This window comes from Dromiciops gliroides, chromosome 2 (assembly GCF_019393635.1).
Source record: "Dromiciops gliroides isolate mDroGli1 chromosome 2, mDroGli1.pri, whole genome shotgun sequence".
In the NCBI taxonomy this organism is placed as follows: domain Eukaryota; kingdom Metazoa; phylum Chordata; class Mammalia; order Microbiotheria; family Microbiotheriidae; genus Dromiciops; species Dromiciops gliroides.
The window spans coordinates 95,310,054-95,431,949 of record NC_057862.1 but is presented as its reverse complement, the minus strand read 5'-3'; the positions used below and the strand labels follow the sequence as shown (position 1 = coordinate 95,431,949).

At 36.3% G+C, this 121,896-nt stretch overlaps 1 protein-coding gene across 1 annotated transcript; it reads left to right on the top strand.

The window, feature by feature from the left end:
• The first annotated feature begins 18,622 nt into the window (after positions 1 to 18,622).
• CCDC172 (coiled-coil domain containing 172) lies at positions 18,623 to 70,755 on the top strand. The gene is made up of 8 exons (XM_043981259.1): positions 18,623 to 18,737; positions 18,967 to 19,052; positions 40,862 to 40,978; positions 50,038 to 50,203; positions 55,818 to 55,919; positions 56,723 to 56,825; positions 66,817 to 66,904; positions 70,720 to 70,755. Exons 1-8 carry the CDS (start codon positions 18,659 to 18,661, stop codon positions 70,753 to 70,755), a joined length of 777 nt encoding a protein of 258 aa, XP_043837194.1. The 5' UTR covers positions 18,623 to 18,658.
• The last annotated feature ends 51,141 nt before the right edge of the window (positions 70,756 to 121,896 follow it).

Below are 121,896 nucleotides of genomic sequence, written 5' to 3'. Positions count from 1 at the left end.
TTTGACCTGCTTATTGATATCACCACAAACTTCTCACAGTATTCCTGGTCCTTTTCTTTGTTATATATATTCTGAAATTAGTCCAGTTTCTCTTATCTAAGGTTCACATAAAATTCCTTCCTCCCAGAAGTTTGAATTCTGGCAAAAGTATTCTTTTTATTTAATTCAATAAGCATTTATCAAATGCCTATTGAATGTAAAGCATTGTCCTATCCACTGAAGATATAAGCACAGAAAATAGGACACTCTCTGTCCTCAAGGAATTTAATTTTTCCTTAGGTTCATCCATTGGTATGTTGGCAAATGTTTAACAACCAGATCTGGGGGAGGGGGCAGAAATAGGCAAACCACACTCTTAAGTTTAATATGAATTATTAACATTTTCTCCATCACTTTCCAGAAATTAATAAAACAATAAACCAAATATTATCAATCAATTATAGTATTTACTGATTTCCAAGGTATACATTTGTTCACATTAAAAATTTGACAGTCTGCTCTCTGAAAGGAGCTAGCTCCAGCACACCATATGAGTAGAATGGATGTTTGGGGTTCCCAGAATGCTCTTTTTAGGACAACTATTTTCATTCTAGAAATAGGAAATTACATCCTCAAACCTTCCCTTATAAAGGTTTTCTCACTTGTCCTTCCCTTATAGAGGCTACACTGATTTTTTTTCTTACCCATCTGTCATATGTTTGTCCTGTTGGTGAGAAAACAAACACAGATGGAGGTAAAGGGTTCTTATCTTAATAGAGCTCTATCTTCTTGTCATCCTCTTCCAACTTATCAATTTCTTCCTATTATGCCTTTACTTCAAAGTTTCCCATTCATTTTGTTGTGCTATCATTGTCCTTTCCCAGTGTTTACCTATATTACATCATATCCACAACCACTGTATCTTCATCCTTACATCAGAAACCTGCTTATTTGTGTTGTTGCAGAAAGTCATGCAATCTACTCCTCTTCTCTTCACTACTAGTCAATCAATAGACATTTATTAAGCACTTAGTATATGACAAGCACTCGGTTATAATTACCAGGGATAGAGCCAAGATGGCAGAGGAAAAGCTGTGACTCTCCAAGCTCCTGACAAATCCGTCCACATATCTCAAAAAATGTCATAAGACAAACCCTGGAGCAGCGAAACCCACAAAAGAACTAGTTTCCAGCCAAAGATGGCCTGAATAGGCAGTGGGGATCATCTGCTGTACAGGGTGAGAGAGGAACTCAGCAGTGGTACAGGTCCAGCCCCAGGCAGGCCATGCCTCCTTAGCTTCGTAACCTTTAGCATCAGCAGATTCTTCTGAAACTCACAGACCAGTGAGGGGGTCCAATGGTTGGCCGGGGGAAATAGTGAGTTCCTCTGTGGGAGCAGAGGTGGAGCACATTGCCCAGGAATTGGACTTGAGTAGCAGAGGCCCAGTGGGGAAGGGGCATAGGCACACCATGCTTTTGACCATAGAGAATCAGATTTCAAGCAGATTTTTGATTCTGGGTTAAAGAAAAAGCAGGCCGTGGTTACTTACAGGCCAGGTGGACTAAGAATGAGCTTAATCATTCCAACTGGGAGCTCCTGTAGCTTGTGACAGTGCATGCTGGAAGCAATGCTCCATGTTAAGAAGGAATCAAAAGCCAAGAAATAGGTGGTCAATATGAGCATGCAGAGAAAGCAATAGACCATAAAAATGTTTCAATGGTAGCAAGGTAGATCAAAATACACCATCAGAAGGAGATAATAACAAAGTCAAAGCTACTAGATCTAAAGCTTCCAAAAAAATGAATTGGTCTCGGGCCATGCAAGCACTGAAAAATGACTTTGAAGATAAAGTAAGAGAGATAGAGGGAAAAGTAAGAGAGGTAGAAGAAAAAATGGAAAGAGAAATGAGCATGATGCAGGAAGGTCATGAAAAAAAGTCAACAGCTTGAAAAGCCAAGTTGGCCAAATGGAAAAAAGAAGTACATAAACTCTCTGAAGAAAAATATTGCTTAAGAATTAGGATAGAGCAAATAAAAGCTAATGACTTTATGAGAGATCAAGACTCAATAAAGCAAATCCCAATGAATAAAAATAAATAGAGGGCAATATGAAATATCTCCTTGGAAAAATAACTGACCTGGAAAATAGGTCCAGGAGAGAGAATTTGAAAATCACTGGACTACCTCACATCCATGATCAAGAAAAGAGCTTAGACATCATCTTCCATGAAATTGTCAGGGAAATTGCCCTGATATTCTAGAAGCATATGGTAAAATAGCAATTGAAAGAATCCACCAATCACCTCCAGAAAGAGATCCCAAATGGAAACCTTCCAGGAATATTATAGCCAAATTCCAGAGATCCCAGGTCAAGGAGAAAATATTGCAAGCAACTAGAAAAAAGGAATTCAAATACTGTGGAACTACAGTTAGGATAACACAAGATCTAGCAGTTTCTGTAATAAAGGACCAGGGGGCATGGAATATGATATTCCAGAGGTCAAAGGAACTGGAATTACAGTCAAAAATCACATACCCAGCAAAACTAAGTATAATCTTTCAGGGGGAAAATGAAACTTCAATGAAAAAGAGGACTTTCAGGCATTTGTGATGAAAAGACCTGAACTGAATAGAAAATTTGACTTTTAAATACAAGAGATGCATAAAAAGGTAAATAGGAAAAAAAAAATCATGAGGGATATTAAAAGGTTATACTGTTTATATTCCTACACAGGAAGATAATGCTTCCAACTCATAAGAACTTTCTCAGTATTAGATCAGCTGAAAGGAATTTACTTAGACAGAAGGCACAGGTGTGAATTTAATATGAAGGGATGATATCTGTAAAGCCTTTTTTGTTTATCCTTGTTTTTTGTGGGGCAGGCAGGGTGGGGTGGCTTATATCTGGGGCCAGATTTGGGCTCAGGATCTTCTGTGTGCAGGGCTGGTGCTTTGTCCACTGTGTTACCTAGCTGACCCATGATGACATCTTCAAAATAAAGTTAAGGGGTAAGAGAAATGCACCGGAATAAAGGGAATGGGAGAGGTGGACTGGCGAAAAGTAGTTCACATAAAAAAAAAAAAAAACAAGAAAAAACTTATGGAGTGGAGGGGAAGATGGAGAAGGAGCAGGGGAGTGAGTGAGCCTTATTCTAATCAAAATTGGCTCAAAGAGGAAGTAACATACACATTCAAGTGGATATAGTAATATATTTTGCCATGAGGGAAAGTGGGAGGTGAAGGGGATAAGGGGGGAGAGGCGAAGGAAGGGAAGGTAGATTGGGGGAGGGGGCAATAAAAAGCAAAACACTTTTGAGGAGGGATAGGGTAAAAGAAGATAGAAAATAGAGTAAATATCAAGGGGAGAGAATAGGATGGAAGGTAAGACAAATAGTAATTGTGAAAGAAATGATGGGCAGGATGCTATCAGAAGAATGTATGAGAAATGCAAACCATCAACAGAGAAAGAAATGATGGTATCTGAATACAGATTGAAGTATAATTTTATTTGTTAGTTCCTCTTTCTAAAGTTATTTGGTGTGTTTTCTTTCACAACCTGACTAACGTGAAGATGTTTTGCATGACTGCACATGTATGAGTTATATTGAATTGCTTGTTTTCTTAGGGAGGGGTGAGGAGGGAGGGAGGAAGAAAATTTGGGACACAAAGTTTTAAAAAATTAATGTGAAAAAATGTGCTGGTTTTTTTTTTTTACATGTAACTTGGGGAAAATTCTAAATAAATAAATTAATTAAATAATTACCAGGGATATAAAGAAATTGAAGATAGTCTGTTCTCTCAACGATTTCACAATCTTATGGGGGAGCCAACTATCTTTAAACAATTAAGATACAAGATAAATAAGAAATAATCAACAACGGGGAGGCACTAGAATTCAGAGGCTTGGGAAAGGCTTTCTATGAAAGTTGGAATTTTAGCTGGAACTTGAAGGAAGGAAGAGAAGCCAGAAAGTGGAGATGGGGAGAGAGCCAATGTAAATTCCCAGAGTAGGGAGAGAGAGTGTCTTGGTCAAGGAATATCCAGGAGGTGGAGTCCTTTGTAGGGTGTCCATACAAACTTAGGCCATTCCCTGTGAAACTTAGAACAATCCTTTGGGGTAGATAAAGGAGATCTTATTATTTCTTTTTTTACAGATAAGAAAATAGAGATACAGAGCAGTAAAATAATTTGCGACAGAGCTAGTTAGTACCAAAGCTAGAACAAAAACCCTGATATCCAGATTCTCAGCCCTAGGTTCTTTCCATGACACCATGATTCTTCAGCAGTTATGTCACATTTTACAATAACAGTCATATGTTATAGTCATATTATTGCTTGTGACCGCTACATAAAGCTCTATCTGCACCACCTCAAGGCACAGTAGCTTCATTCAATTTTTAACCCATTGAGACAGGCTGCCAATCTGATATTATTACTGAAAAAAATAGCTTCTAGCCAGCTATGCAAAATACATAGCCTATAATAAGAAGAAAAGAGGGAAATAGCTTTCTGACCCTTGTAGTAATCATCTTATACTGTGAAGCATGAGATGTGACTCTCCTTATCTACCTTTAGATGAGAATATTATGTCTCATTTACAGTTACATTCTCGTGGCCTGAAACATCATATTTCATAAATAATATAATCTAAAAGTAAGATATAAATATCACAAGTGAAAATGAAAACATTTAAAATCAAACAATTACTAAAATAAAATCATCTTTAGGACATTCTTCTGACAGCTTCTCTTAGGGTTTATTAATTTATCCTGCATGAAACACCATCAGTCCTTCTTGGAAGTATTCTGATCCTACCTCTGTAATATTTACGTTAATTTCACATGTAGATAAGGTATATACTCTACAACTCTTTTTAGTCTCACTTTTTTCTTTGCTTAATACATAAGCTACTTAGATAGTGAAGTTAGATTATCACTTAGTTCTTTGAATGTAACTCGACTGTATACTTTAGACAATATATGTTCACACACAATTATCATACTTTATAGGTAGTAATAGTGACAGAGAGGCAATAAGGTATATGGGATAGAGAGCTGGCCTTGGAGCCAGGAAGACCTTGGGCTCAGCATGCCTCTGACACAGTGACTGTGTGACTCTGGGTAAGTTGTCAACCTCAGTGCACTAGGTAACTCTCTAAGACTACAGAGAAGGTGCTGACTGACCTGGCTTGCTAGAATTTCCTCGAATTACTTCTAATATCAATGAAATCACAGGTCCAACACCAGTATCCAACAAGGGCAGTGTGGAATTTGCAGTTGTTTTTCAGTCGTGTCTTTCACTTTGTGACCCATTTCTGGTTTTCTTGGCAAGGATAGTGGAGTGGTTTGTCACGTCCATCTCTAGGTGATTTTACAGATGAAAAAACTGAGACAAAAAGGTTTAAGTGACTTGCCCAGGGTCACACAGCTAGTAAGTGTCTAAGGCCAAATTGAAACTCAGGAAGATGTCTTCCTGACTCCAGGCCTGGCAATCTATCTACTGTGTCATAGCAGACATCACTTTGTGAAGTTATGTTATACCTAAATGGGTGGGTGGAGAACTACTTTTCTATTTCTATTTCTAAATATGATGATTCCATAACTACTTTCAGTGTTGCACTACAATGTCTGACATTTCTTGGTGGCAGGAAGTTTTTCTTTATGCCCCTCCAGGTATCATTTAAAGTAATTTTCTTTTATTTGTCCATTGAGAAAGAAGAGCTGCTCACTCTTAGTCCATAAATTAAGCATTTCATTCTTTTTTTTTTTTTTTTTTTTTTTTTTTTTTTTTGAGGCAATTGGGGTTAAGTGACTTGCCCAGGGTCACACAGCTAGTTAAGTGTTAAGTGTCTGAGGCCGGATTTGAACTCAGGTACTCCTGACTCCAGGGCCGGTGCTCTATCCACTGCGCCACCTAGCTGCCCCGCATTTCATTCTTAAATGGAACACATGCAAACCTTTCCAAGTGGCCAAAATAAGACCCCAAATACAAGGTTTTTGCTGAATGTAAATTAAATGTTTTATTTATTCCCTTTAACAATCTAGTAGAGTTTACTATATCCTATTGTCAACACACCTTGAATGTCAAGTAAAAGTTAAGGTTATGAACCATGTAAACTATGATAAAAATTTCAAAACTGTCTAAGGCATCTTAGAGGTAAAAATAATAGCAGCTACTGGATTTCATAATGTAATAGCATTCTAAGACCACTCAAGTCATTTCAAATATTGAAAGCATAAAGTATTTTTTCTTGATGAATTAGCAACCTAGCAAAAATATTTCAAAAAGAAACATCAGGATTTATGTTTCACTCATAGTACATATGTATGAATAAGATTATTACATTAAGACTAGATAGACAATGTTAATTGTCAGTATCAGTAAGGTTCAGGACTACATAAGAATCAAGGCACAGATTGCTGGTTAAAGGAATTAATTGTTTAATGAATTTTTAATGAGCTATGCACCTGGTCTTAGGTTAAAAGTCATTTGGAAGGGCTTCAAACATGGCTTTATTTGAAATAGAAAAACACATTTATAACTTAAAGCAATCAATTTTAGAAAATGTATATTTAACACTTTCAATATAAATCTCATTTTGAAACTTCAGTGGATATATGATTTCATTAATGTGGGTGCTCGCTTCACTGGGGCTTATTAAATTCCCTCCACTTCTCCTATTCAAGTGTAGGGAATGTTGGGATGCATAACTTTGGAATGTTACATAAACTGGAAGATTTTTTCAATGTATTGATTGATGTTGCTAGTTCCTTCCCCACCCCCATTCCCATTCGTGTTCTTTGAAAAAAAATCTTTGTTATAAAGGATGGCTCTCTGGGAGGGAGATGGGGAGACATACAGTGGCGAGTTTAAGTAATGTTGAGACAATATATCAATTAAGATGGATTTTTAAAAACAAACCACAAAACAATCAAAACTGAATCTTTCAAAATTATAAAGATCAGAGGCAGCTAGGTGGCTCAGTGGATGGAGCACTGGCCCTTGAGTCAGGAGTACCTGAGTTTAAATCCGGCCTCAGACACTTAACACTTACTAGCTGTGTGACCCTGGGCAAGTCACTTAACCCCAATTGCCTCACAAAACAAAACAAAACAAAACAAACAAACAACCCCCCCCCACAAAATTATAAAGATCAAACTTGGTTCCAAAGAAGAGGTGTGAGAAGGTGAGAAGACACCTTTCCTTCCTCCCACCCCATCTTTCAACTCCCTTGAAGGGGTAGAGTGGAGAGTGATAGGATTTGTAGATTTATTTTCCCTTTTCCTCTCTCTCTCTCTCTCTCTCTTTTCTCTCAAATTCTTTGTTATAAAGGATAGTTCTCTGGAAGGTAGTAGAAGGAAAACTACAGGAGGAAATCTTGGCAATGTAAAAACGTAAGATATTAATAATTAGAAAAGTTTCAGCTATAGCTTTATTAATGAAAATACAGCACAATTATGATTTAAAACAAATAAAAATTTATTTTTAGAAATTTTTCATTTAATACATTTAATGTAAATCTTACTTTAGTGGAGTATGATTTTATTAATGTGGGCACTCAGCATTGGGGCATATTACATTCCTTCCAATTCTTATCCTGTGCAAGTCTTATCCATGTCTTTTGATAAATTCTTCTCCATAGCTGATCCTTCAGACATCACACTCAATCTGTCTTATTAACCCTGCCTTTTATTATGACAACCCTGCTACATTCAATTCACACATTTCCGTGATCCTTCCACCTCTTAGTTCAAGTCACCATTGGATGTTTGTTATAGATACTTTATGCCCATGTATTTTTTTCCATTGCCTTTTGAGGCATTGCAATTTTGATTTTTCTGAAGCTTGTGGTATGCCATCTGTAGCCTTAGAGAATCACTTGGAGAAGAGCAATGTTCCCAGCATGGGCTCTGGGGAAGTAGGAAGCCTGCATTCACTGAAATCACTGCACAGTTTCCTCTATGTCTTGAAGCCCAATTCTCTTACTCAATTAGAGGCCCAGCTCATTGTCTGCATTTAAAATGGACACACAGACTGATAGATTCATCCAATGGGCTATCCTTTTAGCTGTGTGTCATAATAGGGTCAAAGTCATCCAATTTCCAGTTTTCATTGTTTATGACTTGTCCAGTCTTTTCAAATGCCTATAGATTTTATAGAAATGAAAATGGAAGGAGGACAATAAGCAGATGGGAAAGAGAAAAGAACTTGTGCTTTTTCTATAGACATGGATTTCCATCTACACTGAGAATGGAATAAACATATCTGTATGCTCACACCTTTCTCACATGGGTACCATGTGAGAAAGTAGCAATGACTTGTAAGAAGGTGCAGTGGAGAAGAGCTATACCTAATGAAAGCTGGTTGCAACACAATCTCAAAGTTATATAGTGACTTATTTATTTAAAAAAATTATTCAGCTGTGGACTTAATTTTAAATGAACTGAAATCTTTCAATACATATATAGGGTATCCCAGATTTCTTGGTTCAGTTTTAAGATATTAATACTTAATTTTATCAGAATGAAAACTGCACTAAGACTTTTGGGACACCCTATATAACAATAATAGCTAATAACAGCTAACGTTTGTATAGCACTAGCTATGTGCTAGGCACTGTGCTAAGCAATTTAAAATCATTATCTAATTTCATCCTTACAACAATCCTGTGACTGACTGCTGTTTCATACAGGTTATTTGAAGAAATGTATGTATTTGAACTTTAACAAGTTAATAATAAAATCACTCTGTGTCTCCTTCTATACTTACTTTTGGTTTTTGTACGTTTTAAAATATGTCAATTTTTTTTTCTTTTTGGAATACCTAACACTAGTACCTATCTTACCATTCTTTACCATTTCACACAGTAATAGGAAATCTTCATTAATCACATCTCAAGAACTGATTTTCAAGACGTCTCAAAGAGAAGATTCCAAAAGTCCTTTTACCAAATAAGTAGGTGACAGTTATAATAACTACCAATACATGTGGTCTATCTTTTCATCTCTACAAAATATATTTATGAGGATGGTCATGAGGGTAATCTTTTATGAACACAGCACAAGGGGATAGGCAGGCTCTCACAAATATATTAATGCAACAGATCCCATGTTTTCAGTGTCATGGTCTACATAGAACTCTAGTCCATCCACCTGTTGATTGAATACTTCTTGATTTTAAGAACATATTTGCCTCACCAAGGCAAGAGGAAGCCTTGAAAGCTGTCCTCCAGCAAGGTTTCTTCTGTACTCGAATTTATGCTGTGTAATGTGGTGACAGATGAAGCCATTGAAATAGTTTTGTTTATCACCCACTGAGTTTTGACATCACACTGGGGATAAATAGCTAGGAGAAACTTCATTTGTTTGGCAGGGTCATGGAACATGCCTTTTGCAGAATCCAAATAAAAGAGGGATCTCCTAATTATGTAATAATTTTCCTGATAGTCTTGTTCACAAATGATATTATGCTGATTGTATTGAGCCTCTAAGTGGCTTCCTACCACGGGCGATAAAAATCTAAGTTTTTAAAATACTGGAAAATACTACATATTTCTTAGAATAAAACTTGTAGCTATTGCCATACACTTATCATTGCTGAAAAACTGGGGTGGGGGGAAGTAATGTAACTATATGTCTTTTTTTGCAATCTGACTTCCACCATTGTTACATCACAAGTTGATCTTCGCTAATAAGGAGAGAGTTCCTTAGCAATGGGCTTTGGGACTAGGGTTAGGATTCTAATGACAAAACTGAATTCCTCTTCTAAACATTATGGGGGATGTCATTTCAACTTGGAAATGAGGCCTCTTATGGCTTCCCTTGGTTCCCAAGATTCTTTGGGTTCTGCAGTCCATATTAATAGGTGAGGGCAAGACAAAAGCAAAAAAGCCTAGGTAGAGCCTTCTATGAGACTATAGCTGTAGATTTTGAACCCTTTATTTTTAATCCCTGTCTTTCCCATGCAAATGTGGCAGGCTACAATTCTCCCAGGTTTGCAGTCAACCTACATAAGACTACATATAGACATCAGTCTTCATTACATTGTATAACAGACAGCTTAAACAAAAATGAACTTTACAAAAACCCATATACAATGGGACATGAGGTGAGCATGGGCTACTATGTGTAGAATAGGGAAGCTAGGTGGTGCAGTAGGTAGAGTGCTGGACCTGGAGTCAGGAGGACCTGAGTTCAAATCTGGCCTCAGATACTTATTAACTGTGTGACCCTGAGCAAATCACTTAACCCTTTTGACTTCAGTTCCCTCCTCTGTAAAATGAGTTGGAGAAGGAAATGGCAAATCACTCTGGTATCTTTGCTAAGAAAATCAAAAAGGGGTCATCAAAAGTTGGACATGACTGAAACATTTGAACAACAACTATGTAGAATACTTTGCTGAGCTGGAGTAGGGGTGGGGCAAAGATAAATAAGAGAGGCAGCATGGTATCACATTGAATACAACATCAAAAGATTTGGATTCAAATATTAGCTCTGCCTCTGTGGGCCTCCATTTCCCCATCTCTAGAATAATGGCATTTTAGAGTTAAAGGAGACTTCTGCTATACTTGCATCTGACTCTCTCACACCAAGTGAGAAGGACCCTACCCTGGTTTTCTCCCTTGCCTTATGGTTCTGTTGACTTATTGCATATTGCATGACTTCAAGCATGTCTAGCATTCAGAACTTCCCTAGATTTTCTCCCAGTCACTAATAAGGTCCACATATGTATGACTGCTGGCAAATTGCATAGCATCCTGATTCCTTAAAAGCTCATTCCAGATTTTACTGGAATCAGGAGAGTAAGAGAATGGTAAGAGACCGGGCAGGGAAAGCCAAGTATAATGTTGGGCAATGATTGACTACTTTATCCTCAAGTCAAATAATTTGTAATCTCAGCAAATTATGTCAGATATAAATGTAAATTTCACAAGTACAATAGATTACACAAAATATACGGCTGTCATGCATAGTAAATTTACAAAGAGTAGACCTTACCTCCATTGTATTCTTTATGTCACATCTTCCAGCATGTACTCTGCACCTCCCAAAAACCTACCTACCTACCCCCAACCATGGACTAGTATAATCCCAGATTACATCCAACCACAATTTTAATGCAAATTAAACTTGATTATAAGAAAGCTACAAATTTCTGGCGTAACATCGAAGGAAAGAGACACTTTTGAGTAATCACAGGTGAACAAGAATCCAAGGATAAAAATGTCTCCTCTTTGAAGTCACCTTGTCTGTGGGTACTGGTGCTTGGAGCTTGGATCAACTCCCCTGGGTTTCACAGGGCCATGTGGAACATCTTTATGAAATGCTGTTAAGGCTCAGTCAAGATGAGTAGGCTATAAATTGGAGGATAGAGGGGGATCGGTGCTCTTTCTCCACAGAATGCAGTGTGTTTTTTATCTAGATGATTCTATCTCTCTCATTTGTTCCCTTCACCAACTTTACCTTCTACTTTCCCCCTGTTTAATTACATCTTCCCCACCCCTCCTCCCCGACAATTTTCTCTTTCATCTAGCTAGAATCCCTTATTCTTTGTCTTCCCTTTTTCCAATTCCAGCACTTATCAGTATTGTGAATTTGGGAAGATTATTTAATCTCCCTTAATTTTAAATTTCTGCATCTTTAAATTGGGGATAATAATAATTGCCTTGTCAGTTTCAAGGGCTGTTATGAGAATCAAAAGAAAGCACTTTATAAATGGCAAAGGGTTATACCATTGCAAGTCATTATTAGAAGTATAAAAGGTATAGCCATAATAACATATTATTTATATGGTGTGTTAAGGTACAAAAGCATTCATCAAATATATATATATATACACACACACAATATTTTAAATATGGTTATCTCCTAGATTTTAAAAAAACTTCATTCAACAAATGTTATTGAGAACCTCCTATGGACAAGCATATAATCTCATTTTCTACATAGAGTAGAAAATATGAACAATGGTTAATATCATGAAAAGAAAACAATATACAAATTATCTTTCTTCCCCTAGTCACTACTAACCCCAGAAGAAAATTATTACATCTTTTTTGGATTTTGGTAAAAGCATAAACAACTGTTTTCATATGTTCCAACAGATGTTCTTTGGAAAGAAAGCCAATTATTTGCATTGTGATATCCACATTTGATTCTCAAATCTAAGATTTCCATCTGTACAGGTTCCATTGAATTATATACCGAAAGAAAGAGAAAGTTAAGATCACTCATTGTCTCTAAACCTGAGACTTTAGGATTTCTGGTTCATAATCACACTAGCACCTGTGTTATTGAGCAATTGATAATTGCTTTGCTAGGAGGGTTTACACAAATCTGCATAAATCTTTATTGCTCTTATGATTTAAAATGCATTTCCTCTCCTCCCTGAGATGGATGACTTCCCTAAATTCTACACCAGGCCTGAAAATAACCACTAGCCGAGGGCAAATGTGTTGCAATAGGGGAATAAAAGAAATTCATTTATTTTACTACCTATGTTCTTTTTGAGGGCATGAACACAAATTATTTAGGAGTCTTGCCAAATTTATTGAGCTTAATTTCAAGGCTGTTTTAAATTTTTCTTTAAAAAAGTTTTTTTTTTTCCTAATAAAAACCAATAGCAGTTGTTTACTTCTTAGACTTGAAAAATTTGAACTAAAAAAAAGATTTTAACTTGTCATTCACCACAACATTTAGGTTTATATGTATGCTTTGATTATTAAGAAAAATAAATGAAACATAAGAAAATGAGCTTAAGGACTAAATTGCTAAATTATTCAGGAAGGGGAGGACTTTGTGGCTATTATTTTTAAATGAACCCTAGAATCTTTTGCTTCTTTGAGAAGCAGAAGTAATAAAAACATAACGATCCTAAACTTTCAAGTTTAGAAGACAAGATGGTGGTGCTATTACTATAAATAGGCAAGTGGGGAAGAGAAATTTCATCAAAGATGATCAATTAGTTTTGAGCATAATGAGTTTGTGATGCTGGTGGAGGGTAAAGGAAGATGTCTCAGGAGTAATTTGAACTGTAGGCCTGGAATTTAGAGCTAAGCAAAAACAAAAGTTGGGACTGACGATGTCTTATATGTGTGGGTCAAAGCCTATTTCAGACTTTGAGTGGCCATATTTGTGTGTGAAGGGACCGGGAATGGTGATGGGTATGTATCATTGGCAAATGAAGATATCTGTAATGTAAAAATCAAGGAACTACAAATTCCCAGATTACATTGGTGGTGATTGGAAAATAATTATTACTGAGCTTATATTTTATCTTTGAAAGATTAAATTTGTGAAGAACCCCTTCATGAATCAGAGATGTGAGAAGAAATGACAGCCTAGGTGCATTAGCTAGCTTGGAAGATTCTGCTCTTGGGTACTCAGGGATGAGAATTTCGTGAGTGGCCAAGAGCAGAATCTTCCAAGCTAGCTAATGCCCCAGGACACCCAGAAGCCTTTGAGGAAACAAAATGGAGGAGGCTTCTGGGTGTCCTGGGGCAATGCTTTTAACTACAATATCTTAGCAGATGGTAGGGCTAGAGTCAAGTAGTTTTCAAAGAGACATGTCCAGGGGCAGCAGTGGATAAAGCAATGGCCCTGGATTCAAGAGGACCCAGTTCAAATCCTGTCCTCAGACACTTACTGGCTGTGTGACCCTGGGCAAGTCACTTAGCCCTCATTTCCCTGATTATTATTATTATTATTACTAATAATAATAATAATAATTTTTTAAAAAGAGAGACATGTCCAGATGAGTGACTTTGCTTTGAACTAATGGTATCCTTTGGCTTACTATTAAAGAGAAGCACATCAGTGGAGACTTAAATTATAGTTACAGGAGTATAGATCCATAGAGTACCTTCAATCAAAGCTAGTCAACCACTGGAGGACTTTTCTTCTGAGGCATATGTATAGTGGGTATCCTCGGGTACTACATACGAATTTGGAGTAGTCCCTATGGAGATGATAGGTGATACAGTGGAAGCTATAGGAATTCATGAGACAGAAGATGTAGAACTAGAAAAGAGTCAAAAAAAGATCCCCAGGAAACAACTATGTAGCACTTGGGGCTTGCACGTTTGTAGGTGTTCTGTAAAACACCACCACCACCACCACCCCTTCACCTCCAAAAATACTAACAATTTGGTATTCTCAGAGAGTCCACTTTTACTTTTAGTTATCAGCCAGAAGACACAATGCAAAGGCATTTGATGAAACATCATATTAGGAAAAGTAGTAGTTCTCATTCATATAAGGACTTCTTCCATAAATACAAACACCACCAATGGGAAGGAAACCTATGTGGTCAGAATAAATGCATTGAGGAGCATATCTTGGGAATCCATGAAGCCATGCACATATAGGAGAATAATATATCTCCAATACTGTAAGGCTATTAATATCTTCTGTTGATGTTATTAAGCTACTTTCTTGGGCTTGTTCCCTGCCCAACACTGAGTGTGTCCTCCCTAACTCTGTCTGTATCTCTCTCTGCTTCTTTCTCTGCCTCTCTCCTCTTTTCTTCTTTCCTTTTTCTTCTTCCCTCTTCTCTTCTCTCCTTTCCTTTCCTTTCCCTTTCCCCCCATCCCCTCCCCTCCTCTCTTCTATTCTCTCTCCTTTGATTTATAACTCAGAGGGCTAAAGCTTAAGCTCTTTTAGTAAGAAAGACAGGCTTTTACACACAAGTATAAGACTAGAAGAAAAACAACTTAAGCTCTGTGTAGCATTCTTTCCTAAAGGAGAGAAGTCTATAATTTCCCAAAATCTTAGCCCCAGAAGTTAATCTCTTTTGGAATATGAACCAAAAGACAGATAATTAGAACCTACAGACCTATCTTTCTCTTCCTAGAAGGATCAACATCCTTGTCTTGAGTCTCTACTGACCTAAAGTTAGAAAGTCTCTTTCAACCCCTAGACATTTCCTTATCATCAACATCCCCTCTTCCTCAAACCTAAGGGAGTTGGAAGTAAGGAAGTGAAGTCACTGAACCATAAAAATCATGGAGGGATCTGGGGGCCTGACACCTTGCCCTCTGTCAGTCCCTTCCCTCTTTTATCCCTTACAGTCCCAAGGATCTTGTCCAGGAAAATGGGTCAAGGGAGGCAAAATCCCCAAAAGGCTAGGTGGAGCCACAATGAAGTTTTTGTACTCCACCATGAACACCTCAAACTTTTTATTTTTATTTTTTGGCTGGGCAATGGGGGTTAAGTGACTTGTCCAGGGTCACACAGCTAGTAAGTGTCAAGTGTGTGAGGCTGGATTTGAACTCAGGTCCTCCTAAATCCAGGGCCAGTGCTTTATCCACTGTGCCATCTAACTGCCTCCTGAACATTTTATTCTTAATTCCTACTTTTCACAATTCCAAAACACATGGAAAATGTTGGGCTAAATTGTTCAAAAACACCTGTTTTTTCCTCCAAATTTATATGTATCCTTTTTCAGATTTTTTTTTACTATTACTTTTTAGGTAATTAACATAAAATTCATAAACCGTTGGTGTTGGTGCAAATATCATACTTTGTTCTTGGGATCACAAAACAACCACACATTTGTAGTTTCTATGGTGGTGGGTCCCACTAAGGAGCAGCACTCCAATTGGAAATAAAAAGATGCTAGAGTTGTCAAAAGGATGCTGCAGAAGAATGCATGAAATGAAGAATGAAGAAAAACATTCCTGCTCCATGTTTCTTTCTACATTTCCTTTGGTATTCTCTTACCACATTCTGCTTCATAATATGTCATTGTATGAGGTCTGGGATTCCCAAAGGGTTCCAAAATTGTGTTCTGCCATGTTCCAACATAGAAACAAACATACTTATAATTAACAACAACTATTTTGAGCTGGATCAATAAGGCAGGAATGCTAAATAGGAGCACACTTTTGAATACTTGCCTCCCTGTGAGAAGGCTAACAAAAATAGCTAGCATTTACTTAGAGCTTTGCTTTGTAAATACCATCTCATTTTAAAGGTAAGAACAATCCTTGGCGGTGAGTACTTTTATTATTAGACCCATTTTATAGATAAAGAAACTGAGGCAGACAGAGATTATGTGATTTACCTAGCTAGCAAATGTGTGAAGCTGGAGTTGAACTCAGGTCTTCCTGACTCCAGGCCCATCATTCTATCTACTCCCATCTAATATTATCCTTGCAAGTCCACTGAAAATAGCACCAAAATGAGAATGAATCTTTTGTTGTTGTTGTTGTCGTTAATTTAGAGGCAAACTTAACTCTAGATGACAGCACTAGTAGAGAGCCAAGCTTTTCAAGCAAGTGCTTAAAGAAAATGATTCAAACTATCCTAGTGTTGCCTTGTTGCCTGATATCGGATGACTCACTAAACTTCCTGGCCTCAGTTTCCTTTCCTGTAAAAAAAGGACAAGACTTCTAAGACTGATTTCTGCTCTAAATCTATGCTATACCCTATAGTTTCAGCTTTTATTAACAATCATTCTGGTTAACTAAATTATAAGCATATATATGCATGTATATATTATATAATATACATATACAATTGTATATGCTATATATGTATACATATATATATATAGTATAGATATATAATACATACCATATATAGTTATTTATTTATATTCTACATACATATGTTCACATACAAACTCAGGTACCTTAAATAGGAACTGTGGCGACAGTTAATTTGGAATAGGTTAAAACTGAAAATCGATTATATTCAACTAGTCCTCAGTTAAATGGTAATGTGCTTGTGATGCTCACTTTACATTGGAATTTATATTTTCCTTTTCCTTTTTACTTTAAGACAGGTAAAACCTTATTAGTCTGGGTTTTTATTTGTTCATTTATTTGTTTTGTGGTAGTAGTGGGATTTTCTGTTGTTTTTTGAAAAGTATACCTTTTGTCATTTTGACAGCTGGAGATGAAGCCAAACATTTAAGATAGATTTTTTTTTCTCCTGGCAACAAAAGCAGAGAAATATTTTTTAATTAAGGGGAAAAAAAGCACATCTGTGCCAAAGGTACCTTTCATGTTTAAGCTGTAATTAGCTAACCAATTTGGTCCCTGATATATACTGCACGGACATTTAAGTGTGAATAGCACTGAAGCTTGATTACAAAAGGCAATTATTAATTTTAAAGCACACAAAAAAAGGTATGGCCTGATTACAAAGGAATGATTAAGGCAGGCTATGTCAGACCCTGTGAATTAATAGCAGGCTTTGTCATATTCAAAGTACACAATTTAGTCTTTGCCAAAGGTTATATTTAGAATCTCTGGCCTTTTGCCCTTCAGTTATTCTAAGGTATTCCTGGATGTTTTTGCTTTAGAAACTTAGAAAGAACCAGACCCCATATAGAAAACACCAGATAACCTTTTGTGTGAGAAGGAACCTCAGATGTCATCTCCAACCCCTTGGTTGGATTGAGGAGGGACCAGAGGCCCAACTGAAATGTAAACAAAAGGTATTTCTCTCCCCCGCCCCCCTCCCAATACCGTGTTAAGTTCCATAACAGCAGGCCTTCTTCATATCTTCATATTCCAGATCCTAAGCCATATGTCTTACAAATACTACACACCTGGTAAGTGTTTATCAGGTCAATTGAAATGAACATGGGTTAGAATAAACACCCCACCTGTGATCACAGGGCCCTGCATTTTCTATGAGCCCTTCCAGGAGGACCCTGCCAGTGCCCCTGCAGCAAGGCACATCCCATGCTAGGGCTGGGGCTTTGGCTGGGTCCCTGGGGCGGGGCCTCCTCAGCCCAGGGTTCCTGCTGAGGAGGAAATAGGGAGTTTTGTATTAGAACCAGGAAGTGCTGAGGAAGCCTTCCAGAGCCTGCCTTAGAGGAACTGAGAGACAGGTGGGTCCTTGGAGATTCCCGCCTCCCACCCAGGGCGGGAGACTTGTCAAGCACAGGGGCCAACGTGGGGGATGGGAGACCTGTATCTCCTCCCCTCCATTTTACTGTGACCTGATTTTCCCAAGCTGCACCCCTCCCCGCCCCCCCAACCACCGACCATTTTTGAGGGGAAATATGTTCTTTTTATGGAAGAGGGGCAGGTTTGAAAGAATTACTCCCAGGGGAAGGCAGGCTTGTCGGGGCGGGGGCGGGGGGGGGGGGGGGGGGGGGAACCAAAAACTTTACAAAACTAAAAATGTCAAGCCTCCTCGGCCTAGCTGCTGCAGAGGGAAACGAGGCAGGGGATTCAGGGACTGTGGAGAAGGAGAGAGGAGGATGGAAACCCATTCATCTTTGAAAGGATGATCAAATATGAAGAAAACATTTCTCTTTCTAAAAGCCTCATGGGGGCGGGGTGGGGGGAGGGGAGAGGGTCCAGAGAGGGCTTTCCCCTAATTCTTTGTGGGATATCCTTTGAGCACAATCCTTACCTGTTCTCACAAGTGTCAAGTTTTATAAATTCACAGCTGGGAGGGAACTCTGGGGTCTTCCAGTCTAACTTTCCTCACATTCTACAGATGAAGACACTGAGGCCCAGAGTTGCCCTCCTGTCTAGGGTGTGGGGACAATGGGGAGGGGGGAAGGGAAGGGAGCACATTGGGAAGCAATCTCAAACTCATAATTGACCTCTGTTGTGAAATCCAGGGTCTTCGGTCTCAGTCAGAAAATACTTAAGAGGAGGGAGAGAAGAAAAAGGAAAAAAAAAAAAAAAAGGAATTCATCAGAGATTGCATCTAAAATGAGCTTAGACTCCTTATTCCAGCACATCATATTTACTGAACATCAGGCAGAAGAGAGTCGTCGGTTGAGGCATGAAGGTCAAGTACATTTCTGTCATTTTGCATATGACTTTATATATTTTCTTTTATTCTACCCCTCCCCCCACTGTGTTTAACTTAAACCAGAATTACATTTTGGGAGGCCTGCTCAGTCTGATTCAGGACAATTATTGAGGTGGGGGTATAATAAGCGAAGGTTCTCACCCAATGCTACAGAAACATGTTTTATAAAGAATCATTGTGTTTGAAGATTTACTCTGTATTCCAGTGCGAGTGGAAATAAGCCGATGTCGTGAAAAAATTCATAAAGCAACAGAAGAGTTGAAAGAAGAGAAAATGAAGTCAGAATCCAAGGTAGTCTTCCAATTCTCATTTTTGAAAGTGTTTTACAGTGACTGTGTTGTGTGTGGTTTTTAAATATTAGCCTAATACTGTTAGACAGGAAAAACGCTTTAGTGTCATTGTTACTTGGAAATATCTGGTGATCCATTTTCAGAAAAACCTTGAATCTTAAATACAGGGGATTACGAAGATTAAGAGAAATCAGTTTACACAAGGATAGCTGAAATATTAAGGTATTAAGGCTTGCAAAGCACTCAGCAGCTCTGTGACCCTCAGCACAGCTTTGTAAGGTAGATACCACAGGTATTATTATCCTCAACTGAGGCCCATAGAGATTTAATGATTTGGCCAATGGTTCTATGGCTGGTAAGTAAAAATGGTAAAACTTGAACCCAGCTCTGTCCTAACTGCATCTAGAACATGTTATACTACATATCACTACCTTTATACAAAATAAAGTTCATATAAATAGAATTTCTAGGGCCTGAGGAGACTTTATAAAATTATGTAGCCCTACCTACCCACTCTACAGATGAGGAAGCTGAGTTACAGAAAAGAAATGTGACTTAGAAGGAAATAAATACAAATGCTATTTTTTGCTGATGTTCAAAATCTGAAGAAGTTGTGAACTGTTAAAATAATCAATAATAAGTTTGTATTTTTTTCCAGTGGGGAAGAGGTAGGAGAAAAAGGAAATTCTTGTTGATTGAGGAAACTTTAAAAAAGAACCCATAAAAATAATTAGTACTATATATGACTATGATATAAAAAGTCATAAGTAAAACTTATTTTTATAACAATTTAAGAGGTAGTTGATTTTCATATAATTATTCAGTATTTTAAGCATTCATATTAACTTGTATTTCTTTTCAAACTCTAATATGTTTTACTCAATATTCTATCTGAAAACAGTTCTCAGCCTTCAAAGATTCTGGCATTGGTAGAGTAAAACTTAAAATGCCATATCATTGGCACTTATGGAAAGCCAAAGAATATCTTCTTTGCTTTTGTTTTGTAAAGTTATCTTAATTGGAAGTGAGGAGAGAGATTTCTATAGGCCTGAGTGATTAAAGACATCTTCATGGAGAAAGGGTGACTTGGACTAAATCTAGGCCTTAAAGGGTTGAGAAATACATTTGTAGGCAGGGGGATGGTAAGTAAGGGGGGGCGGGGAGGGAATTCACTTTTTTAAACAAGGAGTATTGGTAGGAGAGAAGTGTTTGGGGAAGATTATTCTGACAGTGGCATGCTGGATAGATTGGAAAGGAGAAAGCAGGTTGGATTTAGGAAGGTCAATTAGACTTTAGTTATAATTCAAGCATAAGGGGGTTGTTGTTGTTCAGTCATTTCAGTTGTGTCCAACGCTTTGTGACCCCAGTTAGGATTCTCTTGGTAAAGATACTGGAGTGGTGGGGGCAGCTAGGTGGTGCAGTGGATAAAGCACCGGTCCTGGATAGGAGGACCTGAGTTCAAATCTGGCCTCAGACACTTGACACTTACTAACTGTGTGACCTTGGGCAAATCACTTGACCCTTATTGCCCTACCAAAAAAAAAAAAAGATACTGGAGTGGTTTGCCATTTCCTTCTCTGGCTCATTTTACAGATGAGGAATTGAGTTAGTAAGTGTCTAAGTCCATGTTTGAACTCAGGAAGAGGAGTTCTTCTGACTTCAGGCCTGGCACTCCATCCACTGTACCATCTAATTGCCCAAGGAGAGAGCCTGCAGATGCAAAATAGACATTTTCCTAGGAGTCTTGAAGACAATGAAGCAAGACAGTGAATTTGCCACCAGTCTAGACTTTATTTATATCTTTGTCCCTAATCACTCAAAAGTATAAGATTCCCCAAAGAGAATGGGAAGTAGTAATGACCAAATTAAAACTAATCATTGTCTTACAACATGGAGTGGCTTACTGAGGGGAGAAAGGACTTGAGTCAGCTAGAATTTGTTGAAACAGGGGCAATCTTTTTCCTTTTTTACTAATCTGATTGTAAATAACCTCAGGGCTGAGTCTCTGTCAGACTCAGAGGAAAGTAGCTTTAGCACAGCTTTGATGCTAAACCAAGGGTTATTGCTCTAGCTAAAATACAGCATGGTAACACTCTAGTTGAAGATGGCATAGTAGCAGACAGACAAATTAAAAATTGAAGATGAAAAAATACTATAGCTACCCACTGAAGAGCAATCCCAGGAGACCAGTAGACTGATCCATCTACTAGAGACACTTTTGTCTTGAGAAGAGCCCATTGGCCAATTAACTTACTAGGCTAAGCTTTCTATCAGGTAGACAATACCTAATGTTGCCTGGCCCAGTCCAGCAGCAATGGTTCTTGGTGAGGAGCCAACATGGCAGCCAAGTGACTTGCTCCACCCATTCTAGCACCATATTGGCCAGTCTGGCTGAGTCACTGCAGTGACTCCAGTGGAGATATTATGCTAGCCCTGAAGAATGATAGAGTGATTCATAATGAAAAAATATCATGAAGATTGTCCAAAGACAAAGCCTTAGAAATTGAGACCCTATTATTCTACAATTCTAAGCTGCCATTGTTATGTGTGTGTACTTTAAGTCCATGCCCACTCTTTTCCTGTTCTCTTATCCTGCTCTGTGGGGGTATTTTGGGGCAGTGTACCCCCAAGTTTGACAAAGAATGCTCTGGAACTACTTTTCTTGCTATGCCATTGAGTAAATGCTCTAGTTAAAGAAATGTGTGAGAGGAAGCATACTGGTAGGGGCTTGTGAGCTATTTAGTGTTTGGTGAAATAGTCATGTAAATAATTAACCTTAAAACCTTGGGAGTAGTAATAATAACACCTCTCTCCATGGCAAAGTGGATTGAGCAGATGAGCCCTCAGGGAAGTGTTATATATTACAAACATACTTATAATATGTAAATATTTTATATGTATATAATATATAAAGAAATATTAAAAATAATAAATATAAGATATAGTAGAATGTATCATATATGTGTACATATTATGTGTGTATATATTTACATATACAAACAATACACATACACGTATATACATACATATGTGTGTATGTATGTACGTATATATGTATATATATATATATATATATATATATATATAATATGTATGTTTGTTTAGGAATATATATGGTCTCTTCCAATAAATTGTGAGCTATAGGGCACAGACAGTTAATTTTGTCTTTGTAATATCAGTCTAACACAGTATCTGACACATAATAAGCATTTAATAAATGATTATTAATTTATTGAATTCTACAACTTTTTTGGTTACTGCTCTATAAAATTGGGATACTCTGCCTGCCTGAAAATAGAAATGTAAACACTGATTGACACACATATATACACAAAATGTTTCTTATCAAAAATCTTAAATGATAGAGATCAGAGGGCATACCTATAATAGTGTTTAGAAATTCTTACTGAAATTACTAATATAATTTATAAATGTGAATTACTTCTTAACACAGATTAGTTGCATGTAATATTATTTATTACATAAATACAATTGTAGCCTGCTTGCAAAATTAATTTACAAGTCTCAAAGTCATACTTAGATATTGATAATCTGCTCTTGAATTAATCTAGTATAAATATAGACTTTGATAAAGTTTAAATGAATATACATCCCCAAAGATTTGATAGTAATTCAGTTTAGCAAACTTTAAGAGCTTAGATTGGAAAGAATTCTAGCTTTGCAATCAGAGAACCTGTGTTTGAATGGTAGTTCTGCTTAATTACTACCTGTTCGAGGGCAGCTAGGTGGCACAGTGGATAAAGCACCAGCCCTGGATTCAGGAAGACCTGAGTTCAAATCCAGCCTCAGACACTTAACATTAGCCGTGTGATCCTGGGCAAGTCACTTAACCCTCATTACCCCACAAAAAAACAAACAACAAAAATAATAATAAAAATTAATTACTACCTGTGTGACTTTGGGCAAGCACTTAGATTTTCTAGGATTCATTTTCCTTATCTATCAAATGAGGGGATTGGAGCAGATGATCTCCAAGGCCTCTTCTAGCTCTTAATCAATTTTTTTCTATGATGTTATTGTGTGCTTGAAGAGATGAAAAATTCAAATAAGAGACTATTCATACTTCTGAGAATAAAGGCATAGGTGTTTATTAAGTGTCTACTGCATACCAGGCACTACACTAAATACTTTACAAATATTATTTCATTTGCTCCTCACCACCACCTTGTAAGGTAGGTGCTATTATTATACCTCTTTTTCAGCTGAAGAAACTGAGTCAGACAGAGGTTAAATTACTTACCCAAGGTCACACAGCTATTAAGTGTCTTAGGCCAAGTTTAAACTCAGATCTCCTTGAGTCCAGGTCCAGTGCTCTATCCATTGTGTCATCTAGCTGTCTCTAGATAACTCTAATGTAGATTAAGTGCATTAGAAAGATGCGAAGTATTATAAAGCTAGGTCTAAGGGGAAGGAATAAGGGAAGGTTTTCTGAAGGTATTAAGCATTTTAGATGTGCTTTAAAGCTTGGGCAGAAACTCAGTGGGAAAGAGGGGAAGGGAGGACATTCCAAGGAGAACAAACAACAGGAGGTAAAGCACAGTTACAGAGGGGATAGACAATACAGGGCATATTTGAGGGCAGAGAAGTCCATCTTAGCTTGAATGAGAAGTAATAGGAGTTAAGCCAAAGAAAGTACAAACGGGCTTGTAGGGGGCCCTAAATGAAAGGCAAAGGGATTTATTAGCTCCTGGAAGACCTTTGTTTTCATTTTTGCATCTTCCCTCATATAAGATCCAGCTTTCTCTGTGTAGTATATACACATATATGCATATATTTGCATATATGTACATACATACATAAGTGTGTATACCAGTAGTAGAACAACTCTGATTATAAATGACTAATGGTAAGAACTGAAAAAGTAATCACATTGATTTTTCTTTCTTTTATTCTCAGAGTTAATTATATGCCTGCCAATATCAATGAAAATGTATTTACTTGACTGCTTGATTTGGTATTTATTGACCAATCTATCAAAAAGAAACAACCTAAGAAAAACCTAAAATATAATTTGAATAGGGTAGTGCATGAGTTTTTCAAATAATTGTACTAGTGATGGTCTAAAAATATTTTGGACATCCTTTTTAGAGATTACTTATGGTCAAAAATGCATTTTAGAAATACAGTATTCATTTTTTTCCCCTGTCCTGTAAAACCCAGGTAGCATGTAATTAGAACTTGAATGATAGCATTTGCCTTTCAGGGCTCAATGACTACTTTAAAATATGTGGTTGCAAAAGCCACAGATTATATGGCATGGGTACTTTGTGAATTGAAAAGATACAGTATGCCTGGTTAGGCTTAGCAGTGTGAAAACAGAAACACAAGAGCACAACTTGATTTGCCCCAGAACAAAATATGATCCTAAAGATCCTGATAATAGAGGAAGGATTTTGTAGTATTTATAAGGTAGTACACAAAAATTGAGAAATCACAGATTGAATTTACTCAAAATCTTTTCAATGTCTGATATATGTATCTAGTGGTTAACCTGATAGAACTTTGATCTCTATAAACCACTGAAAATAACTTTCTTTCTCAAGAGGGAGCAAGTGAAGGAAAGTCTAAGGCAGTTTATAAATTTAATAATTATATTTATAATGAAAGACTAATACAAATGGGGTATTTTTACTTTTCCCCCTAATCTTTTGGGATCCGCATGTTGATCTTTTGAATGGAGAAAACAAATTAGGAGCATGCCCAAAGCTGCAGAAGATACATCCTAAGAAAGGAACAAGCTCTTGACTTTTGATTGAGACATGTTGAAATGCAGTTTTAAAATTATGTTTGGTTTTTTAACTTGTGAAAGAATAATAGTCATTGCCAAAAAAATCTGAATATCAAAATAACTAGACCATTTTTTTTAAAATTAAAGGGTATTGGCTACTTAGAACAAAAATAGAGCTTAACTCTCTACCCCTGAGATCATTTAACTTGGAATACATGTTCACAACTTGCCAAATTTAAGAGTAAGCTGGGAATTCTACTTCATTCATTCATTCATTTTGGGTAATAATAATAATATTAATTATTATTATAATTATCTTTTGGAAATACTTTTTTGGAACAAGCAAATATTATATCGCCTCATTGCGCAACAGAAAAAAGTTGACAACGAGCCCATTCCCTTGTATTCATCTAATGAACTTAGAGTGGTTTACCTCTGGATGAAATCTAATCCTTTCATGGGCAATATCTACATCAATTTAGCCAGCAAAAAATGAGTGAAGAAATGTTAAAGAAATGATTGATTCATATGAACTTGTTAATGGAAATGGCAGAATTTATGATGACAATTCAGGACCTATCCTTGCTACCAGAAATTGTAGAAGGGTTATTCTTAAGGACCACAGATTTTGTGATCATGCTAAGAAATGGGAGAAACTGCATAATGAAGCACTGCAGGCTGTAAAAATTTAGCACTTACTGAATCTGAACGAGACTTTACCTAGAAGTTAGAATCGTACATTTGAAGCATTCTATCTTTCATGGACCAACAGATGATAGATCCCCACACTACAAATATTAGGAGAACCATTAAAATATCCTGAATAACTCAGTTGGTTGGTACTGGAACCAAACAATCTTCACATACTAAATGGTCACCAATAATTGCTCAGATGAACATTGGTCCGTAAAGAGATATATGCCAAATACTCATAATTTCCAAACTCCCTGAAAAGAAAAGCTTTCAAAACATAGAGATCTCATAGAGGAGGTTCAAAATCATGTAGGAGGAAAATAAGTTGCACATTATTCCTATTGTCCTGTCTGGTATTGGACTGAGAGTACTTTCAGTGTGACTACAAAAGATGAGATTACATTCAAATACTTTTTTTTTTGCAGGTCTGTGGGGGTTAAGTGATTTGCCCAGGGTCACACAGCTAGTAAGTGTCAAGTGTCTGAGGCCGGATTTGAACTCAGGTACTCCTGAATCCAGGGCCAGTGCTTTATCCACTGCACCACCTAGCTGCCCCAAATACTTTTATTTGAGTAGAAAATAACCAGATATTTTACCCATCTCTTTAATACTCCCCAGAACATGAAATATACAAGAATAATAACAGTGTAAGAACTTATCTCATGACTCTAAGTGAGTCTAGGCATAGTAAATAGAGTGCTGGTGTTGGAGTCCTGATGAAGAGAGAAATCTTGCCCTGAATACTGATTAGCTGTGTGACCTAGACCAAGTCATTTTATCTCTCTTATACTTGATGTCTTCCAAGTTCCCTTTAAGCTCTAAATCTGATGAGAATAGGATGACAATAATAACAGATTACATCTATATAGGGCTTTAAATCTTTCAAAGCATTCTCCATATCTAATTTGTGCATTATCACTAGTTGTTTCCTATGCCTGGAATTCTCAAGCTCCTCTTCCCTGCCTCTTGGTTTTCCTGGCTTCCTTCAAGTATCAGCTAAAATCCTACTTTCTGAGAAGCCTTCTCAATCCTCTTTAATCTTAGTACCTTCCCTCTGAGATTTTCTCCAGTATATACCTGTGTCTATATCTGTCTCCATATAAACAGGCATAGATATATAGAGAGACACTTGTCTACATAGATATATAGAAACACACATGTCCATATATATATACATATATATGGATATTGATATACATATACCTATACATGCATACATATACACATATATGCATGCATACAAACATGTATAGGTTGTTTGCATATAATTGTTTACAAGTTTTGTCTCCTATTAGACTGTGAATTCCTTGAGAACAGGGTCTATTTTTTTTTAATGTATCTTAATATCCCCAGCATTTAATAGATGATTGTTAAAGGTGCAGCTAAGTGGATAAAACACTAGCCCTGGAGTCAGAAGGACCTGAATTCAAATTCAGCCTCAGATATTTATTAACTATGTGACCCTGGGCAAGTCACTTAACCTTGATTATCTAAAAAAAATTCTTGTTGACCATTGACTGACTAGTCCTGTATAACATACTTGGGGAAGAATAAATGATATAGAAAATAGTCCCTTTCTACAAACCATTTTAGGGTCTGGTTGCAGAAAAGGAGCAAGTTCATGAAAATACTAGAAGCTTATTAGAAAGCACACATGAATACATATAAGATATGTTAATACTTTGATGATGAACATTTTAATCAGTGCCCTTCTCTGTCTACCAAGGCAGATCATAGCCAATCTATGACTTGGTATACCAGAGTTGCTGTGGTCAAATAATTAATTGCCCTGTGGCCAGACTGGTAATCAATCTCTCCAAACTTAGTTAAGCTGTCCTTCTTAATATAGACACAAAATATGTTCCAAGTTTATATTAGGAGCTTTTTCAGTTTGTTAGAGCCTGTTAGAGCTTATCTTCTGTGTATTTGCTTTTGAAATCTCTGGAGAATCCCTATATCCCCGATAAGGGAGAGGACTTTGGTAGAGAAAGTACAATAACAATATACATTCATAAAGACTTCTGCTACAGTCTCACCCTGGAGCCTCCTGTAGTACCTGGGGCTGGCTTTTTCACCCAGGAACATTCATTTGCCATGCCAGTCCCCTTTTTGCCATTGAAAAATTCCTCCCATCTCCCTATCATTCCCTACCTATTTCCTGCCCCACCCCTTCAGCTCCTTTTGATGTTTTCTTGTCCCATTAGAATACAAGCTCTTAAGGCAGGAAGATCCTGGCACTTAGTTAATACATGTTTGCTGTTTTACCTTCCCTTTCATAAAGATTCCTGAGAGACAGAATAAAAGGAGGCATCAGTGTAGGGTACTTGGGTTTGGGGAAATTTGATGGAAGTGACTTTTGAATGAGGTTTTCCAGATTCATAAAGGGAGTGCCAGTGTCAGAAGAAAGAAGGGATTATATATAACAGATGTTACAAAAAAGACAAATGCCAGAATTTGATATAAATTCTGAGAGATTGAGGAGTCAAGGATGATACCCACGTTGTGAGCCAGGACAGATGATGGCACCTTCAATACAATAGAGAAATTAGGAAGAGGGGAGGGTCTGGGGAAAAGGGAATGAGATTAGTTTTGGACATACTGTGTTTAAGATATCTACAAGATATCCAGTTGTAGGTCAGCAGGTAGAGATGTGGGACTAGAGGTTGGGAGAGAGGTTAGCACCAAGTAGATTGAGAATCTGCATAGAGGTGATAAGATAACCAAGTAAAATATTATAGAAGGAAAAGAAATGAGGGCACAGGACAGAGCCTTAGGGGATGACCCAAGGGTTAGCAGGCATGATGTGGATGAAGATACAACCAAAGAAAATGGTGAAACCTGTAGGAAAAGGAAGAGAAAGAAGAGATATCAGTGTCAATAACCGAGAAAGAAAAGAGTATCCAGGAGAAAAAGAAGGTGATTTCTATTGCCAAAGGTTGCAGGGAGGTCAAGAAGGATGACAATTGAGAAAAGACCTTTAGATTGTCAATTAAGAGATCATGAGTAACTTTGGAGAGAACAATGTTGACTGACTGAATGAAAGTCTAGTCTTTGGCAGACAAGATAGGATGAGGTAGAAGAGATAGTCAGCCAGAGGAGTCAAGCAGTGCTAACAAAGCATCACCCCTGAAGAAAAATATCTTCCTTACACATTCCACCAAGAAGAGATTTATTCAACTTTAGCAAACATTTGTTAATATGACTGGAATATAAAATATCTTGATGAACCAAGCAAATTTTTGCATCAATTAGCACTCCTGGTTCATATAATGTTTCAGTAATTTACTATATGCAAGGCCCTATGGTAGGCAATAAAGACACAAAAGTTTAAAAAAAAGAACTGTCTCTCTTCTCAATGAGCTTACATTCTCTTGGAGAGGGATAAGTCAGATACATATATAAACATAATATAAGGAAGATGTAATGGTTTATGAATTGATTGATAGGGCAAAAGGGATATGTGATAAAATACTCTAAGAAAAATTAAATGTGGAGGGGACACACACAGCATGATGGCTGGAGAGGGTCAGGTAATATCACATGGAGAAAGTAACCTCTGAAATGAGCCTTGAAGGAAAAAAAAGAAGCATTTTGAGTTGTTAGTGTTCCACCTCAAAAATACTTTATATTATATACTGATCTATGTGCATGTTGTTTTCCCCCAGTAGAAAATAAGCTCCTTGAGGCTAGGGAATGCTTTATTTGATTTTTATTCTCAATGACTAGCACATAGTCCCTCAATACATATTGCTAGGATTGGATTGAAATGTGCTTCTTTATTAAAAAGATGCCTAACTACTTAGTACAAAAGTTAATTTCCTTCTTCCCCCCAAAGAGTATTCATTTAGATAGAACTACCTATTTATAACTTGCCACATGTGAGAGATTAAGCTGGGAATGCTATTCATCCATCCAATGAATATTTAAGCAATAATAACAATTTTACAGGAATACTCATGGAACAGTCAGATATAATTTCAGTGAACAATAGTAAAGGCAGTTTACCATATAAGCTTTGTAACAATCCTCTAGTGTTTTTTAAGGAGCATGTTCTTTCTTTGCAACTAGATATTAAACTCCTTGTGTGAATGTTTTTTTCCCACTTCACTTGTATCTTCCCAAAGCACGTTGTATAGAACCAAACACAAATGAGATAATATATGTAAAGTGCTTCATAAGTTTTATATCTCTTTATAAATATCAGTTATTATTATTATCTTGTTCTTGTCATCCTCTTTGAAGGGTGTCATGTAAAAACTATCCTTGTTGTTTTTATCGCTATCCTGCTATTTTTTTACTTTATTTTATTTTATTTTATTTTGCGGGGCAACGGGGGTTAAGTGACTTGCCCAGGGTCACACAGCTAGTAAGTGTTAAGTGTCTGAGGCCGGATTTGAACTCAGGTACTCCTGAATCCAGGGCCGGTGCTTTAACCACTGCGCCATCTAGCTGCCCCAATCCTGCTATTATTTTTAATGTCCCTACGGTATATTAAACAAGTGGATAAAATTACTTTTTTTTTGTAACTGAAAAAAAATCATTTAATGTAGATAAGCTCATCTTCTGTAGACTCATAGAAAATATCATTAATATAACCTCAGTAGCATACTGGACAACAGGGATGATATGCACCTCATCCTGTGCCCAGATGATTTTGATTTCTCTATTTTGAATGCTTTTTAAGTATTATGGGGTTTAGAGATTATAAATAGTTGGTATATATACATTAAAAATGTTGTTCTTAAGTTTATATGGGCCAATTTTATGGCTATGTGATTGTCGATAATAGTTTGGTCTGTGATGATTTAATGGCTGAGCTCTTTAGGATATTTTAAAGTCAGTATTTGTATAATGGAGATTTATTGTCTGTCAGTCCATGAAAGATAGAAAGTTTTTTATTTATAATTCTAGCTGCCAAATCATGCTAGTTTTTCCAGAAGACACTGCCCTAAGTTATGTATTGTCTACTTTCTCCTTAAATATATATAGGTTTACATATAGGTATGTATATACATGCATGTGTATGTATATATATGTGTGTGTGTGTGTACACATATATACGCTCATGTACACATACCTATACCTATCTATATCTCTACCTATATATATGTGTGTATATATGAATAAATCTCTCTCTCTCTCTATATATATATGTATAGATATGTATGTATGAATAAGTCATCTATATCCACTACTAAATACAGGCTCTTAAAGATAATCCTTCTGGAATTTCTGGTGGCAAAAATGTAGTCCTGAATTTCTATTATCCATTTTCACAAATGTCTCAGGCATTTAACACTTCTTTGTTGACATGTTGTTGTCTGTATTCATGCAGATATCACTCATGAAGAAGCTTTTGATCTCATTCTTGGGTCTTAGCCATTTCATAGGTGCTATCCAAAGGGAAACCACCTTTAGTTAGTTACATTTGCTTGATAGTCATTAGAGAGATCAGTTTTTGTTTATTTTTTCTCTTCTTTGTCTGTCTTTTATATGAGTATCAGGATCATACTGAACTAGTGGGCAGAGTTTAGTAAGATACGTTCTTTTCTTATTTTTGAAAACAGTTTATGTAATGTTGTTATGTTATGTAGTGAATTGCTCTTTGAATCTCTGATATAATTCACTTGTATATCCAGCTGGTCCTAGGTCTTTTTTCCTCTTAGGGAGTTTATCTATGGCTTATTAATTTGTTTTTCTGAGCTTAAACTAGCATAGGGGCCAGACCTTTGATTTTATTGGTATAGGAAACTCCCGAGGGAGAAAACACCCTACTAATCCACCTCCACTTCAACTTATTGTCTTAGTTGCCTAATGCACTGAGGTTAAGTGACTGATCCAGTGACGTGAGCAACATAGCCAATATGTGTTAGGAAAAAAAATTGAACCTAAGTCTTCCTGGCCTCAATGACAGCTCTCTATCCTATATGCTCTAGTTTCATAAACTATGGATCATGACCCCAAATGGGGATCATATAAATGAATATGGGGGTGTGTGCAAAATTTGGCAACAGTAAAAAGTTTGGTTTATCAGTTTTATATGCTTATATATAATGTGGGGATTACATAAAAATTTCTGGGGTGAAAAGGGGTCATGAGTGGAAAAAGGTTTAAGAAGCCCTGCTATATGCCATGATGCCTTTTCTGAGATTGGTTTTTTTAAATTCTCTATTTCTTGTGCTATTAATCTGGACATTTATATTTTTGGCAAATGCTCATACATTTTATTTAAATAATCAGATTTGTTGGCATATAATGGAGCAAAATTATTTGTACTAATTTCCTTTGTTTCTTCTTTATTGTTGTGAATTCTTTTTTCCTTCTTTCACATTGGCATTTTGGTTTAACAGTTTTTCAAAAATAGGTAACCATTTTTTCTCCTTTACCTTTTTTTCAATAGTTCCCAGTTTTATATATTAGTACAATGGGAGTTTTTCCCCCCTTCTATTATATTAACCCTTGTTTGATTTTTAGATTTTCTGTTTTTGTATTTAGTTGTTTTATTTTGTTGTTGGTGGTGGTGGTGCTCAGTCCTGTGTATGTCTTTGTCTCCTTCTCCTTCCACAATCCCCAACCAAGAATTGGGTCAGTATCCTGCTGCAGCCTGAGAGGCCTCAATAGGATAAGAGCTCTCTGCTCATCCAGTGTTCCCAGGGCTTTCTCTGGTTTCTCCTCTGGGATGTCTCCTCTTTGAGAACTCATAGGTTTCTGGCTGTATTCCTAGTATATTTGATGGAGAAGCTTACTATCATTTCACTTTGGTCTTCTTAGTCCTTGCTCCATCTGGGGCTTGCCTTTGCTGGCTGTTTGTAAGACAGCTGGGCTTTCCTTTTGCTTAACCATCTTCTCAGGTGTTATTTACATAAAGTTTCTTTCTTTCTTTTTGTGGGGCAATGAAGGTTAAGTGACTTGCCCAGGGTCATGCAGCTAGTAAGTGTAAGTGTCTGAGGACAGATTTGAACTCAGGTCCTCCTGATTCAGGGCTAGTGCTTTATCCACTGTACCACCTAGCTGCCCCTTACCTAAAATTTCCAAAGAAAACTCCTTTAAGGAAACTCTTACTGTGCCAGAATAATGTTCAACTTCTCCTTATGCTTTTTCTTTGTCTAACTTGTATTACAATTATTTAAGTACATGTCTTATCTGCCTGTAGACTCCTTGAGGAGGTTTATGTTCCTATTTGTATTCCCAGTGCCTTGTATATAACATACATACATACATACATACATACATATATACACACATATTCACATAGGTGTATCTCTATATACATGCATACACACATATGCATATGTGTACATACATGGACACATATAAATACACATAGTTGTATGTTGTGTATCTTTGTTGAATTGAATTGAATTGAATGGGACCAAGGGTGGGAAGAGAGGTTCTGAAAAAAGCAGAAAGTGGAAACAGGACAGGAAATAAGAGAGGTATTTACTTAGGAGATGGGAGGGATCTAAGATAAGTTTTTCTGATTTTGTAGTTACACTTAGGATTCCGTGGCCATTGAAAATAATCTTTTTGCCTTTGGAATTCATACGGCTTTGTAATTTGCTAGTGCCTGAACTAAGACATCAAGACTATTTTAGAAACTTTGAAACTTTAGCTTCTTCCAATCTAGCCCCTCTCTAGGACTCCAGTCTCCATGCCTCCTAGTAGGAAACCATGTGAAGAGAAAAAGAAAAAATGAAGAAAGTGAAGATGCACTTATTGTTATATGTGCCACCTTTAGTTGGGGGAAACTCAGTCAGTCTTTTCTTCTATCGTGATCCTCTCCCTTTGCCCTTGTTTATCTTAATTATACAACCTCACCCAATTTCCCACTCAAAGTAAACTTGTGGAAAGAACATTAGACTTGGAGACAAAAATATCCGGCTTTCAATCCTGGCAAGACACTCCACACCTCTTTAGCCTCAGTTTTCTCATCTATAAAAGTGGTCAAGAGAAAAATCTATGTAAACCTTAAAGCTCTATGCAGATGAGTTTTTTCATGAAAATGCTATGATCCTCCTAAAAAAGATTGATGGCAAAATTAGTTGAATGTATGGAGCTGGTCTTAGGCATTGGTAAAAAAGCTTCTTTGGAAAACCTTTCAAACTTACTTTGAAGTTATGTAATATATATATATATATATTTATATATATATATATATGTTTTGCTCCTTCTTGAAGTTTCTCTGAGCAAATGGTGTCAACATTTTCTAAGTAAAATACTGATTTTTCTCCTAAAGCACCAACTTCTATCTCACATATAACAATATTAATCAATCTGCTATACTTCTTGAAATGTCTCTTTATTACAGTTATAAGGGAATATTTTTTTCTTTCTTTTGATTGTTATGTGACATAGGAAAGCAAAATCCTATATACAAATAATTTTATGTTTTCTTACGTAAAGTTGATTATTATGCTGTTGGGCAGAGCATTAAATCAGCATAACTTCAGTCCCTTAAGATGGAGATTAGTTTTAGCCGAGAAAAGAATAGCTTTATACTGTGCTTACATGCACTAAAATATGAATTTTTAAAAACTCACAGTCATTTTCAATTTCTAGGTTCTTCCTGATAGAAAATACTTGAAGCCTTCCAGGCAGCAAATACAGTGAAAAGTTGCAAATGGTGGCTTCATTGTAAACTGACCTAGTTGACCAGATAAGTCAGCTTACTGTGGAAGCCATAAGCTTGTTTTGAAAATCAAACAACCCAAGAGAAACAAAGCCAAGGGCAAAAAGCTTTTTAATGATGAAAAGAACAGAATTAACCAGGGGGTTACTGCCCAGCACCACCTCCTTTTTTGTTCTCTCCAAATACATGTCTGATTCTATACTATATAAATGGTCACTTGCATTGTAAATACTTTGTCTTCATATCTTCATTTCCTAGAGGAGGGAAAGATAAGGAAAGGGAAGAAGCAGAAGAGATGTTTGCTTAACTGAAATCAAACTCCATTCTGAGTGATTTTCCTGCCCTTGCTTCTCCTCATCTCTCCCTTTTCAGCTTTGTTATGGCTACTCAGGGATTCCCTACTCTCACAGACCTTTAGACCCTCCCTTCTGATAGTGCTATGAATTTCACATACTGTGTTGTTGTCTCCATCAGAACCATATCCCTTGTGATTAAAAAAAAAATCTGACTAGCACAGCTTTTCCTGTCACTAAGCACCTGATTAATTCTTTTTCAAAATATGAAAGAAAAGGATAATCACAAATGAAAAGAAAGGAAATTGGAGTAGAAGGGAAGATGTAAGAAAAAATAATTAAAAAAATACAGAGAAAGATAGAGATGTCCATAAAAGGTAAAAACACACTAGGATTTTTAGGAAGGAGAAAAGAATGCCAAACTCCTTTCCCATCCTTTGGTCTGGATTCTAGAGAGCCACAAAACATTGACAAATTTAAGTGTTTCTCCACAAAATACTTTATTTATCTACCTGCTTTCCTTCAAAACTCCAACATCTTTAGTGCTCTTTTCAATCTCTTGTTCTTGGAAATGGAGCTTCAATCAGGGGCTAATGTATATGTAGCACCTTTCCCAAGTGTTGATAATATCTCTTAAAAATAGAGGACCTATGTAGGAACTAACTAGCTGAAGAAAACCAAGTTAGTAAATTTTCAGTGTGAGCATTCACACTGCAGAAATCAGGGGACACTACAAATCAGCATTTGATTTATTGTTTTTCTGACTGTCTAGGTCTAAGAAATCGAGGGAGAAAAATTTAAAACATGGGTTAAATTTAAAAGTTGGTCTCCAAGTTTCAGAGAGTAAGCTACTAAGCATTTACCAGCACACACTTGGCAGTATCCCAATCTCAGGGTCTCTCTATAGGCAATAGAAGCCAGAGTTTTGGGTAAGTGTTTTAGAATAACACCAAAAAAGAGAGAAAAAAAATCAAATCTGTCTATGCCAAGTCCTTAATAAAAATTTGAAACTTCAAGTCATGAATCTTTGAATACTGATAGTGTCATGAATTTGAAAAATTCTGTAAATTGGGATGCTGCTGATTAGAAATTCTTCAGGTTAGTGAGTACTGTTTTCTTAATATGTTTTTATGCCAAAGCTCATATGGTGAGCTAAGGACAGAATCAGCATCTAAATTTAGGAATAATATAGCTGAAAGGCATACTAATGTAAGAAATAGCCAATTAGGCTAAAGTTGGTCTGTCTAGCCCAGTGTTCCATATCTGAGTTATTTTGCACAAAGATATGTTTCTTGCCTAAGACATGAGCCTCTAAAGGATAAGGATGAACATCAAAGTTCCTTAGTTTTTCTTTATAACCGAAGATAGACCTATTGTCCACAAATTCACATATACCTTTTTAGAACCTGCTAAAATTTCAACCTTTACTATTTCTCAGGGACAGCATTCCCTTCATTTGCCTCAAAGCTAAAATAGTTGCAGCACTTCTCTTAGAAGTGTGAAATCAATGAATGAGTGAAGCCAGTTTTAATCATCTCTGTAAATGAGGCAATTTACTAGGTCTTGGTGATACACAAACTAAAATTAAATAAAACCTGTCTTCCTTCAAGGTGCTTGCATTCTGTCTAGGGATACACCATGTACATAAATACATATATAAAAAATAAATATAAGGTAAATATTTTGGAAGAGGGTTGTGGCAGCTGTGATATGAGATGAAGAAAGACTGCATATAGGAAGTGACACAAGCTGAGATCTAATCTTGAGGGCTAAATCACTAGCTTTTTTTTTTTTACTAGTGTTTCCCCAACCCAGAATTTATTCTGGGAGAATTTCCAGATATAGCTTATGTCTTGGTTTCCACTTAAATGGAGACTCAAGAACTCAAGGTGTGTGTGTGTGCATGTGTGTGTGTGTGTGTGTGTGTGTGCGCCCGCATATTAGGTACATAACAGCCTTTATGTTATCCTATGAAACGTGCAAAGAATGTACTGGATTTGTGGGAGACCACAAACAAATGCAGAAAACTTATAAAAGACCAACAATTGCTCATAAATATTTAATACAATTATCTTTTTTCACTGAGTCACATTTTTCCACAGTGTCCTAAAGCTCTCCATACTCATTGCCACCCTATGGCTTGGACTTCCCTTGGGCAAGAGCTCCATGTTTTGGGGAATTCACATTTAACCCCGCAGAGATGCATTTAGATGTTTACCCTTGCAGAACCTCTCTAAGAGTTTGGACTCCTTTATTCCCCAGAAGATAATGGTACTTGTGTCTGTTAAGTAACTCAGCTATTTGCGGGATTCCAAATAACTCCCCATAATAGTGAAGCCATAATTCCAGTCTCTTGTTTCTTTACATCCTGACTTTTGCCCTTGGCTCCTGCTCCTGCCCTTGTTATGGCAGTTTTCTCTTTCTAAGAGTATTGCTGTTTAGAAAACTCTCCTTTCCTTATTAAAATCTATATACCAGGGGTAGCTAGGTGGTGCAGTGAATAGATTCAGGAGGACCTGAATTCAAATTCGGCCTCAGACACTTGACACTTACTAGCTGTGTGACCCTGGGCAAGTCACTTAACCCCAACTGCCTCACCAAAAAAAAAAATCTACATACCAGATACTTACTTATGAGGCAACCCCCAAAGCCTGATGCTTTTCAGGAAACTTCTTTTGTCTTAGGCAAAAAACTAGATTCCAGGATTGTGTTGCCAAGGAAGTCCTCCTCCTCTGGGTGGAGCCAGGAGGCAACCCTCAGTAATTCACATTATTCAGGAATTCTCTTCCCAACCTGCATGGAGGTTGAGAAGGATGTCTTCCTTTACCATATGCCTCTGCAGGAACCCTGAATATACTACTTCTATTTTATTTTTTGCTAGAAAGGTCCACTCTCAATGTTGACCCATCATCAAAAAGTAAATAAAGGAAAAGAAAAAGGAAAAAAAGAAATAATTGGTAGTTGTTAATAGTCTGAGAACTCACACTATCTGGATCTTTCAGATCACGTGGGCGAGTACACAAATCTTGCCACTTGGTTTCTTCTATTTGGCTCTTAGAAAGGTGAAAGGGAGCGCCCCCCCCCCTCCCAACCTCCTTCACTCTTTTGATTTCTGTGGGCCATACAAAGCAAATGTCTTTTCTTCCAAAACTGACCTGTTTTTGCTGTTGTTCTTTTACTAAACCACAGGTCTGATAATGTTACTCCCCTCTTCTTATTATCTCTAGGATAAAATAGAAATTCTTTTTGGCTTTTAAATTCTTTCCTAGTCTGGCTACAGCCTATTTTTCCAGGCTTATTGCACAGTCACCCTTTCAATATTTCAGTGAAGTTAGCCTAATTAATGTTTCTCATTCAATCTCCCATCTCTTTGCCTTTTCAAACAGGCTATCCCCCAGGCAGCCTCCTCAGCTCCACCTCTTAAAATTTCTAAGTTCATTCAGAGTTCAGCTCAAGCACCATGGGTTCTTCCTACAGATAGTTACCCTCTAAAACATTACTTTGTATTTTATTAGTATCATTGTAATAAACACATTCAAATGGATCTGGGAGCTTATCAATTCAGAAATTCTCTCCAGTAAAGCATATTGCAAGTCATTGATGACTATCCATTACATATTACTCACTTTTGGGAGTCCACCAAATATGCATGAGAGTTTTCTCATTTTCTGTGACATCCCAAAGGTAGTAGAGGAAGACTTTGGTCATCTATCACCTCTCACTCTTGACCCATGACCAGCCCATATTCCCTTCCTGGTATATACATTTTGTGTTTGCTCATATGTGTATATATTACTTCCACCAATACAATTCAAATTTCATGAGAGTAGACCTTTGTCTTTATATCTCTAGCACTTAGCATTCTCTTGTATAAAAGATACTAAATAAGTGCTTGTTGATTTATTGACTGGATGAATGATATTGTGCTCTTGATAGATGTAGGAAGTCAGCAAGAATAGATTTTGGAGAGAAAGCTTTTTAATTCAGATTTGGGTAAGTACCAGCACCCAAATGTCTAATCTATATAAATTTTCAAGCTTTCAAGGAAAAGGAAAGCAAAAGAAAACTGTTAAGACCAAATTCAGGACATCTATACCTTTTGGAATTTTATAGATTTTGTTCATATCCCCTCCTTTTTTTCCTAAAGTCCTAATTTTAAAAATCTTTCTTCAATCTGGAATTTCTTTTGTTCCTTTGGACATTTAAGGTGTCTCTCTCTCTAGACAATTATTACTGTGTTTCAATGAGGTTTGAAAACAAGAACAAGATAAAGCAAGTTAAATGCATCTTATTTTGGTGCAAATAGAGGATAGAATGATATGTTTTATGTTTAGTAATAATTTTCTTGATTATGTATGAATGGAGTACTGAACTTGGAGTAAGGAAGACCTGAGTTTATATCTTTCCTCAGACATTTACTAGCTGTGCGACTTTGGAAAGTTACTGAAATTTCTCTCAGTCTCAGTTTCCTCACCAGACAAATGGAGATCATAGCATTAACCTAAGAGAGTTGTTATGAGGATCAAATGATATAATATATGTAAACCACTTAAGAAAACATATAAAGATTAGATATTATTATTGTTGCTGTTGTTATTATTATTTGATTGTTTTTAAAAATTGGGACATCTCAAATTATCTCCCATTATAGTGCTTAACCTCAGGGTCAAGACTTAAATTCTGGGTGCAAGGTCCCCACGCAATATAGACATTTCATCATTCTGCCTAATATTTTCAATATAATCTTAACTGAAAGGGTATAAGTGTAGTGTGTTCTTCCTGTGTGTGCTTTTTACCCAAAGTGGAAAGTGGTTAGGATGATCCTAAGATCATCATTTGTCATCATGAATTTGGGCTTCTCCCAAGGAGGGTGAGAGTAGTCACCAGAACTTCTGTCAGTATTATATAACAAATCTAGTTAGATGTGTTTAAGTTTCTTTTAAATCTTGGAGAAGGTTCTTCAGAGTACCTTTGTTGACAATTAGTAGTGGTGACTGTGGTCTCAACCAAATGTTGAAAAACTGTACCTGGTGATAAGATACCTTTTTTTCTTTTCTGCCTTTTGCTTCCTTCCTCTGAAAAGGGAAAGAATGATTATTTAGCTCCCAAATTTTGGGTCTAGTTCTTAGGATTCAATATTTAATAAGCCCTTCTCTACTTATGATTTTCCTTTAAACTTCCTAGGGAAAAAAGATTTTATAATATTTTTCTTATAACTAAGAAACTTGTACAGTTAAGATAGATTTCTTTAGATAATTTCTTAAGATAATTTATCTAATATTTTAAAATTAATTTTTCTGAGAAGTTTTGGGAAAATTCCATATTCTCCATCATCTATGTAATAATAATAATAATATGTAATAATACATTGTGTGTACTATATTCTATATTAGCAAAGATACCATTGGAAGATGATTTCTAATTTAGTATCATTTTAGTGTCTTATTTCTTCTCCACTAAAATGCTATGTCATCATCTCATATGGTATGTAGGTGACCTGGGGATCTTTAAGAATATGCTAAAGCACTTACTCTGTGATAGGTCCTGTACAAAGATGTAAATATGGGCCGAGATACAAACTGTATATCAGATTATCAGTCTGTAATATTTGGATAAAGTCATTGCCAGAAATTTGTCAATTGGGTGTAGTGGGTTTTTTTAAAAAATGTTTTCCTCAACTTGAGCAATTAGCAGAGGTTTTTTGTGAAAGCATAGAAAGGCTGACATAAGCATCAGTAAGGGAAGTATCCAAGTGAACAAAATTATAGATCTTTTAAATATTTACATAAGAAATTAATTCATTCCTAAAGCTTTGACTTTTACTCTAGTATTCAATACTGTCTAAAGACTGTGATTTTGGGAACAAAAGGGAAAGAATAGTATCTAATATATCTAATATAAATGCCTATATTAGCCCTTTTGCACCTTAGAAGGTTGTTCAGTATTAAAGTAGAAATGTGAGCTCAAAATGTATTTGGTGAATGTCATGCAATCGCTAAGTATGACAGTAAAGTAATGAGTCCTATTCAATGTCTGGACTTATGGAAGTAGTCTCATTTCTTTATGGTCCCATTTGAAAAATATCAATCCTCTTGAAAGCCACATTCTTTAAAAGCAAATGGCTAACAAACAGTTGCTAACATATATGTTGTGTCGAGAAGAATTAGTTCAGTACAAACTAATGCCCATCACTATACTAGTTGCTTTAGGGCGCTTATGGCCTTCTTGGGGAGAAAGACTTGAACACGTGAAACAATTAGGGAACAAAATAGCTCATATATAATAAAATTCTTAAATGTGTGTTTTATACTTTAAGTGCCTTAAGAGTTCTTCAGAATTTGCATTTTAAAGAAAAATAAAGACACTATTCATCACTTTACAATATCATCTAAGACATTCTGAAAATGGACTTATTAATTCATTCAATTTTTTTTCTCACTTTGAAGTCTCATCAGTTTTCTGAAAAAGCCTTCCAACTCGAGCTTTTGAAGACACATGAAAATGGCTTAGAAAAACAGTACACAGAAATTAAAAATGAAAGGAGTAGACTTCTCCAAACCTTTGTAAGTATTCAGCTACTTTGAGAACTCTATTTTACCAGGTTTGTAAAAGGATAGTTGGGTAAATTTTCAGAAAGGTATTCATTTATAGATAGATAGACCCACTGAAATACAAGAAAACACTATTAGGGGCCATTAAAAAACAACTGAGATGTCATATTTTGAAATAATTGTACAGATGCAAATATAAAATTACTTGCAGTTGTGTTAAATACCTTCACTAAAATCAGACTCTGGTCCCTTCTCATGGATTGGAGGTGACACTGATTTTTCAAAGGTAACAAAATGTACTCTGATAGGTCATATCAAGTAGGAAAGGCTTCAGTTACTACCAGGTGACAGACTGTGTGTCTTGGGAAATAATTCTGAGAGGTTTATCAGTGGAAGATTCAGCCGGTCAATTTTTTTTTTCTTTTGCCAAAGAATCTCATAAAAAATAGCCTATTGATGCTTGGATGGGTTCTAATATGCACAGAGTGAATATCTGCATTTATAAAAACTGGAATTCTTTTGAGGTGTAAAGTATTTATAAATACAATGAAATTCATTATATCCTTATGTAAGAATCATTCAGTCTTTTCATAAATTGATTTTGCTGAGCTTCCCTTTCTTCTGTAAAACTAGAAATGATACCTCCTTCCAATGGATTTTCGTATTGTTTGGTTTGTTCTTCTCATGCACTTTTTTTTTTGGAATTATATTTAATTGTAAACTGGTTTATTCCCCCACTTACTAGATCAAAAGGAGGAAAGGGGTTACTTCGTTTATCATCTTTGTCTCTTCAGATTTCTAGAGCAATGCTTGGCCCATTTTAGTTCCTTCGAAATGTTTGGTGAATTTATTGTATTTTATACTTAAAACCAAGCAGTACCTCAGACGCTATTTAGTCCAACCCTTACCTGACTAGGAATTTCTTCTTGAGCATGCCCAACAAGAGTTAAATCACTATCTGGTAGAAGAAATTGGCCGGGGGGAGGGGGGGGGCGGGCGGGGGGGAGAATCCATTCCACCAAGGAAGGATATTCTACTTTTGAAGAGTTAAAAATATTCTGCATCTCAAATCTCCCTCTCTGAAACTTGCATCGATTGGGACCAAAAAGAGCAAATATGTTTCCTTTTCCACAGAGTAGACTTTTAGTTCTTGAAGACAACTATCATGTTAAGTCTTGCCTTCCTTCAGAACATCTCCATTTCTTTCAACTAATCCTCATAAGACATCTTGAAACCTTTCAATATACGTTAGAAGCTATTATAGTTTATAAAATATGGTACCAAGAACTAAATATAATAATCCTGTTGAGGTTGATAAGGAAAGGGTACAGTGGAGGTATCACCTCCTCCATTCTAGACATGCTGCCTTTCCTAATTCAGTCTAAGTTAGCCATAGCATTTTTTTGTACTGTCAATTAAAAATCTCCTTTTTTAATGTAAAGGGTTTTCCAGCTTATGCCATTTTTATCTGGTACCTTTAAATTTTTCTTTGTGCTTTTTTTAACTTGTGTTTGACTGAGCTTGTCTCTATGTAATTTTCTTTTGCTAAATTCAGTCCTTCATTCTAACCTGTTGAAATCCTTTTGTGTACCCTGTAATGCACCTATTAGCTAACTTGATCACTTTTCTTTATGTCATTCCAAATTTAGTAAGCATGTTATTTATTCATTCACTTAAATTGTTGGGAAAAAATGCTAAACAATACATGTTGTAGGAAAGATCTTTGTGGTACTATCCTAGAAACCTTGCACGAAGTGGACATAGACCTGTTATGAACTACTTTTTGGGACTGGTCTTTCAGCCAGCTCTCCTCCAACCTCCTTGTCTTTTCATCCAGTTCACCCCACTCTAATTTTCTCTACAAAAAATAATATACATGATTTCATGAAATGTTTTGTTGAAATCTAGGCAGCCTGTATCCACCTTGATTTACTGGTCTGGAAATTAAATAAATAAAAAGAACAGAAAGAAAAGCAATGAGTTTAAATTGGTATGACCTGCACTTGAAGCCATACTGACTAGGTAGCACTACTTCCCATTTTAGATGTTCACAAACTGTCTTTTTAACAACTGAGTTTAAGAATTTTTATGGAACACAATCATTTACAGGTTCTACTATGCTCGAGAGGTTGAAAGAAAAGACTATGTCTGTTTTCCAAGGATCAGTCTGATTATATATAGGAAGATTTGTCACCAGTAGTCTGGTTACTTGGTTATGGTAACCTATGGAAGAAATAAAAAAAATATGACATTTGTGGACTTTTATTCCTTTAAAGACTATGTGTTAAAGAGTGGATACTAATAATCACACACAGCATGAATAGCAGATATAAATACACATTAACTTAGCTTTTGGTGATTTAAATGCAAGAACCTCATCTAAGGACTAGATACCCTATAAAATCATATATCATAAAATACTATAAAATCACGTAAATTTTGACAGCTTTACTATAGACGAAGCCAGAAAACAAAAAATGTTGTATCTAAATGAGAAGATGACTCATGGTTTCTTCTTGGAAGGGCAAATAGAGGAGTTAGTGGAATTCATTTTATAGTGCATCCAAAGACAACAAAGAATAATAATTCCATGGCATACTTGGTGATTACAGTGCTCATGACAAGCATTTGTAAGAAGATCATAAAGATAATTCAGTTTATGTATCAACATCTGTTGCAAAGGAGGTGGGAAAATAATTCTACAAAGAATTTGATGAAACTTTCAAATGAAATCACAATATCTTTTAATACTTGATGACTAGAATGCAAAGGTGGGCATGAGGAAGCATATAAACAAAAATGTTAAGAAGGTTCTGTTGTGAGAAATGAGAAAGAAGAAGACCTTTTAGATTGTAGGAGAAATCCTATACTTAAAGATCTGTGTATTTTTTTTTGCAGGGCAATGAGGGTTAAGTGACTCTCCCAGGGTCACACAGCTAGTAAGTTTCAAGTGTCTGAGGTCGGATTTGAACTCAGGTCCTCCTGAACACAGGACCTGTGCTTTTATCCATTGTGCCACCTAGTTGCCCCCAATCCTGTGTATTTTTTAAAGGAGAGAGTTGGGAGGTGGGATCTGAGTTGAATACTGAAGGAAGCCAGGGAAGCCAGGAGGTGATGGTGAAGAGGAAGAGCATTTCCAGCATGGTGAACAGTTTGGAGATTATATTATAATGATTATATTTAGGCTCTAAACATTAAAGGGCTTATGAAATGAGATCCACAATTACTTGAAAGTTTGTACTAACTATCCACAAAGAAAAAAAGAAATAAAAACCACAAAGTAATGAAGAATGAATGTCTTATATTCATAGTATAATGATTGAATATGAATGATGAAGATGAATATAATTGAATGGACAACTCATAAAGCTCATTCATCAGCACTTATGTATTGGCCAGACAACATTCCTGTATAATGAGCAGAGTTGAGGATGGAATATGAGAAGTTGAGTGAATTTGATTGCTTTTGGGAAATTGTTTAACGCCTCTAATGACCCCAAACCTTCTCCTTGAAATAAAGGCTGAAATTTTTCACACCATCATTTCTGAGATTATGCTGTATGTCTGCGTATAGTGGAATACCAGTCTTCATAGAATTAAAGGTATGGATCATTTAAAGGAGGGGCTCATTTTAAGCAGGAGGTGATTAAAATAAATTTAGTAGTGAAAAATGAGCATAAGGGAAATACATTTATGAACTAAAAAAGACATAGCCAAAAAAAAAAAAAAGACATAGCCATATAGTGAGAAGGGGTAACCAATGGACATTAAAAGATCTAGGGGAAGGCCTCTGGCATGGTGGATGGAGGATTTATTGGAGGATATGGACAAGATTCACTAGAATTGAAATGCTTGGGTAGGTTGTAATCTACATTATTTAAGAGAATAGCCAGATTGATGAAATCACAGATCTATCAAAATATTAAAGAAGGATTTCACTAGGAATTAAGGATAATGTCACTGGAGGACAACATTCTATTCCATTTGGGGAAAAATTTGGACAATATCTGTTCTTTTCAAGTACAGTGGCACCTTTCACATTTGCCATTATTTTTCAGAGATACTGATGATATTTCAATAATCCCCTTTGCCTATACTTTCTGTTCTAGGGCCTATTCTAGTACCCTAGAATATAGTTCATCTGGGTGTGGCGATTTGAATTTATTTATAATTTATAAAGTGAAGTTATACCTTCTCAAAAGTTCTCATGAATTTCTTTACTTATCTTGCAAATTAACTTCCTATTAACCATTTTTGTGCTACCTTTTCTAAACCAAAACCATTCTCCCTGGCAGAGAAAATAAAAACAAAATCAGAATTGAGTAAACCTTCATTCTCTCTTTGGTCCATTATCATTAATTGGACCAAATATAAGCATCTTCCTTATTTTCTTTCCTCATCTTTTTTTTCTACAAAATAAGTATTTTAAGTTGTTGTTGCCAAATTGTAGCATAAAGGTAACTCTGGAGTCTTGATGTCTATTACATTGGAATACAAGTTCTGACAGGAACAACTAGGCAATCAGTCACCTAGTATTTATTAAAGGCCTATTATATTTGAAAATGAATGGAGTAGTAGTATGTCATTTTGACTATTATAAATACCCAAATTAACTATAAAGGACATATGAAGAAAAACACTATCTGTATCCAGAGAAAGAACTGATAAATAGAAATAGTTATAGAATAATTTATATATTTATGTGTGTATATGTATATATGTATGTGTAGGGGGCAAATTTAATATGGGGAGAGTTAATTGGGTGGCTTGCCGTAATATTGGGGTTCAGAAAATAATGAAGGACCTCTAGGTCCAAAGTTTCCTCCCTTCCAACTGCCTTTTTTAGTTTGTCTCCCAGGCCAATAAAAAAGGAGATTAGGGGCAGCTAGGTGGTGCAGTGGATAGAGCACTGGCCTTGGAGTCAGGAAGACCTGAGTTCAAATTTGGCCTCAAACACTTGACATGTGCTAACTGTGTGACCCCAGGCAAGTCACTTAACTCCAATTGCCTCACAAAAAAAAGAAAGAAAAAGAGAATTAATACAGCCTCTTTTCCACAAATAAATCAGGTTTTATTAATGGTAATTTAATATATAACAAATGTGAAGTTAATAAAGCCAGTGACAAGGGAATAGGGAAAGAGAAAAATGGATAAGCTTCCTGGCTCTAGCAAAGACTGACTCAATCCCCAAACTTTCTTCCAGCTCAGCAATTTGAAGAGTTGGCCTCATTTCTATTACTCACCCATCTGGGGTACATAGTTTTCTATGGGAGTCAGCTGTGCAGCCCCTCTCCCGGTCTGCTTTCGGAAGCTCACCAACAGGAAAGGAGAGCTCCCAGCCTGAATGTTCTCTTTTCTACCTTTTCTCTCCCTCCCCCAAAAGGGAGGTCCTTCAAGCTGGATGGCTGAGAGAGTGGTTCCCCCTGCTGACATCAGCAGTATATATGCCACTCAGGGCAGGCCAGGTGTGGCCTATATCTAATCATCCCAAGTAGGTACTTAGTCGGTTTCTCAAACAATACTAAATCAATCAGGGGGACCCCTGGGCATCTGCCAAATTCCATTATTTTATCACATATGTATGTATGTGTATGTACCTATTTGTATCTAATGGTAGTCATTACTAGGGTGGGGAGAGAGGAGAGAAGAAAAAAGGAAAAAAAAAAGAAAAAATATTATATGATAACTATTATATATTTAAAAGAATTAGCAAGTTCTATAGATTTGCAGTTTCCTGTGCAATCATCTTTGTTATTGTATTATGTGATGTAAATACTTGTTTTATTCCATAAATTAAAATAAAATAAATAAATGTAAAAAAACTTTAAAATGCCTATTATGTGCTGGAAGGGGTAGCTAGATGATGCAGTGGATAGAGAACTGGGCCAGGAGTCAGGAAGACTCATCTTCCCAAGTTCCAAATCTGGCCTTACACACTTGCTAGCTGTGTAGTACCCTGGGCAAATCCCTTCATCCTGTTGGTGTCAGGTTCCTCATCTGCAAAATGAGCTGAAGAAGTAAATGGCAAATCATCCCAGTATCTCTGCCAAGAAAACACCAACTGGGCTCACAAAGTGATGGACATGACTGAAACAACTGCACAAGAACAAATTATGTACTAGGTACTGTGGATACAAAGAAAGGCAAAAAAAAAAACAAAACAAACAAACCCATTTTTAGCTTTCAAGGAGCTCACAGGGAAACTATTAAGTACAAAGAAGATATATACAGGATAAATCAAGGGAGGTCTCAGATGAAAGAAATTAAGATTAAGGAAGTCTAGGATAGACCTTAACAGAAAGCAGTAATTTAGATGAGACTTGAAGGAAGCTAGGGAAATAAGGAGGGAGAGAATTCTAGGTCTTAGGGGAATAGCCAGTGAAAATTATCACAGTTGGGAGATGGAGAGTCATGTGGGAGGAAAAGCAAGGAGTTTCATGCCTCTGAATCATAGAGAATACGGAAGGGAGTGAAACATAAGAAAACTGAAAAGGTAGGAAGGGACCAGGTTATTGTAGGACTTTGAAAGCCAAACTGAAGATTTTATATTTGATACTAGAAGTACAAAAAAAAAAAGCCACTGGAGTTTACTGGAGAGAGGGGGTGATATAGTCAGACCTGAATTTTAGGAAGATCAGTTTATAATTTGGGCTGAAATTATGGCTTTGGAGAAAAGCTGTCTTTTCTCAGCACTGGCCTAGCTAAGTTTGGATACATTCTTAGGATGAACTCACAATGTTACATTTTTTTACATGCCCAGTAGCTTTTTTTTTCCCAGGGCAATGGGGATTAAATGACTTGCCCAGGGTCATACAGCTAGTAAGTGTCAAGTGTCTGAGGCTGGATTTGAACTCAGGTCCTTCTGAATCCAGGGCCAGTACTCTTTCTACTGCACCACCTATCTGCCCCCCCCCCAGTAACCCTTGATGACTATCTTATGATTTTTAGAGAAATTTTAACCTGTGTTCATAACATGGATATCTACTCCAAAAAAAATCACAGATCCCTCTTCCTTGAAGTAATTAGAAAGCAGTAAAATCAGGGTTATTATTCATATTTTTGTTTCTCTTAAAATCAGGTTCCATGCCTTTGCACTTGGTAGACACACACTCAATAATTTAACTGACTTGAATACATCAAAAAGTCAGGGAACTCTCTCTCCTTCATCTTTCCTTACATATTCTACCTATATTATATTAATTTGAATACTTATATTATTTCTTATAGATTATAGCCTTCTAGAAGGCAAGAAAAGCATTGTTTCTTATCCTCGTATTTCCCATGATGTAAATATTGCCTTGCATATTCTTCAGGAATACTTGGTTGAATTGAATTACTATTAGTAAACAAGGTCCAACAACAGCCTTACTCTTATAAATCAATAGGGGGAATGTGCAAGTTTCTGCAAGTGAGCTATATTTTATTTCTTTTAAATACATTTCAGAAGTACATTAATGTTTAGGTTCCAGGATGATTAATATTTTATTAAAATCCAAATTTCCACTCCAAATCAGCTATTGGTGTTTCATAGAATTTAAACTATGCTATCTGAAACTAAGGATTTGGAATGAAATGATAGAAATTCCTTAAGGAAGGGATTTTTTTCTAGGTGTTGTCTTTGCATTCTCAGCACCCAATACAATATTCTGCACAGAATAAGCATGGGATGAGTGTGTATCCAATTAAATTGAGTTGAATTTGGTTTCAATGGATTTAGAACTAGAAATGACCAGAGAGAGATCATCTAACCCAAATCCCCGAGATAGAAAACTGAAGTTAATAGAGCTTTTAGAAACTTGTCTAAGGATGAAATGGGTAATGAGGGGAACAAACAGGATCTGTACTCACCTTCAAACTCTAAATTCCTTTCCAGAATGTATAGACATTAGAAATCACCTCAACCAGACCTCCTGTTTTAAAGATGAGGAAAATGAAGCCTGATTTATCATGGTTTTAATTTAGATATTTAGGAGTCTTTTTATTTTCCTTTTCAAAAAGTAGCTTTGTAAACTCCAAGTATTGCATAGGCACACTTTTCCCTCAAACCTAGGGGAAGTCAGTAATCTTACTCTTAAAGGATGAAAGGGAAAAGATGAAGAAGAAGAGGACTTTGGTGATAAAAGTGAATAAAAAACTTTCATTAGATTTTAAAGAATCATAGAAAACTTTCATATGCATCTATCTTGAGTATGGTAGTTTTGTGTATTTTTCTTTGTATATTATATGTATGTTTTTCCTTTTAAAGAAATTATATTTTAATGGTGTAACATTTTCAGGCAGCCTGTGGTTGGACCAATATGGTAGCTATGCATCTGGTTGATATCTGGTTGATAACTTTCAATTGTTTTTATTTTTAACATAAATACATATACACACACACAGGTGAAAGAAACCTTAGAAATCATGTAATAGAACTCCTGTGTAGCTAGGTGGTATAGTGCATAGGGTACTGGGCCTGGAGTCAGAAGTTCCTGACTTCCTGAGTTCAAATCTGGCCTCAGACACTGCTTAGGTGTGTGTGGCCCCTGGCAAATCACTTCACCCTGTTTGCCTCAGTCTCCTCATTTGTAAAATGAGCTAGAGAAGGAAATGTCAAACCACTCCAGTATCTTTGGCAAGAAAGTCCCAAATGGAGTCACAAAGAGTTGAAGGTGATTGAAACGACTCAGCAAAAATAGAACTTCCTAAAATTCTTTATTATCAGGTTTATGAAACCAATTACTAGCAGAGAGAGCTCTATAATTCAGAACACTGGACCCCCAAGCCTGTGTTTGGGTTTTATAAGCACAATAAATGTGATCCTTTAGTGCCAGAACTTAACAAATGAGATATATTCTGGATTTTTAAATGTTAACATGTCACTTCAAATGATAAATCAAGAGATTTTAAGACCACATTTTATTAATTTGGGAATTGAATACATTTAAATATAAAACTTTAAAAAATTACTTAAAGCAGAGAAAATCATTTAAAAATGTTCATTGTAATTCTTAATGTATTTTAAATTCTTAAAGCAAAAAAGAACAATTGCAATTAGTTTCAATGTGTGAAATTTCCCTTCTACATTTCAGGAGACTATGAAGAAAAAAATAAAGGAAGAGGAAGAAAGATTTACTAAGGAGATTACAGACTTCAATAATGAGTATGGATTGATAAATAAAAGAGAACTTTTGATTAAAGAAAAAGTCAAGACTGAAATATCTAATTTAGAGAAACAGGAAAATATTTTGAAAAGTGGTAGGTATACCTTATTTTCTGGGCATCATTAAGAAGTCGGGAGTTTCTGATCATTGAACTGTCTAGAGGTTTCAAATTTAGCCCTTTACATACCTCAACTTTTTGGAATTTTTGTTTTTAAAACCAGTCTTTAAAAAAGTATTATATACTCCATACTTTAATAACCTGACTATGTCAGACATAATTTGAGCTAAAAGCACTATAAGAAACATTTGAATGTCAAGAGAGAGAAGGCTTCCTGAGGATTTTTTTTTACTTATCTTAAAGACTCAGGACCATAATATGAACTTCATCTCATACCCTGCTAGACTGCATAGTCCTGATTGGATTCTAACCTTGGACTATACTCTGAAACTTAATTTATTTGAGAAAAAAATCCTTCATATGAACTTGCTTTGGAGGTATTTATTTCATTCTTATAAAGAATGTACAAGCTGCATGACCCCCATGACATTTAATATGTTTTTTTCCTGCAAATTAGTTATTGAATCAAAGGCTAAGACATCTCGTTCTTAGGTGAATTGCTGTCAAATTCTCTTCACTGTTATGAGAGAAGACATTAGGTAGGCGTGGTTAGGTTTTTGGAACTACAGTCAAGAAGGCCTCATTTCAAATGTGGCCTCAGATATTTATTAGCTGTGTGACCTTGGGCAGGTAACTTAACCTCCATCTATCTCAGTTTCTTCATCTGTAAAATGAAGATTAAAAAGCATCTACCTCCCTGGCTTGTTGTAAAGATAAAATGCCAATAATGTTTGTAAAGCGCTTTGCAAACCTGAAAGCATTATATAAGCTATTCCTCATCTTCTTCCTTCTTCTCCTCCTTCTTCTCCATCTTCTCCTTCTTCTCTCCTTTCTCCCCTCCCCTCCTCCTCCTTCTTCTTCTCTTCCTCCTCCTCCTCTTCCTATTGTTATTATTACTAGGATCCTTTGACTTGTTAACTTCATTCAAACCATCTGAAAGAATGTTAAATTTGGTGCTGGGTGACCTGGGTTTTGAATCCCAACTCTACTGTTTCCTCTGTAGTGTTACCCATGTAAGGTTTGGCAAGAAACAACTTCCCTGGTCCTCATTTTTCTCATTCAAAGATGAGGAAGTTCTGAGATCCTTTCCAACCCTAGATCTTTGTTCATCTGATACTATGATTACATGACCTTAAAAATTCTCTCCAGATCTAAGTCTAAATCCTATTTGGTATTATTTCTGTGTCAAAATAACTGAGTCTTGTAACTCAGTCTTTCCCTTTCTTCTCCTCTTTGAATAACTGAGGAAAATTAATATATACATAGTGATGGGGAGAGGGGACTGGTAAATGAGAAAGACTGAAGAGAAAGGGACTATACAAGGAAAGATGAGATCCATTTGTACCATTCCTGAGAACCTGGTGAAGTCGTTGGCAGTATGCTGTAATTGATAGCATCATGAGATATAGCAGAAAGCTGCTGAATGTCTCTTCCACAGGTCCCCTACCACCCTCATCTCCAGAACCCCCAGGACTTTGTGGGGAGTGATACTCCACTAGAATAGTCCTTATATTCAGGTCTTTGAATGATAAATTTCTTAATGTGCTTTTAAGTTATAATAGTTTAAAACTACAGTAAGACTTTGGGGATGCCTTGCACATCTTTAGACTTATGGTAGTTACTCAAGAGTTATGTTTTACCTTTCTCCAATATTTTTTATTCTAAAAATATTAATAGTCCAGTCAAGATGGTGGAGTGGAGAGGCTTTAAGGAACTTGGTGTAAAAACAAATAAATGGAAACACTAGAGGAAAGAAAACAGACTGGAAATCACTCAGGAAAAAAAATTAAATCTAATTAAAAGTAAAAATGAGGCAAAATGAAAAAAAGGTTTGATATAATTTAAAAAATACTTTAGAGAAACTGTATCAGCTTAAATTACCAGAAGCAATGCAAGTGGAAAGAGAAACCTGAAAGACCTCCTGAGGAGACATCCTCAAATGGATAATGAAATTAAGCAAGAATTACATTGGAAAGAAAATTACAAGACCAAATTAAAAAAAAAAAAACTTTAATATGGAAAGAACTCTTGGGAAGAACTTAGGCTAGAATTAAAGGTAGTTGGAATAATTTTGGGGAAGAAATGACGAAGAAATTGTCAATATAAAAAAATATCTAGGGATTTAACCAGATAAATGTAACCTTTAGGATCCATTCTAATTGTAAAATGTTTGATGCTTTCACTTCAAACTTGAGGATTCAGTATGATTGAGATCATTATTGAGATAAGGTACTACATATGTTTGAATTAATTGGATTTTAAGGGAATAGGATCAAAGTCAAGAGCAGAACCGCTGCAAACAAATAAAATAAAATTACAAAATCACGAATAACAAAAACAGGATTACTATCCAAACAGTACAAAGCCATATAGATTGAAATGTCAAAGAGAAATAGATAATGATGCAACAACTCCACTCAGAATCTCTGACATTTTAAAAAAAAACTTTGGGGGGAATTTTGAACAGTATAAGTTTAGGAAATCACCAAAGAAAAAGTCCCCAAATTAAAACAAAATAAGCAGCAAAAAATTAACTAGAAAGAATTTCTACAAACCAACAAGGAAGCACCCAAGTTTCAGCATGCCTAGACAAATTGTAAACTCAACATTACAGTTAGAAGAAAGAAACTATTTTAATCTGCAAAAGGAAATCCAGAGAATCAGAGTGAACAGTTTTTAAGCATTCAGAGGACAACTGGAGAAAATGAAATGCAACAAATACAACATTAGGAAATAAGGACATTTTAATAAAGAAAAACTGTAATCTCATTTATGTGGTTACTGCCACAGGTTATGTGGGGAGATGTGGTAAAGAACATAACCTAGAGTGGGACGAAACATGCACATTGGAAAGGGTGATGGATTAGGGGTCAAATCCTAGTTCTACTACTCAATAGCTGTGCAATCTTGAGGGCACCTATTTGGGAACACAGTGTACAGAGATCTGAACCCGCAATCAGGAAGACCTAAGTTCAAATTTGACCTCAGATACTTTTAGCTGTGTGACTCTGGGCAAGTCACTTAACCAGAATTTGCCTCAGTTTCCTCAACTGTAAAATGAGGATATAACAGCACATATCTCCCACAGTGGTTGTGATAATCAGACAAAGTTATATTTGTAAAGCACTCAACTTGATGCCTGGCACATGGTAGGTACTGTATAAATGTTTATTCCCTCTTGGGCAAGTCTTTTAATCCCTTAGTACCTCAACTTTAGTGACCTCCTGTTATATGCTTCTAAGTACTTTATTGCTATTGTGTGCTTATCATGTACTATTTGTATATTATTATTTGTATATATCTATGTTTACTACTAGATTCTGTTCAGGGCTAAAATTCTAGCTAAACTGTCTAAAATCTAATAAGTGGTCGCCAATAAATTATAAGCTTTAGCAAGAGTTAGACTTTTAAGCATTTATTAAGGAGAATAAGAATTTGGTAAAGAGAGAAGAAAGGCCTAGATTCCTCTATTAAAGGGAGAGCACATTTCTAGCTGCCTTCTCCACCAGCATCCCCAGGAAAAAGCAAGACAGAGCCCCAGTCTCTTCCCTCTTCCTCCCACTAGCCAACGTCCCTTCCTGATGCCCAAAGAAAAGACTCCTGGTCTTGCCTTCAAAGACCTTCGCTTCATGGGCGGAACTCTTCTACAGTAAGTCTCCAGCAGGTGGCGTCATTCCAATCGTTACAGTTCTAAACTCATGGAGGGCAAGGCCTCTTGATAACTCAGAATATTTCATAAGGAATAGCTAGAATATTTCACTCTCCCCGTCTCTCTCTCTCTCTTCCATTTTAGAGACAGAATTTTCCCCTTCCATTCTTAATAAGTAGGAATAAGAAAAAGAAATATATTCTTTATTATGGAAATGTTTAAGGATCTAATTCCAAATGTCTTTCTATAACTGTCATGTTTAATTTCTATAGATCATTTATCAAAACATATCCTAAATCAACTAACCCTGTCTAATTTATTCTGCTACTTTTTTTTTCTTTTTAAAAGGTTATCCTAGGCCTAAATTTTCTATGATTGTTAACTGAAAACATATCTCCTTTGGATCATTATTGTTGTTGAGTTGTTTCAGTTGTGGTTGACTCTTTGTGACCCCATTTGGGATTTTTTGGGCAAAGATACTGGAGTGGTTTGCCATTTCTTTCTCTAGTTCATTTTATAGAAGAGGAATTGGGTCAAACAGGGTTTTAAGTGACTTGCCTGGGGTCACACGGCTAAGTAAATGTCTGAGGTTGGATTTGAATTCAGGAAAATGAGTCTTCCTGGCCTCAGGCCTGGTACTCTATCTATCCACTGTTATACCTAACTTCCCCTTTCCTTTGAATATTAACATACAATTATATTTATGTTTACTGGACAAGATGTAAGTTATCTGCATGGGTGGATAGGAACAGGAAAATAACTAATCCAGAAATCTTTTAAAATCTGTCATATGATTGATTTTCATAGTAGATTTACCTTTTAATTATATTTCCCATGATTTCCATTTAAAATATTTTAAGGGGGCAGCTAGGTGGCGCAGTGGATAGAGCACCGGCCCTGGAGTCAGGAGTACCTGAGTTCAAATCCGGCCTCAGACACTCAGACTAGCTGTGTGACCCTGGGCAAGTCACTTAACCCCAATTGCCTCACTAAAAAAAAAAAAAAATTAAATTCAGTATGCATGAACCAATTGGAAAACTAGCATGGTATGATAAAATTCTGAGTGGAATTTGGATGAATTGCAGGCATTAACACTAGGATAGATCAAAATAGTCTCTTGATCCTCACAAACAAGGATAATATTAGAGGTATAGACAAAAATGCACCGATTTAGTGAGGAATGGAGTAGTGGGAAGTATCCCTTAACCCTACCAGCCATGAGACAGCACATATGGTGAGGGCCTGAAGGGTAATGGAGTGATCAGATCAAAGTCTCATAGCAACTGGGGGCTCACATTTACTTGGGTTTTTAAACAAAGGACTTGCCTTATTGCCTGTGGAGTGATCAGATAAAGGAACATGGACCAATAGCAAAAGGGTTCTCTAAATATTAACCAGGAAGGCCACAGTGGGGATGGAGCAAAATCACCCTCAGGATGGGGAAAACTGAAATTATAAGTGGGACACAATAACAAGCTTGTGGAAGAGTTTCAGCATCCTGTTCTAATTAGAACTAGGTTCAACTAATACCTATTGAATAACAGGGGCCAGACCTGGGGGAGAGCAGTCACAAATTCCTCCGGTTAATGACATGATACTACCATTAGCAAGTCACTTTCTCTGAGTCTGTTTCACATCTCTAAAATGGGATGACAGTAACTCAGATAACTATTTCATAGGTTCATGGGGAAAATCAAATGAGATCATATATATAAAGCATTTTGCAGATCTTAAAGTACCTATAAAAATGTGATCTCCCACTTCATCAATTGTGATGCGCATGCTAAGATGTACATGTGACTGATTGATTAAAGTGGCCTAGCAATATATTGGACAGCTGGGGAAAACCAGCTTAAACCTAAAAATTTACCACACTAATAATCTAATATTGACTAGAACTGAGAGCTGTAATGATAATTGGTATATTAAATGTTTTCTCAGAAATGAAGTCAATGGAACATAAGAGTGTCCAGTTAAATGAACTTCAGCTACAAAAGAATGAATTGATGCAGGAATTATTTATTCTTCAGAGAAAACTTAAAGGTATTGCTTCAATATTTAATAATTTTAGGTCTAGTAAACTCTAATGCAAGTGGTCATATGTCTATGTGGTTATAAAAGAAAGACAGTAGTATATAAACTAATTTTAGTATAGTGCCTTTCCATTAGAAGGTTTTTTTTGGGGGGGATGGGGCAAAGTCACATTGAAAGAGAATCTGTGGACACTTTGAAGAACAATAACAAAAACACTATATTGACCACTTGGGACATAATGTTTTTTTGGTAATACTCAGAGATAGTTTGCTTTAAAATTTGGCATTTGATGTTTTTATTGTTGGTTGTTGGGTGTGTGTGTGTGCGTGTGTGGCTATGTATGTGTGTTTGTGTGCCTTTGTTTGCTGTGGTGGGAAGGGGAAAGAGTTAAATTATTTTTCTATCAAATCTTATTAATTGCTTGAAGTAGAACTTTTTAAAAATCAACTATATGGCGGCAGCTAGGTGGCTCAGTGGATAAAGCACCGACCCTGGATTCAGGAGGACCTGAGTTCAAATCCAGTCTCAGACACTTGACACTTACTAGCTGTGTGACCCTGGGCAAGTCACTTGACCCCAATTGCCTTACCAAAAAAAAAAATCAACTATATGGTTTTATACATCCAAACCAAAAAAGTACTGAAATATTCTAAGTGTAGGAGAATAGAGGTGATGCTTAATTCATTGAATCATAGAATCTTAGATCTGTAAGATCCATTTATCTTCTACTCCAGGAACTATCAAGGTCACATAGCTTATAGTCATAAGGAAAAGACAGTCTTAGGAGTGATCATATCATTTTTATCTTTTAGTTGTTGAAAATAATGTAAATGAAGCCATATGTACCACCAAATATTTAGAGGAAGAAAAAGTCAGAATTAGGGAAAAACCTCAGAATGATCCTGAATGTATAAGGTAAGGCCTATTATAATTGTAAATTCTATATTGCCATGGAGATGTGGCAGCAGGGCAGGCACTATCCATGGAGTCTGTCATGGAGTTTATTGTGGACCATCCCCAGTCCATGTTTTGGAACTGGGACTTCTAAAGGATTCTTTGTGAAGATTTAAGGAGGAAAGATGTTGGAAAGAGAGGAATCAAGAGTTGGAGTCAGGATTTTAACTTACATCCATGGGGGCCGTGTAGATATTCTAGGGTCTAGCACTGAACCAGATTTCTGTTCTCCTGCTTTTCCCTTGCAGGGGACCCAACAAAGTGGGCCTGGTTTTCAAAAAGTACCTCCAAAGTATGTGTTTGTGATTCCTGGTGGGAAACTATTCCATTTTCCATTTTCCTTTACCAGAACCCCAAATTGGATACATTCCTTCTGTAAAAAAATAAATAATAATAACTAATCTAATCTGAAAAAAATTATATAACTGTGGGCTATATGAAAAATTATGATTATAGAAAAATTATAACTTTAGAAAAATTATAATTGGGCTAAAAGTTCTGCGCAGTTGCCATTCAAATGTAAAAATATTTTAACTAGCTAGGGACTAATTTGGGGGGACTAATCTGGGGACTAATATTACTGGAGGACTAATCTGTGGACTTTTGACTAGCTGGCTATCTGACTGCTATTAATTTAATATGGGCAGTTTACAAAATTTCTCCACAATGCTCCCAAATTGACAAGCAAACTATTAAAAGCCTCTTAATTAAATAACCAAAGCAGAGTTTATTTATAAAAATCAATATAAATGATAAGGGTTAAGAAATGCAAATGATGCTACCTGTCTGCTTTTAATATAAGGGCCTCTTGCCTTAGGGTATGCTCCAGCTTTCTCTAACTTTCTCTCTTTTTCTCCATCACTCCAGCTTCCCTGCTTCACTTTCACTTCTAACTCCAAGCCCCTTTCACTTTGTTGACCCCCCTGAAAAGCCCCTTAATGTCCTCACCTCTGTTGCCAACCCCCTGGTGTCTCTAGTGTCCCTTTCTCACCGACCTCTCCCTGTCTCTAGCCTTCTGGCGTTCTTCTTCCTCGCTCTTAGCCTTTTCTCCCTCTCCGTCAGCCCCTCTCTTTACGTAGTCTCGGTCTCCTTATCATCCTTGTAGCAGCCCCCCTTCTGTCCGTCCTCTTAATCTTCCGGCCTCCTTGTGTCCTCCTAGTCCTCTAGCATCCCCCCCTTTCACTGTCTCACTAGCTCTGTATATAGGTTCCTTGTCTCCTCTCAAACCTCAGGCTCTCTGCGCCCCTGCACAAGCTAAGCTAATCTGCCGGCCGCACTAGGGCTGTGTCCAGCGGGGCTCGAGGGGCCCGTGCCCCCTGCTGCACGCCTGGGACCTCTGCACCGGCTATGCTAGGGCCTGGCAGGACAAGCATGGGATCTCCAGTGCAGCTCCCCTAAGGGCGTAGGGAGCTGGGGCCTCTTTTTTTCCCCCAGCTGTCCGATCTGGTGTCCTGAAAAGCTCACGGGACTTTTTTGGCTCAGCTGAAGTGAAGGGGGAGAGGCACCAGCTTCTCACACATAAAAAAAAAAAAAAAAACCCTGAGAGCCTAAGGTTTTATAATCTCAGCCCAAAAGCAGGGTCCCCAAATCGAAATAAATTTTCACTCTTCTTTCTACACAGACTCACACATTACTGTAAAGCCTCCATCACAGCTACTCACATTAACCATGAAAACAAGCCTCCAGTTTTTTCTTTATATAAAGAAGAAATAACAGAGAACAAGGGAGCAATTAAGATTAGGGTTTATCATGGATGTAATAGCAATCAGCCTCAGTTTTTTACTGCTTGAGACTACTTTCCCTCTTAAGGAGACAGGAACTCAGAGGAGATACCCAATTTATGGGAGTTGTTCTCTTCCCCAACTTGGAGAGAAGGAAATTGTCTTTGAGGTGTCAGATGCTTTATCTCCCTAATCATCATCCCCTCTAGCATAGTAATGCCCTTGTTTCAGTCTTTCTATGTAGAGCAGAAGCAGGGGAGCACAAATGCAGTGCTTGACCCTAGAATGCCCACATGGCCCCAGGAGGAAGGATGAACTCCAAACTCCAGCTTTCAACTCTTTCTCCTTCCAGAATTCCTTCCAGAATTTTTCTCAAAAATCCTCCTAAGAGGGGGCAGCTAGGTGGCGCAGTGGATAATACACTGGCCCTGGATTCAGGAGGACCCAAGTTCAAATCCAGCCTCAGAGACTTTACAGGTTCTAGCTATGTGACCCTGAGCAAGTCACTTAACCCTGATTGCCCCACCCAAAAAAAAAAAATCCTCCTAAGAGTGCCTGTTCCAAAATGTCACTCACTGGTGGACTCTTGGGATGGCATTTGTTGAATTTTCTCCTCTTCATGTCTATGTAGATTACAAATGCAACAGTATCATTACCTTTAAATAAAATATTTTCTTTGCCTAATATATTTCAGCAAAATTCGAAGTTTAAATTCCAGGTAAAGAATTGCGAAGCAGGATAATATTCTAATATTTAACTAATTGAAAAATACTATATTTGAATTTCTCAGTTTATTATGTTGTTGAGAGACTATGGAATATGAGGTAGACAGCTAGCCCTTGAGACAGAAAGACCTGATTTTCATTTTTCTTTCAACACTCATTATTTGTGACAGTGGGCAAGTCACTCAAGCTCAGTTCCCCAGGCAGCTCTCTACTAATAAAAGTTGTAGAAAGTGAACTGCATTGGTTGGAGGAATTTCCAAACTTGGAGTGCTTTACACCAATGAAAGCATAGTTCTAAACCTGTTGAAACATATGTTATTAATATTTTAAAACATTTTTGTCTATATATGTAATGTTCCCCTATTCAAAATTATTGTGTATTAAGTGCTATTCATGCGAGAAGTAGTTTAGAGGAGGGGGAAGAGATTTGACCAAGAATCATAACTGAGTTCTACTCTGAACTCTGCCACTTTCTGGGCCTCAGTTTCTCTATCTAAAATATTAGGCTCTCAGTTCAGACTAGAGGATCTCTAAATTCTCACCTAAGATACGATGAAAAATGATAAAATCTGTCCTATTTACAGTCTGATCTTCTGCTACTTTTAACTTCTGGCTTTAAAAAAATTACCCAGACAGCTAAAATTTCTCATCCATTCTTATATTTCAGGAGAAAATCAGAAAAAACCCCAAATCCACTACTTTATTAAAAATTTATCATTTTTGCTATGTGCATGAAGAATGAACAAGTATTTCTGCTGTTTAGAATTTTTATGTGTTTCTTGCCCAATCCTATAATATAAGAATAGCATGTGTTTGAAATTTCTTATGGTCATATGCTCCAGGAAAAACCCCAAATGTATTAATTTGACTTGCATTATTTAATAATTCAGTTTTTATTTGCTGGATTAATTTTTAAAAAAACAGCTTTGCTTCTTGGGTTTCATATTATGAGAAAAAGAAACCTCATTACTAAAACCATGAAGAAGCAAAGGAAGCCTTCTTTCACATAAATCATACAGGAAATATGTCCACTAGAGCTGAACAAATGCTTCATATTAACAGTGTATTGCCTTAGGCCATCATTCTAGTGGTTTTGAGAAAATATTTGCAATTTAATTTTATGTTAAGTTTTATAAGCAGAAAATATCAATCTCTTGAGTGATCTGTGTGATGCAAAATGAGTTTCTGTAATGACAATCTGCTCATTGATTGTTTTAGACTTTTTTTATGGCAGTGCCCACTAGCATCATTACAGTCAGTATTGTAAGGATTTCCATTATGAACCCCAGTTTCAGAGGTTTATAACGCAGTCATAAAAATATGCTCTAGGCGAAAATTAAACACACATAGTCTGTTAGGGAGCACTTGTTTTCTAACAAATGACAGCATAGGAAATTTGGATGGAAAGAATCATTGGTCCATGCACCCAACTCCATTCATTGCATTTTGGAAGCTACAAAAGGAATGCTCTGATACTTATCTATTCTCACTTTAAGTTTTATATAAATATATATATATATATCTTTACTTAGGTCCCTTGTCAATTTCATAAAAGATATCCCAAGTGTGAAGAGCCAAGTTACTGCATATGAAGAATTAGAGAATAGAACTATCAATCTTATAGCTTGTGCAGTAATGAGAGGCTGATGATAGCAAACTAGCATATGTGGCAGTATTTAATAAACTGAAACTCTGAAAGCCCAAATAAATTTAACTTAAACATTTAATTTAATTTAAACATTTTAGAAGAAATATCTTCTTATGATGTATTAAAATATCTTAGTGTGTTATAGATGCATTTTATTGTATTCTTAATTGTTCAAATCTTCATAGTGAGGATTTTAAAAATAAACTTTAATGCGTTATTTTTATCATTACTGACATTACTGTTCTCATTAAATCTTGGCCAAAAAATAACTTAAATCACCATTGTAAAAGAACATTTGCAATATTATTTCTTCTTTTGGGCTGATTATCTTTGTGTGTAATAATCAGAGCACACTGATTTATAATTTGTTCCATCTCCAACCCTGAAATTCTCTTGTAATTAGTAGCTTTTCTTGTGTTTCATCACTATTCAGGTTAGTTACCGAAACTTCTCTTTATGCCAACTGTGCGTTTACATAACCAGTAAATTATATTGGATAACTTGTAGAAGAGAATTGGCTATGACTTCAAATCAGACCTGTGACTCCTGGGCAAATCACTTACCTTTCTCAATGCCCCAGGAAACTCTCTAAAACTTTCAATTGTAAGGGAGATACCAGTCAGAGGAGTTTCTGATAAAATCACAAGTGCATGTGTGTGTTGGGTGGGAGGGTTGATTTTTCTCTTTGAAGGTTTTCTTTTTCTGTATTTAGAAATCTTAAGACAGTATTTTGAAACATTTATGTTTCTAAAAGAGTCCCATATTGAACCGTATGGAATAATAGACTTAAGTGGAGTAGCAAAGTAACCATAAATTTCAACTCCAGAGTAGTAGTAAATTTTTACCGGGTTGGGTCAATTTCTAGAAGTCACGTCAGTTTTCCTAGAAATTGTTCTATATAGGGATTGGTTTTATTCAGTTATATCCATCTCTTCATGACCCCATTTGGGGTTTTCTTGGCAAAGATACTGGAGTGGTTTGCCATTTCCTTCTCTAGCTTATTTTACAGATGAGAAAATAGAGGCAAAAGGGGTTAAGTGACTTGCCCAGGGTCACACAGCTAGTAAGTCTCTGAGGCCAGGTTTTAACTCAGGAAGATGAATGAGTCTTCCTGACTCCAGGCCCTGCAGTCTATCCACTGAACCACCTGGTGGCCTTATATGTAGTGCTGAGGCCTCCAAAATGTGGCCTAACCCAAAGTCCCATAGAAAAATTAATTTCTTCTTATCCCAAGGGCTTTGGGTCAAGTTCATGTTCCTAAGGCTGAGCCAGGATTGAGTCATTATTTTCTATGGAAGCTGAGTAGTTGTTTTTTAACTAGCTCAGACAACAGAAGAGTGAAAATACATACTCATTGAATAGTCAGCATTTTATAGACCTTAAATCTCCATAAAGGTATGAGATATTACTTTTATTCCCCCCTTTATTCTCAGTGTTCTGGGTTCTAGTCTTTTCGGGGAAAAACATTTATTTGTGTAAAAAAAAAGTAATTGGTACTCAGTATAGCAGACAACTTTAAATATTTTCATTCTTTCCCCCACCTACCAAACTTCTTGATAGAATAGTTTTTAATTTCTGAAGATAATCTTGATGCATTTTTCTAATATAAGAGGAAATGATATCAGGCTTCAGATTTTAACTCACTTAAACAACCTGTGATCAGCAATAAGGATACAAAGATGGAAGACAACACAATCTCTGCCCAGGGCAGCATTCAATAATAATAATTCACATATGTTCGCTTTAAGACTTAGAGGCTGTTTTTCTCATAATAATCCAGTGAGGTAGATAACATAAATAATATTATCTCCATTACATAGCCGAGAAAAGTAAGGTTTAGAGGGCAAAGGGACTTACTTGCCTATGGCCATAAAACCAGTAAGTGTTAGAGCGAGGGCACTTTTGAACCTAGATTAAATATTATTATTTTAATTATCTAATTTAATGAGATGGGAATGGGGGAGAATAGAATATTTAAGAGAGAGAAAGAGAGAAAAAGGGGAAGGGAAGACAGAGAGGGAGAGAGAAGGGGGATAAAGACAGAGAAGGAAGATAGAGGAGAAACCAAGAAATGGGGAGAGAGGAAGGGGGAGGGAAGAGAGACAGAGAAGAGAAAGAGAGAGAGAGAGAGAGAGAGAGAGAGAGAGAGAGAGAGAGAGAGAGAGAGAGAGAGAGAGAGAGAGAGAGAGAAATGAAAAGGTGGGAGGGGATAGAAGAAAAGAGGGGAGAGTGAGAGACACAGAGACAGAAAGAGATGGAGGGAAATGAGGGAGAGAGGAAAGCAAAGAGGAGAGGGGGGAGGGAGGGAGGGAGAGAGGGAGAACAAGGTAGACTAATAAGGGCAAAGGAAAGGTTTAGACAAAATTCTGCAAGAGCTTTAAAAAGAAGGAGAGACCACTTGTTTTCCACACTTGAAAACAGTGGGCTTTAATTAATACCATATTTTCAATGATCAAGGAATTTAATTTACTGTGCTCTTTCCAGTGGGATAGAGATAAAGACAGAACCTATAATTTTACTGGTACAGGGAACTTCAAGATGAGGGGACTTTACCAATATAGGTTGTCACCTTCTATACTTTACATTGACAATGTATTTGTATAATATGATATATTATTGCTTTCTTATTTTTTGAAAATATATAGAAACAATCATTAGAACAATCATTAGATTTACACAAAAGAAGAATAATAGAGTACAATATGATATGATATTATATAATTAACATAATACTCAAATACTTTCAAACTCTCCAGGACCTCTTTAGATATTTTTAAAAAATATGTATGTAGGGGCGGCTAGGTGGTGCAGTGGATAAAGCACCGGCCCTGGATTCAGGAGTACCTGAGTTCAAATCCAGCCTCAGACACTTGACACTTACTAGCTGTGTGACCCTGGGCAAGTCACTTAACCCCCACTGCCCCTCAAAAAAAAATGTATGTAGATATTTATTTTCAGATATGTATTTTAACATGGACCTTTCTCATCTAAAAAGAGGAATGGTGATTATTAAATTACTTTTAGGAAATCATGACTACACTTTTCATCTTGACATTAGAGGAAATAAAATTAAAGATACACATATATAACAAGAAAGTACTTCAGTTTTCTACAAAATCTTTTCCAAATTATTATTATTTCCAAAAAATTCCAAAAATTTGGTCATATGATTTTATCTAAATGAGATAGTTCTTCCTGTTTTGAAATATGCAAGATGTAAAGTTTTTTCTCTAATTCCAGGTCCATTCTTTCCTGCAGAATTTTGTTGAATGTTTCTGTTGACTCTGCATCCCTTCTGGTAAAAGTTCATCATTTATTCACTAACAGAGGCGTCTTTACAGCATTGATTGTGTAGCCTCTAAGCTAACAGACATCCCGTTTTGTGAGTGTAATATTCTTGGCACATACTGTAATTACTGAGCTTCTAAATAAGTACAAAGGGAAAATTTGATAGAAGAATCAATTAGATTACTGCAAAAGTTATGCCTGTAATGAATGTTAGTGATTTTGCCAGTCTGTCCCTGAAACTCTGAAATAATGTTGCCCAGCTTTTAGAAAACTGTGAAAATTGTATTTGGTATTTCATAGAATTTTCAAAAAATGTTTGTGCACCTTGGATAGGATTAAACTTTTCATTTTAAGAATAGTCATTTTGCTCAACTTTATTTCAAGAGAAGGTATCTTCACTGAAAGTGAAACTTTCCTGTGACATAGGAAGGTTGCTGATCCTATTTTGAATGATCATTCAGGAAAAAACAACAAACAAGCCATGGATTTACTAGATTAATTTCAAATGTTGGCCAAGTATCATAGGGTACTGGCCATTAGATGCTGATTCAGAAGGTTAGATCTGCCAGGTTAGGATAGAATTCCTCTGTATTAGATTGTAAACTTTCTGCAAGAACTGTAGGTTGGTTTAAAAAAAATCTTTATACTTAGTGTCCACCATGGTGCCTTCCACACAGTAGGTAACTACATTTAATATTGTGAAATGAGGGGAGGAGGTGACTATTGCAGGCAATCAGTCCATGCACTGAAGCATGAGGTTTGCTTACCATTATACTGCTTTCTCTCACTGCAAATGTTATTAATATTCATAACATTATCATTGCTTCCTCTTTTAAATCTAACAACAGACCTTTCAGTGTAAGAATAAATCTTATAGCTTGATTGTATGCTGTATAAAAAATATTTCCTTTAATTTGCTCTAAATATCCTCCTCCTTAATTTTGGTGTCCTCTTGTTCTGTTATTATTAGCCAACTTTAAAAAAGAATTGGGGGTGAGGTTTCATCAACACTACTATTATGAGGGACAAGAAGGAACTCATGAGAAAATGTATTCAGGGAGAATGGTACAGGAAGTGAAGGATTGGTTCCATTTTATTTCAAAATAAATTAAAATGAAGCAGAATCAAAGTATCTAAGTGAAATTGAAGCTTACTTTATACCACATAAATTAACTTTGTCTCTGGGCTCTTTTAAAAAAGTTGTATTTTTTAAAAATCTTACAAAATACCTATTAAGTAAATAATTAGACCTAATTTGGGATAACTCTCCTACTGAAACCTTAAAATTAGAAATATTTACATTTTTATTTAATAGAAAAATATTATAACTTACATTTTGACAAATTATTAAAAATCCATTTACTTTGTATTCTCTTCTGAATCTGTCAGTACGCTTGTAAAGCTCAGTTGCCTTTGATTTTGTTTTGCCATTTATTCATTAAAAATATATCCCATAGTCCTGATTGCTGCTTTCTGCTGCACAAAATTAATAACTTCTTATATCTTTTTCTTATAAGCTGTACTTCAGAATTTCTATTTATTTTTCAAGAGATCCTCAGGTTGAGAACACAGCACATTTCAGATATGGAAGGGTAATTTTCTCCCTTCCCTGTTGTAAACCCGATGCGTCTTTGTCACTATTTTTCAGGGCTAAAGTTACACACAACAAATGCTTTTGTATAGAGAAAATAAGAAAATAATATTTGAATCAGGGAGGATTGGAACAGAGTTTTAATCAGGGTAAAGAGATGTGATTAAAATTAATTTATCTCATTCAAATTAAACTGTGATTATTTGACAAGTGTATCTTCAGATATGCTGCAGTGTCTTCAGAAATTATAAGTTGAGTTATAGAGGTTGAAAACAGATAAGGACCTTTAAAAAAATTAAGAGATGGAGAGGTTGCCTTATGCCCATTCACCTTAGAGAGGAAGACACAAAGACTAAAAGAGATTAAGTGACTTTTCCAACATCATAAAAATGTCAGTTGGCATCATCATTGTGACAGTGACAGAGTTCATTTCATCTCTTAGCTTTATTTAACTTATCATTAAAATGGGGATATGTATATCTTTACAGGATTATTATGAGGGAAGTGCTTTGTGAATATGAAATATATGTACACAGATATGTATATGTATAGATATGTATATATACATATGTGTACATGTATATATGTATATGTGTGTGAATATACATATATATATATTAATGTGTACGTGTGTATATATGTATTCTGACTTCTTAGTAGTAACATACTTCAGGTCTCTTGATTCACTTCAGTACTGAGTTGCAGTATGCTGAACCATGCTTGCCTCCTTTATGGTTCTAGGATTATTAAGCATCTATTATTTATTCACTTTTTGTTTTCTTAAGAGAGATATTTTATTGAAGTATCAAATATTTCTTCCAGAGCTTTGAACACTTAATATTCTTTCCAAATCATCCAGTCTTGACTTCACAATTCTGATTATAGGAACTACAAGTCTATCTATCTCAATTTAGGAAATAGTTATATAAAACAGAGTATAGTGTGCCATACTGATATGGTTTTTTTTCTTTTATAACAGACTTAAAAAAGAATTGGAATTTTATAAGGAAGAAGACATGGAAAGTGTTTATGAAGCTCTCCAATCAGAAGTAGAATTTTTGGAATTGGTAAAACATGCTAATAATGATTTAATTTATGTTTAATGTTATTTGACCTATTCATATAATCGTATATAGATATATCACACATCTGTTTCAAGCTAAAATATCTTTAGCGTAATCTGGTTTATCATCATACCACAAAAGAAATTATAGACAGGAGATAATTGAGTGTCTGAAAAAATAAACATTAGAGGAGTTAGAGCAAAGAGGGTTTTTTTTTAATTTAAGGAGCATTTTTTGATATAAATGTATGTAAATATAACTTTTTTTCTTATGAGCTCTGCACATCATATTGTACATGCAACTTTCCATATGCTACAGTGATATTTTAAAATATGGTATTTCTGAGAATTTCTCCTTATTTTTAAACTTTGAGGAGTCTGAAACATGAATCCTGAAACCCACTGATCATGCACCCTTGTATCATCTATGATCACTCAATCATTATTTGTGCTATATATAGGGGGAAGGAGAAATAGCAGAGTATGAACATGTTATTCCTGCCCTCAAAGAGTTTACATTATAATTGGGTAGAAAAGACTATAAGTAACAGAAATGCCCAGAAAGTCAAAATACCAGCACAAGAGTTAAATCACCACCACCACCATAATCATCATCATAGTTTTCACAAGGTAATATGTGATTAATTAGCAAGTGAGTTGTATAAAATTAGGGGTATGTAGACTAGATGATCTCTTAAATCCCTTCTAGTTCCAACTCCTATGATGCCATGTTACCCTTAAAAGGAGGTCTCATTTTGGACCAGAATACGTTCTTTCTATTCAGTTCAATTTAATAAACTTCCATTACACATGTCATATATGCTTTGTCAGATTCAGAGGAAACAAAAATAAAACCAGTATCAATTTTACATTCCCCAATGGGGTGGGGAGTAGAAAACGTACACAGATCAATGTAATATGAAATCACATGGGGAGGGTGCAAAGACTAACAGAGGGAAGAAAAAGGGGAAGCTTCATGAGGCAGCAGCTAAGTCAAGCCTTGAAAGATGATAAAAATTCTGAAAGGCAGAAATGAGGAAGGAGCAGATTGTAGGCTCAGGGATGGCTGGTGGGATTGCATGGAGACAGGAGAAGGAGTGTGAAATTTGAGGAACAGCTAGTAAATAATGGAGAAGACATGGGAAATCTTGGGAGAAATGAGAAACTAGTACATTTCTAAATGGTTTTATAACTATCATGGGGTGATGGAAAAAACAATAGATCTTGGTTTCAAAAGCTTGGATTCAAATACCACCTTCAGTCCTTAATAGGTTTGTGACTTTGTACAAAGTCTTTGAGCTTCAGATTCCTCCTTTAAAAATGGAGACTAATAATATGTACACTTTCTACTTCAGCACAGTATCTTCCTAGCACATAGTAGATACCTTTAAAATGCTTGCTGCAGGAGCAGCTAGGTGGTGAAGTGGATAGAGCACCAGCCCTGGATTCCAGGGGGCCTGAGTTCAAATCTGATCTCAGATACTTGACACTTACTAGCTGTGTGACCTTGGGCAAGTCACTTAACCCTCATTGCCCTCCCCCCGAAACACTTACTGCTTGATCATAGAGTTAATTATGATGAAAGCATTTAATCAGTCTATGCAAAGATGTACTATAACAACAACAATAATAATAATAATAATTGTTATTATTATTATCACAATTACAACTTACTATGCTGTCTTTAGACTCCACTCACTGGGATTTCCTTACTGATTGATTGATTGATTGATTGCAAGGCAATGAGGGTTAAGTGACCTAGGGTCACACAGCTAGTAAGTGTCAAGTGTCTGAGGATGGATTTGAACTCAGGTCCTCCTGAATCCAAGCCCCGTGCTTTATCCACTGCTCTACCTAGCTTCCCCTGGGATTTCCTTGTAATGAGGTCCTTTCTATATGTAAGTTACACACATTGCTAGGGTATAAAAATGTCTCTACCTTTATATAACTTTCACCTTTCTACCATTTATTTAATAGAAATGCCCAAGAGAGTTATGATATAGTGGAAAGAGTATAAAACTTAGAGTCAGGAGAGACTTGGATTTGAGTGATGTTTCTTAAAACTTATGAGTCGGATCATTTCACGTCTGTCTGCCTCAGTTTCCTCATCTTTAAAATGGAGGTGATAATAATAGTACCTACCTCCCAGGGTTGTTATGAAGATCAAGTGAGATAATCATTGTAAAGTGCTTAACACAGAGTCTAGCACGGAATAGACAATATGCAAATAATAGTTATTATTATTATTTAAAAGAGGAACAATAATACTTGTAGTCCCTGCCTCATAGGACTGTTATGAGGATCAAATAACATAATGCTTATTAAGGGCTTTGTGGGCACAAGGGATTGAGTGCCAGCCCTGGGGTCAGGAGGAACTAAGTTCAAATCAGACTTTATATACTTATTAGCTGTGTGACCCTGGGTAAGTCACTTAACTCAGCTAGAGAAGAAAAGGGCAAGACACTTCAGTATGCTTGCCAAGAAAACCCCAAATGAGGTCACAGAGACTCAGACACAACTGAAATGATTTAGAAATGCCACCACCTAAAAAATCTTTGTGAATATCAGCTGTGTTTGTTTTTTTTTGGCATGAGATTTTTAAGTGGATATCATTTGTTTTTCAGATTTATTCTCTTTTAAACCAAACCAGATTATTTAGGGCTACTACGGATTATCTTTACAAGTTACATGTAATATATAAAAGGGCAAAATGAAAAAAAAAAAGGTGGACTTTTTCTCTGTAAAATTTCAAACGTTCAAGGGAGTGTAGAATAAACCCTAAAAAACTGTATTGGAAAAGAAAATATTCTCTACTGGTCATTCCTGTCATAGAGAGTAAGAAAGAACCTAATTCTCCCCCACCTCCCCACCCCATTGTAAATTCTCAGAAGCTTTTCTTCTGATTAACTAATGATGTTTTTCAGAAGCTAAGAGCAATTTGGGAGGTCCGTATTCTACCTAATGTACCCCACCACTGTTAGAATGTTCCTCCTCAAATGCATTTATATTAGAGATTAAAATAAGTTTTGGGGGTCCCATAAATAGACAAATAAATTGGGATCTCAATATGTTAGGTTCTTTTTTTTTACCTTATGAAAGAATCTGAATTCTATCAGATGCAAATTTAACTGAAACATCTGGATCTGCTTCTACCAAGAAAAAAAAAATTATGGGCACAGTCAATTCGTGAAATGTTTTGAGCTCTGTGGAATTTAGGTGCTGTGTAAATCAAGGTACCATTACAAGAGAAGAGAGCACACTTTTAAAACTATTTTTTTAAACTTCAGATTTCACCTTGCAACATTTTTTTGACTGAAGATCTGTTATTAGAGGATTAATGTGCTGAAACCATTTAACTATCATAATGCTTAAAAGCTTTTTGTTTTTGATAGGCATAAATTATACTTTTATGATATCCGAACTTGAAACTCAGTACAAGATTTTGTTTTATTATATCAAAAAGTTGTAGATTCTATTTTTGAAAACTCTTTATCTTCAGGTTGTGTGGGAACAAATTTGGATTGCTTTTAACCTCTGACTTTTGCCATATGTGAAATGAATGACATTTTTTGCCATCCTTGAAATTTTATATATCTCAGCTTTGATTAATTTTAACAAATTTATTTTGACTCATATTTCCTCTGTAAGTGTATTTTCTATAATTTGTTTTCTTTTAAAAAACAATTTCAATAGCCACAGAAGACATGGTTTGTGTTTATACAAAAAAATCTACAAATACAGAATTTAGAAGTTGACAGATAATGTCTAGTCAATTTTAAAATCTTCTATATTTTAATTACTATTATTTTTATTCTTTAGACATTATCACAGAAAAATCTTCAAGCAAAACAATAACTCATGAAGGATTGAACTACACATCACTAAATTAAATAATTTAATGCTGATATGTATGATATCTATCATAGCAGATTCTTCTTCAAAAGTTTTGAACCAGATTGCTGGTGATACCAAGAATTGTTTTCTAGACAATTTAAGTTAATAAGCATTTATTAATAGTTATTTATGAGGCTATTGGTGAAATACATAAGGGGTTTGGGGGTAGATGTGATGTCCTTTGGCCCTTCCCCTCTAGCTGTTGATTTGTCATTTCTATGCTTTCTACGGTATACATAAATCTATACCTTCCATTCCTTATCACAGCTGATCTTAGAATCCATCAGAAATCTACATAGGGAAAAATGCTTTAGTTATTGACCAAGTTTCACCATTGCCATTTTCATGCAAGTTGCACACTTTCATTTCAATCTTCCTCTAATAAAGATGTCTACTGAAAGAGCACCTCTGAGGCTGCTGAGCTTCAAAAGCCAATTTTTCCCCCTTCCTATAATGGTGAATGAACACCTCATGCCTGCAGCAGTGTTTCATCCAACATTTTTTGACTGGCACATTTTTCTTTATTTTTAATCCTATTGGTTAGAAAGGGATACAGTTTACTTGGGGGAGATGTGTAAGCTCAAGAATTCACATCTAGTAGTTACTGAAAATATTTTAAAAGGGAGAAATTTACTAAGTGATTTTCATTTGGTGGAGTAGAATGGCATCACCCATAAGCTTTCAGTTATATCTTTTAGCCATCAGTGAAATTTTGGTCTCTCTTTCTCTCTTTTTTTAACCAATATCATATTTGGTTACATCTTACATTTCTATAAAGGAAGGTTGTTCATTGATTTCTGAAAATGGATAGAAGCATCAGATGTCCTGCTGGAAAACAGTTTAGATGAATACATAATTTACTTTTGGAAAGGATCATATTATGATTCTATTTTCAAGCCATGTTTTGCTTTCTTGTTGAAGGGGGAATTTCTTAATTGTCATTAGATATAACACATTGACAAATCTAATATCTCATATATTAAATTGAAATGTATAAGTGGTTTAATAGTAAGCTTTAATTAAAAAATGCTTTTTAAGTTATTTTTCCACATGGATAGGAAAATAAGAATTATTGATCAAAATAGCTGTTGGATGTATAGGAACCAGATATAAATTATATTGTCTTAGAGTATGAACAATATGTATATGTTAGAAGTAACTGGCATTTTTATTTCATGTTAGTCCTTGTAAATCTTTATATTTAGATTAACCATATACTACTGGACTTGCAAAAATAAACTGTCAGGTATTTAAATATGATTATTGAGATTAGTCATAATTCCTAATTCACCATATTCATCAAGCTATTTTTTTGCACATTTTCTTTTGGTCTGAGTTTGCTCATGCTTTTATTAATGTAAGAAATTCCTGGTGTAGAAACTCCATCAGGGAAGACCTTATATGTGACTTGCCTAAGGTCACACAGCTAGGAAGTGTCTAAGGCAGGACGCAAAAGCATGTCTTCCTGACTCCAAGTCTAGCACCACTACACCACTTTGTGACCACATAAATAAAACACACTGGTATAGATATTTTAAAATCAAGTATGTGCATGTCCTCTCCCTCATATCTAGCCTAAATATTCAGTAATTGAATTGGAGGATTCTGATGAACCATGCTAATTGAACCTAAGAAAAGAACCGAGGGTCAGTATTTTCATTGCCATTATTTAAAATCAGTATTTCAAAATGCTCAAGACTGATTACACATCTTTTTTTTTTTTTTTTTTGGTGAGGCAATTGGGGTTAAGTGACTTGCCCAGGGTCACACAGCTAGGAAGTGTCAAGTGTCTGAGGTCAGATTTGAACTCAGATACTCCTGACTCCAGGGCTGGTGCTCTATCCACTGCACCACCTAGCTGCCCCCTGATTACACATCTTGAGATTTAGATTAATTTTCTAACAACTCATCAAATGAATAATTATTTTACCAGTTTCATGGTAGAACTATAAAGCACTACTAGACATACCAATTAGAATGGTTTGGGCTGTTAGAATCAATGTAATCAAATGAGCAAAAAGTTCACCAAAGCAAATGGAAACATAACAATCAATATAAATCAGAGTTTACTAACATCATATAACAGCCTCAATATAAAGTACCACTGACAGATTAAATCAGTTGTCAGATTTATGAATTTATAATGCCAACTTTAAGTAGAAAATAGTCACTGAAATTACCCATAAAAGCTCATCTCAGTTTATTTTATTTTCAATGGAAATGAGTCTTAAATGAGGGAAAAAAGATTAAATTAGTAACAACTTATGCTTGAACTAATTTGGTTAAAGGTATTTTTACACTATATTTACAATGCTATACTTTAAACCAAAGATGGCTCTAATATTGACCTTCTAATAGGGCTTTAGGTCTGTCATAAGCTAATGAAATTCTTACTCAGAAGCACCTTACACTTTCCAAGTCCCCAGTAACTAATGAATAATGTTGGACTAGATACATAGCTTACTGGATGTTTTCCCAGTTGATGATGATGGCAGCATTTATAGAAAACTTTAAGGTTTGCAAAGCACTTTAAATATGATAATTTATTTGATTTTTCACAATGCTATGAGGTAGACGCTAGTATTCCATTTTTCAAGTAAAGAAACTGAGGCTAAAGAGAGGTCAACCACCCCAGAGTCATAGCTATTAAGTGACTAATGTAGGTTTTCAACTCATATCCCCTTGACTTAATAGCATATTCAGTGTTCTGTCTACCTGTTTCTTCAGAAGAGCAGTTATTTAGTAGATAGTTTTGTGAGTTTTCTGCCTTTCTGGTCCTCTCCCTGTCCTACCAAATCATTCCTTGGTGTGCAGTGCTCTGGTGATGAACCTCTCAAAGCTCAGCTAGGCTGACCCTTGGATGATAGACCATAGTCCTTCACTAGAACTGGATTTCAGGTCTTTCTAGGAATGTTCTTGTTTATATTCTACTGGAATAATCTTTTCGAACTCAGTCTCACTCGTTTGAGAGCATCACTTGATGAGGCATGAAGGGAAGACTTACATGGATGGAAACAGATGAACAGCAAATAGAATTTGTTTTGAAAGGTGAAAGGATGGAGGTAAAATGGAGAAGAGAAGAAATAAGAAGGGCAATTACTACTGAACTAAAAAAGTATTTTCTTCCTTATTTTTCTAGTAAGCTCAGAAACACAAAAAAGAAACAAGAAAGGAAATCTTGATCTAAAGTAGAGATTAAGAAAAAATTTGGATTACTTTGTTTTCTTTGGCATAGTCCTCTTTCTTTCTTAGTTTTATCAGAACTGATAAATTGTCATCTGAACAGGTAGGCCAGCTGGCATAATGAATAGGGTGGCAGAATTTGAATCAGGAAGACCCAAGTTTGAATCCTACTTCAGACACTCATTAACTGTGTGATCCTATGCAAGTCATTTAAACTCTCTTAGTATCAGTTTCTTCATCTACAAAATGGAGATAATGACACCTAACTCACAAGGTTGTTGTCAGGCCAAGTTGAATGATAGAATATAAATGTGTACACATTGTTTGGAATGTCATTATTAATCAATATTTCTGCAAATTGCTTTGTAGCTGCTGGGGGGAATGTTTGCCAATTCAGATACTTCTTAAATGGTACAGCTTTTGTTTTTGGATAAAATTCTCATAACCTTAGGAAAAAGAAATACCCATGGAGCTGGATGAGTTAGGAGGAAATACCCTAGTAGAAGCATCCACATACATTCATGAATTTATGGACTAGATCAGCAATAATGACAAACCAAGAAAATCATTGACTTTCACAATACAGGGTATCTGAGGAGTCATCTGCTTCAATCCCTATCTAATTGGTAGATTAACTCTAAAATATCCTCTAGGAATGTGGTCACCCACCCTTTGCTTGAACACTTCCACTAAAGGAGAACTCACTATATTCCAAGATGATTTATATATATATATATATATATATATATATATATATATATATATATATATATATATAAATGGGACAATGGCCTTTTCTGTTTTATTCCAATCATTGTTACATAGATAGGTACCATTCGAATAAATCACTTAAATCAAGTGCAAACAACAGTAGCTCTTTGGGGCCATGGTTAGAAATTAATCCAAAAATATTTTTATCTTGGGTTAATTGGTATAAAGTGTCATATGATTCATGTATTGGTTTATAGTACAAATTTAAAATGTGAATTGTTCCAGTATACTAAAAATATCAACACTCTTGAAGCAGTTATATTTAGTTTCAATTTATACCTAGGTCTCCTTTTTCTTGAATTTGTATCCTACATGTGCATACACACATACAAAAGAGAAAGCTTTTCTCATCTGTAAAATTTAGTTCTGAAGAGTTTTTGTCAAGGGAATCTTGCATCAGAGGTGAACTTAATATGAAAAATATTTTTTGCTATTAGCCTGAAGCAGGGATTAAGATTTAAAGTTTTCTGCCTCTTTTATCTTGACTCAACAGTGGAACCCCCCCCCCTACTTATTGTAAATAGGTAGTGAAAAAGAGAATTCATAAAGATGATTTTATCTATGAAAGTTTGGGGGGCAGGCAAGTATGGTTAATAGTAGTACTGCCTTTTTAACATTTATATTTTCAAGTTAAATGGTTTTTGATTCAGTTAGCTAATGAGATTTCCTGTTTGACAACCTGTACCACTTAAAAACCCTTCACTACTTATTTTACCAGCCATATAGCACTGATAAGGCTATATTGACCCATGTCCTGAAAACATAATTAATCTATTACTTTCTCCCTTCTCATAAAGGTGAATTAGAGATTTTTTTCAGTCTCTTTATCAGGAGTACAACTGTTATTATACAGGAGTTAGATTTTCCAGGGCAAAGCCTGGTTAGTAGAAGGGCAGGCTTATTTTGATTGGAGAACGAAAAGAAAACATGACAAAGGAAGCCTATGCCTGATGGTAAGGAGCTTTCCCCAGCTGTTGCTATGAAGAATATCAAGAGCAAAGCTGTCAGAATTGAATGCTTATTTAAACAACTGCTTTTGATATGTAGCTAATTTATCTCTGAAAGACCTTTATGGAGGAGACAGCACCAGAATTCAGATATCTTTCCAAATGAAAAGTAACAATATCAAATTAATATGAATAAGGGATATAAGTAGTACCAACAATGTATATACAGGAAGAAAAAAATTATCATTTTTACAATTGAGAAAAATCATATTATGTATTCAAAGTTAATTGTTATTTTAACAATTAGAATAAATGTGTCTTTTGCTTAGTTGACAAATAGCATCTTGTTAAAATAAAAGTTCTCTTAACCAGTGTTTAATAGCTACAGCTATCATTATTAATGAATATCTCTGCATATTGCTTTGTAGCTGCTTGGGGGGAAATGTTTGCAAATTCAAGTACTTCTTAAATGGTATAGTTTTTATTTTTGCTGACAGTTCTCATAGCCTTGGGAAAAGAAATAGCTTATTGGAGCTGGATAAGATAGTAGGGAATGCCCTAGCAGAAGGTTCCAGATACATTCACGAATTTATGGACTAGATTAGCAGTCCTGACCAATTAAGAAAATCATTATCTTTCAGAATAGGAGGGATCTCAGGATTCATCTGCTTCAATCCCTATGGTAAATCACTTCTATAATATCTTCTATGAATGTGGTCATCCACTTTCTTCTTGAATACTTCCTGTAACAGAAAACTCACTCCATCCTATTATTGTTGGTGTTATTGTTTAGATTGATATAACTGCTAAACAATTGCAAAGTACTTTATATAGAAATAGATATATAGAGAGATAGAGAGATAGATAGATAGATAGATAGAGAGATTGATATAGATTGATTGATTTCTAAATACTATTATCCCCATTTTACAGATCCTGTTTGACAGATCTAATTGTTAAGAACATTAAGCTAAACGCAACCTCTTGACCCTATTTCTGCCTTCTGGGAACAAGAAGAATAAATCTAGTGTCTTTTTCATGTGATTCAGCCCTTTGGATACTTGAAAATCACAAGTATGTCTGCTGTACATAAACCTAATTTTCTCTAGGCTAAAAATCCCTAGCTCCTTTACTTAATATTCATATGGTACGGACTCTAGTCCTTTTACCATCCTGAAACTGGCATCTTCATTTTGACTTTATATTTTATCTTAGTTGATATTAATTGATGGAACTAAATTAGAAAACAGTCACTGAATCAATAAACATTTATTAGATGCCCACTATGTGCCAGGCACCTGGGTGGCACAGTAGATAAAGCACTGATCTTAGAATCAGGAAGATTTATCTTCAGGAGTTCAAATCCAGTCTCAGACAATAGCGAGGTGACCCTGTACAATTTATTTAACTCTGTTTACTTCAGTTCCTCATCTGTAAAATGAGCTAGAGAAGGAAATGGCAAACCAGAAGAGTATCTTTACCAAGAAAATCCCCAGAATGGGGTCATGGAGAGTTGAACATGACTGAAACAACTGAAAAACAGCAATGTGCCAGGCACTATGCTAAGCTCTAGAGATACAAAAAGAGGCAAATGACATTCCCCGCCCTCAAGGAGTTTACAATCCAACAGAGGAACCAATACAAACAAATATATAACAAAGCAAACTGTATGTCAGATATATACAAAATAACTAACAAATGGAAGAGATTGAAATTAAGAGGAATTGTGGAAGGCCTCCATTAAAAGATGGAATTTTAGTTGTGACTTAAAGGAAGCTGGGGAGGTCAACAGTCAGAAATAAGATAGAGCTTTCCAAGTATTGGGACAGAGAAAATCCCTGAAGTCAAGAATCAGTATATATTACATGTTTATTACAGGCTTGTCTCTATACTAAGCTTTGGGGACACATGGAAAAAGCAGATGTTTTCCCACTCACCATAAACATGGAGTAAATAAAATCATGGTTAAATTGATTATTAGTTAGGCATATATTTAGGTTATAAAATTATAGCATTTATCTTGTGCATTAGTATAAGAGTCAGTAGGGTGTAATGGATTGACACTTAGCCTATGAATCAGGGAGATTTTATTTCAAATTCTGCTGGTGATACATACTGACTGTGTGATACTGTCAAAACACTTAACCTCTCAATCCCTCAGAAAATTCTGTAATTTGTAGAGAAGGTGTTGATTTGCATTGGTAAAGAAAGTTCTTACCAGGAACTCCTTACTCCGATGAAATCTCTGGTCTAATACAAAAATATATCCAATTCAGGAATAGAATTCAACATTTATTAAACACCAACCATGTGTAAAGTACTAGCCCTATATCTAAATATTTATAAAATACTTGAATACTGAATTTATACCTTTAGAACACCCCATTCATTAAATAAAATTGATAGATTTTTCTCATTGCCGTTCCAAAGTTATTTGGCAAGAACAATATAGATTTGATCTTAGTTCTTAATGTGAGAAACTGATAATGATTGAAAGATAGTGACCAACATCAAAACTATTTGGTATTGGATAAGAAATGAGTGGTAAATCAATGGAATTTGTTAGGCATGGGAGAAACAGTAATAGATGACTGTAGTAATCTACTGTTTGATAAACCCAAAGACTCCAGTTTCTGGGATAAAGACTCATTATTTAACAAAATCTGCTAGTTAATCTGGAAGGTAATATGGAAGAAACTAGGCATAGACCAACATTTTACACCATGCACCAAAATAACATCAAAATGGGTACATGATTTAGATATACAGGGTGATACCAGAGGTAAATTAGGAAAGGATGGAATAGTTTACCTCTCAGATCTATGGAGAGAAGAGCAATTTATGACCAAAAAAGAGATAGAGAATATTATGAATTGCAAAATGGATTATATTCTTAAGAATGCAAGTCATTCTTCCATTGAGAAATGGTCAAAGGATTTGAACAGGCAGTTTTCAGATGAAGAAATCAAAGCTGTCTATTGTCATATGAAAGAAAGGTCTAAATCACCTTTGATTAGAGAAATGCGAATTAAAACAACTCTGAAGTACTACCTCACACCTATCAGGTTGGCTAATATGACAAAAAGAGAAAATAATAAATGTTGGAGAAGCTGTGGAAAAATTGGAACACTAATGCATTGTTGGTGGAGTTGTGAACTGATCCAACTATTCTGAAGAGCAATTTGGAACTATGCCCAGAGGGCTATGGGTCTGGGTATACCCTTTGACCCAGCAATACCACTATTAGGTCTTTATCCCAAAAAGATCATAAAAAAAGGAAAAGGACCCAAGTGTACAAAAATATTTGTAGCTGCTCTTTTGTGGCAGCAAAGAATTAGAAATTGAAGGGATACCCATCAATTGGGGAATGGTTGAACAAGTTGTGGTATATGAATGTAATGGAATATTATTGTGCTGTAAGAAATGATGATCAGGCAGATTTCAGAGAAACCTGGGGGCGATTTGAACTGTTGCTGAGTGAAATGATCTGAACCAGGAGAACATTGTACACAGTATCAACATTGTGTGATGATCAACTGTGATAGACTTAGCTCTTCTCAGGAATACAATGATCCAAGATAATTCCAAAGGACTCATTATGGAAAATGCTCTCCAAATTCAGGAAAAAGTACTGTGGAATCTAGATAGTAGGCTTCCACCAGTCACGGACGACCATGGATCAGCGCCTTGAAGAGCCCCAGGCCACATTGTGGTTGTGCAGTCCAATACAGGAGCCGCAGCTCCTGCCACAACAAGGACATCAGAAATCTGCGCTCTCTGTTGCCCATCAGTTCCTGTGTCTCATTCATTTTTCTTCCTCCCAAGCTTGGAGGCCCATCTCAGCTGCACACAAGCTGCTCCTGAGTACTGAACTCCATCAGGCGAGGTCCTTTGCCATCTCCTCCCAGCTGCTGGTGTCTATTCCCAGAGCCCTCAAGTCTCACTTGCATACATCTCTGTAGTGAAGATGGGGGCGTCCAGCAGGTCTTTGGCCTGAGGCTAACTCGCCATAGAGTAGGTCTTTAGGAATGCGCCCATCTTGCATGCAGTGCACATGACCGAGCCAGCGCAGCCGTCTTTGTTTCAGTAGTGTGTAGATGCTCGGAAGTTGTGTGCGTTGGAGCACTTGTGTGTTGGTGATCCTATCTGACCAAGATATGCCAAGGATGCACCGAAGGCAGCACATGTGGAAGCTGTTAAGCTTCTTCTCTTGTCTAGTATTCGTAGTCCATGTTTCGCTGCCATACAGTAAAGTACTCAGGAGGCATGCTTTATAGACAGCAAATTTGGTTCGTCTTGTCAGTTTAATGTTTGCCCAGACACGTCAACTGATGGAATCCAGATACAGATTCAACAATACTGTTTCTACTTTTTTATTTTTTTTATTTTTTTGTTTTTTGAGGTTTTTCCCTTTTGTTCTAATTTTTCTTTCACAACATGACTAATGCAGAAATATATTTAATGTGATTGTACACATATAACCTATGTCAGATTGCTTGCTGTCTTGGGGAGGTAGGAGGAAAGGAATGGAGGCAGAAAAATTTGGAACTAGAAATCTTATAAAAACAAATGTTGAAAACAATCTACATGTAACTGGAAAATAATAAAATACTTTTATGATAAAAAAAGATAATGACCAAGATCCCAAGGTGAGTAATCAGACTCCTGCTTTCCATTCTAGTTCTTTATCCATCACCTCTACCCTACCTGTAAGAGAAAAATCAATCACTACTGAAATAACAACTACCACATTTTACAAAAAAAAAAAAATTTGTTTTGTTTTTTGTCAGTATTCATTTGGGCTAATTGACTTTTAAAGACTATGTGCAATCTTTCCCAAAAGTTAATGATATTCAGCATCACAAAAGAATCTCAAAAACCTAAGTCATCAAGTATAGATTCAATTGTGTTCTCTACACTGTACTCAGGCTGGAATATGAACCACAGATGGCTTTCATCTAGATTTAAAACAGAAAGGGGGTTTCTGTATAATTAGTTAATTGATTTTTAGTGTACCATATTAATTGTGAATGTGAAGTAATGGGGACAATATTTTTCACTCTATTGCTCTACTATGTTATCTCATTTTATTCTAAGATGAAAATGGTAGCTTATTACCAATAATAATTAACAACAACAACAATTACTTCTCGCATTTGTGTAACACTCTAAGGGTGACAAAGCTCCTTACATTTGTCATCTCATTTAATCCACACAACAACCCTGGGAGGTTATTATCCCTTTTTTTACAGCTGAGGAAACTGAGGCAGGTAGTAGTTAAAAGACTTGCCCCGAGTCAACACAACTAGTGCCTTGGGTAGAATTCACACTCAAGTCTTCTGACTCCAAGTCCAGCGCTCTATACACTATATCACATAGCAGCCTAGTAAATAGTAATAACACTTATTTCAGAAGCTACTTCTGCACAGTCTCTAGTAAAAACATCAAAAAGAAATTAGAAGCAAATAATCATCCCATAAGCAGATGTAAGAAGCTTGTAAGTATTTAAGAAGTTTGTTGTTGTTCAGTCATTATCAGTTGTGTCCAACTCTTTGTGACCCCTTTTGGGGTTCCCTTGGCAGAAATAGTGGTGTGCTTTGCCTTTTCCTTCTCCAACTCATTTTGCAGATCTGGAAACTGAGGCAAACAAGGTTAAATGACTTGCTCAGGGTTACACAGTTGTTAAGTATCTGAGGTCATATTTAAACTCAGGTCTTCCTGACTCCTGGCCCATTGGTCTATCCACTGGGCCAGCGAAGTTTGGGGGCACTTAATGGCCACTTACAACAATCTTTTTTCATAGTCCTTATTGGCAGGTAATAGTTTTGAATGGTTACTTTCAACCAGTTGTTTGAATAGGCAGTAAGAATAATAAGCTAACAAGCCATAAATATGCATCAGAGTACCTTAAAAGCATTTCCTCACCTTGTAATAGAAAAAAATTGAAAGGAGTTTGCTTCTGACTATGATTTATTTCTTTTTGCTTTTCAAAATACAAAATACAAGCAATTCTGTTTTTCTTCAGCAAACGATTTATAAAAAATGCTTTAGTGCCATCTGCTGGACTTCTCTTGTGCAAAATTAAACAAGAAAGTTAAAGAAAATTGTAGAAGGATGTATTCAAGTAACCAAACTTGGCATTGTAGATTATCTACTGCTTTTTATAGAGCTGCACCTGGAGCTTTAAAAATGTATATTAACCTCCTATATTGAGAAAACAGAAAGCCTGAGGAACACTGTTGTGAAGTTTTGCTTTTATTGTAATACCGCATCTATACTGTGATCCTATGAAGTTTCATCCAGTTCCCTATAGAACAACCAGGATTTTACTATCTGTGTTTACCTTAAAAGGTCTTGTTGAGTTTCATCAGTATTTTCTTTTACACATAAGAAAACTGAGTAACAGAAGGACTTTTTTCTGTTAGGGATAGCTCAGAAACTATATCTCTGGCAAGTTCTAAATGGTGACTATACTAGGCAACTCACAGATTCACTTTAGTTTCTCTCTCTCTCTCTCTCTCTCTCTCTTTCTCTCTCATGTTTAACGACAAAGTATCCAAAGGCAAAGTGTTTTCTTCCTAATGATGGTCAAGGAATAGGGTGAAGAAATTCAGACTTAAAGCCTAGATAAACAGAACTTTAAAAAATTATGTTTTCTCCCCCTCCTCAATCAATCAGCAAAATATGTTTATTTGACTTGTCCAAATGAAATGATCAAGTGCTGTAGAGGACCAAGAACTCTGAAAATATAAATCAAAATTAACTTCATAATTTCAGAATTATTTGGATAGAGTTGCCAGAGTAAACTGGTTCTTAAGTTTGCTTCTTGCAGAGAAATTGAGCTGTGCCTTCCTCATCAACACCCATATCCCCTAAGAATTTCTTTCTGATGATGTTTTTCTGCGTAGAATGTTTAGGTTGTAAAAACTTCTTAATAGCTCTGGAAATGACAACAGTTTGTATGTAATAGCCTGTGTTCAAATACGAATCATGGGAAGAATAAGTCAATATTTTTGGCAATCAGGAAAAACCTACAATTGATTTTTTTTTCATAAAAGCCTGAATTAATCACAAAATCTTAGAAGCTGAAGACCTTCAGAAGCCTACTGATGGTGTTTGTGAAACCTTTTTTTTTTTTTTTCTGCAGGGCAATGAGGGTTAAGTGACTTACCCAAGGTCACACAGCTAGTGTCAAGTATCTGAGGATGGACTGGTGCTTTATCCACTGCGCCACCTAGCTGCCCTCTGAAACACTTATGTTTTGCCCATTATGTCCTAAATGTTATTCTCAACTTCAAAAAATGAATGAGGACTTATATAGAGTTTTTAGTTTTACAAGAGTAATCAACTGTTTTTATTGTTGTTTTAAAGAAACACTTTCTGAAAATGTATATGTTCATTTTGGGTCAAAGCATAGGGTACTTTTGAGAAACACACTGACAGTCTTGTTCCAAGGTATTTTGAAGGGTATTTGAGCTAAAAGAAGAAATGGCATTTTCCTCAGTGATAATAATAAAAATGAATCAATTTAATTTTTCTTTTTTCTTTTCTTTTTCTTTCTTTTGCTTTTTTATTTGGGGGGGGCAGGGAAATGAGGGTTTAGTGACTTGTCTAGGGTCACACAAGCTAGTAAGTGGCAAGTGTCTGAGGCTGGATTTGAACTCAGGTCTTCCTGAATCCAGAGCTGGTACTTTTTCTGCTGCGCCACCTAGCTGCCCCCAATTTAATTTTTAAAAATTTCCCCTGAAACTTATGCATTTGATGAATATTTTTAAAAATGATTATTCTACACAAGTCATTGTATGGTCCTTAAATTCACTGTCTTTTCCAGAAAAACAAAGTGATTGCAAAAATAAAAAGTCAAAGCTATGATAATAAATTTACAAAATAATAATTGGTGCTGAACAATTAGAAGCCTCTCTTCAAAATGAAGTATATGTAATACCTACTTATTAATAATTTAACCAGCCTTCAAAATTGATTCTCACTTTATTTCAAATTCCTAACCTTTAAAAAATATTAATGGATATCGAACCCATTTGTCACATGTAAATGTGACTCATTTGGTCTTATCCCATTTAAACAAATAGAGTTAATATATTTGTCTTGTCATAGTCTGGTGAAAGAAGCATGAAAACCTTAAATTTTATTATATTTTATCTTCAGGTGGATAGAGTTCTAGAGTTTATCAAAGTGATAGAACATTAACATTACTATTTGTAAACATCTTATTTGTGTGAAACAGGGTTTCTGCTTTGGATGTTATAAAGACAAAAATGCCAATCATAATTATTAGAAGGTAGAAGAAAATGAACATTTATTAAGTACCTAGTATGTGCCAATTACTGTGTTAAATGGTGGAGATACAAATGCAAGTAAAACCCCAAACAGTCGCTGACCTCAAAAGCTTACATTCTAATGGTGGAAGGCAACACGCAAAAGGGAGATGAAATGGTGCAGGGTGGGGGTTGGGGATTGACAGGTTTTTAAGTCTAGAAGTCAGTGGAAGGCTGGGGGAGGGAAATAAAGGCTGGGCAGCCTGGGCCTTTCTATACAATGGACACACTAGGAAGAATTAACCAATGAGAAAAAGGAAATAGGTCTGATAGAGGGATATTCTAGGTGAGAAAGCTCCAGGAATGTTCTAGGGATATGAGACACCAGGTGCCAAGGGAAGCAACATGATGAGACAATAGCAAAAGCATAGTTTTGAAGTCTGAAAGTTAGCTTGCAGAGCTGGAAGGGGAATGGATGTTGGGCTACATGGATTATTCTACAAAATGGAATATCCAGGATGAGTTCACCAATGGGAGAAATTGGTAAGCCTTGTGGAGGTATATTATGGGGTAAGAAAGCTTCAGGGATATTGGAGGCTCAGGAAGTCCCAGGCACTGAAGGAAGTTTCAGGATGAATATGTCATAGACCCATGGTTTTGAATTGCAGAAGTTAGGGATACAGCTAGAAGGGGAACAAGGCTGAAAAAAATTCCAAATAATATTTATGCCCAAAAAATCACCTTGATAATATTATAGTGGTTAGTGTTTTATAAATTACTAAAATAAACATCTAAAGAATGTTTATAAATAGATATACATTGGGGACAGCTAGGTGGCACAGTGGATAAAGCACCAGTCCTGCATTCAGGAGGACCTGAGTTCAAATCCGGCCTCAGACACTTGACACTTACTAGCTATGTGACCCTGGGCAAGTCACTTAACCCTCATTGCCCTGCAAAAAAAATAATAAATATAATAAACAAACAAATAGATAGATAGATGGATTGATTGATGAATGAATAAATAGATATACATTGAATTTAATTCTTAATATGTTTGTATGTTGTAAAATTAATACATTCTTATTTTTATTTTTAAATATAAACCAAGAAAACTATTTCCATAGATTAAAACAAAATGAAATGAATAGGGATACAAGTTTTTTCTAAATTTAAAAAGGCAATGTTAAATAAAGTTAGGAAAACAGTAGTATGGAAAGCCTCAGAGGTGAAAGTATTTCCATCTTAGGAAGGCAACTTAGAGGTAGAACGGTTTTTAATTGGGAATCAGACTGAATTCTAAACTTTGCCCAGAAAAGGTTGTATTACTACAAGTTCTTGCAAATTTAGTGGTGTCTATTTTAGTGAGATTTGACCTTATTTCTTCATGATTATAGTGGAACAATCCCCTGAGTCGTCATGAAGGCAGGCTTCATTACAAAAATTTATCAAATTTCAAGAAGACAGAGGTTAATGTAGCTCTTCATGAACAGTTCTTCTGAGTCAGTTCTTTGCATCAACGTTACTTGTTGTCTACAGTCATTTTTCCTGTTATATATTTTCCCATTGTTGTCTTTCTACACTTAGTTTATGTATTTTATTAATCTACCCATCTCTTCTCCCCTTGTCTCTCTGCCTCTGTTTCTTCTTTTTATTTTCAGTAACAGTAGCTTGCCCACCTGGCTAGGATTAGAGGAAGCCACAATTTACCTAATGATTGAAATTCAAACTTGTGTGATCATAGTCTCGTTGAACCTTCTCTCTTTTGGCAAAGACTTCATTTGGAAGCATCCCTGAAAAATGTTAAACTTTCAAGGAGCCATTGACCCTTGTTAGTCGGGTAAAAACTTCCACCCACGCAAAACTAAAAGTCCTGCCTCTTGCATTATGGGTTCAAATTTATTTAACCTATTTTCATTTTAAAATGTAGGAGAAGTGTCAAAGCTATGGCATGTTATGCAAGGTTTCTTTTAAGATTACAAACCTCTAAAAGCATTAATTTAATTGGCAGAAAGCCATCTACTGACTCACCACTCTCCATAAGTACACCTTTTAATAATCTTAAGTGAACTTGCTCATGTACAATTTCCATAGAACTATTAGATGTTCTTATAATAATGTATTTCAATTAAACAGGTATTTATTAAACTCCAGCTAGGTACATGTCACTGGACAATGTATTATAGGGAAAACAAAAGAAGCATAAGATGTATTAGAAGGTTAGGAAGAATATATGTTACATCATAAGTCTATATCTTATTATATGATAAAAAAGTGACCTTGATATTTTAAATTCATGGAAGTACATATGATCTCATGCTTCTTGTTATTGTTCAATCATGTCTGACTCTTCATGATCCCTTTGGGCTTTTCTTGGCAAAGAAACTAGAGTGGTTTGCTGTTACCTTCTTCAGTTTATTTTATACATGAGGAAACTGAGGTAAACAAGGTTAAGTGACTTGCCCGGGATTACATAGCTACTAAGTGTCTGAGGTTGGATTTGAACTCAGGTCTTCTTGATTCCTGGCCATCTATCCATTGTGCCACCTAACTGCTTAAATTGGAATGGAATAGAATTCATGATTTGAATATAGCAATGGAAGTAGGTGCTTTCTTCAATACAAATAGATCTATTGGAAGGGGTTGGGCATTAATACTGTGTTTTGAAAAGATAATATACTGGGGCAGCTGGGTGGGACAGTTGGATAGAGCACTGGTCCTGGATTCAGGAGGACCTAAGGTCAAATCTATCCTCAGTCATTTATTAGCTGTGTGGTCCTGTGGCAAGTCACTTAACCCCAATTGCCTCCAAATAAAACAAACAACCAAAACTAAAAAGATAATATACCTGTATGGAAATATTTGAACCTGAAGAATGATTAAGAAGAAGAGAATTTTGGTAAGTAAAAAGGAAAGGGGGGCAGCTAGATGGTGCAGTGGATAGAGCACTGGCCTTGGAGTCAGGAGTACCTGAGTTCAAATCCGGCCTCAGACACTTAACACTTACTAGCTGTGTGACCCTGGGCAAGTCACTTAACCCCAATTGCCTCACTAAAAAAAAAAAAGGAAAGAAAAACAAAACAACTTGTTATGGAGTTGTAGCAGATGGAGGAAAAATGAATGATGAATCAAATACAAAATGGACAGAGGCAAGACATAGTAGTGATAGAATCTTTCTCTAGTGGGACAGATTGTTTCTATGAGTGAGTGCTAATGAGTTATGAATTTTGAGCGGCAACAAACTCACTGAGTACCTTGAATCTGGAGTAGTATTATCTGGGGGTCCCTCTATTCAAGTTGGAAGGAGCTACACATTCACTGACTTAGAGGATTGACAAGAGTTAGTGGAATTTGCTTATGCCAAATCTAAGCATCCCTATTCCCTTTCCTTCATCCCTCAACAGAGGCCTAAAGATTATTGTACCAAATGATTAATAGTTCAGTCAAATGGAGCTGCGATTCTGTTGTGTTCCAGATATATCTTTTGCTCTGAACTCTGTCCTCTCTTGTCCCATTTACTCACTCATGCCTGGGTCCCTGGGTGCTTTACCCTAGACCCTGTGACTGTCTTTGTATGGGTTAAAATGAGCCATGATAAGGCCCTATGGATTTGCCACTACTGATCTCACTTAAAACTTCCTTGAAGTCCCCAAGATGCTACTATGGACTAAGATACTAGATATCACTAAGACTTGGTGGGATGGGACTCATGACTGGAAATATGGCTCTGAAAGGGTATAAAAATGGAAGAGTAAGGAACAGAAGGAAGAATAATATATATTAAGATGATAGACTCATGTGAGGAAATTTGGGAAACAGAGGGGGGGAAGCATTTAGGTGAAGATAGCACAGGCAGATAGAGAAGTGATATTCTCCTCTGACTACATTACAGACCATCAGTAGGGGGAAAAAGGAAATAGGTGATAAATTTGGGAAATAGCACAGAGACCTGACATGGAGACGTGGCATAGTAGGGAAAAGGCACTTCAATTATCTCAACATCAGCCAAAGCTCTCTGTGTGCCAAAAGTAGAACATTTAATAATTTCTTGGCTTGCATTAAGGATAATTTCATCCTTTTAAAGTAGAAGGAATAAGAGGAACTACTACTCTGTATCTAATTCCATCTAACAAGGAGGAGCTGATTTTTGAAGGAGAAATGAAGGTAACTATGGGGCAAGTGACCTCTATATCTTAGAATTTGGGATAGGGGAGAAAAAAACCAATTAACACACTGGGAGCCAGAGTCAGGATTCTAAAAGATGTTACTGGCCTAGGGCATTGGGCCAAATGAAATAAAATTAGATTTAATAGGGACAAATAGAGTGCTACACTTGATTTTAAGAAATAAACTTAACAAGTACAAGATGGTGGAAACAAGGCTAACCAGCATTTCATTTGAAGAATGTTTGGGTTTTTCCATGGACCACAAGTTCAATTTAAGTCCATAATGTTACATGGCAGCCACAAAAGCTGATGCAATCTTAGGTCACATTAAGAGCATTGTTTGCAGGATTGTCATAGAATCAGGAACCTCAGAGGCCATCAAGTTCAGCCCCATCATTTTATATATGAGAAAACAGAGTCAGAAAGAAGTGGCATCCTCAGGATCAAAATCTAATATGTATCAGAGGCTATATTTCAACCCAAGTCTTCTTGACTCCAAGTTCAACACTCAATTCACTTTTTCTCCTTTTCTCGAGATCTTCAAGAAGAAGACAGTTGAACATTTTTTGATATGTTATAGAGGGTAATTCATGGTCAGTTACTATTTAGATTTGAGGACTACTGAGGTCCCTTACAACTGAAATTCTGTAATTCTTGATTAAATACTGAAACTATGGTACAGGCACCTAATGTAAGCAAGAATAGTCTTGGGAAGTTGTTTCTTTTTAAAGTAAGACTTAAGCTGGGCTTAAAAATAGGGTAGTATTTGAATAAGTGAGAAAATATTTCAGCCTTAGATGGAAGAACAAGTATGGGGAGTAGAGTGGAAAGCCTATGTCAAGGTATTTACCATTTCTCAGTTTTGATTATGGAAGATCTAATTTTAGTGTTTATGTTTGAGGCTTACATTAACAAGTCTCCACTTTATTTATTCATTCATTCATTCATTTATAGTAAAATAATAGTTCATTTAGGTGCTAGGGAAAGGAAACCAAGAGAGAAGTCCTTGGACTTCTTCTCATGAGGAGAAGGCATGGTACACAGGCGTGGCTCTCTGAGATACCTGTCTCCCTGAGCAGGAGACAGGCAAATACTTTTAAAGAAGACCGATGGTGGTCTGATGTGGTGATCATCTGACTGTGGAAAGTTCCCTTATTTGGGGAGGACCATCCCCCACTGATGGTAGCTGGGGAAGTTGGGTGAGGGGTGACTCTGGATCTCTCAAGCCATCTCTCTCCCCCTCATGCCACAAAGAGAGAAGCCACACCTTATCTCATCTCTCCAAGGGTTGGGGGAGACTGGAGCTAAGTCAGTCCTGATCCAGTGCTACTTACCTCTTTAACTGTGTCTATCCTTTGGTTTAGTTTTTCAAATAGAAGGCTCTTTGACTTACCCCAGAAAACTTCTCAGGTACCCTGGGCCCATAACATTCTCCACTTCTCTCCATATAAGGAAAAGGGGTGAAGATTCTTCTTCTGTCACGGCTTCAAGCTGAGCAGGGTTGAAGAAATCAAAGTAGGGGAGAAGGGGGAAAATGGGGAAGGCCTGGTCCAGAGAGTGAGAGATGTGAGGTCCAGAGGGTGGTAGGAGATGTATAGGCACCATCTGAAGCTGCCATGTGGTTGAAGCCTTGCCTAGATGGAACAGACTCCCATGTGTCCCAGCTTACCACAGCTGCCAGCATCTTGGCCACCTGGAGATCTGCTGATGGCAGTTTATGGCCTCTGCTATTAGCAAGACTTGTTCTATGGAGCTGGCACCATCCTTCTTTTCTCTCTCTTTGGCTACCTCAAGGTTCTTGTTATAAAAGATCCAGAAACATGGAGTTCGAGGTCTGAGAGTGGTTCAGATGTCTGGTCGAGCTTTTGGCAAGGGAGGGAGGGAGACCCAGGCTGCCTGTCGCTGATGTGTGCAAAAGCTGACCACCTCTACCTCTCTGTCACTCAGACAAGAGGTTGGGTCAGGTGGGAGAGAGAAAAAATAAAACAAAAGGGAAGTACCTACCTCGTCATTTTGTGTGGTAAGAGGAAAGAGGAATTTCCCATACCCTGCCATGCTGGGTACCAATGATGTCATGGGGGAAATTGGGTGATGTTTTGGGGTAAGGGTCCTTAGGAATTCCTCTTTAAAGAATTACACCAAGGGGCAGATAGGTGGCGCAGTGGATAAAGCACTGGCCTTGGATTCAGGAGGACCTGAGTTCAAATCCAGCCTCAGACACTTGACACTGGCTGTGTGACCCTGGGCGAGTCACTTAGCCCTCATTACCCCACAAAAACAAAACAAAACAAAACAAACAAACAAACAAAAAGAATTACACCCTCTTGCACACAAATCTAATTAGAGTAAGATAATAGTTCATTTAGGTGCTAGGGAAAGGAAACCAAGAGAGAAGTCCTTGGACTTTTAATGGGGAGAAGGCATGGCACAGAGGCATGGCTTTCTGAGATACCTTTCTCCTCCACATTATTTAAAAGTATGCGTTAACAGATAGAGAGGTAGTGGGCACAATGAGGGCCAGCCTTGGAGTCCATGTGACCATGGGCAAGTGTTAATTTCTTGGACTCTCTATGAATATAAAATACAGGTCAGTTGATATATCCACAGTGAAGGGAATTGTCTTTTCCCAAGGAGTGTCTCATCCCAATAAAGGCCACAAGTAAAGACTGAAAAAGTTACAAATTAGATACAAATTTCTGAATTCTACATCATTATTTCGTTAAGCAATGAGCTTAACCCCAACTAGTATATGATGTAGTGTGTTAAGCTGTATAAGGACATTTTAAATAAAATAAAAACTAGGGACCCTATTTTTCTGTAATAGGTAATTATTTCCACTCCCTTTCCATTGGAACCTTGACCTCTGCTCTGAAAGCATCTGGTGATCTTATAGGTGAGCCTTTGCCTTCTTTGTCCTAGAATGAGGACTCTACCTTACTCCACAGCAACCAACTCATACCACCCTCAAAAAGATGACATTTTTCCTTTAGTTATAATAATAGATTGCTGGATTATCCAGAATTGGATAATTTCCCTTTTTTGTCCTGTAGTGTCTGTTAAACATCTGGTGAGAATTAAAGGTGCAATCAATAGCTGTGAAACAGATTTTCTTTGTACAAAGATATTGGCCTAATCAGGGATAAAGTCATACCTATGACTTCATTGGTGATGTTTAAACAAACTAATATGCCTGACCAAAATAGAATTTTGAGAATGACTCCAAAGCATTTTCTAGGGAATTTTATTTGTTTTGTTTGGGAATAATATAGTCTCACCCATTCACTGTTCTATCTCCTGAAAAAAAGAAGTTTTCATTAAAATATCATAAGATCACAGATTTAGAGCTGAAAGAGACCACAGATAATTTTTTTAAAAATTGACCATTATTTTTTAATCTTGGAGAAATGAGGAAAGATTTATCTGGTTTTGCCATATATGGTAGGCAGTAGGGAAGGAGGAAGTATACTCTTTTTTTTTTTTTTTAAGTGAGGCAATTGGGGTTAAGTGACTTGCCCAGGGTCACACAGCTAGTAAGTGTTAAGTGTCTGAGGCCAGATTTGAACTCAGGTTCTCCTGACTCCAGGGCCGGTGCTCTATCCACTGCACCACCTAGCTGCCCCCAGAGGAAGTATAATCTAATGTTTGTTATACTTATTGTGACTTCATTACTTCAAGGTCAGTAGTTTCATTGGTGTGTATTCTCAACAAGTGTAGATGGAACCCCGCTATAACTTATTTTTTTTGTCTTTGAGAGCTTTTATACCTGAAAAATCCTTCATCTTTGTCCAATCTGGCGCATGGGCTTCTCTAAACAGCCAGACCTATCCTCAGTTCCATATAATACTTGAGTCCACTGGGTCTAATTTAGAACCTTCCCTGATTAGGAGGACTCTCCTCCCCACTAGAATCCAATCGAAGATTACCTACACAACACAACTGTGTCAATAGGATAAAATGTATTAGAAGAGTTTCCCTAGCAGCAGAAGGTAGTATATTACAAATTTTCAGAGTTGGGGGATACCTCAGAGATCATTTTATCCAAAACATACCTAAATAGGATCCTAGCCTCTGCACATCACCCAACAAATTATCACTTGGCCCTAATTAAGGACCTCCAATGATGGAGAGCCCATAGCATACCAAGAACCCCACTGCATTTTGGAACACCTCATATTATAGGAAAGGTTTTTTTTTTTTTTCTGACGATGAAGTAAAATCTGCATTTTCAACCACTTTACTTATTGTTGCTAGGTCTGGAACCAAGAAATGTTGAATTCCTCATATGGTAGCCATTCAAATGCTTAAATATATTAATCCTATTTACTCCCTCTACTTTTTTTTACTCTAAGGCTAGATATTGAAATGATTTAGTGGAAAGAAGGCCGAACTTGGAGTCAGAAAGGCATGGTTTGAATTTAATCTCAGATAGTAACTAGCTATTAGCCTGGTAAATTAATTTAACTTCTTTGAATCTCAATTTCCTGATCTGAAAAATGAGAGGAGTGGATTCAATGACCTTTAAGGATCCTTACATCTTTAAATTCATAGTCCTTTGATCTCTAATTCTTTCAGCTGATAGGTAGGCATTCCAGTCAGTTTACCATTTTGTTTTACCTAATAGATGCATAATAAATGTTTGTTCATTGATTGACTGATTTTTACCTCAGTAAAGAAGCTAATTGTCTTCCTTAAGAAATGAGAGAGAAATATGCTATTAGTCCCAGTAAGCAGCCTAGTATCACCCCTTCTTACTCCAAGCCCAACTAGAAATGGCCCAAGTTGGCCAAGAAGTGAGCTTGATTTGATTTCAGTGTCTTCATCAAGGGCTAGAGAAATATGGGGTGAGAAGGATGATTAAAGGAAGATGCCAGAAATGAAACTTGCTTTAGGCCAGGTTAAGAAAAGAAAATCTGATTCTGTGGGCAGAAAAGTGTCATTCTGACTATGCAAAAATGAAGATTGTTAGCTGTTTAAGTCCATAGATATGTCATATGATGAGCAGAACCTGATAATTCAGATAATACATATAAACTTCATGTTACCACTACTAAAATGTGGTGGTAAATACGGCAATGGCTTTGCAAGACCATTCATTATGATTATAAAGATTATTTCCCAATGTGTGTTGAGGAAAATGACATTACAGCTTTAGCTTCTACCAAAAAAATATCCAATTTCAACTTTGTATAATTGTTCATTTTATTTTGGGGGCCACCACCTTTTCATTCAATATATTGGGGAAGCTTCTCGAAATGGAAGTAAAGCTAATTGAGCTAGAGCTCATTTATATGTTGATAATTACCTTCCAGTTCTTGTCAAAATTCAAAGTGCAGGTTTAGAATCTTCCTAGGGTTTGAAAAATTTCAACACAGACAAATTGATGTTTGAACCTAATTAATCTAGATCAGAAAATTGTCATCTTCTAATGGGGGGTAGTTAGAAATCTTTCAACTGGGAATAACTATTTAGGTTGATGTTGTTATTGTTGTCATTGCTGTTTATATCTGGGACTTGAGAAATCATTTACCACAATCTCCTTATCTTACGGAGGGGGGAACACTGGGGCTTAGTCACACATGTAATAAGAGGCTAAACTGGTATTTGAACTCAGGTCCAGTGACTCCAAATCCAGTCCTTTTCACAATGAAAGTTTGAGATCTTAGCTCCTTACCTCAAATCTTCTAACTATATATTATATACTACCAGTTTTCCTCTAAATTTACATGTGGGCTGTGACTCATTTTTTTTAACTGCAAGGCTTATGACTTACCATTGGCTATAGGTTTTTTTTGTTTTTGTTTTTGTTTTTTAGTGAGGCAATTGGGGTTAAGTGACTTGCCGAGGGCCACACAGCTAGTAAAGTGTTAAGTGTCTGAGGCTGGATTTGAACTCAGGTACTCCTGACTCCAGGGCTGGTGCTCTATCCACTGCGCCACCTAGCTGCCCCTGGCTATAGTTTTTTAAAAAATTACTTTTAAAAATTCAATTTTATTTTTAGTTCCAAATTTTCTTTCTCCCACTTTCCCCTCCCCATCATTGAGAAAGCGAGAAAAGGGGGCAGCTAGGGGGTACAGTGGATAAAGCACTGGCCCTGGATTCAGGAGGATCTGAGTTCAAATCTGGCTTCAGACACTTGACACTTTACTAGCTGTGTGACCTTGGGCAAATCACTTAATCCTAATTGCCCTGCAAAGAAAAAGAAAGAAAGAAAAGAAAGAACGAAAGAAGAAAGAAAGAAAGAAAGAAAAGAAAGAAAGAAAGAAAGAAAGAAAAGAAAGAAAGAAAGAAAGAAAGAAAGAAAGAAAGAAAGAAAGAAAGAAAGAAAGAAAGAAAGAAAGAAAGAAAGAAAGAAAAGAGAAAGCAAGAAAAATAAAAATCTGTTACAAATATGTATATTTAAGCAAAACAAATTCCTACTCTCTCTCTTTCTCTCTCTCTCTCTCTCTCTCCATACACATACACGTATATGTATCTATATCTGTAACTCCATATGTATATATTATATGTGTGTATATGTATATTTTCAGTCATTTTTCAGCTGTGTCCAAATCTCTGTGACTCCATTTGAAGTTTTCTTGACAAAGATCATGGAGTGTTTTATCCTTTCCTTTTCCAGCTCATTTTACAGATGAGGAAACGGAGGCAAACAGGGTCATGTGACTTGCCCAAGCTCACACAGCTAATCAATGTCTAAAGCTACATTTGAACTCAGGTCTTCCTGACTCTCTAGCCCTGGCACTCAATCTACTGTGCCACATAACTGCTACACACACACAAAATCACACACAATCACATATCTATATCTACATCCACATCCATGTCTATGCCTATGTTTATTCTATATCTGCCTCAAGCTTTACACACTCAAGTCCATCTTCTGGTCAGCCATTAATGTGATTTTCTTAAAACACATGTTCAAACATGTTACAACCCTACTCAGTAAACTCCAGTGGCTTCCTATTGCTTGTAGGATCAAATACAAAATGTTCTGTTTGGCATTCAAAGCCTTTCCTAACCTAGTCCCGTCCTACCTTTCCAGTTTTCTCATACCTTAAGGCCTCTGGTCCAGTGGCATTGACTTCCTGGCTGTTCCAGCCTGGAATGGTCACCCTCCTCATCTCTTATAACTGACCTCCCTTGCTTCCTTAAACCTACAATTAAAATCCCACCTTCTATAGGAAGCCTTCTTCTCAATTCTGATGCCCTCCCTCTGTGTGAATTTCTTTTCTTTTTCTTTTCTTTTTTTTGGCAAGGCATTGAGGGTCAAGTGATTTGCCGAGGGTCACACAGCTGGTAAGTGTTAAGTGTCTGAGGCCAGATTTGAACTCAGGTCCACCTGAATCCAGGGCCAGTGCTGTCTCCACTGCAGCACCTAGGAATCTCTGCAGTCTGTCTACCAGGTCACTCATTACCTTGTGATGGAATTCATCTGGGTTTGGTGGATTTGCCATCAACTGCAGCAATTTATGCTCTTACTATCCCCTTACTTATCTAGGGAGGGGTCAGCAAACTAAGGCCCGTGGGCCAAATCCATGCCTGGTTTTTGTACAGGCTTAGAGTTAAGAAGATCAGGAGAAGAAAATGGCAAACCACTCCATGATCTTTGCTGAGATAACCCCAAATGAGGCCACAAAGAGTCAGACATGACCAAAAAGAATAAACAACAACAAAGAGCTAAGAATGTTTTTTATTTTTAAATAGTTAAAAAAATCAAAAGTAGAATAATGTTTCGCGATGTATAAAAACTACATGAGGGGACAGCTAGGTGGCACAGTGGATAAAGCACCAGCCCTGGATTCAGGAGGACCTGAGTTCAAATCTGACCTCAGACACTTAACACTTACCAGCTGTGTGACCCTCGGCAAGTCACTTAACCCTCATTACCCCACCAAAAAAACCAAAAACAAACAAACAAACAAACAAAAAAAAACCCACAAAAAAAAACTACATGAAATTCAAAATTCAGCATCCATAAATAACATTGTATTGGAACATTACCACACTTATTTGTTTCCTCACTGTTTATAGCTGTTTTGGTGCCCCAATGGCATAGTTGAGTAGCTGCCACAGATTCAACATGTGGCACTCTCCACACTTTGCACTGTTGCTTGGCTCAGTACAAATTGCGGAGGTCCTGTCAAGGAGGTCCTTGACAGCCTCTCAAGTGTCCTGTTTATTGTAATATGGAAACTTTTGAAATATATTACAAATGCATACTCATCATATTAAAACAAGTAAAGAACAAAACATTGGACTTCCAACATCACGATTTTAAGGCAGGGTGGAATATAGATAATTGAATCAAATTAGATGGCCATGATTGTGTTTTATTATGTGATAAAAAAGTTGCAGTACTAAAATTATACAATATATGTTGACATTGCCATACTAATTACTTATTGCAATATTCCCAACACTCAGGTGAACAATGAAACATTTATAATCTTTTCATTAGAAAATATCAGTAAGATGAACATTAACCCCAACTGCCTCACTAAAATTAAAAAAATAATAAAAAAAAAAAGGAAAAGAGAATACTACCTTGGAACCCCAATTAAACACAATGTTATCCTGCCAAAAAGAATTTCATTCTTCTTACTAGTACACCTGTATTACCAAAAAAAATGGAACCCATTATTATTATATTTTGAATTTGATTAATTAAAAACAACTTGTGGAAATGTGTTTTCTCTCTCATTATTTAAGTACCTATGTAATATCCTTAATTTTACTTCTTGGTCTGAAAAGCCTAAAATATTTACTCTCTCTATTTTTTTTTGTTTTGTTTGTTTTTTTGCTGGGCAGTGGGGGTTAAGTAACTTGCCCAGGGTCACATATCTAGTAAGTGTCAAGTGTCTGAGGCCGGATTTGAACTCAGGTCCTCCTGAATCCAGGGCCGGTGCTTTATCCACTGTGCCACCTAGCTGCCCCTACTCTCTCTATTTTTACAAAAAAAAAAAATCCTCTCACGGGTTTAAGATATCACACTTCTATTAACCATTTTTGTTCAATTTTTTTCTAGTCCAAATATATTCTCTCCTCAGAGAAAGCAGAAACAAAACAATAGTTGAGCAGTTCTCTTTCCTCTGTTGCCCATTATTTCCCATCCACCCCATACAGCATTCTTAGCCCTGCTTTTATCTTCTTTTCCCTGATGTAGCTAAAAAACAAAAGTCAGCCCTAAAATATTTTTTTTAAATCAAAAGATACCACTATCATTTCTATCTCACAGAAGACAAAGTGTTGTCACTGTAAATATATTTAAGCTTTTGGCCAAATTGATATCTCTTATAATTTTTAAAAAAATCAAAATAGATTTTAGAGTCTCTTTTTTGGAGGAAAGTTATTTCCATATAGGTGTGTTGACTTAATTTAGTCACTAGGAGGAGGTTATGTTCCCATTTAAGCTCATGCTAGTTTTTGATGGACCACAGGAAGATAAATGATGATTGCTATGAAAGGTTTCTTCATGGCATAACAACTAAATGTTTTCATTCCTTAACTAGCAGAATGAGTACATATTATACTCATATATTAAAATATATATTACTATGTATTACAACTAGGTCAGAGCTAAAATGTACACTGTGTAATGGGTCAATTTATGGCATAAGCAAACACTTTTTATTTGTGAGAATTGAGAGGGGACAGTGAAAATCTGTGACTTTAATACTTTTTTGTTGGACTTTAATACTTCTAAAGATAAACTTTAATCATTTTATTTTAAAATTAGCATTTCAGCAAGAATGATCTTTTGTTATATATGGGGGCATTGTAAGGCAGTCACAGCTATAGAAAAGTGACATGTAAATTCATGATTTAATATGGTTTCTTGGGGGAAATGGTTAAGAACTAAAGAAAAATCTAGCAGGAGTAACTAAGCATCAAATTATAAAGATAAAAGAGTACGTAGGCATTTGAGGAAATAATAATGTTAATTATTGAACATAAAAATGTAAAATTTTGTCATGTGATTATTTGAGATCAGAATATATAAGTACATATGTATATAACATACTGTTGTATCACTTATATTTACTAAAATTGTAAATGTCTCAATGTCAACAAAGAGGGAAAGAATCCATAATGATGGAAGATAATTTTTGGAGATATATAAAAATATGAGAGGCAGCAAGACAGTGGATAGAGAACCAGCCTTGGAGTCAAGAAGAACAGATTTCAAGCTGTGCATTGGACACATATAAACTGTGTGAAACTAGACATATCTTAGTATCTCCACGTAATAGACTATCTATTGCAAATGAGTTGTTGATCGGTATGAGGGAAGAGAGTTTCTTTTGGGGAGTTCCCTTCATAAAAGCATACTTCTGGACCATGTGAGATGTACTATGTTAGCTACTAGGAATACCACTCCTCTTCTAGAGCCCCCCCAAAATAGTACCTGACCTCAAGAAGTTTACATTCTATAGTTGTGATAATGAATATTGTTACTATCACATCTCTCATGACTTTTTTTTCAAAAGACCTTTCACACATTATCTCTGCCCAGTTCACATTACAAAGCAATCATTATCATCTCCAATTTACCAAAAAGAAATTGAAAGAGAACTTACACTTTATTGACTATGTGAATCCCAATAATATGTGCTAGATCATCTTACTTGTCTCCTAAGGAAGCTGTACTTGGGCCAAGAAGCAACAGCTAGAACCAAACATGGAACAACTAGCTGGTTTAAGTTTGGAAAAGGAGTATGACAAGGCTGCAGATTGTCACCTTATTTATGCAGAGTACAGCATGCAAAATGCCAAGCTGGATGAGTCAAAAGCCAGAATTAAGGTTGCTGGGATAAATATCAACAATCTCAGGTATGCAGATGATACTACTCTGATGGCAGAAAGAGAAGAGAAATTAATAAGCCTCTTGATGAAGGTGAAAAAGGAGAGTGTAAAAGCTGGCTTGAAGCTTAACATAAAATAAAAACACTCTAAGATCTTGGCAACCGGTCCCATTACTTCCTGGCAAATAGAGGGAGGAGAAATGGAAGCAGTGTCAGATTTTATATTCTTGGCCTCAAAGATCATTGCAGATGGTGACTGCAGCCATGAAATAAAAAAGATGTTTGCTCCTTGGAAGTAAAGTTATGAGAAATCAGGACAGCATACTAAAATGCACAGGCATCACCTTGCCTACAAAAGTCCATATAGTCATACCTATGGTTTTTCCAGTAGCACTATAGCTGTGAGAAATGGACTAAAAGAAAATCTGGGTCCTGCAGAATTGAGGCTTTCAAATTATGGTGCTGAAAAAGACTTTTGACAGTCCCTTGGACGGCAAGGAGATAAAAGCAGTCAATACTTTAGGAAATTATTTTGGACTGTTCACCAGAAGGTAAAATACTAAAACTGAAGCTTAAATACTTTGACCACATAATGAGGAGATAGGATTCATTGGAAAAGACCCTGATGTTGGGAAAGATTGAAGGCAAAAGGAAAAGGGGACAGCAGAGGATGAGATGGCTAGATAGTATCATGGGAACAATGAACATGAACTTGTACAGGCTTTGAGATATAGTGGAGGATAGAAGGGCCCGTTGAGACACAAAGAGTCAGACATGACTGAGTGACACATATAATTTATGTGTTTGGGACTGGTTTGAATTTTGAAATCTTGTTTGAATTTATTAGGCATTAAGTTTTAAATCATAGAATTCAGTACAAGTATAGTCAAAGAAGGGCAGCTAGGTATCACAGTAGATAGAGTCCTAGGCATGTAGTCAGGAAGACCCAAGTTCAAATCTAGACTCATATACTTACTAGCTGTATTACTCTGGGCAAGTCACTTATTCCTGTTTGCCTCAGTTTCCTCATCTGTAAAATCAGATGGAGAAGGAAATGGCAAAACGCTCTAGTATCTTTGCCAAGAAAACCCCAAATGGGGTGACAGAGAATCAAATATGACTGAAACAACTGAATCACACCAACAACATATTCAAATAAAGGTTGGAATAGAATGAGGAGTCTATAGATAATTATCCAAATGTTCTTTTCCTCCTTATTTTAAGCTAACATTTCATTGAGTCTCTTGTTTAACAGCAAGGTCAATGGAGGATTTTTATCTATTTACAGAAAAAATGACAATTGGCATTATGATAATTTGAAATTTGGGGCTAATTTAAATGTTAAATGCTAAATCCCACATGGAAGATAGAATCATCACTTGCAGCTGCTGTCCTCACAGAGTTTATATTCTACTTGGAGAGATAAAGACAAGAACAAAAGTAAGGGAGATCCAGAGTACAGTGTTAGTTTAGGAAAGGAGTTAATTTGAAAATTCAGTTAATTCACTGAACATTTCAAGTGAATTTGGTGAAAAATTATGGCAAGCTGGGTTATTGTTTGTCTGGGTTTTTTTCTATCATATGGGCCTGTCATATAAATTAGGGCCTCATGGGCTTGGCACTATATTTTACAATGGTCCAAGAACCAAGAAATGTTTTTACATTTTTAAATACAATAAACTTTATTTAAAAACACATGAAAAAACCATACCTTCTTAGTTCATGGGTGGGTACCATTAAAAAAAAAGCAGCAGATCGAATTTAGTCCATGGGCCACAGTTTGTCAATCCCTGATATAGACTAAAACAACTCAATTATCCATTTTTCATAGACAGCTATTCCTATCAAATTACTTTAAATTCATTATTTTAGAATATTGTTATATGTAAATAAAAGAAATATAAATGAAAATAGTATATAAATGAGTTTACTTTTTTTACTAAATATGTCAGTGATCCACATATATTTCTTTCCTGCCTGTCTTAGGGGAATTAATGTAAGGAATGCTAAATATCATGGAGAAGAGAATACTTGGAGCCACACATTTGAAATGTTATCATGTGAAATATAGATAATCTTTGTTTTGCTTTACCCCTGAGGGTACAACTAGGGACAGGGGGTATGAATAAATTTCAAAGAGGCAGATTTCATCACTGTGTAAGGAAATATTTGCTCTAAGAATTAGATAAATGAAAAATGTTATTGATTCCTTGGAAGATACTAGGTTCCCCTTCATTCAATGTCTTCAAATTTGGATGACCTATGATGCCTGCATGTGGGGGTTGTTGTAGAGAGGATTCTTGGTCAGTTATGGACTGTACTCAGTGTCCTCTGTGGTTCCCTGCAACTGAATTTCTGTAATTTGGATTCCATTTTCAGTTTATTTCAAACCTGATTTCAGCCTGTTTTCCTACTTGCAATGCAATCTTCATAGCAGATATGGGAACTTACATATTTTTTCTACCACAAGTAGTCACAGGAGATGGTTTTGCTCAACAAAAGATCTTAATGACTTTGTCAGGGTGGGCCTAAAAGAGAACAGTACAGAGCCATTCCCTTCTGGGGATTCTTAAGTTAGTTTTAATTAATTTTAGGAGTATATATTTAAGGGCTCCAGCTATCATGAATGTGTAATTTTGTTGCATGCTTATTTTATAAGATAAAATTGATGAACCAAAATGAATGAAATCATTCACATCCTAGTTTATCTAATGACATTAATATATGTGTATGTGTATGTATGTAACATATATATAATATTCATGTAGAGTATATAAATATATATATTACACATATATATGTATGTATGGGTGTATATATATATATATATTATATATGACCCAGACCCAGGCCATTCACCTTCTCCCTGACTTGGAAAAGAATATTTGTGCATTTTTTGCCTTTATTTCTTTTGTAAAACTGGAGATAATTTTAGCCTTTCACAAAAAGTTGCTATAAAGGAAAAATAACTTCAATGTAAAGTGAGCAGAACCAGGAGATCATTCTACATAGTAACAGCCATATTGTAATTGATAATCAACCATGAATGACTTAGTACTCTGATCAAAACAATGATCCAATGCAATCCCAAAGGACCCATAATGAAAAATACTATCTACCTCCTGAGAGAGAATTGATGAACTCTAAATGCAGATTGAAAAAAAAAACCTCTTTTTAGGGGGCAGCTAGGTGGCACAGTGCATAAAGCATGGGCACTGGATTCAGGATGACCTGAGTTCAAATGTGGCCTCAGACACTTGACACTTACTAGCTATGTGACCCAGAGCAAGTCACTTAACCCTCATTGCCCCGCAAAAAAGAAAAGAAAAAAAAAGAAAAACACTCTTTTTCTTACTTTATTTTTTTTGTTTCATTTTGTTTGTGTCTTCTTTTGCAACATAGCTAGTATGGAAATATGTGTTGCATGATTTCACACATATGATCAATATAAAATTGCATGTCTTCTCAAGGAGGGGGAGGATAGAAAAGGAGGGAAAGAATTTGGAACTCAAAATTTTACAAATATTATCATTAATATTTTTACATGTAATTGGGAAATACTTAATGAAATAAAATGATAATAAAGTATAGGGTGTAGAGATGTGGTTTTAGAGAGATGAGAGAAGAAAAGGTTTGCAATGGATGCTCTGAGTTATGAGCTAAAGAATTGATAAGGATAGAGCAGAAGGATTTTCAAGCATCAGTGAGGGCTTAGCTAAGGTTATATAACATGAATGTAGAATATTAGCTCCCAGAAACAATAAAACCAATGAAAGATGAAAGTAGTAGAACATGGAGTAAATGATTGTTATGAAGGTCTCTGAAGCCAGAGTGGAAAAGTCGGATATGACATAGCAAAAGGCTGAGGGACCAGAAGTCACTAGTTAATCAAAGAAGGAGGCTTAATATGCCTGAGAAAGAGAGAAATGGAGGAATATGTGAAACTATAATCTAAGTGTGGAATTTCAAATTTCTGGCTCCTAAATGTGATATAGTTTTGGAAGCTGGTGAGGTCTAACATGTAAGATGCTAGTTGAAGAAGTCAAGAGAAAAGAAAAAGGAGAATAGTAAGAGAGAACAGGTAGTTTGAACAGTAGATAGGGTGCTGGGTCTGGAGTCAGGAAGGCTTGAGTTCAAATCTGACCTCAGACATCTGTGTGAGCTTGGGCAAGTCGCTTAATCTCTGCATTGTTTCCCTCAAAATATGGGTGATAATAATAGCACCTACCTGACAGGGTTGTTGTGAAGATCAACTAATATAATATTTATCAAGAATTTAGTACAGTGGCTTGAACATATTAGGTACTATGTATCTAAATGCTAGCTATCATCATCATGGAAGGAAAAGAGAAGGAAAATTTACAGTGGGAAAAAGAGAATGTGGTTATAGTGGGTGTTTCTGTGCTGGGTAAACTAAACAACAGTCCATCCCAACTCACATGAACAGATTCAGTGAGCTGTGCTGGTCTGGAATTGAACAGGATTAAGAGAGTGGGCCGTTACACTTGGAAAATTGTGTGTCACTTCCAATGACCCCAAACTCTCCCTTGAACTCTCCTCTTAATGATGCTATATGGCTGTAAATCATGGAACTACATAATCTCCAAAGAATCACATTAGAGTTCACCTATAGGACATTAGAGAGACATATGAGGAACATTAATAGACTGCACCATATTATCAACAATAGCTTGTATGTAAGAAGTGATATGCACAGTAACATTGAAGGGATGTTGGCCAGTAAAAGTGTTGTCAGTTATGTAGTGATAGAAAGGGGTAAAAGATGGACAACCTGAATGGGGTACTACAATTTGCAAGTTAAAAGACATGGAGAAATGACTCCTATGGAGGATTTACAGTAGGAATTGGACAATAGAGGCATAGGATGAGAAAGTGGATGGGTTATGATTGGTGCTGTCGGAGGCGGTACCCACACCAGTAAGATCATAGATCTGTTGAAGTATTAAGATATATAGGGGCTGGAAATCCATTAAATAAGTAAATGTCTGAACCTCTTCTATAAAATAAAGGAGTGGAATTAGGTGATTTTAAGAGTCCCTGCTCCATGGTTTTTTTTTTTTATTATTTTTATGAGTTCAGTCTGAATCTTAGCAAAAGATAAATACATATCTCATATACTGGTAACATTTTAATGTTCACATTAGTCTATAGCTAAATTCAAATGTGACAACTATTTTTTCAAGAAAATGAATTCCTTACAAATTATGTATTCATAAAATGAGACTGGAAAAATTGAATAACTAAAGGCAACAAATGAAGTAGATTGATTAGATGTTGCCATTCAGAAATCACCCAGAGTACATGCCTGTTATATTGCCGTACGTTTTCTATTAATACTGACAACCTGAGAAGTCACAGGTGCAGCAACCATTCAAATCTCCTCTTCAAAACATTTGGGCCCAGTTTTGATGCTGGATCATAACCATCCTCCAGTTTCACTTCTAAGGTGAGTAGGTTTGCTGATGAGGTTAGAGTAATGAGTTCTCTGTCCCCTGTTGTGGGGAAGGTAGCTGGCATGGTGGATACAGTACCAGTCCTGGAGTCAGGGAGACATCTTCTTGAGTTCAAACCTGGCTTCAGACACTTACTAGGTGTGTGACCCTCAGCAAGTCACTTGTCCCTGTTTGCCTCAGTTTCCTCATCTGTAAAATGAGCTGGAGAAGAAAATGGTAAACCACTCCAGCATCCTTGCCAAAAACGCCAAATCAACCAAGCCCAAATAGGGTCACAAATAACCAGACACAAATGAAATGACTAAACAGAAATCCCCTATTGTACTCTATAGAAGTACTATAGCTCCTTGTGTTGTCTGCTTTCTCCTAAAATATCCTTAAATAGAACATCTTATAGTAGCACTCCCAACTTCTGATTTACACGGGGAAAATCTGTCTAAATTTCTAGTTAATTAACAACATTTTGTGGGAGTATCACTTCTATTCCACAGCCAAGCTAAAGAAATTAAAATATGAGTTTAATCTGAATCTCACAGTAATTGTATGGCAAAGTAAAATGTTCTGACTATTTAAAAAATATATAAGACTAAATAATAGATGTGTACCTGAAGAGTTATGTATAAGTTAATCTTGTCACATTAAGTAAACTGCTTTCTAAATCTTAAATTGCCATAGAAGTGCTAAATATTATTACTATTAAGTTTGTCATGTAAATTCTTTTGTGAAGGGAAATGTATTCCTTGCATGTTTTAGCTGTTGTTTAAATCTGAATATTCACATATCAAGTTTGCTGAAAGTGGGAAAGAAAAAAAAAGGGGGGCAGCTAGGTGGTGCAGTGGATAGAGCACTGGCCCTGGAGTCAGGAGTACCTGAGTTCAAATCTGGCCTCAGACACTTAACAATTACTAGTTGTGTGACTCTGGGCAAGTCACTTAACCCCAATTGCCTCACTTAAAAAAAAAGTGGGAAAGACCTACATTTTTAATTTTTAGATTGGAAAAGTCTGGCATTTCTCCCTATGGACAACAGTCATCTCTCTTTGAGATGGCTGTGAATGAATTTATCATTTGAAAGAGAGAAAGATGTAAACACTGAGCTAGAGGGTGATAATGACAACTCACACTCCTATAGTGATTTACAAAGCACATTCCTCACAGCAATCCCAGGAGGTGAATATTGAGAGAGCGGGAAAGGCCAGAGGGAAGTAGAATGTTCACAAGATTTACAGTCAGAAAAGCTGAATTCCAGCCCTGTTGGAGATAATAAGACACACCACTCTACAGTTTTCACAAGGTTGTTTTTAGGAATGTACTTTGGAAATTGCAAAGCTCTGTAAAATGATATATTTTTTCCCTAAAATGCAGTGTGGTGTAGTATGCACACAACCTTGGAGACAGGAAGACCTGGATTCAGGTCTTGTATTTAACACATATGATCTAGACGACCAGAGGTAGGTCACTCAATCCCTCAGGATCCTAGGCTCGTCAATGAGTTGAAGGAATTTTTATACCTGTAGTTTCCTATACCAATGAAGTTGCTAGGCACCACAGTGAATAAAGTGCTGGGCCTGGAGGCAAGACCTAAGTTCAAACCTACCCTCAGATAAAAGCAAGTCACTTAACCTCTGCCTGCCTCAATTTCCTCAACTGTAAAAGGGGATAATAATGGCCCCCTACTTCCCAGGGTTGTTGTGAGGCTCAAATGGGGTAATATTTATAAAGCACTTACTAGAGTGCCTGGCATATAGCAAGCACTAAATAAATATCCCTTCCCTTCCCCACTGATCTTATAGGTATACACCTCCTGTCTATATTATTATTCCCGTTTTTTGAGAGCCAAAATGGCATAGTGTATAGAGAGTTGACCTTTATGTGAGGAAGATTCAAATCCTGACTCTGACATGCTTGGCTTTGTGTCCACTGGCAAGACTCTAAGTTGCAGAGAAGGGGATGACCTATATTGATGGAGGGAGCTTCCTCACCTGGGAGGTACTCAGCCTAGATACAGTCCAGGAAGATGATGTGACTAAATCGAGAAGAAAAGATTTTGTTCCAATTCTCTGATACTGAATCCTTTGTTCCTGTCACTATATCTCAACAAGGTATTATGTTTGAATGCCTGGGGAATCATTTGTTTGAAGGTGGGGATTGGAAGGACCAGCCATAGCTTGGGATCTTTGGAAAACGTACCAAAGAGTTTAGGATCTAGAAAATGTGACTAAACTACTCTGGAATGATAGTTTAAACCAAATTTAAAGTCATTAAGTCACACTGGCACTGAACTTGAATTCCCTCCCTCCCTCTCCCCCACCCAATTCTGACCCCTTTATTAAAGCAAAATGCAAAGGCACAAAGAACTTAACCTTGTCGCATAATGCTTAATGGCCCTGATGTGCTTTTTCATAAGTAGTTAATTAATGTAGGTTTACATCCTTTCAAAAGACAAATGTGCAGAATTCCCTTTCAATCCTCTGACATTTAACTATTAATATAAATGATGGGATAAAGTATTTTAATTGTACATCATACTGCACCTGTCATCACTTGCACCAAGTCTGTTGATATTAAAGTCAATAAAAGTTGAGTGTCTGTGAAATAAGATTCTGACCAATTAATCTGACCACTGAAATAGTGAAATGTATATTGAAATTGTGGTCATATGTGAATTTATACAGCCACATCTATTTGTTTTATTGTGTAAAATAAGCAGATTTGCCCCTCCAAAAACCCAATACATTTTAGGGACCACAGTAAAGGGAAGAAAAGATTGTTATGTGTGGGGTTTTTTAGAAACAAATATTTGTATATACTTGTTCTATTGTGAAATATTGACTGTTTTTCCACCTGGCTACATCATCAGGCATAATGTGGTTTATACTAAAAAAGAAGATTGCTCATTTTAATAACCAGTAATCATATATAATGGTAGATTTGACTACAAAAGAGGAAACAAGTTGAAAGTAACAATAGATAGGGTAGCTAGGTGGCATAATGGATAGAGAATCGGGCCCCGAGTCAGGAAGACTTGTCTTGTTGAGTTCAAATCCAGCCTCAGACACTTACTAGCTGGGTGACCCTGGTCAAGTCACTTAACCCTGTTTGCCTTAGTTCCTCATCTGTAAAATGATCTGGACAAGGAAATGGTAAACCACTCCAGTATCTTTGCTAAGATAACCCCAAATGGGATCATGAAAGAGTCGGACATGACTGAAATGACTCAATAACAACCATGGAATAAAGATGCAAAAGGACATAAAATAATATTGTTGAATTTATTCTCATACTACAAATCATGGTCTTAAAATATTTTAAGTGATGGGGGATGCCTCCTCACTCTTTACCTCCATTATGATCCTATTCTAAATGGGAAAAAAGCTGAGTCCAGTTTCTATCATCTCCAAACGAAGTCTTCCTGCTGCCTCATGCTATTCCATAGACTTACCTGGATTAGACTCAAAATACAAATCATTTTATTCGTTAAGTCACACTCATTATTTGGTTATTTTTGCTTCTAATCTCCACTCTTCAAATTGCTTAACAAAATATTGTTCCAGAAAAGAAAGGGGGAAAGTGTTGCATTATGTTTTTCCTTCTCTCTATCTAGTTATGCATGTTTGCAGGTTGCAGGAATAATTCTGGGAGTCATGCATGTGATGACTATGAGCCAAAGTCAGGCAAGCTTTCATGGCATTTGAGGATGACTTAGCAGTTATTGCATCTTTGTTACTGTGGAGGAAAGAAACTTTCCTTCTGTTGGTAGTTGATTAGAAAAAAATGGATGCCCTATGAACTAGAAGGAAATTTATGTCATACCTTATAGCTTCCTAATTCCACATATGAGGAAACTGAGTCTTGGAGAGATTGTTACTTGCTTAAGGTCACAGAGACAGATTGAGGAAGATCCAAGACAAATATCCAGACCCTTTTATTTCTAGACCTCTCCTACCACACTATGTGGCTTGTGCTTTTACGTTGTCACATTGAATTGTCCATTCTCTAGACAAATAAATGGGTGGATGGATAAAACATTTGTTAAGGTCCTACTGTGTGCCTGGAACTGTGCTAAATGTTGAGGCTACAAATAGAAGCAAATACAAAGCATGTTTGATGGATCTTGCCCTCAAGGAGCTTATATTTTAATTGGGGAAAATAACACATGAAAGGCAGCTGGTAAGGACACATGGCTAGATATATCCTAGAGGTGCTATGAAGACTTAGAACTAGCAACCCATATACTGCTTTTGTTTGTCAAAGAAAATCTGGTCACTTTTGGCTTTGATCTTCTAAAGAATCAAAACTATGTTAGCATGTCAGATTACCCTTTAGCAACATCAAAAAAAAGATTTGTTAAAATAAAAGAATGAGAGAAATTTAGAACCATAAAGAACCTTAAAATTTAATTTACTGCTTTTTAAAGATGAGGGAATTAAGAACTACCTAATATTTCAAAGTTCATAGCCAAAAAATTACTATTTTGACAATGTTTCAGAGACTGACAAATTTCCAAATACTCATTTTGCTATAAACTACGGTAATCTCCTGTATTCTTAGTTAACTGTTGATTCCAATAGGCTAATAATAAATCATCTGTTTTAACTGTAATTTGTAATGAAAGAAGAAATTAATAAATCAATTGAATTCACTTATAAATTCAACAAACATTTATTATGTACTTATTTCTTGCAACTAGGCTAGTCCCTAGAGAAGAGGCATGATACAGAATTTTGATTAGAGAAATCTCCTTCCCTAATGTACCTTATCACCTAGGAGCAGGGGCTCCTGGAAGATTGAAAAAACAACCACAGAAAGGAACAATATACATTGTTGTTCAGAATCAGAAGGTGGTTCACTGGATAGAGCACTGGGCCTGGAGTAAAGAAGATATGAGTTCAAATCCATCCTCATACACTTCGTAACTGAGTGATCCTGAGCACATAACCTTGGATTGTCTGACAAAATGGATGCACTGAAGAAAGAAATGGCTGGCAAACCACTCCAGTATCTTTGCCAAGAAAATCCCAAATGATGTTGTGAAGAATCTGTCTGAAAACAACTGAATAACAACCACAATATGCCTTAGATATCAATAATATACATTACCTAAAGTATATCAGAGAGCTAGAAAACTACTATCTGAGGTTCATGGGGGAAGTCATGAGGAATTAGGATAGTTTTTTGGGGGAGTTAGCATTTGAATTGGTCTTTAAAATATGAATATGAATTCCACAGAAAAAGAGAGTGAATATTTTATATCTAAGGAGACTAATTAAAAGAGAACTCTTTGCTAGATACAACCCTTCCAAACTTATCAAGAGCTGATTATTGATGCAGACAAGAGAAAATATGGCATATTCAGAGACAGAAAATAGACAAGTTTTACTTGTCCATAAATAAATTATACATAGATTAATATGAGATAAACTGGAGAAAAAAGCTTTCATTTCTTGATCTTGAATAGTATTTTCCAACACTTTCAACACTTTTTAACATTCTTCCTCTGTATCCTCACTCATAGTGAAATAATGGAGTTTTAAGGTATATGTTGATATTGGTTGTAGAATTTTGTCAAGTTATTAATAGAGTTTCTTTTCATCATTTTCTGAATCTTCTGTTGGTACCTATTGCATAAAATCCCCACCTTTCAGCCTGAATTTCAAGGCCCTTCAGAATTTGGTTTCAACCTACACCTTTCTAGTACTATCTCACACTATTCCCCTTTATATACTCCATGTTCTAATCCAAATGGACTGCTCTTCACTCCCTAAACATGCCCCAGACTCTCTTATTTCCATGCTGTTGTTCACACCATTCTCTATGCTTGGAATGTCTTTATTCCCTCCACCCACAATCTCTCACCTGTTAAAATTCTACCTGCCAAGATCCAGCCCCAATACCACCTCCTTTACAAAGCTTTCCCTAATTCCCCCAGACAGAAGTATGGCTGTCCTCTTCTGAACTCTCATAGCTCTCTTTGCCTCTCATAGAGTTATATATTAATTTGTATGATTATGTTTGAATTTATCTTTTCTTTCTTACCAAGTTTGTAAATTCCTTGGAGTCAGGAATGGTGTTTTCATTATCCATATTCCCCTTAGTATCTCACACATTGACTAGTTCATATGAATTGATGAATAAATAAATAAATGTTTGTTGAATGAATGGCTTGAGTAAAGGCTATAGTCTGGTCTTGAAGCAAGAACTCAAAAAAAGTACTGCACCAGTGGGAAATCGTTAACCTTCTTGAGTCAGTCCCCTATAAATCACCTTCATGGCAACCTATATTTTCAAATGCTTTCCGAGTTCCTCTTCCTGAAAGCTCTCCCTGAGTAACTTCCCCCATCTCACCATCTATCTCAGTAACTCCCTGCTTTGTGCCCTTCAAATGAACCTTCTTTCCATGACTACCTTTGGTTCATCTCTAGGGAGCCTGCTATTCATTAGTACATTAGTATTCCTCTGTTCACTGCTAGCTCTCAAGATAAAGATCTGGCTATTTTTAGTCCCCAGAGGATTCTGGTGTAGATGGGGGATGAACTTTATTCATTGAATTCCATCCTGTGACTTCCATTCTGACCTCGTCCTTCTCAAGAGCCTTCTGTGGAAAAAAAAAGTCCAGCTCTTCTCAGACAAGTGACTATATTTATCATCATCATTATCAAGATACATTGATTTAGTGCTTACTACATGACATTTATAGGAGTGTTTAGGAAATAGGCTGGGCCTAAAAGTGATTGATCAGCCTGGATAAGAGTTCACCTCTGGTGTTCTGCTCTCCTCAAATTGTGGTGAAGAGAAAGTCGCAACTGGAATTGTTTTTTAAACCTTGGGCAAAATCAGTTGAAGGTGGTGATAGAGAGGATGGAATGACTACAGTGTTGTCATATTGAGAGAAGTGTGATTGGGCCTGTGCTCCAGCTGGAGTTGATGGGAGGTGTAGGCCTTGGAGACGGATGTCATTAGACTTCTGTAACATGGTGGTGGTGAAGGCTATGTTACATGAAAGCTGTGGCAGCAGAGGATTGTGAGGCAAGGGGAAGAAGTGAGGAATCCTACCCACCAGGTCTCCCAGAGTACCCTTATTACCCATCTATTACTCTTTTTCTAGCACATTAAAGTCCAACCAAGAGTTCTTGCTATTCCTTTTTTGCTTTGTTTTGTTTTTGCAGGGCAATGAGGGTTAAGTGACTTTCTCAGATTCAAACAGCTAGTAAATGTCAAGTTTCTGAGGCTGGATTTGAACTCAGGCCCTCCTGAATCTAGGGCCAGTGCTTTATCCACTGTGCCACCTAGATGTCCCCAAGTTCTTGCTGTTCCTTACACAAGACACTCCAACTTGCATCCTTATGTCCGTGAACTTGCAGTCTCATCTGCAAAATAAAATCCTACCTCACCACTGCTCCTACAAACCTGTTTCCTTCAAAACTATGCTCAAAAAAAAGACTATGCTCAAGTGACAACTTCTACTTGAAACCTTTCCTGATCATTCCAGATAGTAGTGACTTCTACCCTAACCCCATAAATTTACTCTTTATTTATTTTATTTAGCATATATTTTGCATATGCTTATTTATGGATATGTTATCTCCTCTGATAGAATGTAAGAACCTTGAGGGCAGGGACTGTCTTTTTTTTGGGGGGGGGGCTTATATTTATATTTCCCAGTGCTCAGCACAGTGCCTGATAAATAATACATATTTTATAATGTTCCCTGACTGTTATAATCCAAATGCCTAGTGCAGTGCATGGAACAGAGGAGGCACTTAATAAATCATTATAAATTGATTGATTTGATGTTGTATCAATAAAACTAATTGATTTACATTTTTTTCCAATTGCCAACCCTAATGTTTAGGCATCATGTTAGCTCAGTTATATTTCTGTGGTAAGTTTTAAAAAGACCTTAACTTGGGGTTTATCCTACCATTATTTCAAAAAGCATTTGAATTTGTTTTTGTAAATTGGGGAATTTGCCAATTCTTGATCTGTTTTTATAATTATCCTAAGATTTAGAGGTAGGAGGGAACTTAGAGATCATTAACTCACATCCCTTTATTTAATTTTATTATTAAGGTATTTTTAGGATTGGAGTTTTATCATTAAGTAGGAGAGTAACTGCCATCCTACTCAGAATGATGATCAATTAAGTAATCAGTAGGAATTTATAAAACTTCTGCTATGTGCCAGACACTGTATTAGGAAATGGGGATTCAAATGTAAAGAGTGAAACAATCCCTACTACAAGGGGCTTATATTCCAGTAGGGAAGACAAAAAACACATAAGCATTGGAATAAATAGAAAATGAATTGTAAAACAACAACTACAACAAAATAATTAAGTACAAAGTATTTGGGGAGGGAGGAAATTAGTAGCTCATGAGGAGGGGAAAGGGGACTGGAAAAGACCATTCAGAAGATGGTACTTGTGCAGTATCCTGAGGGAAGAGAGGAATGCTATGAGGTATGGGTTAGGAGGGAGTTTGTTCTACTCATGGGGGAGGGCCAGTACAAAGGCCATATGCTCATGTATATGCTTAAGAAAAACGACTTTGGTGTCATATATATGATAGTTAAATCTGGGGCGAGCAAGTGGCACAGTGAACAAAGCACTGGCCCTGGATTCAGGAGGACCTGAGTTCAAATCAGACCTCAGATACTTGACACTTACTAACTGTGTGACCCTGGGTAAGTCACTTAACCCTCATTGCCCCCCCCCACACACACACACATACAAAAAAAGAATGAGAGAAGAGATGTTTTGGGATGGAACTTTAAGTAAAATAAAAAGATAAGGGTGACAAGATATGGATGATGAGCCAGTGAAGGAGATGGAGGAATGGTCAAACAAGTAGGAAGAGAGAGGATTCTCACAAAAATCCGGAGTGTCAAATGTAAAAAATAAGTCAAAAAGACTCAAAAAAGTTAAATTTTTTACATTGTTATTTTGGGAAGATACAGGTAACTCCTAAGAACTTTATCATTTTTAGGGCAATCATTCCCCAATCACTGAGCATCCCCTCAATTTCCAATTCTTTACCACCACAAAAAGAGCTGCTATAAATATATTTTTGTGGTGACCCGGAAAGAGAGTGTAAGGCCGAAAACTTTGTATAACTCTCCTTTGACTAAATCCAAATCACCTGCAAGTCACATCACGCAGTGATGTCATTAGTCCTCTTTGAAAACAGAGAATGAACAATAATAACAGGGTCTTCCAGACATTTTAATGCATTTTAAAATTTATTAAAGCTTAAAACATAACTATACTGATTCTAGGGCACTCCATATATATTACCTGTTCTTTTTTATAACTATGGTTTTCACTTTTAGGGCTCATTTATAATGATGAGGCTAATGCTGTTGCCTTTATTGGCTTCATGTTATATCTTCTCTAGAAGAGGTCACAATCCCTAATTATTTCTTGACAGTTTGATTTGGTTACTGCTTTGCCAATATTTAATTCTTCTGATAAATGAAAGACATAAATACTTTAAGCTGTTCTTTGTATTTCCCCCCCCCAAAATAAAACAAGTTTACTATGTATGCAAAAGGTCATGTATTTCACCAACATTTTCCAAATGTTAGTTAGCAAAATGTTAGCAAGCAAAACAAACAAGCAGACAAAAAACAAGTAAACATGTCCAAAGATCCCCTTTGATGAAATGCTCACATTAAACATTTAATAATGGGCTTTCAGAAGCCAGTTTGAGTTGGCTTGAACACACTCCTGATATCAGGGATGTATTTGGCCATAGGCAGATCCATTTTCATTTATCTGAAATAGCGATAACATTGTTTGACAAATAAAGAGAGTCATTCCTCAATGGATAAATGGTCTAGTAATAAGAATGGACAATTTTCAGAGAAAGAAATCAAAACAATAAATAGTTGTATGAAAAATGCTCTAAATTGCTAATAATTGGAGAAATGAAAATTAAAACATGAGGTGCCACTTCATACTGATCAGATTGGCTAAGCTAACAGAAAAGGAACATTACAAATGCTGGGGGGATCTGGGGAAAATAGGTATGTGAATACACTACTGATGGAATTATGAACTGGCCCATCATTCTGGAGAACAATTTGGAACTATGCTCTAGTCCAGGACTGTGCCAGAGCCAGCTTTAACTGTACTGCAAGAACTGATTATTCAATTTTGAGTTAAATTTCCAAATTTACATCTTGGAAACCAGCAAATGCTACAAGTCAAGTCTTGATTAACAGTTTTGTTGATTGTCTTTACTTAAGGAAGTCATGGGGAAAATAATAATGCAGATTAAATTTAAATGTGTGTTGTGGGAACATTTCCCCCTGGGAACCAGTTGTTAAACATTTACCAACACACTCCTGGCTGTTTCCTTGTAGGCAGGAAGGTTATAGTGACTCAGATTCACCATCGATGCTTTCATATACATAATTTCACATGATTATTTATCCCTAGGACTGAGTTGACTAGATTTTGAGAACACCAAGATGAGAAACAGAACTGGTTGTACTAAAAAAGGCAAAACAAGTAGTTTGTCTTCAGGTAATTTATATTGTATTTCTAGAGTCTACCCACTCACTCCTATTCACCAGCAACCCAGTTCCCCTAGCACATCTCTTACTTTCACTTGATGTGAGGAAAGGATCTGCTAAACTTATTTATTCTGAAGTATAAATAAATGCAAAGGTTTTATTGTTATCTCTTCCTGACCTATTTGCATTTTCACTGTGGAGAATTACTCACTTGAGCTAAAGAAGTAAAGCTTGACTTTGGAATTTTGTCATTGTTGTTGTTGTTTGGGTAGGGGTGCTACTGGACCTATAATTTCATCATCATAGGCTCAGCAAACTCCTTGTGTTAACACAATTAATAAACAGATACTCCTCTGCAAAGTGATTTCTGGGAGTACCGAATGGTTAAATAACTTTCCCAGAGTTACAAATTACGTACCAGAGCCAGTAGATTCTCTTTCTAGATTCCTTCTACTTCTTCCTTTAACTAATATGCCAGGCTGTCTAGTAGAATTTATGTTTATATATATATATATGTGTGTGTGTGTGTGTGTGTGTGTGTGTGTGTGTGTGTGTGTATGTGTGTGTGTATGTATATATATCCAGATATGTGTATGTATACATATGAGTGTATTTGCATTTGTCTTCACATTTTCTATTTATTCATGTGTCTATCTATATTTAAAGGTGTGCCCATATGTGTAACTTAAATATAACATCAATGAATCAATAAGCATTTATCAAATGCCTACTATGACATTGTCCTAGATGCCAGAGATGCAATAAAAAAGAATGACAATCCTTTCTCTTAAGGAGCTTACATTCTAATAGGGGAGAAAATGAATACATATATAAGTATTGAATAAATATAATGTAGTTGGAGAGGGAAGGCATTAACAGATGGGGCATAAGGAAAGACAGATGTAGAAGATACTATCTGAGCTGCCTCTTGGGAAAAAAAAAAGAGGAGTTCTATCAGGGTGAGGTCAGGAACAGGATGTTTTCCAGGCATGGAGGACTTCATGGAGAATAAAGATAAGAATGTATCAGTAACCAAGAAAAGGCCATTTTAAGCTAGATCACAGAACATGGGAGGAGTTTTGTACCATGTAACTAGAAAAAAATAGATTGGACCTAAGCAATGAAGGTCTTTAAATGAAAAATAGAAGAATCTGTCTTTTATTCTGTTGTTGTTCATCCTTTGTTTTCAAAGAAGATCAATGATTCCATGGGCTGATGCCTTGGCTTGCCAGTGAATTGGATTTAAGTAAGGCACAATTGCACAAAGTCATCAATCATCCTGACTCTCTCTTTCAGTCATTAAAGTCCAGTGACAAGACAAAAGTTAAGATGGGCCAGTGATGGCCTAGGATGAAGTGGACGGTCTTGGCAAATTCAATGTCTGACCAAGGTCTAAGTGCTCCACAGCACTGACTTCAACTGACTTCAAGACTGTTGGAATAAATTGTTTTCATCCACCCATTTCACATGCTTGGGACAAACACTTCTCCAACTCACCAATGGGTCTAAGGCCTGTTGGTTACCATCAACCCAGTTTAGCCTGTCTGTTGGGAGATGGTTTTATAGGAGTGTGGCTGCTATACCTGCTACAGCTTCATGGAGTCATAGGTGAGAGTTGGGTGAAAGGTGGACACCAAAGGTAGATGAGCAGCTTTGAAAAGGGCTCACAAGCCCTCACACCAGAGGTGCTGATCCTCCCAAATAACCCATACACCTCGTTAGAACCAAGGACATCTGTGACTGTGCTTAAGGGTAAACATTCTGTGTGGAGAATGTACTGGAATAGGAAGAAACATGATCTTTGATCAATGATACAGGCTTCCTTGCTGCTTCATATATGTAATATGTCATCTTCCAACTGGCTGGCTGTTATCTTGTCTGAAACACTCTTACATCCTCATCTCCTAGCTTCCTTGGCTACCTTCAATCTCAGCTAAAGTCCTACCATCTATAAGAAGCCTTTCTCAGTCCTCCTGAATCTTAGTGATCTCCCTCGGAAATTGTCCTCAATTTATCCTGTTTGAGTATCTTATTTGTATGTAGTTGTTTACATGTTGCTTAACTCATGAAACTGTTAATTTCTTGAGAGAAGAGGCAGTTTTAAATTTTGTTTTGTTGTTGTTTTTGCATACCTGCTCAGCACAGGTTATGGCAGTTGGAGGGAACTTAATAAATGCTATTTTGACTGAATCAAACTGAGTACCAATTTATTTTTTATACTTTTTTTTATTTAGAATTTTATTTTTACCAATTACATGTAAAAATAATTTTAGCATCCATTAAAAAAACTTTGTGTTCCAAATTCTCTTCCTCCCTCCCTCCCAACCCCCCCACTTAAAACCACAAGCAATTCAATATAGGTTATACATATGTAGTCATGCAAAACATTTCCATATTTATCAGGTTGTGAAAGAAAACAGACCAAAAAACATTAAGAAAAAGAAACTTTAAAAAGTTATGCTTCAGGGCAGCTAGATGGCGCAGTGGATAGAGTACCGGGCCTGGAGTCAGGAGGACCTGAGTTCAAATCTGGCCTCAGACACTTAACACTTACTAGCTGTGTGACTCTAGGCAAGTCACTTAACCCCAATTGCCTCACAGAAAAAAAAAGTTATGCTTCAATCTATATTCAAACATCATCAGTTCTTTGGAGATGGAATGCATTTTTCATAAGTCCTTCAGACTTGTCTTGGATCATTGTGTTGCTAAGAGTAGCTAAGTCATTCACAGCTGATCATCTTACAATATTGTTGTTACTTTGCTTACAGTACATTTCACTTTGCATCAGCTCATGTAAGTCTTTCTAGGTTTTGCTGAAAGCATCTTGCTCATCATTTCTTATAGCACAATAGTGTACCAACATAATCTCATTCCACAATTTGTTCAGCCATTCCCTAGTTGATGGTCATCTCCTCAATTTCAAATGCTTTGCACCAGAAAAAGTCTGTCATAAATATTTTTGTACATGTAGGTCCTTTAAATTTTTGCTTTATATCTTTTTTGGATACCAACCTAGTAGTGATATTACAAGGTCAAAGAGTATGTATGGCTTTATAGCCCTGTGGCCATAGTTTCAAATTGCTCTGCAGAATGTTTGAATCAGTTTACAATTCCACCAACAGTGCATTAATGTCTCATTTCCCCATATCCCCTACAACATTTGTCATTTACCTCTGTTGTCCTATTATCCAATCCAAATAGGTATGAGGTACTACCCAGAATTGTTTGACTTGCATCTTTCTAATTAATAGTGAGTTAGAGTATTTTTTCTATATAATTATACATAGCTTAGATTATTTCATCTGAAAACTATTCATATATTTTGAACATTTATCAATTGGGGAATGGCTCTTATTTTAATAAATTTGACCCAGTTCTCTATGTGTTTGAGAAATAAGGCCTTTGTCAGACAAATTTGCTTTAAAATTTTTTCACAGTTATTATTGCTAACTGTGTTTCCCTCTCTCCTATTCCCTCCCCATGACATTTACTATATTCTGTCTCTTTTCACCCCGTTCCTCCTCAAAAGTGGTTTGCTTTGAGGCAGCTAGGTGGTGCAGTGGATAAAGCATCAGCCCTGGATTCAGGGCCTCAGACACTTGACACTTACTAGTTGTGTGATCCTGGTCAAGTAACTTAACCTTCATTGCCTTAAAAAAAAGTGGTTTGCTTCTAAATGCCCACTCCCCCAGTCTGCTCTCCCTTCTATCACCTCCCCTCTTATTTCCTTCCCCTCCTATTTTCCTGCAGCGCAAGATAGATTACTACACCCAATTGAATGTGTATGTTATTTCACCTGAAGGATTATACTCAGTTTTTCTGGGTAGGTAATTCTTCATTGTAATCCCAGTGCCCTCCAGAATATCATATTCCAAGACCTCTGATCCTTTTAATGTAGAAGCTGCTAAATCTTGTGTGATCCTGACTGTGGCTCCACAATACTTGAAATGTTTCTTTTTGGATGCTTGCAATATTTTCTCTTTGACTTGGGGATTCTAGAAGTTGGATATAATTTTCCTGGGAGTTTTCATTTTAGGATCTCTTTCAGGAAGTGTTTGGTGGATTCTTTCAATTTCTATTTTTCTTCCTGGTTCTAGAATATCATGGCAATTTTTCTGTGATAATTTCTTAGAAGATGATGTCCATGCTCTTTTTTATCATGGCTTTAAGGTAGGCCAATAATTTTCAAATTATCTCTCCTGGATCTGTTTTCCAAGTCATTTGTTTTTTCCAAGGAGATGTTTCACATTTTCTTCTTTTTTTTCATTCTCTTGGTTTTGATTTATTGTTTCTTAATTTCTCGTGAAGTCATCAGCTTCCATTTGCTCAATCCTAATTTTTAAAGAGTTATTTTCTTCAGAGAGATTTTGTCTCTTTTCCATTTGACCAATTCAACTTTTGAAGGCATTCTTTTCCTCATTGGCTTTTTGTACCTCTTTTATCATTTGGTCTTGTCTGTTTTTAAGGTGTTATTTTCCTCAGTATTTTTTTGTTTCTCCTTTACCAAGCTATTGACTTTTTTGTGATTTTCTTGCATCACTCTCATTTTTCTTTCTATTTTCCCCTATCTCTCTTACTTTATTTTCAAAGTCCATTTTGAGAAACTCTATGGCCTGAGACCAATTCATATTTTTCTTGGAAGCTTTGAATGTAGCAGCTTTGCCTTTGTTATCTCCTTCTGAGGGTGTATTTTGATCTTTCTTGTCACCATAGAAACTTTCTAGGGTCAGCATTTTTTCCATTTGCTCATTTTCCCAATCTATTTCTTGACTTTTAACTCTTTGGTAAAGTGGGGCACTGCTTCCAGGGTGGAAGATGCAATGTCCTCAGCTTCAGGGAGTTTGAACAGCTGTTTTCAGAGTTCTAGGAATTAATAAGTTTTTAGTTCTTCCAAGGTGGTATGATTTGAAGAGAGGTATTTTTACTACTCTTCTGGCCTGTGCTCTGGTCTGTAAGCAAGCACAAGCCTGATTTTCTGCCCGGGAACTATGAAGAAAATCTCCTCCACTGTGGCCTCAAGCTCCAGGTGCTTGTGCTCTTCCTCTACCTGTAACTGCCACCCAAGACTGTGACCTGGATCCAAGTATGGGCAAAACAACAGAGTCCTACCTCAGTGCTAGCAAAGATTTCCCTGCAGTCTCCTTCAGGCCAATTGTTCAACCCTCATGCTATCTGTGGACTGAGTTCCAGAAGCAGTTGCTGCTGCCACTTGTTAAAAGGCTCCCAAGGTCTCCTCCTGGTTTGCTGTGGCTATGGCTGGGTCTGCACTGGGGCTAGGGCTGCATTGGCATGGCCAGTTCTGGGCTGCGCTCCACTCACACCCTGGTACAACAGACCTTTCCTGTCAACTTTCTAAGTTGTCTTTTGCTGGAAAATTATTTCACCCTGTCTTTTGTGGACTCTCTGCTCCAGGAATTGTCTTATGGCATTATTTGAAGGTATTTGGAGGGGCCTTTGGGAGACAAGCATTTATTAAGCTCCTACTATGTACCAGGCACTGTGTTTGACATTGTTTTGATAACCTAGGAGAGAGCTGATACAGTAACTAGAGCTACTTGTACAGTCTACCAAGAGCTGCCTGTTAAACTTTCATTGTTAGCATTTATGCCTCAGAAATCAGCAAAAGCTACCAATCTGGGCTTGATTTGTTTTGTTCATAGTCTAGGCTTAATAAAAAATGGAGAAATGGTAGAAAAAAACAAATTAAATTTAAAAATGTGTTGTGTATATGTATTTTGGGGTAGAAATTCAATTGTTAAACATTTATCAGGACTTCTGGTTGGTGAGCACCTGAACTAAGGTGGTGGCTCTGTAAGTAGGAAGAAAGGGGAAGATATGAAATGTGTTATGGCAACTGATTTTAGATATTGAGTGAGGGAATGTGAAAAGTTGAAGATAATGCAGTGAGAAATTATGAACCTGGGACACTGGAAGAACAGTGGTGACTTTGACAGAGATAAGAAAGTTTGGAAGAGGGATGCACAGTGGGAGGAAGACAATAAGTTCTGTTGCAGACATGTTGAGTTTGAGATGTCTCTGGAATATCTAGTTTGAAATTTCCAGGGTGCAGTTGGTATTGCTGGACTGAAACTTTGAAAGAAGAGGAAAAAAAGGTACAGCACATTATAAAGAATTATGAGAGCTCTCCAATGATATTCAAAACCCTAGAAGAGAATAACTACGTAACAGTAATTTTGTAACTAGAAGATAGTATGGCAGAAACTAGGCATAGACCAACATCTTACACTATATACTAAAATAAGGTCAAAATGGGTATATGATTTAAACATGAAGGGTGATGCCATAGGTAAATTAGGAGAGGAAGAAATAGTTTACTTCTCAGATCTATGGAGAGGAGAACAATTTATGACCAAACAAGAGATACAGAATAGTAGGAAATACTTAATGGATGCTTTTGATTACATTAAATTAAAAAAAAAAGTTTTGTACAAACAGAAGAAATGCAGCCAAAATTAGAAGGGAAGCAGAAATCTTGGAAACAATTTTTATAGCCAGTGTTTGTGATAAAGGACTAATTTCTAAAATATTTAGGGAACTAAATCAAATGTATAAGAATGCAAGTTATTCCCCAATTGAGAAACGGTCAAAGGGCATGACCAGGCAGTTTTCAGATGAAGAAATCAAAGGTATCTTATTGTCATATGACAATATAGTCTGAATCACTATTGCTTAGAGAAATGCAAATTAAAACAACTCTGAGGTACCACCTCACAACTATCACATTGGCTGATATAACAAATAAATGTTTTTAAGGGGTGAAGTGACTTGTACATATTTGAATGTAGTAAGGAAGGAACCCTTAGAAAGGAAGAAGTTGAAGTTTTGACAGAGATGGAATAACTGATGTGGTGGACAATCTGTTGGGGAAGATGAGAGGGAAAAGGATCGAGGGCATATGTAGAGGTACTAGAATTTCAGACAGAAGTTCAATTAATTATAAGAGCCTGGAGG

Bases quoted from the DNA above. Each gene is read 5' to 3' on its own strand.
- CCDC172 (XM_043981259.1), top strand. From the start codon at position 18,659: ATGAGCTTAGACTCCTTATTCCAGCACATCATATTTACTGAACATCAG. The intron at 18,738-18,966 runs GTCAAGTACATT...TCTGTATTCCAG, and splicing joins TCGTCGGTTGAGGCATGAAG to TGCGAGTGGAAATAAGCCGA. The intron at 56,826-66,816 runs GTAAGGCCTATT...CTTTTATAACAG, and splicing joins AATGATCCTGAATGTATAAG to ACTTAAAAAAGAATTGGAAT.